This window comes from Electrona antarctica (genome assembly GCF_951216825.1).
Source record: "Electrona antarctica genome assembly, chromosome: 17".
Lineage (NCBI taxonomy): Eukaryota > Metazoa > Chordata > Actinopteri > Myctophiformes > Myctophidae > Electrona > Electrona antarctica.
Genome location: NC_136798.1, coordinates 21010046 through 21121465, shown reverse-complemented (window position 1 = coordinate 21121465; position 111420 = coordinate 21010046). Strand labels below are relative to the sequence as shown.

The 111420-nt window shown below is 43.2% G+C and overlaps 3 protein-coding genes and 2 long non-coding RNA genes across 5 annotated transcripts; 2 read left to right on the top strand and 3 right to left on the bottom strand.

Annotated features, from left to right (window-relative positions):
* Positions 1-20546: 20546 nt before the first annotated feature.
* On the bottom strand, positions 20547-30242 carry LOC306941525 (solute carrier family 22 member 2-like; the record flags this gene model as incomplete). Its single annotated transcript, XM_079527046.1, has 11 exons — positions 20547-20948; positions 21108-21207; positions 22233-22345; positions 22788-22896; positions 25726-25940; positions 26291-26391; positions 26725-26839; positions 27537-27705; positions 27886-28040; positions 28296-28399; positions 29841-30242. 11 exons carry the CDS (start codon positions 30240-30242, stop codon positions 20855-20857), a joined length of 1677 nt encoding a protein of 558 aa, XP_079383172.1. The 3' UTR covers positions 20547-20854.
* A 3826-nt stretch (positions 30243-34068) lies between these two features.
* igf2r (insulin-like growth factor 2 receptor) lies at positions 34069-88070 on the bottom strand. The gene is made up of 51 exons (XM_079527074.1): positions 87785-88070; positions 86442-86581; positions 75414-75535; positions 71626-71724; positions 70679-70811; positions 70467-70578; positions 70098-70206; positions 68942-69101; positions 67676-67871; positions 67225-67328; positions 66712-66876; positions 65333-65479; positions 65008-65160; positions 64687-64824; positions 64299-64455; positions 63512-63686; positions 63234-63349; positions 62324-62480; positions 60755-60934; positions 60241-60336; positions 60044-60145; positions 59469-59631; positions 58400-58573; positions 56764-56913; positions 55946-56124; positions 54888-54975; positions 53519-53728; positions 52578-52708; positions 51597-51700; positions 51319-51452; positions 50750-50946; positions 50316-50442; positions 49707-49838; positions 48349-48508; positions 47867-47975; positions 46702-46783; positions 46119-46252; positions 45857-46006; positions 45567-45725; positions 45186-45399; positions 44817-44969; positions 43232-43466; positions 42721-42857; positions 40922-41039; positions 39915-40061; positions 39493-39677; positions 39161-39347; positions 38634-38780; positions 37559-37628; positions 36852-37181; positions 34069-36338 (listed from the first exon to the last, which is right to left on the bottom strand). Exons 1-51 carry the CDS (start codon positions 87916-87918, stop codon positions 36195-36197), a joined length of 7545 nt encoding a protein of 2514 aa, XP_079383200.1. The 5' UTR covers positions 87919-88070; the 3' UTR covers positions 34069-36194.
* Positions 88071-90702: 2632 nt separating this feature from the next.
* Positions 90703-92022, bottom strand: LOC306940664 (vacuolar protein sorting-associated protein 4A-like; the record flags this gene model as incomplete). Its single annotated transcript, XM_079525771.1, has 1 exon — positions 90703-92022. The coding sequence occupies one exon, from the start codon at positions 92020-92022 to the stop codon at positions 90703-90705; it is 1320 nt and encodes a 439-aa protein (XP_079381897.1).
* Positions 92023-98733: 6711 nt separating this feature from the next.
* On the top strand, positions 98734-102153 carry LOC306940885. Its single transcript, XR_013792066.1, has 8 exons — positions 98734-99280; positions 99489-99625; positions 99744-99802; positions 100064-100197; positions 100404-100540; positions 100659-100717; positions 100979-101112; positions 101350-102153. It is a non-coding gene; the product is annotated as an uncharacterized lncRNA (long non-coding RNA).
* Positions 102154-108179: 6026 nt separating this feature from the next.
* Positions 108180-108719, top strand: LOC306940886. Its single transcript, XR_013792067.1, has 3 exons — positions 108180-108256; positions 108376-108434; positions 108582-108719. It is a non-coding gene; the product is annotated as an uncharacterized lncRNA (long non-coding RNA).
* The last annotated feature ends 2701 nt before the right edge of the window (positions 108720-111420 follow it).

Sequence of the window (111420 nt, the reverse complement as noted above, 5' to 3'; positions counted from 1 at the left end):
TTGGGTTATATATGGGCTAAGTGGGCATGGGTTAGAACTGGTCATGGATGTATGGGTCCCTTGTGGGTTATATATGGGCTAAGTGGGCATGGTTTAGAACTGGTCACGCATGTCTGGGTCCTATATAGGTTATGTATGGGCTAAGTGGGCATGGGTTAGAACTGGGCACGCATGTCTGTGTCCCATATGGGTTACGTATGGGCTAAGTTGGCATGGGTTAGAACTGGTCACCCATCTATGGGTCCCTTGTGGGTTATATATGGGCTAAGTGGGCATGGGTTAGAACTGGGCTCCCATGTCTGGGTCCTATATAGGTTACGTATGGGCTAAGTGGGCATGGGTTAGAACTGGTCACCCATCTATGGGTCCCTTGTGGGTTATATATGGGCTAAGTGGGCGTGGGTTAGAACTGGTCACGCATGTCTGGGTCCTATATAGGTTATGTATGGGCTAAGTGGGCATGGGTTAGAACTGGGCACGCATGTCTGTGTCCCATATGGGTTATATATGGGCTAAGTGGGCATGGGTTAGAACTGGTCACCCATCTATGGGTCCCTTGTGGGTTATATATGGGATAAGTGGGCGTGGGTTGGACTGGTCATGCATGTATGGGTCCCTTTTGGGTTATATATGGGCTAAGTGGGCATGGGTTAGAACTGGTCTCCCATCTATGGGTCCCTTGTGGGTTATATATGGGCTAAGTGGGCGTGGGTTAGAACTGGTCATGCATGTATGGGTCCCTTGTGGGTTATATATGGGCTAAGTGGGCATGGGTTAGAACTGGTCATGCTTGTCTGGGTCCTATATAGGTTATGTATGGGCTAAGTGGGCATGGGTTAGAACTGGGCACGCATGTCTGTGTCCCATATGGGTTACTTATGGGCTAAGTGGGCATGGGTTAGAACTGGTCACGCATGTCTGGGTCCCTTGTGGGTTATATATGGGCCAAGTGGGCATGGGTTAGAACTGGTCACCCATGTCTGGGTCCTATATAGGTTATGTATGGGCTAAGTGGGCATGGGTTAGAACTGGTCATGCATGTATGGGTCCCTTGTGGGTTATATATGGGCTAAGTGGGCATGGTTTAGAACTGGTCACGCATGCCTGGGTCCTATATAGGTTATGTATGGGCTAAGTGGGCATGGGTTAGAACTGGGCACGCATGTCTATGTCCCATATGGGTTACGTATGGGCTAAGTGGGCATGGGTTTGAACTGGTCACCCATCTGTTGGTCCCTTGTGGGTTATATATGGGCTAAGTGAGCGTGGGTTAGAACTGGTCATGCATGTATGGGTCCCTTGTGGGTTATATATGGGCTAAGTGGGCATGGGTTAGAACTGGTCATGCTTGTCTGGGTCCTATATAGGTTATGTATGGGCTAAGTGGGCATGGGTTAGAACTGGGCACGCATGTCTGTGTCCCATATGGGTTACTTATGGGCTAAGTGGGCATGGGTTAGAACTGGTCACGCATGTCTGGGTCCCTTGTGGGTTATATATGGGCCAAGTGGGCATGGGTTAGAACTGGTCACCCATGTCTGGGTCCTATATAGGTTATGTATGGGCTAAGTGGGCATGGGTTAGAACTGGGCACGCATGTCTGTGTCCCATATGGGTTACGTATGGGCTAAGTGGGCATGGGTTAGAACTGGTCACCCATCTATGGGTCCCTTGTGGGTTATATATGGGCTAAGTGGGCGTGGGTTAGAACTGGTCATGCATGTATGGGTCCCTTGTGGGTTATATATGGGCTAAGTGGGCATGGGTTAGAACTGGTCACACATCTATGGGTCCCTTGTGGGTTATATATGGGCTAAGTGGGCGTGGGTTAGAACTGGTCATGCATGTATGGGTCCCTTGTGGGTTATATATGGGCTAAGTGGGCATGGGTTAGAACTGGTCATGCATGTATGGGTCCCTTGTGGGTTATATATGGGCTAAGTGGGCATGGGTTAGAACTGGTCATGCATGTATGGGTCCCTTGTGGGTTATATATGGGCTAAGTGGGCATGGTTTAGAACTGGTCACGCATGTCTGGGTCCTATATAGGTTATGTATGGGCTAAGTGGGCATGGGTTAGAACTGGGCACGCATGTCTGTGTCCCATATGGGTTACGTAAAAGTGTCACAAATGCACCCAGAAACGATATATTTCCAATGTTTTAAAATAATCAATGGGTATGTATCCCCACTTACTTTTTCGACCCGATTTCAACGGTGGTGGTCTCATCTCTCTACGATGTTAGGAAGTGGGTGTAAACGCCTCCTATCGGTCCCTAGCCCTCGAAACATGTCTGGAAAAAAGTGAGACCATTTTCGGACTCAGCACGACGAGCTGAACACGCTGATATGCGTTTCCCAGCACACGGAATTACGGTTCTCTTAATTGGCTAGTTAATTGGTTAGTTTTCGACGCGTGATAGCTCGGTAACGATAGGTCCGCCAGCCAAGTAATTTACATGGGCGCGTACAGCACTCCGAGATCTACGCTCCGATTGGTCCGCCATTCTTGTGCGACACCCGTAGCAAGAGTTCTCCAACTCTGACCTGTCATCCACAAGCGTTATAGACATGATAAACCTTAGAGTGTATTGAATGGTGAAATGCTAACCCTAATTTTGAGAACCACACGTCCGTGAGCGGGGAGACACATATTGGCGCGATTGTCGCATCGATAGCTAAGCGTGGATGTAAGGCACGCCCATTTTCGACCCTTGTGGGCGGAGCTATCGCGCGTCAAAGTCTAACCCTAGTTTTCTGAACCGCATGACCGTGTGCGAGGAAACGCATATATGCGTGTGCGCATCATCGAGCCCTACGTGTGGATGTGAGCCACGCCCCTGTGCGACCTTTGTGGGCGGAGTTAACCACTCTTAATTAGGTGTGCTATGGACTTTATCCCTATTTTTAAAAAAGACCACTTGGCCGGACTTACCTTTCCACGCTGAATCCAACGGTACCATCCCCGTTCCTGTGCGACGTCGGGAAAGTTCCGAAAGGTGGCGCCAAATTTCCCAAAAAACATAATCCTATATAGGACCCATAGGGAAAGTACTGGGTCCTATATAGGACCCAGACATGAGTGACCAGTTCTAACCCATGCCCACTTAGCCCATACATAACCTATATAGGACCCAGACATGAGTGACCAGTTCTAACCCATGCCCACTTAGCCCATACATAACCTATATAGGACCCAGACATGAGTGACCAGTTCTAACCCATGCCCACTTAGCCCATACATAACCTATATAGGACCCAGACATGAGTGACCAGTTCTAACCCATGCCCACTTAGCCCATACATACCCTATATAGGACCCAGACATGAGTGACCAGTTCTAACCCATGCCCACTTAGCCCATACATAACCTATATAGGACCCAGACATGAGTGACCATGTCTGGGTCATGTCTGGATCCTATATAGGTTATGTATGGGCTAAGTGGGCATGGGTTAGTTCTAACCCATGCCCACTTAGCCCATACATAACCTATATAGGACCCAGACATGAGTGACCAGTTCTAACCCATGCCCACTTAGCCCATACATAACCTATATAGGACCCAGACATGAGTGACCAGTTTTAACCCATGCCCACTTAGCCCATACATAACCTATATAGGACCCAGACATGAGTGACCAGTTTTAACCCATGCCCACTTAGCCCATACATAACCCATACAGGACCCATATACAAGGGTGACCAGTTTTGCCTTGCCAAAAATAACTGAACGTATAAAGGTTTAAGCATGGGATAAGTCGGCTACGCGCCCACACACACACACACACACACACACACACACACACACACACACACACACACACACACACACACACACACACACACACACACACACACACACACACACACACACACACACACAGTTAGAGCATATCTGGGTAAAGAACTGCAGAAAGTAAGCAGCTGACAGCAAGTTATCATAAATGAAATCTGTACCAGCTTTTTTCTTGAAAGTAATGATAAGTTACAATAAGTGTAAGTGTTCCTTTGATGATCTTGGAAGTGAACAACAGTGTATAAAGTCTTGATAGATATGGATGGACGAACAGTCGGACGGACGGACAAAGAGAGAGAGTACCGGCCATTGTATAAAATTGTGTTGCAGATGGAAGCTTTTCATTGATTTCATGAGCTTGTAGATCTGCTATTCTGGGCAAAATGGGCGGATATTTCCCTAGGGAGGGAATTATGTATAAAATTATTATCGGAAGTAGGCAGCCCATGCACACACGTCAACTAGTGAATAGCAGTTAGGCGTGCACATCTTGTGTGCGGGACTATAATGCCTATGTCCAGCGATGTGCTGTGGATATTTCAACTAGTGGGGCTATGTCGCGCACACATGCACACTCACGAGCGATCACCGATTGAAATATCCTCTTAAATGTAGACCTAATATACCCACAATATACTGTATATCTACTGTAATGGGCAAACTTTAGTGTTAGTGTTTTAGTGTTTAATTATGCATTTACCTTGCAAACGTCATCTCTGAGATTGAATTAGTTTATCATCATAAATCCATCAGCCACCTACAGTACAGTCGACTCGACACAATGGACCTGGCCATCACCATTGATATGCATCCAAGGTCGGTCATTCCTATTGTTTCAAGCTGTGACACAGGTGCGAAAACTCTGAATGGCTGTGCAGGCTTGCGGGCAACGTGCGTCTTCAAACTACTAGGGCGGCCTCCAGGGCAGCCCTACGTACGTCATTCCATTGAGTGATGTCGCAACAGAGAGAGGAGGGAGGGACGGAGAGAGAGGAGAGAGAGAGAGAGAGAGAGAGAGAGAGAGAGAGAGAGAGGGAGAGAGGGAGAGAGGGAGAGACAGACAGACAGACAGACAGACAGACAGACAGACAGACAGACAGACAGACAGACAGACAGACAGACAGACAGACAGACAGACAGACTGATGGGGGAGGAAGGGAGAGAGAGAGAGAGAGAGAGAGAGAGAGATGGAGAGAGTTCTTTACACTGCATATAGACCAGTACATGACCTCACCTATAAGTTATATGCAAGCAAATTAGAAGGATAAAAACACAAACACAGCGAGGCTCCAAAACCAGATCAGAAAGAGAAGAGCAGTTCGTCATCATTCCCCACTGTACACAATCCTCCCCCCACTTTACACAGAAATCCTCAAGATTGTCCACCATTTTATAGTAGGTATACTTGTCTGGTACAAGTAATACATCTTTCTGGACAAGGTTATTAAAAGTTTACTTGTCCGGGGGAAAAGTTTGTGACAGATACATTTATTGGAACCCCTCACATCTGAGGTATTATTATTAAATAAAATGTTGAGGATGTATAATTTGCTCTGTCTGGTAATTGTATTATTGTCCACTGCTCTGCCAACTGCAGCAGGCAAATGTGTGTGCATGGCATGTTCTAGTGAGGGAGAGAGAGAGAGACTGAGAGGGAGAGAGAGGAGGGGTGGGGGAGGGAGAGAGAGACAGATATGGGTGGAGAGAGAGAAAGTCAGGCAGAGACAGACAGACAGACAGACAGACAGACAGACAGACAGACAGACAGACAGACAGACAGACAGAAATCCCATACTAATTTGAGGAGGGTGGGATTGTGCCTGTATACATGTCTGATAAATCTGTCAACTAATTAGTTGGATAAATGGTAAATGGTGCATTTATATAGCGCTTTCATCCAAAGCACTTTACATAGATTGTCCCAATACCCATTCATACACCAATGGCGGAGGAAACCATGCAAGGCACCAACCTGCACACCGCAAGCATGCAGTTTAACTGCCCTATAGGGTTCAGTGTCTTGTTCAAGGACACCTCAACACTATCTCTGTGGGAGCCTGAGATCGAACTGGGAACCTCACGGTTCCATCCGGCAGGTTCTACCGGTCATTCTACCCTGAACGAGAACCACTGCCACCGGGAGGATGCACAGACAAGGTGTGCCTCCCTATTGGTCCGACTGTGCTTAGACCGACACCCTACCCAAAACCCTAACCTAACCCATAACCGCAAGCACGGCGCATGTCGTACCAACGCATGCCGGGAGCGACGGGTGATTTCAGCATGTCGGACCTTTGTTATGTCTGCATGGAACCCACAAAATTTGCCCAGTTCAAGCTCATGATCACTTAGCCCACATAGAACCCACATGGAACCCGGTATAATTGCCCAGTTCTAGCCCATGCCCACTTCGTACCCAGAAAGCCTGCATGTGCAGGGCCCACATGGACATGTTGGCTGGGTCAGGATACGTCCCAGGTGATGACCTTGGGATACATCACTGAGGATACGTCCCAGGTGCATCCATGCAATGTTTTTTGTTATATTATTATTATTATTATTATTATTATTATTATTATTATTATTATTATTATTATTATTATTATTATTAATCACACACACAGAGAGAGAGCACAGAACTGATATTAACCATTAATGCCTAAATGCTTTACAATACATTCAGAATCAAATTTCAATGTTCCTGTGCTGAATGAGAGACGGTTGCAAGGCCACGTGACCGAAAGGCGAAATGTGATTGGTTGCCCTGCGTCTGGTGATATTCCCCCTGACGTCAATTCTGTAGCTCCTCCTCTCTTGTTTGAATGTACAACGCCGGGGGGTCTCTATGTGACGGTCCGCTCCGCAGATTCTTGGATTAAACTAAACCGACATAAGATCAGTAAAATGTTGTTGGACTAATTATGAAGAAGGGCTAGTACTCGATCTATTCCTCGGATTGAATACACTTTAAGACAGGAGATGAACAGTTGGAGCCAGGAGCAGTGAGTTGCAGTAAGTACATTGCAGTTGTTTTTTTCCCTCCATTTTCCCCAGCCAGTATATGTCTGTGTTGAACAATGTTGTCTGTTCTGTTTGTGTTGATATATTTTTTGGTGCACATGAATGTTATTCAATGAGTAGACCTATGACTGCAGTGTCAATGCTAAGGCTATTGAAATGCTAACCTTTGCTTCAATGAGCCAGTAGTTGGTTAGCTTAGCTTAGCAGGCTTAAGCTACTAGGCTTGTGTGTGTGTGTGTGTGTGTGTGTGTGTGTGGTAGTAGTTGGTTTCTGCGTTTGTGTGCAGCCAATTCCAGTAAACGCATAGCCAGGGGGTCCGCGAAATAATTCAGATTTATTTTTTGGGGGATATTGCATTGGTGTGTGTGTGTGTGTGTGTGTGTGTGGCTAGCATTTGGAGATGGATGAGTTCATAGGGTGACTGAATAACAAGTGAGTTCAAATGTATTTCTCAGTGAAGTTTAAGAGCATTAAAGTTCTGTTTAAGTCAGTGGTTCAAGAAGTGGGGTCCTTGAGGGAGTTCAAGGGGGTCCCTAGCTAAAGGATGGATAGTACAGTAACCAAATGGACCCTTACAGGTCTGTAACTCTGAGAGTGTTCAAATGGAACCAAATGGACCCTTACATGTCTGTAACTCTGAGAGTGTAACAACAAATGGAAACAAACGTACCTTAACATGTCAGTTTGGTTCCATTTGTACCCTCTCAGAGTTAAATTAAAATGGTGGTCCCAGAGAATTGTGGTTCCTTGAAATAAAATATGGTTGAGGAAATTTGAGAAAATCTTCTCTTATGGGGTGTCAATTTTGGGGGTCCTAGAAGTACAGTAGGCCAGGCTGTGTTATGAATTTATACAGGGGGTGTGTTTGTGTGTTTCTTTTGGGTAATTGATTCTTCTCTTTTACTTTTTTTATTTGTCCAAGTAAATTGGAAATGAAGATGTCCAGCCACAAATGACAAGCTGTGGTCTCTGTGTTCATGTCTGGAGTTGTATCCATCATAACAAGAAGTTCTGAAACCTGCGTCTTTTTTATGTTGCATAAGGTGAATTTGAGTTTTTAATTGTTAGTGTAACATTTCTACATGAGACCAGATTCTACAAAATGTCTTCTAAATCCTGACATTGTTTTGAAAAAATAGCAGATCTACAAGCTCGTAGTGTATGAGCTTGCATATATGCTATTTTTCAATAGCTAAAGTATAAAATTATGGTTAATGTGGTTAAATGCTAAAGTCCCAGGTCTTAGTGGGTTAAATGGTGAAGTTTAGCAAAACATTTTATATACACTAGTAAAAGCATGCCACATCATACAGCTGCTATAGAGCGCCCAAGTCCTGACGTCACTCGCTCATCCCCTGGTTCACGGAATTTCATTTCTCTATGGCGAATAACATGGGGTCATCTTAAAATCGTCTCATGTAAGAGTTGTGGTCCAAAAATAAACAAGCTGTCTCGGAGGTGTCAGGGAGGTGTCTCTGTATCGTTTATGACAGTCAGTCACTCGTATATGATAGTCTGTTTCTAGCGAAAATGTAACTAAATTAGCAGCAGTAACAATAGAGTTTTCTCTCAGTCAGTTGATTCTTCATATCTGAGTGTAATGGCCCGGGATGACATATTTATTTTTCAATCACAGTTGTTATATGTGGCGATCAAAATCCCCTTTATGGGGATTACAATGCAAATAAAAAAGTACATGAACCCGTGGATTTGCACCCTCTACCGATATTGACGTCAGACTTCGGTGCTCTATAACTGGAGGAAAGGAAGTGCAAAAATCTGAAAATAGGCCACAGTTATCATTTCACATCGTTTTTTAAATATTGTCTAGGCTCCTGAATTTTGTTATTCCACATTGAAAACAAGTTGCCTTTACAAGGTGTACTACAACATATGTGTAATTAAGTAGGCAATGAGATGATAGGCTTATGCTAGCCTATGCCATTCAAAGGTTTGGCATCATATTGCTTTAACTTCCCTTCCCTGTCCCCTTCCCCTGTTTTTGTGCTCTTTCTTGAAGACACATGCAACGTCAGAAGCTCACAAAGGCAGAGACTTCTGCCAATCTGATGTACAGACTGATGCTGAAACTTCCCAAAAGTGACCGAGGAGGTAATGTTGTGTAACAATGGCTGTAGTTCTAAAACTTTTTCTGATGGCATGCCTTTTCAAGGCATGCCATCAGAAATATAGGGCCCTGGGGGTCCTTGCACCGCACCCCAACCCAACCCCTGCATTAGAATACAGATCACCATAACTAAGAGTGTACAAATAAAACAAAATGGACCGCGAGGGTCCATTTGGCTCTCAGTTGCAGCAACATAAGGGTCCATTTGGTTCTTAACTATCCATCATTTATCTGGAGACCCCTTGGAACCCCCCCAAGGACCCCTGGGGATCCCCAGACTCTGCATGTCATGTGATTCTTTATTTCTCCTGAGCTGTTTGACATGTATTGTGGCCCACACCATGCTATTGCTTAAAGTTATTTTTTTACGTTTGCTAAAAGGTATGTTTTTTTTAATTGAATGTAGGCCACTGCAAAAACATGGGACCTACTCCTTCCTGTGGAATGAACAGCTGTGGACCGACTAAATGACTATGACCTGCAGCTCCAGTGTCTCTCCTGGAGGTTCTCATGCAAGTATGTAAACTATGGAATTCAATGTATTTCATTTCTTTAAACGTATACAGAGATTTAACATCTTGAAATGTAAAAATATGTGTAGGAACTGCGAGTCCCAGTGCGAATAGCTGCCCACCTGAAACCCTGATCAGCTGCTAGAACCCTTAATGTGACCAGCCTCATGCGGGACGCAGACGGAGCCGCCCCACTGGAACCAGTTGTAAGTTGAAGTCTCGTATTCACTTCAAAATGTCTTTCTAACTTGAAATGGTGTTTGGCAACACATTTGATGTTTGATGTACACAAGTAGAAGCATGCCACAGTATTTCAGCTGTCTTAAATGCTGAAAAGGGATCAAAACAATTCTGAACACAGGCCACCGTTTGTATTTCACATAAAAAACAAATTTGCCATATTAGCTCAAGACATTTAAAATTACTGTTTTTTTTCTGTTCAGAAAATAATCCTCAATATGCAGCAATAATATCTTTAAAGACCTTAGCGATTCTTGATGTATAATTAACCCATTTAGACCTGAGGACATTTCTACAAATGCCTTCTAAATCAGTTTTCTAAAATACCTTTTGTTTCTATGTCAGTCATTTTTATGTCAAGGACCCCCAAAAATATATATAATTGGCTGCCGAATCCCATCTAAAACTATGATGTTCCAGGGACCCCTCAGAAGCAAATATTTGCTATCTGTTACAAAATCTGATACACAAAGAATCAAGCTAGCATTACTAAGTCAGCTTCTTGTTATTTTTCTAGGGACACTAAAGAAGAACGCAGTGGCAGTCACAGGACATTCACCAGAAGGAGGGAGAGAAGGCTCTGTCAAAGTGGTTCACAGGAGCTCGTGCTTGAGGTGGGAATATAGTTGAAAGAGCTCAGAGATCACTTGAGAACACACAGGACAATGGGGCACAGCCCCAATAGAAAAAACAGACCACACACACACACACACACACACACACACACACACACACACACACACACACACACACACACACACACACACACACACACACGCAAACAACTACCTCCTGAGAACAACCCTCTTTTAGTTCAAATTGAGAGTGCAAGTTTAATCTGTCAAAGTCAAAAAGGTTCCTCTTACTTTTTGTGTTCAGAATATTTAAATTCCTCATGTAGTCTGCCCATGTATACCCTATTCTAAAATGATTGTTTAAAAGAGTGAAAGTGATATTTCACTTTCAAACATGTTTGGGGTCATTTTAACAGCTACACAGGCTTCTGTGAAGTGTGACCACCCCATACAGTTTAAGTTGCTTGATTCAGTATTTCACTCACTCACTCATCCCATGGCCTAGGGGGGTGTACAGGTGTAATGGTGGATGCTTGGGCACTCGGGTATCTCCAGTGCTTTCGATCTTCTGTTGTGCATATCAGGGTTTGAAAGCTGCAGCCAGTCCACTCCTTGATGTTGTCCACTCAGGACTTAATCTGCCTGTCTACCTCTTCTCCACTTTCCCTCCACTGTCCCCTGTACTTTGGTCTTTGACAGGGAGGTATGTCTTGTGACATGACCATGAGAGTAGAGGCTCCTGTTCTCCAGCATGGGTGGTAGCTAAACTGTCTTAACATAATCATTTGTCCGGTCTTCTTATACGATATATGTAGAATTCTTCTGTCACACTTGCTTTCAAACGACTGTATCCTGTGCTCGGTATCCGCTGTAAGTGTCCAGCTTTCAGAGCCAATGGAATAGGGTGGAGAGTACAAGTGACTTGTAAAGTCTGACCGTCACTGAGAAGCTGATTTATTATTTGTTATGTTTCCAAATACTGTATAGTCTAGTCATGGCTGATGTTGCTATCCCAATTCTTGCTTTTATCTTTTGTGGAGCTGCCATCTTCACTCACAAAGGACCCAAGGTATATAAGTCCTTTACTTCCTACAGGCAAGTGGCCTGTTCCTTGGTGATATATGTATGGCTGTGGCTGGTGACCAGGATATTACTTTTCTCTTCATCTCCATGCCATATGCTCTGCCTTGTGTTTCCTCATAAGTTTGATGTCATTGGAGATGGTAGGGTCTTCCTCTGATGGATATGGAGGTGTGATATTCTATGAGTGCTTCCTCCATGTTGTTTATAAGAACTGCACTGCTTGGGTATAGTGCTTGGATTACAATGTTGTGGTACAGGTCGTGCTGGTGCTAAAGGTGCTTCTCTATCAGTATTCTGACTTTGAATATCTCCTTTTTGGTCTAGATCAAGATGATCTGCAGCATTACTTTGCTAGCCAGACAGAAAAAACTGTTGTTTCTGTAGTTTTGTCACTGCCCTGCATTCCCTTTCTTGGGGTCTTTTATTGGGTACATTGCTTGGTTTCCCATATCTTTTGGTAGATGCATGTCAATGCTATTATCTTGTATTGCCCTCCATGCTTCCAAAGCTCTGCTGGGACATTATCGATAGCAGGCTCTTTACTGCCTCCTCGACTTCAGCTTGAAGTATTGGGGCATCCTACCACATGCACTACTGGACTTCATGGCACTAGTATGTTGAGATTTGGTCTTATTGCACATTTGTATAGTTCCTAACAATACTCTGTCCATCACTTGGATATTGTTGCTTTCTCGGTTAGTAGAGAGTCATGCTTGTCTTCTATTATTGTGGCTGTATGTTGGCTGCTTTATTGTTGCCCTGTCTTCTCCCTGCATCTATGCTTCCACACGTGGATTATGTGATCCACTTTACTGCCTCCCGGTAGATCTAGGACAGCGGTTCCCAAACCTTTTTGGCCATGCACCCCCTGTTACCTTCTGACCTAACTGACGCACCCCCCACACATGGAAATATAAATTGCATAAGATAGAGACATACATTTCCTATTTATCCACATATACATGCACATATATGAACCTGAATATGGCATATATGCAACATAGGATATGTGCTGCATATACTTGCCATATATTGGCACAATATGTTCATATATTTATAATAAAACCATAGCACCACCATTTGCATGTTGCGCACCCCCTAGAAGGCGCTCGCGCACCACAAGGGGTGCACGCACCACAGTTTGGGAACCACTGATCTAGGATGTTATCAGTGGCCCATGGTTTGTTTTTCTTCCTGTCCTGCCCTAATACTTCAGTTGGGGTTTCTATAAGTGCTTCCTCCATATTGTCTGTCAATGTATATGTCTTGCAGTAGGCTAAGTGTTGTTTTCAATTAATCTAACATGATTAAAATTGAGTTCAAAGTTACCATAGGTTTACATAGGAAGGAGGCGTGTCTGATAATATGAATATCAAATATTTAAATACTGAATCAAGCAACATAAAAACTGGGTGCTCACAAGTTAGTGAACCTGCCTGGGGACCCAGAGCCCCTGGTTGTCCCTGGCACGATGCTAGGCCAGCGATGTGTCAAAGTGTGTCCCTGAGCAAAATTCGTAACCCCTAATTGCTGCTTGAGCGCCAGCTCCCAGAGAGAATGGCTGCTCCTTACTCCTAGTTGTTAAAGGATGGGTACAGTGACAAAAAACACCCCAATGTTAGAATGACCCCAAACATGTTTGAAAGTTAAATATCCTTTAAATTAACCCTATCTTCACTTGATGGTTCAAGTTCTTGAAATTGCTCAACATTGCCCAATAAGCTTGCAATAGTGTTTTATTTTTTTATTTTTGAGGGGTGCTAGCCCCTCCTATGCCCAGCTTTGTGTTTGTGTGTTCCCCATTACGATTATTTGATTGGCTTAGCAATGTGTGTACCCCATAACGATTATTTGATTGGCTTAGCAATGTGTGTACCCCATAGCGATGATTTGATTGGCTGAGCACGGAATGTGATGTATGATATGAGCGCCCATTTACACAATTTGTGAATAATTTGTTTTTCCTACGTTTCATTTATGACAGTTATGTTATTGAGGCCAATATAAAACTAACAGAAAATTGGTCTGAAAGAACAAAGCTTGGTTTTATATTGCAACCAATAGATTCCATGTGAACATGTTTTCAATAAACTTTGTCAAAAGATATATTGTCTGATGTAGTTTTTTCACTCTGGTTAAAGTTAAATTGGCTAAACCTTAGGCACTTTTTACATCTCATGTTAATGTGTTTGCAGTTGTTAAACAGGGTTCATGTCAATATACTGCTAAATTCTCCCATTTAAATCCCTTCAGGAACAACTTGAAACCCATTTTGGCAAAGTTCCCGGGTGTTACCCACTTGTGCTGCTAGAAGTGGGATCTACATCGGTCTCAAAGTGCCCAGTTGGACTCCATTTAAGGCCCATTCAGATCCCACTTCAAGCCTATATAGGCAAACACAGGTGAGGCCTACATGTGTTTGACATACAATTGCCAATTTTGACCCCACCTAAAACCCAGTCAGAAACTCAAGTAAGCCCATTTTGGATAACACAGCTGGGCCCTGAGTGGATACTGGGTGAAAACCCGCTTGGAGCCCTTAATGGGCGGACACAAGTGTGGCCTACATGGGTCGCATATACTTTTCCCAGCTGGAACCCACTTAAGGCCCATTCAGATCCCGGTTCAAACCCATATAGGCAAACACAGGTGGCACACACATGGTTCTGACATAAAATGGCCCATTTGGACCCCCCCTAAGACCCAGTCAGAAACACACGTAAGCCCATATGGGCTAACACAGGTGGGGCCTTTGTGAAAACTGTGTGCACGGCCCACTTGGAGCCCTTAATGGGTGGACACAAGTCTGGCCTACATGGGTCGCATATAATTCGCCCAGCTGGAACCCACTTAAGGCCCATTCAGATCCCGGTTCAAAACCATATAGGCAAACACAGGTGGCGCACACATGGTTCCGACATAAAATGGCCCATTTGGATACCACCTAAGACCCAGTTAGAAACACACGTAAGCCCATATGGGCTAACACAGGTGGGCCCTTTTTGAAAAGTGGGTGCACGGCCCACTTGGAGCCCTTAATGGGCGGACACAAGTGTGGCCTACATGGGTCACATATAATTTGCCCAGCTGGTACCCACTTAAGGCCCAATCAGATCCCAGTTAAAACCCATATAGGCAAACACAGGTGGCGCACACATCGTTCTGACATAAAATGGCCCATTTGGATACCACCTAAGACCCAGTTAGAAACACACGTAAGCCCATATGGGCTAACACAGGTGGGCCCTTTTTGAAAAGTGGGTGCACGGCCCACTTGGAGCCCTTAATGGGCGGACACAAGTGTGGCCTACATGGGTCACATATAATTTGCCCAGCTGGTACCCACTTAAGGCCCAATCAGATCCCAGTTAAAACCCATATAGGCAAACACAGGTGGCGCACACATCGTTCTGACATAAAATGGCCCATTTGGATACCACCTAAGACCCAGTTAGAAACACACGTAAGCCCATATGGGCTAACACAGGTGGGCCCTTTTTGAAAAGTGGGTGCACGGCCCACTTGGAGCCCTTAATGGGCGGACACAAGTGTGGCCTACATGGGTCACATATAATTTACCCAGCTGGTACCCACTTAAGGCCCAATCAGATCCCAGTTAAAACCCATATAGGCAAACACAGGTGGCGCACACATGGTTCTGACATAAAATGGCCCATTTGGATACTACCTAAGACCCAGTTAGAAACCCACGTAAGCCCATATGGGCTAACACAGGTGGGCGCTTTTTGAAAAGTGGGTGCACGGCCCACTTGGAGCCCATAGCCCATAGCCCATGTCAATACCCAAGTGGGGCCCATATGGACATGTTAGCTGGGAATGGACTCAACCATAGCCTAATCACTGCTGCTTTGCTGTGCCACTGCCACCCCAGAGGCTACTATATGGTGCACTGCCAGTCTGCCACTGTGGCACCAATATAAGCTTTGTTTATTTCACAAGATTTTTGTCTTTTCAAAATGTCCGAAAAGTCTCGCATTACCTATAGTCTGTGAGTTCAACTTCAACCTCTGAGTCGCTGCCCATGGCAGTGTATTTGAGGTTAGGCTGTGGCAGTAATTTTCTGTTTATAGACTGTTAGCAGTTTGTTGTGGTCAAAGAGCATACAGTAGCGTACTGTGTAACTGTAAACTTTGCACAGCCACCCACAATCTTATTCACACACTCTGATGGAGAACGACAGCTGTGCTCAGCGACATGCAGAGTGTCAGAGAGGCGGGGGCTGAAATGATTACTATATTTACCCAGGGTATCTGGGCTAAGCTCAAGAACTTGTTTCCAGCCAGGCCCTGCTCATAGAACATTTCATCGTAGTGGTTCAATGCCTTGTTCAAGGGCACTTCAGCGGTGGTAATTTTTAACGTGTCGGATCGCTGATTCGAACTGGCGACCTTCCGGTATCAAGACCGCTTCGCAATCCGTTCGGCCACCGCTGCCACCGCTGCCAGCAGATCAGCTATTTTCGGGGTGCAACCTTACCCAGCACTCTTTTGCTAGTGGAGATGTGGTGTACGACATGGATTTCTAAACACATTTGTTCAAAGCAAAATGCTGTGTTCAAGTTCAGGAGACTTCGGGAAAAAAAGCAATTCTCCAGAATGCTGCCTTCCGGCATGGCATGGAAAGGAGTGGCATTTGCATTTCTTTCACCATAGTAAATGCTGCATTCGTGGTCTGGAAAGGGCAGTTGTTTTACAGACGGGTAAAAGGGCAGGGGCTGAAGCCCCCTTTGATGTCTATGTGTGCACGTCCCTGTACAGTAGTGTACTGTGTAAACTTTGCACAGCCACCCACAATCTTATTCACACACTCTGATGGAGAACGACAGCGGTGCTGGCTCTGGAACAAGCACGCCATGCATCAAAGCACATGCCGCCTTGACTGGAAAAACACGATCTGTGTTTTTAAATGCCTTCAGGTTCAGATTTATATGTGAAAAGTCAAACTGAATGCTGAATCAGCAGCCAGGGATTGAGAATCTTTTTTGTGAAATGGTGGAAATACTGTACATTTGGGGCATTTGTACATTAGTACATTGTACAGACTATGGGTAAAGTTATCCAACACTACAATAATTACGGATGTCCGATATTGTATTTTTTGCTGACATCCGATATCCCCATATTGTCCAACTCCTAATTTCTGATATACCAATCAACCCATACTGATATATGCAATTGTGGAATTAACACATTATGCCTAATTTCATTGTGATGCCCCGCTGGATGCATTCATAAAGGTTTTCCAAAGGTTTTATGCAAATATCGGCCGATAATATCGGGAGGCCGATAATATTCCCTAACACATCCCTAACAATAATAATCTCACACCTGGTAAGACATCCCTAACAATAATAATCTCACACCTGGTAACAGTGGTGCCACTCTCATTGTCAAATATGTCATTGACAGTGTGAGTACTGTGAATGTTACATGACACATTTTCAGGAAGGAAAAGAGTGCAAGACGTGTTTAGAGAAAAGTCTTTAATATTTTTTAATCTTCCATCTTACAGGTCCTGCACCCAGCATCGGCTAATGCGTGGGTGAAACAGCTCTCTCTCCAGCTTTCCCTACCTATACCAAGGAAGCTCTGAGAAGGAAGTGAAGTGGTCACGTGACTGGGCTGCGCCATGACACTTTCATGGACACTTTCATGGGAGCCAAACTACCCGGAAGTTTGGCAGAATGCACTGGAGTCAATGAGAGCTCAGTGACCAGCTCATGAACAAACATTATTTATGAACAATTGAGACCTTTTGTAAGTAATTGAATTATTTTATTTGGATCTGCACAAGAGGCGCAATACAATAGACCCAAACACTGATCAGAATTAGGTTACATTATATGGTCCAACCAGATATAACTGCTGCACATGCTTAACACACAGAGGAAAACAAATAGCACATTGATGACATACTATTACTTGACACTACTAGACAGGACTTTCTTTTTCTTTTTTAGAAAAACACACACACACACACACACACACACACACACACACACACACACACACACACACACACACACACACACACACACACACACACACACACACACACACACACAATTAAGTGCTACAGTACATTTACTAGAATAAACTATGTAAAAAAACTGTGTTTTATTTAGTAAAACAGATAGGTCAAAGGATAATGAAAAGTAAACGGTACACACCTTACATGCCATGAGGCCAGATCTGCTCAGGTTCACTTTCTGTGTGTCACAGGTAAGTCCAGTGGCGTTCCAGTCCAGGTCGTACTGCTCACATGTGCTGTGGAGCAACTCTCCAGAGCTGTTGACAAGCGGAACAGTGAGCCTGCGTGTGTCCGCCAGGCTCCAACCACAGGCCTGCCTCATCTCTGTCACGGCCGGGATACGGCACCAGTGCTCCGGAGTGAAGCCCTGGAACACGATGCCAACGTACAAGCCAGTGAACGGCAGTGACACAACGCACAGCAATGCAAAGATGCGTTTCTGGAAGTGTCCGAAGGTGCCCACCTCCTCCAAGATATCATCAAAAGTTGCCATCACGTAGGCTATTATCTCGAGAGATAGCTACTGCTGTCTGAAGATGGAATATACTAACTAAGATATTGCTTGAGAAGAAGAATAAAAGTCCTGCTATCTGTTTCAGTACTGAAGTACTGAAAAGTTTCTTCAAGGATTTTAACACTGCTGAAACGTATTGGACAGCTTCTGAATCTGATATGGCTACTGTAGGCTACTCTGCAACCTCTTAACAGTGGGCCAGAAGTTAAAGTCCAAAAAGTTGAACTAGATTGAATATTCACTCATTCAAGCATAGTAGTACAGATGCCATGTTACTGTTTAATAGGGTTAGATAGAGGGGGCCAAAACAAACATTTCTCCTAGAATGTGTAAATGTGTAAACAAAGAGAATGACTGTTTCACCGTTAAAACTAAAACAAAGCTAGAACTGTCTCTCTGCACTTTACATGTCAATGAAGGCAGAAAAAGCCGTTGGCGTAGCAGTCCGGTCACCTACTAGGCTACAGTGTAGTCTGTAGTCATGTAGTCTGACATGGCAGGTTCAAGTTTGATTGATTGATTTAAATATTTATTAACAGTTTGCAGAATTACAGTACATTTCAAGCACAAACTCAATACAAAGACTGTTAACTGTGAGTGGACGACCCAATTAAGCATTACACTTGTTTACAAGAGGGTCCACCATGTTCAATCATCAAAACATTTAGAGACGTACAAATAGACACTTCTATATAGTCAAAGAACAGAACAGGAATTCATCATAGAGGTAAAAAGGGAAAAGAGACATATACAGTGAGGGGGAAAAAAGGGGGGGGTGGTACGGGATTCAGATTTTTACGGGGGCCAGTTTCGAATTGCAGCCGTCCGTAGGTGCCCTTTGAGAGCGGTTTTGAAGGAGTCAAGGGATTTGCATGTCTTAATGACTGTTGGTAGGGCGTTCCACATTTTGGTGGCATATAGAGCGAAAAGGATTTAGTCCCTTGTTTGTGCCGAATCTGGGTTGTACATGGTTCGTTGCACTCCCTCTGGTGTTGTGGGTGTGGACTTCGTTAACATTAAGGAAGTATCTAGACAGGTACATGGGTATCTTGGTGGAGTATCGAATCTTGTGGACCAGACCAATTGCAAGATGCTGTACTCTGTCGTCGACCCTAAGCCATTCCAGTCTGTCAAAGTGGGCAGGGGTGAGGTGGGTTCGGGGGGTGAGGCCAAGTAGGAGCCTGTCCAGTTTGTTTTGGGAAGTCTGGAGCCTAGTTTTAAGGGCCTTTGAGGTGCTGTGGTACCAGGAGGTGCATGCATAGTCAAAGAAGCCTTGTACGAGGGCTCCTGTTAGGGTCTTTAAGGTGTTTTTGTTGACCAGTGAGGAGATGTCCTGATCCAGACAGCCTTAGTCTAGTTAGGAGGGGGTTATCATGCACTCCCGGAAATATACTTTTAATCAGTGTTTTCTTATTGGAAAAAATGTGCTGAAAATGATGATCAAAATGTCCCACCTACATCAAAACTCCCGTTTTGGTATATGGCTCTGGCAAAATTGTGTAAAGGCAAATATTAATTGACTAAGATTACATAAATCGACATGGTAGTCTGAAATGTGTCATGGAGTATCCCGACACATAGGGGTAAGTAGCAGAATAGGATTTTGTGGCTTGCTACCTTTATATTTTTAAATATGACCTACATCAATCCCCAGAAACACAAAAAAATATACTGTCCGCTTAACAAATAACAACAAAGACGGTTATTTTCCAGCACATTATGGTGAATATCACTGCCTCACTTGTAGAAAACTTCCCATGTCTCTATGCTTTTTTTTTAGCCCAAGGTGGCCTTTCTATCTTGATAATTACTCTTTCTGTATAGCCAAAATTCTGCACTATACAGTTGGGTGCCACCGATATTGTCCCTTATCATTTGACCCATTTAGGCCTGACCTCAACATTTTTAAAAATCCTTCTAAATCCTCCAGTTTTCTGAAATAAATATTTTCACGATTTTTCAAAAATAGCAGACCTACAAGCTCGTAGCGCGCCACTCGGTGGCGCGCTATGAGCTTGTAGATCTGCTATTTTTCAATAGCTAAATTATAACAATGTTTAAAACACAAAAAGGGGTTCCCGCCCAAAATGGGTTAACTGTCCTTTTGCGCAGATCACGCAAAGGACAATATCGATGGCCTCCAACTGTACATCAAATCGGTGACATCTCTATATTCAGTCAGTATCAGCTATACATTTGGAATAAATAAATTAATGAATGACTGAGATTGAAATGACTCCACATTGTGGAATATTTCTTACTTGAATGAGCTATATGTTAAAAAGTTGGCAAAGTGTCCCATCTATCATTTTCATGCAAACTATTCACCATTATAAAAAGATTATATCTCAGCCAATATTGCACTTAAATGAACAATATATGGTGTCTATGTTCTGAGGGTCAAGGATCTCAGTGAAACTATTCTTAAAGTGACCACATGTGGCAGCAAGGGAACATGAGGTCAATGTAAAATTCTAGTCAAGGGTACATTTTTGCATAAGGAAAAGAGTAAAGTCTTAAAAAATGTAATCTTTTATTTATTTATTTTAAACTGCTCATAACACAATATCACTAATTCCTATAACTCTAGTGACAAATAAATACATTTATACAAATGGGTCAGCTGAGTTGTAGCTTTTGTTTCCCCAAACAGTGTTCTCTGACTTCATGGTCATCTGAAAATGCAAAATTACCAGTCCAAATGACCATTGATTTCAAATAGGCCTAATATAGTACATTTTTAGGGGCTGTATGATTCTAAAACCAATAGACCCAATGACAGAACCAACGCTACATTATCAAGAACAAAAATCAAGGCAAGTATCTGTACAATACATTATATTTCAATGCAACAAGTATCATTTTCAGCGTTTTGACACAACAATCATACATAACTCATGAAAAATATAAATAAATAAATAGAGCCAGAAATCAGACAGAGCACTGCTCTTTGTTGCTTGTTCCGTTGCTGTCGGGCAGAAGGACAGTACGCTGCTGACTCTTCAGAGCAGCATTCGCTTTTGCTCTGAAGAGAAATGAGAGAAACACATTATGAGGAGACAATGCAGGGTCTGATATTAAGCATGTCATTAATTAGCATGCATGTTATTCAGCATGTATAGTAGGTGTTGCTAATAACCATTAGTCTTAAGCAAAACCAATAATTATTTTGGGGACTATTTACCTCTCAGGGTACTCAATGTCATCGATTGTTTCAGGCAGTGGGACTCCTTTGGTCTCAGGAAGCAATAGCACCAACCCCCCTGCCAGGAATGCCAGGCACCCTGCACAAACAGCACAGTCTTTTCATTAGCATCTAGTTTGATCTACTGTGTGAAAGAAAATTTAAATTTCTGCACGGCCACAACATGTAAGTCCAGTTAAAGTAAAAATGTGCCTTGTGTTGTAGTGTAAACAAGCACGTAGGGGTGGCACCAGGCAGGGATCCGAGGCTGCCCAACCAAAATGCCACATCAAGGCAGGTGTACATTCCAGTTGCGTAATGATGGCTGGTATTACATCTACAGTAACCCATCAGCTCTGCCAAAGTGCCCCTGAGCAAGGTACCGAAACACATTGCTAGCCTAGATTGCTCGTGGCTGCTGTAAGCCAGTGGGTATGCTTGCCTTCTTTATTAAGTATGTAAATATTACAAGAAAGTGACACTCTGTATTTTGAATGAGAAAATGATGCGATTTCATGTCGGGAATGTATGTTAATGTATAAATGTGTAATTCAGTCTCTGTAAATAGAATATGGTGCAAAGTGCATACAAGACATACTTTGATTCCAGGTAGGGTCAAACCACCTAAACCCTACGGCCTACAGCAGGGGTGGGCAACTTTGACGATGGAGAGGGCCACTATATTTCCACACTCACTCCCTAGGGCCATATATTACTGTCGTTTTTGCTATTTTTGAATTGGAATCCTGAAAATGTACATTTTTATGTCATTTCAAATGCCTTTAATTATACTTGTGTTGAGCATTGAGCTACTAATTTAGACTGAAGTAATTACAGTGAGTCATGTTTTGCATGTCGTAGAGTTGTAAACAGCTGAAACCAATAATATATCAGTATTCTGACATTAACCTGAGGGCCACATTAAGTGAAGGTGGGGGCCGCATGTGGCCCCCGGGCCGCCAGTTGCCCAGCCCTGGCCTACAGTATGTACACTTTGCTGTCTGAGGTCCCACAGGGGTCTATACTTGGCCCGTCCTTTTTTCTCCTACAGCAAATCTCTTTGCAAAATATACTCATTCTCCAAGTTTGTAGATCACGTGGACCACAAGGTCTCATGGAACCCACCAAAGATGATGAGTGGGAGATCCAGCCAAATGACAGCCAGCCTGTAGAGCATGAAGGGAGCTATGATGCCTCCCACATCACACAGAGTAGAGCACACAGACACTCCAAAGTTCCTGGATCAAACAAAAGAGTTGAGATGTTTCATTGGTACATTTTTATTACATGCTACACAATGTCCTGGTTTCAATACCGGTATTCATTACGGTGATATGTTTGATTATTTTGAAACATAGTTAAACCCTACACTACAGCATATTCTTAAAGGGGAGGCGTCCAAAGGCGTCCTGTGGCACTGAGACAGTCCCGTACTCTTTCCCCTCTATACTACATTTCTTCAACACATGGTAAGCTTGTAGATCTGCTATTGTCAGCAAATGTTCGCCTATGACACGTCCATAATGTTAATCAATGAAATCTACTACACTTTTCCCATTGTCGCTGAATGCATCACGCTATCGGTATGTGATCAACCAGATTTATCACCCAGCATTGATTGTTACGCTCATATCCAAACTCGGGCAAGGGCGATGCCCACGTTTGTGAATCGTCTCTTACCTGATAAAGGTGGGGTAGAGTTCAGTGTTGACAAACACCACCATCTCAAATGTCATTGTGATCCCCAACCGGCCAATGCAGGCTACTGCTGTCTTGAACCAGAACATATCTGTTGAGCAAACAAAAAGGGATAGGTGTGTTTGTGAACAATTAGGATGTTGCCACTATAGATGCATTCAATCTGCAATGATTAGGTTCTACTATCCGAAAATTGTTTGATTCTGGACTGAGATCTGTGTTGTATGTCTTTCTCCCTTTCTACTGTTGGGTTCCTGTCTAAAAAATAAATATCCAAAAGAGCCATTGGGCCCTATTAAGCAAGTGGAATCTAATTACATATAATTTTACAGTTTTTAAGACGTGGGGGCGGGTGCAATGTCATACATTACAATTATGGGCCAGGTGAGAAGCGCTTTCGACACCCCGTGGTGTGAGCAAAACGGCCTTGAATTAGTCATGGGAGTGTTTCAGGGAGTTTTGAGGCTTACCCAATGAACATGTCCGTACTATTCTCTTTACGACACCAGCTGATGTCCTCATGGAATGCGCCCTTTTCGGCAAGTGGTATTACATTTCTGCAGACTGGCACCATAGACATGACATGACTTTGTCACATTTGGGTTAATTATTCCTATTGCACTGCATGCTGTCACCTTTATGCCTCTAAAGAACAGATCCACAAGCTGTCACAGCCATGATGTGCATAGCTTGTAGGCCTATGTCTCTATTTTGTTAAGTAACTTGCAGTGTTCATTGGAAAGTCATTACAGCGGCGCAGCCATATGCTAAGGGAGAGAGATATACGCACATCATCACTTCATTTGTTTCTGTTCTAAGCATGAAAAACAGCTGTAAAAATCTTTATTCTAGTTCATTTGATTCATAAATGAATAACTAAGCCTTTGAAATGGCACCTACCTATACCTTTCAGATCGGAATGGAACTGCGAGATACGCAGCATTGGCTGGCAAATTGGCAATCCATGCGTAATGTTCCCAGAATCGTCTAACCCCCGAACATACAAGTTTGTTTGATATTGTTTAATTCGATAAAAATAGAACCATATACCATACAGCGAATGAAAGCAAGATTCCTAAGGAATGTGGGGATTTTTACATTTTAAAAAACGGCTGAGAAATGAGAGAACCATGAGTGTTTATAATATCAAATATTATAAGAATAATATGAAAGACAAACGGGCTGTGAAGAGCTCAGCTCACCATCCCGACAAGGAGGAAATATAGCCTATAGTGCATGCACGTATATGCACTGACTGTTGCACACACGCTCTTTATTTGTTTCTATTGAAAAACACCAGTAAAATAACGTTTATTTTATTTTATTTCATTCGAGTCACGACGAAGGAATGAGTTGAAATGCCATACGTGCGCCATGCGTATTGCTGCGGCCCCAATGTTATGGTCTTCGCTCGTAGCATTTTATTGAAGAAGAATTGAGTCGGGTGTGATACAGCGTATGAAAGCAAACTTCCCAGTGATTATGGAGATGTTTTAATTTTTAAAAAAGGTTTAGAAATGAGCGATATATGACCCTTTATAATCTCAACGAGAAAGCCAGAAAGCTCGCTGTTGCCATGTCTCATAGAAACAAGTAAATAGGTCTATAAACATACTCCCAAAAGAATCGCATATAACAGGGGTCTACAACCTATTTTAAATGAAGTGCCATGTTTTTATTTTCTAGATAGTGAGTCTGCCATATCAAGATTCCTTTTAATGACACCACATTAAAATTTCCAGCATATTTTGATTGTCCACAAATATAAAGTTCTTCCTTCTTTTTACATATTTTCTTGCACATTGTTATAATGATCATTATAAATATATATCCCCCTGCAGTCAGAGTTCATTGTTTTAATGAATGAATGTGATGCATTGTGAGCTGGTAGATCTGCTATTTTCAAAAGTAATCTTTGAAAAAAGTGACAATAAGAATATTTTTGAAAAATGTTATTGAAACATTTAAAAACACAAATCTGTCATGGGGGTCACTGGCTTAGTTGGGCAAATGCATTCATCTGGGGGTCCTTGACATGGGAATGTCGCTGTGTGAGGATCACTGGTTTAAACAACATTAGGAGAAAAGCCCAAATAAGCACTTTAGAAACAAGAAAAGCAACCACAACTACCAATATTTACAAGCAACTTTGCAGAAAAAGAAGCCGCTTATAATAAACAGACATGGCAACACTCCAGCAGCACTCCAGAGCCGCTCAAGTGTAAAATCAAACAGTGCTTTTTGCTTTTAAGACGTGGTCAGACCCAGGCGGAATCGGTATGCGCTGAGTGTTTTTAGGTCAAGGGGCTTAATAGCAACTAGCGCAAAGCGAAAATAATTAACATATGGACACTCCCCCAATGCTAAATTATGCAGGAACGTGGTATTCCATATGAGTGAGCGCTCACCACGGCTTCCATAATACGAAAAGGCGCAGAGCGAGGGCGAAATCTGTATTACCGCATGGGTTTTTCGTCTTGCTTAATAGGGCCCAAAGGCTTTTGGCATGTCACAGGTTTGTGAGATGAGCGGAAAGCGTTGATCATGATCCATCTTATTACTTGCGCAAGCAGAGCGTGCAACTAATAGTTTTCGTCTGTCGCCGTTTGATGCGTATGCATTTTGAGAAACTAAAAAGGGATCCAGGACACTTCTAAATAGATAGAACTGTATTTCTTTTATAGATAGAAACTTTTACCATACTTCACAATACTACTTTTTTACCTCCAAAAACTAGGTAGCAAATAGCTAAACCTAATAATTCAATATTTCAAATGTTCTTTCACAGAGAAGCTGAGATTTGACAGTTTGTAGCGGTCGACAGTACTTGCGCGCTCTGCTTGCGCACTAGTAGGCCATTGTGTGCAACAAGCAAGTAGGCACTCGACAGAGTGCAGTTCTAGTTTTATCTTAGACTCACTTTCGGGAATTAATATGATGATAAAGCAGGCGGCTCCAGCTACGAAGTTGGCGGTGGCAAAGGGAAGACGGCGTCCGATGCGCTCGATGGTGACAAGGATGAGGAAAGCCGCTGGGAACTCCACCAGGCCTGCGATCAGGAAGTCTACATAGACGTTACCTCCCAGGATGCCTAGTCTCATGATCAAGCCCTGGTACACCACAGCACTGGTGAACCTGGAGGAGATACGGAGAGTAGGTGCAGTTAGCCATGGAACAAAAATAGTGGATGAAAAAAAAAGATCTACAAGCTCACAAAATAGTGGGGGGGGGAATAGATCTACAAGCTCAACGTGTCGCGATGGAATGCGCCTTGAGCTTGTAGATATGCTTTTTTCTACAAATTATAAGATAAATTAAATCCAATAATGGGGGCACCAAATGCTTGACCAAAAAGAAAAACAGACCAGACTATTGCTGAAATAGTTGTCCGGGGGCAGTCGAAATAGCGGTAACGCTCACCTCACTGATGAAAGGAAAGTTTTAAGCACTCCTCCCAGTGGGGGACTTCAGACAGAAGGACTCACCAGTTGAAACTGAGAATGAAGGTGTGTTTTCTCATTTTGGGAGTTCTGATCAGGTCCATGAAGGAGACTGTGAAGGACTCTGCGTTATCATCTGTCAGAGTCTGGAAGAACAAAAGCAAAGGTTGTATGTCTTTTTTTGTCTATTTTGCTGTATATTCTGTAATTGATAGCTGGCTGCTCTTTCCTCTTGAAAATCCTTAGCCTATTTAATAGCTAATAGGTGTGAAGGTGTTTAAGTAAAATGGCTGTAGTGAAGTTGTATATAATTAAATATGGCAATTTTTGGCCTTTTCATTCACCAGTGACTTCAGTTGCTTTTGAGAGAGATGCCACAATATTAAGCAAACTCCTTGTGTGGTGTGGACATTACAACTGGCATGAAGTTTAATAACAGGATGATTAATGTTTAAGTGTGTTCCTGTAATGTACTCAACCTGAATGTTCTTGGAGAGGGTCTTCTTGTTCTCCTTAGCCATGGCCTCAGTGATCTCCACAGCTTCAGCAGACCTGTTCTGAGAGAGAAGCCACCTGGGGGATTCTGGAATGAACCTGTGGGACAACATTTAGCCGTGCTAAAATATTGCATGAACCTCGCATACTGAAGATTAGAGATATAAGGAACACACACACTAGGGCTTTAAGCAACTAGTCGACTATTCAACTAGTAAATCCACTAGTTGACTATAGTTGATAAGAAAAAAATAACAAAAACGAAAATTGATAGGGATATATACTGCAACCAGAAATGTGTCCCTCACAGCACTCTATGATTTTAACAAAGACAATGTAGTATTAGTTCTGTGACTGTTTTCACTCTTTGAGACCTAATACCAATAATGAATTATCAATCCACTAGGAGGTGTCTAGGAGGTAATTTCCTACGAGGAAACTGGAAACAAGGTTTATAAATGCACATAATCTCTGGTCACTATCAGTTTACAGTAGGTCACTATTGTCTTTCAAAATGCCTCACCCTGTGGCAACCTGACAGCCGAGTGGTTAGGGTGCATACAACATGGGTGCAATGCTCTGATCAGCGATTTTCCGTTTGATTCCCAACTGGCCGGACCTTTTGTTGAATGTCATCCCCTTACTCTCTCTCTCTCTCTCTCTCTCTCTCTCCGCATTTCCTGTCTGTTTCTACTGCCGGAAATGTCCAAAAATCATCTTAATTTAAAAATGTTTCTCAAGTCCAATTTGTTGCATCACACACAAACTATTACATTTCATACTGGTGTTTTCTCACCAGTAGTAGGACAGGAAGACAAAGTAGGGTGCAGTGATGGCCACATTCAGCCAACGCCAGTCAGTGATGAAGTAGGCCAGTAGAGGGAGGAGGAGAATGCCAACGCTGAAGAACATCTGGTACAGGACCCCCACCGTCCGCCTGTACTCCACCCCAACTAACTCTGTGACTAGACACACACAGAGAAATCACACCCGTGTGAACTGATTGTAATGTCCATTCGTATTCTGTTTGTGTACAGTATTATGTATGTTACTCTGTCTACCCTCTGTGGGTGCAAATGCCAACTACTCGGCTGAACTATGCACAGCTCTAGGTTGCCTCATTTTCAATGAAATACGGCCCTTACTCAGCACATATCCGGCCACCCAGCCTCCTTTGACACCAAAGCCGTAGAGAGTTCTGAACACCAGGAGGGTCACATAGTTAGGAGCCAAAGCCACCATGATCCCTGTTATGGCGTTCAACAGGTTGGACATCAGGAAACTCAACTTTCTGCCGAACCTTGAGACATAAATGCAAAAGTCATATTTTTGGCATTTTTTCAGACAGACATCGTTTGACAAATTTCATGTCCGGGTGATCAATAATAGGGATATGAAATAAGGATACCAATTCAGCAACAGTTTGGGATGCTCATAGGTCTGACTCATCTGGTCTGTCCCATTGACTATCTCATTATGTGCCTATAGTTGTATTATGTAAGACATGATACGTGGAGGAACAGACAAATAAGATAGAAAACAATCCTGGTCCTACCTGTCAGCCAGGTAACCAATAGCGATGCTGCCAATTAGGAAGCCAACATTGAGTGTGGCCTGGAACATATCCACCCACCAGCCATCTGCACACACCAGGTTAAACTAGGAACAGCACACAAGCACATTTTAAGTAAGCCCTGTCAGACCCTTTTCTTTAACTTCAAATTGTATCCATTATGCTAAATTAAAAATGCTATCACATACTGTGACATGTGCCAGGAACAAAAAAATCACACCTGTGTGAACTGAGTGGTGCAACTAGTATATGTGATGTCAGTGACGTCACATACTAACCATAGCAACCATGCTCGTTTTTTTGGTTGCTAACCATAGCAACCATGCTCGTTTTTTTGGTGCGAACACGTGTACACGGGTACAAAGCCAGTTGTTGGAGTGGTTTGTACCACTCAAAAACATGTAGGGGATATTCTGTATATTTATGTAAAACATCTTAACCAAGGAGAATGTAGAGACAGGAAACCAAGGGCAGAGAGAAGCGAGACATGCAGCATACGTTATTGTCTGCACTGACGTCATTGTCTGCACTGACTGGCTGAACCACTAGGCACCACCCAGAGTATTCATCTTAAAATTATGTATTCCTGCCAAGGTAGAGTTGTGTTTTTTGTCAAAAGGAAACATAAATACAAATTAAATTGACCCAAATGAAATTGATTTGTTGATTGTTATGAATTTCATAACCATGCATAGATGTACAGCCAAATTACAGATGAATCCATGCATAAGAGGTCAAAGTTTTCTTTCAGCTCATGGTTACATATACAACATTGTATCTACTGTACGTACCGTAAATGTACCAACTCTTAAGTAACCTTAAGATACCCTGAGATATGCTGATGATGACCCTAAGGGCTTGTTTACGCAAAAGGCAGTATCCTGTGTCTTACACCTCTATATCTTAACAAAGATCAATTAGTATCAGGTCTATAGGTGTTATGTATGAGAGGGTAGGCAACTGACCAGATCGTGATTGACAGAAATCAAAGTACTATACTGATTTAGCAAAAAGTGTGTTTTGAAGAAAACACTAAATCTAGCAAGGCACAAATTGTATGACCTTATATAGGCCAAAGCACAAAGCGATCTGTCATAGCGCCAACTTGAGGCAGATTTGAAAACATGGAGGGGGGGGGGGGGGGGGGGGGGGGTTCATCCTTGGCCTACTGGGAGAGTGTGTCCAAAGTTTCATTCTGATCACCGATCGGTCTAGTGGTGCTCACAGATACACATGGGGACAGCCTAGGGGAAAAAACATAATCCCTGCCCTTGGCTGTTCTGGCCTGGCGGAGATAATAATCTACAGTATAGCTTGGGCAAGTAAAAGGGAAGAAATCAGACAGCCCTGTCTTGTCCCACATTGTGATGGAAGTATCCTGAGATATACGGAGATGCTCCAGGGCATTGAAAGAAGTAACACCACTCCACCTAGTCATGCACTCATTTGTGGTCAGGATTTAAAACTTCTAGCAAAAAAAGTCCACCAGATTTTAATGAAGAATAATTAAACCTCATATGTCCTCACCTCAGTGACAAATGACTCCCTTCCTGCATAGTCATACTCCCAGCCATTTTTGCACGAAGCCATGGGGGCTTTGCTCAGGTCCATCTTCTCCGTGTCGCAGGTGAGTCCAGTGGCGTTCCAGTCCAGGTCGTACTGCTCACAGGTGCTGTGCAGCGGCTCTCCAGTGTCGTTGACCAGGGGAACAGTGAGCCTGCGTGTGTCCGCCAGGCTCCAACCACAGCTCTGCCTCATCTCTGTCACGGCCGGGTCACGGCACCAGTGCTCTGGAGTGAAGCCCTGGAACACGATGCCAACGTACACGCCTGCCCAGGGCATGGAGACCATGCACAGCAGCAGAAAGATGCGCTTCTGGCAGCGGCCAAACTTTCCAGCTTCCTCCAAGATGTCATCGAACGTGGTCATGGTTGTGCTGTGGAGTTCTTGAATTTGGGTGTATGTGAATTGATTCTTCTATTCCTTCATTAAGTGAAGCTACGGTGTGTTGCAAAGTCTTCGTAATGTGTGTGCAGAGGCAACGGACTCCAGGGCAGATGCTGTGCTGGTCTGTGTTGTTCACAGGGTTTATAACAGGCCAGCATGGAGCAAAGGTCCACCGTCACAGCTGACCTTGGCTCAAGATCTGGCCAGTGATGCGTTAAAATGTTGCGATCACTAATTCAGACGTCAGACACAAACGCACACACAGACACAGGCGCAGAAAAGTGTGGGGACACCTCACGCCCTCATTCAATTATTGACATCCCCGAGAAAAGATCCAACGGAGGTCAAGTTTTAATTGTTTCTGTCTGATTCACGTTTTAGCATTTCAAACGCACCCTGTGAGACCAGTGGTCATTTTAACTCTAGTGCTACTTCAGTTCCTGCATTTTTTCCAGAATAATTATGAAGTCATGGGATAAAGCAAAATAAAATCTCAAGACAATTGTTACAAGAAAATGTAATGATGTTTAGACAACTGCTGATCTATTATTTATTCAAATAATGCAATATTATTTTGTACATCAACATTTTCTTTAAATAGGAAAACAGGCAAAAAAGCAGTAAAACAGAGAACATAATTTACACCAAATAAAATAAGTATGAAACGACAACAAGTAAAACATGATCGCTTCCCAAGAGTACCCAATTCACAGAGAAGCTCTGATGCCCTTATTTTCACACTGCTTTACAACAACGGGCCAGGCCTAATCTCTCCTGACCATTTCTGAAGTCCGTTAACCTCACCATAGATCAGTGGTTCTCAAATGTTTTTAATTTCAAGGACCCCCTTAACTCTGAGAGTGTACAAATGGAGCATTTGTACAAGGGTCCATTTGGAACCCCCTTCAAGGAGCCCTGAGGGTCCCCTGAACCCCACTTTAGGAACCACTGCCATAGATGTTCAGTGAGGAAGTAAAGCCTGATTTATACTTAGTCGAGCATGTCTTGCATGGGAACTAGCAGATCTACTAGTCTAGCAGATCTACTAGTCTCATGTAGAGCATGTCTTGCATGGGAACTAGCAGACCTACTAGTCTCATGTAGAGCATGTCTTGCATGGAACTAGCAGATCTACTAGTCTCATGTAGAGCATGTCTTGCATGGGAACTAGCAGACCTACTAGTCTCATGTAGAGCATGTCTTGCATGGAACTAGCAGATCTACTAGTCTCATGTAGAGCATGTCTTGCATGGGAACTAGCAGACCTACTAGTCTCATGTAGAGCATGTCTTGCATGGGAACTAGCAGACCTACTAGTCTCATGTAGAGCATGTCTTGCATGGGAACTAGCAGACCTACTAGTCTCATGTAGAGCATGTATTGCATGGGAACTAGCAGATCTAGTCTCATGTAGAGCATGTCTTGCATGGGAACTAGCAAATCTAGTCTCATGTAGAGCATGTCTTGCATGGGAACTAGCACATCTACTAGTCTAGCAGATCTACTAGTCTCATGTAGAGCATGTCTTGCATGGAACTAGCAGATCTACTAGTCTCATGTAGAGCATGTCTTGCATGGAACTAGCAGATCTACTAGTCTCATGTAGAGCATGTCTTGCATGGAACTAGCAGATCTACTAGTCTCATGTAGAGCATGTCTTGCATGGAACTAGCAGATCTACTAGTCTCATGTAGAGCATGTCTTGCATGGGAACTAGCAGACCTACTAGTCTCATGTAGAGCATGTCTTGCATGGGAACTAGCAGACCTACTAGTCTCATGTAGAGCATGTCTTGCATGGGAACTAGCAGACCTACTAGTCTCATGTAGAGCATGTCTTGCATGGGAACTAGCACATCTACTAGTCTAGCAGATCTACTAGTCTCATGTAGAGCATGTCTTGCATGGGAACTAGCAGATCTACTAGTCTCATGTAGAGCATGTCTTGCATGGGAACTAGCAGATCTACTAGTCTCATGTAGAGCATGTCTTGCATGGGAACTAGCAGATCTACTAGTCTCATGTAGAGCATGTCTTGCATGGGAACTAGCAGATCTACTAGTCTCATGTAGAGCATGTCTTGCATGGAACTAGCAGATCTACTAGTCTCATGTAGAGCATGTCTTGCATGGAACTAGCATATCTACTAGTCTCATGTAGAGCATGTCTTGCATGGGAACTAGCAGATCTACTAGTCTCATGTAGAGCATGTCTTGCATGGGAACTAGCAGATCTACTAGTCTCATGTAGAGCATGTCTTGCATGGGAACTAGCAGACCTACTAGTCTCATGTAGAGCATGTCTTGCATGGAACTAGCAGATCTACTAGTCTCATGTAGAGCATGTCTTGCATGGGAACTAGCAGACCTACTAGTCTCATGTAGCCAGATGATCAAAGCTGTCCATCTACAGATACGTCTTCAGACAGTGAAAACCAGTGGATTGTTATGCACTTCCATGTATATCACTGGTGCAGGACAAACAAATCAACATATATAAGAATAAATTAAGTCTGCACAGGCAGCTGCTGCTCCGATTAATATAATATGTAAACTACTATCCCCTGGATTCTAGGGGATACTAGTTTGCACAATACAGATTATTCGGAGTAGCAACCGATTATTATTTAACAGTATATCATTGAATTTAGATGTCACCAGACCTATCAGTAGGCTTACTAGGCTCTCTCTCTGATCATCTGGCTTTATGTAAGACTAAAGAACTACAAGCTTGTAGATCATCTGGCTATGTAAGACTAAAGAACTACACGCTTGTAGAACGACTATGTTCAGACGAGACACCCGCGCAACGGCGCAAGCAAGTATAAAGCAGGCTTTATAAGGAAGAGGTCATTCTAGATCAAAGGCAACATAGCCTCTGATGCATGAACAAGAAAGAGCAGTGGAAAACCTTGGCATGAATGGTAATGTACATACAGTACCAGGTGCTTTGCTTTGGTACTTGATACAGCAGAGATAGACATTACACAATAACAAGCAAAGGAGCGCTCATTCACACACCAAGCATGGTGTCTGCTCTCCGTTATCCACTCATCTGAGAGGCAGCAGCGCTCGCTCCCACACACAGAAGCACAGAAGTGCCTCATATACATACAGTAGATGGTGGCTCTATGTCTTCATTCTCAAAATGTAAGATCATTCAATTGTTGTGCCAGTAAAGCGCCTTACTTATTACGTTTACATGGCCTGGGACATCTTTCTTTGGACTGACATTTGCTTCCATCATGACAATGTACCAATTGAAGATCTCACCTTTACAATTCCATTGGAAAGTTCTCTTGCTTTCTCAACAACTGAATTCTTAAGAGAAGATTCTGTCCGTTTTGCTTGGAAGGATGCATTATGGAGTGAACAAAGAGGTATTAGAATCAGATGTCTTGCTCAAGAGATACAAACAACTGACATTCACATTCAAAATCAGTATGTCATCCGATCCGAGATTCATTATAGAACAATATATGAACAAGGCTTCAATCCATTATTAACACATGATACTGCAGCCTCATTCTTTCATCTCACACCAGAAATAAGTCTGAAATATACCTCATTATGATCATGGCGGATCCCACTTCATTTTGTGATCTCAAGCACATGGAAATTCAGGATTTGAATTCATGAGGTTATATTTATAGTAAATGGATGGCAAGTGATTTTAGTTATTAATTATGGCACAACTCAAAACCTTTTCAACCTGACCAGTCAGTTCCTAATCGTAAAATAAATGCAATTTTTTTGTGAGTCGTGAGGAGGATCTCCATGTTACAAAAGCTCTCATCTTGGTTTAACAAATCTTGTGTACAAAGCTTTATTTAGAAATACCCTGAATGGAGAAAACCTGTCTTTCGTTTTTTTCATTTCCTTTTTATATTGTATACCTATGGCTGTGCCCGATTTAAATCAATAATTCATTTTCAATGACATCGCATTTGATTCAAGATTTCTTCAGCACAGGCTGCTATAAGCGGTATGAGTTCAACTCAGAGAGCAGTGATATTGCACAAAAGGGGTTAAAGATGCTAATATCCATCAAGTGCCTGCAGGGTTATGGTTCTATAAATCTGTCTCACAGCAACTGTTTACTCCAAGCTGCTGAGGATTATCCCTGAATTCTGTGAAATCACATCACAGAATCTGCCTTCTTTACCTCCTCATTTTGTACCCTAGACATTCACTAAACCATTACGCTCAATGGAATAAATACGAAGCCAGCATGTGTGTGCTATTTCTGTGCAAAATGTCAAAAGAACATAATACAGTACAGTACACAGTTGGGTGCCACCGATATTGTCCCTTATCATTTGACCCATTTAGGCCTGACCTCAACATTTTAACAAATCCTTCTAAATCCTCCAGTTTTCTGAAATAAATATTTTCACGATTTTTCAAAAATAGCAGACCTACAAGCTCGTAGCGCGCCACTCGGTGGCGCGCTATGAGCTTGTAGATCTGCTATTTTTCAATAGCTAAATTATAACCAAAAAGGGTTAACTGTCCTTTTGCGCAGATCACGCAAAACTCAGCAAAAAGAAAAGGACAATATCGATGGCCTCCAACTGTATATAAAGATGAATCTATTCATTTCACTGGATAGCCAACTAATACTCATATAGGGATGATTTATACTGTGTAGGCTTAATTACACTGCAAATACACAACTAAATTATTGGAAGATTGGAGTCGGTTTCACTTCAGTTCAGAAGCAGTAATGTAAAGAATCAAATGACATGTCATACAGAACATACCTCTGCTGAGATGTAAAACCGATCAACATTTTACCTGTTTGCCAAAACTGATTGAATGTACGTGTGAAAGTGACTTGGATACATTCCAAATGCATGGCACAACAGCTGTTCAACTACGACATGCATTTGGCAAAATAAATTAAAAAAGAACAGTACAAAAAATACCTTGGATTGCCTGACATGGCCTACAGTCAGAACACCGAAGCATAAAGCTATGTTTGCAGATGGAACATGGGGGGTGAGTGCGAATGGAAAATCAACATGACGACTTCATACATCTGTTGTGGTTCTGTTGTATAAATATGCCGTTGCTGGGATTGGGTAGGGGTACTCAAACGATTCAAATGATATGAATAATAACAACTTAGAAGCTCTGTTCTGATTGACTTGACTTGACTTGACTTGACTACCCATTCATACTTAAGGCCATCTTGAGTCCACTCATTGCACTATTACCAGAACAGAGATGCACATGGCCAGGTCAGCTCAAACAATGAAATAAGAATAACATATAAAAAATAAACAAGTACGTGAGCAATTTATCAGCGAGGACAAACCAACATAAAAAAGTCCATTGAATAGAACATCATCATCAACGCTCAAAGCGAGCCAAAAGAAATAATCAATCCTTCTGTTAAAGTGATTTGTTGAAAACAAAACAAAACAAAAAACTATGTTTGTAATCGGGAAGGCAACGCACTTTCTTTTCGGGGGTGGAGTGGTCGGTGGGAGAGAAAGATCTGCTATCGTAGCAACTGTAAACAGCACTAAAGACCAACTGTGTCCTCGTTCCTTTTAGAAGCCAACACCTCGGGCTGCCGGCGTCCGCGGGATAAGCTTTCTAAACGTTCACCTATCCATAAGTAGATCGACAAACCATGCACTACCGTCAACTGTTGTGCATTTTGCAGAGTTTTGGTGAGTCCGTTTTGGTGGACCTTTGGAGGTATCCGCGGCGGCAACCTGGTGAAGGTGTAGTCCAACGAAATAAAGTCCAGAAAAAAGGGGAGCTAGGGAGGGGAGTTTCCACATTCGTCAAGCAGTCGCGATCGCTGCGGATGTTTTGTTTTTTTCTTTTTCTCACCTTTGCCGTTGCTGCCGTGGAGACATTCACCAGAGATAGCAGGGAATAAGTTCTGATTGGACGGTGGAGGATAGAAGGAGGAAGTGGTGTCACACCCTGAGGAGGTCCTCATCACTGTCGTCCTCGTCTGGTTTCTGGTTGGCTGCCCTGTCGCTGGCCGTTGGCCATAATTGGCTTTTCCTCTTCCTGTCGGAGTCGTCGAGGAGCCCGACGAGGTCTTCATCACTCTCCTCCTACAACAGAGCACAGCGACAAACACAAGTGGTACCTCAAATCCAATAATTTCTTCAAACGCATGCAAAATACACCAGCAGTTTGTTTTCTCCCCACCACTGTAGGAACCAAACAATCAACCTTACAATACTCTAACGTCACAACCTTCTCCAAATTGGAGTTACTAGTTGGGCACTGGCCTACTTGGAACGATGCAAGTTGGAAATGAATGGAATCTGTGTCCCTTTTATGCCCATATATGGAGTTCTTTGTCAGGCATGCCCAAATATGGAGTATATGCAGATCTCATTGTGATGTCAGAACAGGCCAGCTCCATATATGGAAATGTCCAGAGCCGTGTGCTGGTTCTGGACAACTGGCTATCCGACTCGACACCGGGCACTGCACTCCCTGTGGGGGTGTGGAACGTGCGTGCTGAACTCGAGTTACGTGTATTACAGACGTATGTACGTACACACACACACACACAGAGACTTGGTGCATTTATAGATAGATGTCCGATTCAGACCCACCTGCAGGAATGCGCTACGGAGCGCTGAAGAGCGGGCGAAGGAGGACGCAGGGCCCCCTCCGGTGGAGCTTTTGGGAGGTGCGGAAGAGGACTTGACCACACGCACCCCGGGCACACTCAGCACCTCGTCTTCACTGTCATCGTCCTCCTGGTCGGCCAGAGAGGAGGAGCGCAGGCCATCCGCGTTCACCGACTTGGTAGTGATGTGGCCGTTGCCATGGTGACTCTTGCCTCGGCGGGAAGAGCTGGAGCCGGAGGAGGTGGGAGGAGCCTCTAGCTCCTCCATCAGCCACTCCATCTCCTCCTCACCACCCTCCTCATCAATGTTGACCTGGGGAGTAAAACAATAAGTCTCTGGTTGTTGATGGGTAGCATTCCTTAGCTGAAGCCACACAGTTGCAACTCAAGAGTCAAAGCCCTTCAAAACGACACATTGAATCAAATCTGACCTAGAGTGCACGCGCACACACACACACACACACACACACACACACACACACACACACACACACACACACACACACACACACACACACACACACACACACACACACACACACACACACACACACACACACACACACACACACACACACACACACACACACACACACACACACACCTTAATCAACTGCCACTGTTTTTACATGAGGTCAAAGTGTTTTTATTTTTAATTCAGTTGTTCATACTTCATACACCAACACATACCTTGGAGTATTTATAGGAAACCTGGCTGCCTCGCCTGCAGCAGCCAGCCACTTTCTGAATCACCAATTCCCTGCAAAATGAAAAGATAGACATAACTCAATGAAGTTGAGTACCAAACAGAGAAGCATTATCCATTTGACTGTATATTGCTGCATTCACACAAGGAGCGACAAAGCAACAGGCTACATGTAATCAAGCTACTTAATGTAAGTAAAGTAGTGGGTCGGTATCAGCCAGAGCGCGGGAGTCTATCGCTGTTATACGTGTTTCGCGTGATGGTCGTGAGGAGCTACAAAACGTTGAGTTGGCTTCCAACTTTTTTTTGGCACTCCAATGACGCAGTGAAGTGTCAATCAATCATATGTTTCACCATTTCCACTCCCCTTCTCTCTCCAATACCTGCTCGGTTCTGTATAAGGAAGTATTACTCTTTTTTGCTGTTAACACTCTGGCCGGCCAAAAAGGAGGTCTCCGTCCTATTAAATAATTACGCCCCACGGAGATGAATCAAAAGACGGAACATTAATCGTTTCATAACAGAGCGCACCAGTCTACAGCCTGGGAGCATCTATTGAGCAACATTCAATGTAATTTCTGGTCAGGACGTCATCCAAAGTGTTCCCACCCCATTTGAATGGATGGGATCAAAAATCTTAAAACGTGAATTACTCTTAATCTCTAAATCAATGATTACAATTCTAACGAAAGATTGTGTTTTTGACGGCCCCGTCGCTAGTCGCGCTAGAAGTAATCATACCTCCGTTGGTTGTCGATCCCCTCGGGGGTCTTTTGGCTACATTCTATGCTATCTACTGTAGCACAAACCAAGATGGCGTCGTGTCACCTTGAAATGGGCTCTGAAGCTGCAATTTGCTGGGCACACTGATTTAATGGTTCTAAATACCCCTGGGCGATAACAGGGTTACCGAGTTCCCTACGATTTTTAACCGCACCCGTTTAATTTACAGTACATATCATAGTGTGACTTGAGCAACACTTGGATAAGCGGCTGCAATGCAAGGCCACGCTTGGTCGTTTTGTAGCTTTTGTCACTCATAAATGATGTGATTCTCACCTCCTCTCTCTCTTATGCAGGAGCAGCACCAGCATACAGAGGGTCAGGACAACCAATAGGAGGACTAGCACCGCCCCCACAGCCTGACTCCGCCCAGACAGACTATCACCCTCTCCTCCATCGTCAAACGTCTGTCTGTCCACAGTGCTGCAGGACAGATTGGAGAGAATATGTTAATTATTGGAGAGAATATGTTAATTATACATACTGTATGTACAGTATGTATGGATGTTTTTCTTACTTGCTCATACACGTATTGCTCAATGCATTCTTCTGATATGTGCGTCACAACAGCAGTCATCCAAAAAACAAAGCATTTGTAAATCTATGTGTACGTCTCCCTCTGTCTGCATTTCTTATGTCAGAGAAGCCATTGAGCCATAAATTTCAATGAATGTTTTCTTTTCCAAAACTGTGGTGTGCGTGTTGTGTGTGTGTGTGTGTGTGTGTGTGTGTGTGTGTGTGTGTGTGTGTGTGTGTGCACACGCGTGTGTGTCTGGCTGTCTGCCACTGCGGCCTGTACTCACGTCAGACCACACACGGCGTTGGTGTGCCAGATGAAAAGGTACTGGCATCCGTCCGTCTCCAACATGAACTCTGGGATGCCCATCCCCACCGTTGGGTTGCAGTGGAACATGATGGTGGACGACACTGTCTTGGTCTTCTCACGGCCGCACACCGACTCGGAGGGCACCGTTACATCCAGGTTGCCTCCTGGAAGACGGGTCAATTTGTATTTTGCTTGAAGTAGCTGGCTCAGTAGTAGGCATTAGGAATGCCCCCAAGATAAATGATCCTGTAGTATGCATGTATATGTTTGTCAGACTTTTCAGGAACACAGAAACGTGTAGTAAATTACCTTTGATGAAGTACTTGGCCTTGCTGGAGGATCCGATCTTGCGGTTGTAGTCAGCATTGAGCTTGACCTGGCAGATATTGGCTCCCAGACAGCGGGACAGAGAGCTGTTGGTGATGCCCGACAACTGGATGTGATAGATGTAGCTGTCCCCGTTTGGACGGATGTCCCCGGATGCCTGGTGGTGGCTGAGGGGGACGGAGGGGAGACAACAGGAAGGAAAATAAGGAGACGGATGGTATGGGCGACGGATTTGAGCCTTTTTCAAATATTTAAGAGCAGCATCATCAGGCGTCATGAGATAGCATAGCTATTTCTGAACTTTTTTGAACATTTGAGAAATGTTCAATTGAGATGCCCAAATAGGGACACCAGTGTGAAAGTGGTTAACTGAGTGCCAAAATGGACACTTATGGGTCCATTACCTGAAGTAAAGTGCACCCAGGCTGATATTGACCCCAGTATCGGGGACCCGGATCGTTCCATTGACCATCTCCACCTCTCGCTGTTTGACTGCGCATGCTGCACGAGTTTCCCAACCAATCACAAACTCACAGGTTGCCTTGTCCACACTGACAGACACACACACACACACACACACACACACACACACACACACACACACACACACACACACACACACACACACACACACACACACACACACACACACACACACACACACACACACACACACACACACACACACACACACACACACACACACACAAAAGATAAGATTAATTGGCACCTTTAACATTATGTGCTCATGCGAGTATATAAATGAAGGTGTGCTTGAGTGAGACTGCAGTCTGTATGTGTACACAGATCACAGCACAGTGTGTGTAATACGTGCTTGTGTGCGTTTGTGTCTATCTCTCAATACATCTTTCAAAGAGAAGCAATCGATGATCTTTCAAGGAACTGCAACTGAGAAAAACTTTAACTTTTTAAAAGGAACACAATGTTCTGCTAGTTAGGCATCCCACTGCACTCCATAAGTGCAGAGTAAATGAATGTGTGTGTTGTTTAGATTATGGAGAGCCTGTTTTACATCAGGGAGAGGGTTTAACTTAACCTTTTCATGATACACAGCTGCATCTTACTCTTACTCTTACTCTACCAATGTGTCATCTATTGAGAGTTTCTGTTGTGCTCTAGTTTATTCAATCACATCGCTGAACTCTCTGAAACCTAGGCCTACTAATACTATAATAAACAAGTACACAAATATTTATCATAGTGATATTTATCACCCTGTGCGTGTGTGTGTATGTTTGCTAGATGGTACTGTACATGTAGATTCTGAAATCCATATGGAGTTGTATGCAATATTTAAGCCTTAGTGCTAAAGCAGGGGTGTCAAACTCAAACAAACAAAAACAAAACAAACAAACCGAGTTCAGTCTACCTTTACTCAGAGGCTGGTTACCTGATTAGCATGGGGTGTCCCACAGTAGACCCACAGGTGAGCTGGATCACAGTCTTAGCCGTCAGGCCGTTGTCACAGACAGCATCTCCCATAGCGTAGCTCACCAGGATCTTACCACCTGAAGACACAATTTATCATATATCAGATTTCTAATCATAGCCACCGATATTAACCACTTTACACATTTGCCGAAAAAAGCATATCTACAGGCTCACAATGCATCGAGATGTGCTTTCGGCAATGCTATTTAGCGTAGGAGGGGGCCTAGCATAGAGCTCTATTTAGCGTAGGAGGGGGCCTAGTATAGACAATTTACAATTTACAATTTAGGCATTTAGCAGACGCTCTTAATCCAGAGCGACTGGATAGTATAGAGCTCTATTTAGCGTAGGAGGGGGCCTAGCATAGAGCTCTATTTAGCGTAGGAGGGGGCAGGAGGGGGCCTAGCATAGAGCTCTATTTAGCATAGGAGGGGGCCTAGTATAGAGCTCTATTTAGCGTAGGAGGGGGCCTAGTATAGAGCTCTATTTAGCGTAGGAGGGGGCCTAGTATAGAGCTCTATTTAGCGTAGGAGGGGGCCTAGTATAGAGCTCTATTTAGCGTAGGAGGGGGCCTAGTATAGAGCTCTATTTAGCGTAGGAGGGGGCCTAGTATAGAGCTCTATTTAGTGTAGGAGGGGGCCTAGTATAGAGCTCTATTTAGCGTAGGAGGGGGCCTATTATAGGGCTCTATTTAGCGTAGAGGGGGCCTAGTATAGAGCTCTATTTAGCGTAGGAGGGGGCCTAGTATAGAGCTCTATTTAGCGTAAGAGGGGGCCTAGTATAGAGCTCTATTTAGCGTAGGAGGGGGCCTAGCATAGAGCTCTATTTAGTGTAGGAGGGGGCCTAGCATAGAGCTCTATTTAGTGTAGGAGGGGGCCTAGCATAGAGCTCTATTTAGCGTAGGAGGGGGCCTAGCATAGAGCTCTATTTAGCGTAGGAGGGGGCCTAGTATAGAGCTCTATTTAGCATAGGCGGGGGCCTATTATAGGGCTCTATTTAGCGTAGGAGGGGGCCTAGTATAGAGCTCTATTTAGTGTAGGAGGGGGCCTAGTATAGAGCTCTATTTAGCGTAGGAGGGGGCCTAGTATAGAGCTCTATTTAGTGTAGGGGGGCCCTAGTATAGAGCTCTATTTAGCGTAGGAGGGGGCCTATTATAGGGCTCTATTTAGCGTAGGAGGGGGCCTAGTATAGAGCTCTATTTAGTGTAGGAGGGGGCCTAGTATAGAGCTCTATTTAGCGTAGGAGGGGGCCTAGCATAGAGCTGTTTAGCGTAGGAGGGGGCCTAGTATAGAGCTCTATTTAGCGTAGGAGGGGGCCTAGCATAGAGCTGTTTAGCGTAGGAGGGGGCCTAGTATAGAGCTCTATTTAGTGTAGGAGGGGGCCTAGTATAGAGCTCTATTTAGCGTAGGAGGGGGCCTAGCATAGAGCTGTTTAGCGTAGGAGGGGGCCTAGTATAGAGCTCTATTTAGCATAGGAGGGGGCCTAGTATAGAGCTCTATTTAGCGTAGGAGGGGGCCTAGTATAGAGCTCTTGGGAATCCTGTCAACTAAGTATAGGTTTTATAGTTTTTAAGTGGTTTAAATTTTGCATGCCACTTGTGATGCCATTTGATTTTGCAGGAGCGTTGGCCAATTCAGTTGGAAATTAACTGTACATTTTAAAGATTATTTTTTTGGTGAATTTCGTTAAGGGATTATGAAGCCATGATTGTACGAGTAGGAGTAAGGTCTTCTTCACCAGTTGAAATCTCTGACCCACCAATGGAGCTCATTTTCTGGGTGTAAACACGGCCCAGGTTCTGGGTCTTGCCCGCTGCTGTGCGACGGCACACGGTGGCGTCCTTTGGACAGTCCATCAGTCCACCGTGGATCCCCTGACATAGGTTGATGTAGTAACTACACACACAGGACACAAGACAAGAGAGACAGGTGACTGAAAGTGTAATGGTCGACCAATGCGATCCCAATTTTGGAGACCTAGACCACTGATTATCGATGTTATATAAACATTATTTGGAAGAATACATAATAATAATAAATATATAAAAACATCCATAATCAGTGGTAAATTAATGTCCTTAATTTATATATTATATATCATTGAAAAAATGTGGAAATCAATAAAAAAAACTTTGATTTGATTGAGGACATTTAACTGACAAGTAACTTTTTGATACATATACATATTACATTTCAGTATAAGAGTGACCCTCACAGGTCCATTTGGTTACAAATGTATACACTCTCAGAGTTATGAGTGTCAAACGTACTTGTCGCCCTGGTAGCTGAACTTCCAGGGATCCGTGAGGGAGGACAGTGTGCGGAGGTCATAGGTCTGGTGCTGGCTGACCAGCTTGCACTCCATCTTCCTGGGGGGACACACGGCGTTGGTGCGCCACTGGAAGCTGGCCGAACAGCCGCCCGTCTCCGACAGCAGGCGGGGGGAGCCGTGCCCCGCCTGCTGGTCGCACTCGAACAAGATGGATGAATGACGCTTGCTGGACACTGGGGGAGAGGACAGGGACAGAGGCATGAGAAGAGCTTGCTGGACACTGGGGGAGAGGACAGGGACAGAGGCATGAGAAGAGCTTGCTGGACACTGGGGGAGAGGACAGGGAGAGAGGCATTAGAAGAGCTTGCTGGACACTGGGGGAGAGGACAGGGAGAGAGGCATTAGAAGAGCTTGCTGGACACTGGGGGAGAGGACAGGGAGAGAGGCATTAGAAGAGCTTGCTGGACACTGGGGGAGAGGACAGGGAGAGAGGCATTAGAAGAGCTTGCTGGACACTGGGGGAGAGGACAGGGAGACAGGCATTAGAACAGCTTGCTGGACACTGGGGGAGAGGACAGGGGGACAGGGAGAGAGGCATTAGAAGAGCTTGCTGGACACTGGGGGAGAGGACAGGGAGACAGGGGAGGGGAGGCATTAGAAGAGAGAAAAGAATATCATAATAAACATGTATGCTTAAAGGAATAGTTTACCCCAAAAAGTACTCAATTACACACACCATGAAGCCTTGAATTATTTTCTATCAATTACACACCCCATGAAGTAAAAACGACAACGTTTCGATATAACTATAAGAGCAGGAGTGGACCTGGTGACACGTAGGAGGGGCCCGGACAGGAGTCAACCCAGAGCCTAGTCCTTCCACGCGCCAGAATCTGGTTCTCCCAGTCCCGGCAGAGTAGTTCCGGAGCAACGGATTGTGTGGCCTTGCTCATTCCCTGATGGACTGATCGAGGGTAGCTACTGTTACGTAAGTCGGGATTTGATCAACCCCGGCTGGGTCGCCTGAGTGAGGGGTATGATGTTGGTAGACCCGAAACCCCGTTGACCTCAGGATACATCCCAGGTGCATCCATGCGATGTATTTTTAGTTAACATCTTCGTCAGATCATTTTGATGACCTGACGAAGATGGAGAGATGTTATAGTTACAGTACATCGAAACGTTGTCGTTTTCACTTGCACCCTGTTGAATAAAGGCTTTAATTGTCAGAGCTTGCTCCAGTGCCTTCCTTCTACCCGTTACAAGTCCTGCTCCTGAGATGCACTGGAGCAGCCTATAACTATAACTATTACTAAGAACCAGCCTAAACAGCTCTCATTCTGACAAGAAAAAGGTGTGTGAAGTAGACTGGCGAAGGGAATAGATAGGCATGCAAGCACGTCTAAAGTAGGCAAATTATGTTAGGCTAATGAACTAATAAAATAATACGTTTTGTCACTACCCCACCAATCTTTGATTTTCTCCAACTGCTATAAAGTGGAAGCTTGAAACGCACACACGGTTTGCGTTTCGCAATCAATATCGTCATTGCAACATTCAGGGACACTCCTTCAATCTGTTACCTATGGCGCAGAATCCTGACTTTTTGTCGGTAGCAAAGTTTGCAGTGGTGGCACACCACTTCCTGCCGTCTGCCTGGCCATCTGCCGTGCACTCTGTGTATGTCCTGTTCATGTGTGTGAAGGGAAACACACACTGCTCCTCCCGCTCGGTCACTAAAACACACACATTGTATTATTTAGTAATTGTTTTTGATACTTCTTCTCAGTTGCTGTGCTGCTATACGCTTGCCAGCGCATGAAATGTACATAATTACTAGGGTCATTTCATGAAAAACATTACTCAGCGAGGGTGTGAATCCATAATACATAATGTAATACAGTACATGTTTACACTGTGTAAAGCTTCACACCGAGTTGCAATGGTCTCACCTGGTGGACAGGGATCTCCGCCGCCATACTGCATCAGCACCGCCTGCTGCTCATGCTTATAATCCATGCTCATCACCTGGCTAATGCCAAACGAAGAGGCGGCCGTGGTGGAACCGGCAGCCGAGCTCGTTAACTGGCATACGGCGGCCTTGCTGCAGGCCGGCTCTGCCACTGAGTCGCACACATTGATCCGGTACTTTGGAGACTCTGGTACCTACAGCATGCGCACATGCACACACACCCACGCACGCACGCACGCACACACACACGCAAACGCACAATAACATATTTTTCCCCACGACATCCCCCGGTAATCGTCTAGTCTGGGGCTCGCATTCAACTGGGGCTAGCAAAGGGTTTAGAGCAGCAAGAGCTGTTTACCTGGATCTCCCCGCTAAGGGAAGAGAGGTCAAAGGTGAACTGGAGCTGAGTGTCTGTGAGCTTGCAACCACTGGTCTGTGTGGCATCGGGACAGACCACGGGCGTGGCCCACTCAAACACGTACACACAGCCCTGCTGCCGCAGCATCTGGGGGGAACCCTGGAGAGAGACGAGAGAGAGAGAGAAAGTGTGAAATAAAGAAGTGATGGTTGTAGAGTAATAATGAGACAGAGCAGAGTGTGTGTGTGTGTGTGTGTGTGTGTGTGTGTGTGTGTGTGTGTGGGACAGACCAGGTCTAGGCCCCTCTGGCACGTGAAGACAATGGTGGAGGTGTAGTTGAGGGTGGGGTCAGACTTGCAAGGGGTGGAGCTATTGTAGGTGATTGACACCTCGTTGGTGGCCACGTTGATCTGAGGCCCTGCCGTTGTTCGCCCAATGTCCTGAGGAACAACGAGAGAGAGACAACAGTGAGAGGAGAAATCTTTGTGAATATTACTACCAACTAAAACAAGACAAAGTAATTTGTGGTGCGTGTGCGACTGTGTGTCTAACCACTGGAGCCCCATCGTCGGGGTCCATGCAGACAGTGACCCCGGGGGGACAGGTGACACCGGGGATGGGGTTGAGAGGCTGACATATGTTGATGTAGAAGTCTGGCGAGCCGCCGTCTGGGTTCACGTCGTCATCTTAGCGAGACAACAGCAACGAGAAAAGAAGGGTTTGCAATTTGCATTCGAAGTTACACGCAGAACACAGGTCACACAATGTACAACTTAAGCTATATGAAACTTTGTCTTGAAAAGGGATAGTTCACCCAAAAAAAATACTTTTTTCTATCAATTGTGCCCCCCCAAAAGTGAACCATCCCTTTAAGACCTTTACACTTTGTCAATGTAGCGAAAATAGCTGATCTGCTCGTGAGCTTGTATGCTATTTCTTTGCTCCTTTTGGACATTTTTGGAAAACTTGGACACCAGAGGTTAATGTACTTAAGAAAGCCCCTTTCACATTTTGTTCAAATACATACTTTACTACTTTCGCATCGCAGTGCAATGCACTGGCAAGGCACAAACAATAGCATGTTTAGTCAGACACCACGAGAACAACATAATCATGTTTCCAGTGCTGTGCTGACCTGTAGCAGTGTAGTAACCACTGACATGAATGAGAGGGGTCAGGTCTATGAGAGAGGAGCCGTTGAGCACAGAACATTTCACCTGAGAGAGAGAGAGAGAGCGAGAGAGCGAGAGAGCGAGAGCGAGAGAGAGAGAGAGAGAGAGAGAGAGAGAGAGAGAGAGAGAGAGAGAGAGAGAGAGAGAGAGAGCGAGAGCGAGAGCGAGAGAGAGAGCGAGAGAGAGAGAAGGAAGGAAGGCAGGGATGATTGATGATAGCAGATGTAACCAGCAATGTATGCATTGTACATTATTGTAATGTTACAACAGTCAGTTTTCTTCACACCAAAAAGATATAATTATGAGGAATATCTAAAACGAACACACTATGACCTCTTGCACAATATCAATATGTACTCCGAAATTGCTATCCAACAAGGGTGAAAATGTGTAAAATCGAACCCAGTTAGATTTCTGTGTTTTATTGGATGTGTTATGAACTCAATGGCTAATAAAAATATGCTTTCTGACAGTTATATTGTTTATATGTAGTAGGGCTGGGCGATGTGCACCACCATTGTACAAGCAGTATAGGCTATAATACAGGGTTATATGGTTAATCAGAATAATCAATTATCTTTTTGTGTCGATTCATTGATATATAAGAAGAAAATGAAAGACAAAACCTTTCTTCGGGAGTATTCGACTAACCTACACATGAGCAAGACACGTCAGCCGTTGATTCTACATGTAAATGTCGGTAATTGGTTCTAAAATGTTTATATATTTTGTTATTTTCGCTTAATTTTCCAGGCCTAGTATGTAGTATTAAAAAAAGAAATTCATGAGTCAAGAGTCGAGCATAAACTTGACCAATAGAAGAGACTTGTGTACATTAACCATGCAGACCATGACCTTAAACCTGCCACATCTCTGCTGTCAGTTTGCTGCGCTACTGTGCGTCATGCATGTATTGGTTAGCTGCACAGTGCTGTTAGCTTGTTAGCTAATTCCTGCAATCAGTAACAAGTCGAGACTGCAAATGATATCACAGCTCGACAACACATGCAAATATACGCACGCACATCACATGCACACATGTGCAAGCGTATACACATGCTAGTTTGACAAATACTCCAGCTACAAGCAAAGAGATATGGGCGCGCACGCATGCACGCACACTCTTACCAGGTGTTCACAGGCCAGGACCGTGTGTAGGGAAAATAAGTGAGTGCAGGTTTCAGAGTCAGAGTCAATCAGGACGGGTTCAGTGGATGCAGACCCAGAACTGGCAGACCTGCAGGGGAAACCAGGAAATATGTTTTACTACTAGGGAGGTCAAGCACCATCACATCTTTGGGAATAATACCAATGCCTCCACAGACCAAATAATTACATTTTAGTAAGAGTTAAAATAAATTAAAACACGCACGCACGCACGCACGCACGCACACACACACACACACACACACACACACACACACACACACACACACACACACACACACACACACACACACACACACACACACACACACACACACACACACACACACACACACACACACACACACACACACACACACACACACACACACACACACACACACACACACACACACACACACACACACACACACACACACACAGAGAGAGAGAGAGAGAGAGACCTGCAGATGAAGCTGATGACACTCTTGTGTTTGAGGGCAGTGTTGGCAGGACATGGATCTCCTCCCGAATAGGTCAACTCCAACACCTGGTCCTGGTATGACAACTTCCTGTTCACCTGTCCCCCGCTTACCCAGTTGCTGCGGCCTTTAATACACACTCCTGAAACACATGCACATGCACACAGTGCATGCCTCTACTATAACTGTAGACACAAGTCAAGTGTGAGTGCGTGCGTGCGTGCGTGCGTGCATGCGTGCGTGTGCATGTCTGTGTTGCACTGTGCCCGGAGTTGCACTGCGTACCATTCCTCCATCGACTGCAAACTTGGCAAGAAAAGCGTTGAGGGGTCATTATGACCAATAGGTATTGGTGTAGTAGCAAAATATGAGCAACCAAAAAGGTACATGGGACTACAGGTCTCACATTAATGCACACACACACACTCACATTAAAATATTCTACAGTATGACTCGTTAACAGAGACAATTTACTGGGTTTATTTTCCCTCTGGTTTTCAACCAAACTTAAAGGTCAAACAGGCAGCGATCTTAGTAATTCCTAGTAATTCATTCTCAATGAGACCTGCGTTTTTTTTCCTGTGCACGCAGAGAAGTCGAGGGGCGACTACACAAGCAGATTTACGCGGGCATGGTCCCGTGAAACTGTCGTGCGCGTGCTCGTTTCGTGCACCGTTACGCTTGCGTTATCACGCCCCTCTTGAGCAGACCTGTCGTTGATCCAGGCGACAACGCCTGCGTCAATCGATGCCCGTCTGAAAGTACCTAGAAGGAATGTTACGGTCTGTGACATCCTGGTAACAATTATTTGATGAGGTGTGCACCTACAGTAAAGGTAGAGTAGTGATCCAATGCTGTGGTGCTATGGAGGAATAAGAGGCCGTGACGCAAGACTTGCGCTATTGCATAAACCATTTGAATATAAACACTGGTTCTGTTTTAGCATGGACTAATGTGTAACCAGGAGCCCACATGGCTCTCTGACAATGTGTCTGGTAAGAAACGGTTTAATTAGCAGCTTTTCTGTTCAAAGGCCTATTCAATGCTCGATCGAAACATAGCTCGATAATGCTGCCGTTCTTTCCTTTGTAATATAGAAAGAGGTTAGCGCCTCAGCCATTTTGATGCGAAAGTGATAGACAGATCTGCTTGTTTCAATAATGACAGAAGAGAGATTTTGTGAGGCTTCAACAATGCTTAGATTTGGGAGGCAGGCCGTTTTACTTATCTGCTTGTGTAGAAACCAAAATGCAATATGACGCAAATATGTTAGATTGATGTCGCGAAAGAAAGTATCACAATAGTTGTCATTATGGCAATCAGCCCCAGCCTTTACACACCGGTTCCAGGGCTGCATCCAGCGTTGGCGACCTGTCCACAGATGTTGAGCCTGAGCATGTTGCTGCGGTCCTTGTGGTCGTAGACGGTGTAGCCTCCGTCCACAGCCAGGGAGTTCAGGTCAAACAGATAACCTACACGCAGGGGTGGAAAGTAACCAGGTACAATTAGTACAATTTTGAGGTACTTTTACTTTACCGGAGTATTTCCAATTTTCAGTACTTCTACTCTATCTCATCTCAGAAGAAAACTACAATTATTTGAAAACCTTAGTTACTTTGTAGATTTGTATTATTACGAAAACATACATGAACCACTTCAGGCCTACATTTCAGCCATTTGAAAATAGACGATCTGCAAACTCAAAATGTGCTTCTATATTTGTCTGCTTGTATTTGTGCGTGTGGTGTGTCGGTGGCGTGTAGTGGTGGAAAAGGTATTCACATTTTGAATGTGAATTACTGCAGTGTTACAAGTAAAAGTCCAGCATTAAAAATGTACAAAAGTATTGGTCTCAAGTCACAGAATGTTCTATTTCACAAGTTTTAAAATGTATACAAATCTTTTTTTAAATAGCAGAGCTACAAGCTCAAAATGTGTGTGTGTCTGACCTGTAGCAGGGTTGATGACTCTACAGTCATCATGCTGGCTGCTGTTCAGAGGGCAGGCAGCAGCAGTGGACCACAGGAAGGTGTACACACACTCCTCAACCTCTGAGATCAGGGTGGGGCGGGAGTCCTGATAACCACACACACACACGCACACGCACACGCACACACACACAGTAAATTAATGTGTGTTATTTGTATCAAGGTTATTATTCAGTAGTTAAATGTTAGATGTAGTGTCGATGAGTACAAAAGGACCACAATGGAAACAAGCCATAGGCACTCTTGTATCGAACTGTACTTTCCTGTGCTTTTTTTTCTTCTCTTTTTTCTTTTTCAAACTGCTAAAGTATTCAATCAATCAATTAGCTGCATAATAATGAAGTGTGCGTGCGTGCGTGCATGCATGCATGTGTGTGTGTGTGGTGGATCCTCACCACTTTATCTTTGTTACACTGGAAGCGGATGACAGTGCTCTTCTTGCGGATCTTGTCTGAACACAGCTCTCCGTTGGTGTATTTGAGCTGCAGCACCCCTCTGTGCCAGAGGGGGGCGCTCTCTGCCTCCCCCAGGCTCATGTAGTCATCATTGTGCTTTAGACAGGACGCTGCGCCTGACGGACACGCCCATGAACCTATCACACACACAGGAATGTGGATTTAGTCAGTTTTCTTAGTATTACTCTCGATAAAATGAAACCATGTGTCCAGCCTGTAACATCATCTTCTTCTATGACGTCAGTCATCTATGACATGTATTCAAAATTTGGGAAAGGTTTCAGCTTGATCAAAGCAGATTTTAGTTAGCTAAATGTAGTCAACTAAAATGTGTTTTGGAGGGCCGTAATGGCTCATTTCTACTTGCATGTCGAAAATAGCCGATTCACAAGCTGTAGATTTGCTATTTTTGGAGCCCCACACAACCAAGCATAAAATGACTTGTCTTAGTTCTACTGGATCTCTTCTTCACTAGTGTGTACAAACTTGATGTTGATTGTCAAACCTACCTCCCAGAGGTACCAGAGACCTGCACACGTTGATGTAGAAGCGTTGCTGTGTGTCACTAGTAGAGGGCTCAACAACCCAGTTCCTGTTGTCTATGGCGAGGGATGACAGATCGTAGGAGTGGCCTTGGCCATCGCTGAGGATGGATGAACACGCAGTCACGCACATGTATACATACGCAGTATTACGCACACACAGTTATAAAAATAAATTCATCTGCAATTGAAAAAAAGAGTTTCAACAATTTCAGATTTAATATACTATAGGTGGAGGTGCTTACTTGAATGAGCAGCTAGTGGTTTTGATGGCAACACAAGCCAGGGCGGTGCGCCAGTTGAACAGATAGGTACAATCTGAAGTCTCCTTGATGAACTCTGGAAACCCCTACAAAATGCAACATACACAGTTCACAACAATTGTCAAGAGAAAAAATGACCCCAAACTATCAAAATATATATACTTAAATGTATTTGTGTTTGAATTTGTATTATTATGCAGCTATCTGAACTATCTGAATTAGCACAGGATATGCATTGGATCACCTGGCTTTTATAATCAGCTGTTGACATACACAGTAGCAGTGGCATTTTGGCAAATGTTCTGAAACTCGTATCGAGCAATTCATTATGGAAAACTAGGGTGAGTCAGGAATGTATGCAAATTTAGCTTATGTTGGAGGAATGTGGGTATACCAAAATATCCAGAAAAATAGTTCAGTGGTAACCACATTGTCAGTTCTTGGACATCAATATCTGACTACTTCTAATAGTGGAACAGCATCTTGTGGTGATATTTTCCTGGGTTGTTTTTTTGTCACTGTATATGTATATACGGTATGCACATAAATATACAGTAGATGAAATGTGTCCTCTGCATTTGCCCATCCTATAACAAGTGAGCAGCAGTGAGGAGCCATTCTATGGCACTCCAGGGAGAAATTAGGGGTCACGAGTCTTGCTCACACATTATTAAAACGTAGGCGCTGCTTTCCGCCCATGTACAGTAGTGCAGTACTACTGTGGCTGCATACAGTCCATACAGTAGGCTGGGAGATGGGCCCCGTTAGTGGTAGAATTCACTGCAGGAAATCAATAGTATTTGTAGTACCACTGTCATATTGTTGATATCAATGTCCACATTATAAACACTGCATGCATGCATGCGCGCGGGTGTGTGTTGTGTGTGTGTGTGTGTGTGTGTGTGTGTGTGTGTGTGTGTGTGTGTGTGTGTGTGTGTGTGTGTGTGTGTGTGTGTCTCTCACTGGGTGCATATCAGGGTGACAGGTGAAGTGTATCTCTGTGGTTCTCTGGTAGATCTTGTGGCAGGACTCTCCGTTGGTGTAGTTCAGTATGAGCTGGTCTCCCACATAGGTCAGAGTCTGAGACGCCATGCCTGTACACCACAAGCGCACAGAATGAACAGCAACACAAAGCTGAGCCTTCAGAGAGTGCACAACAGCTCCAAAACAGCAGACATACATAATAGACTTGAATAGTACAATGCTTCGGCGATCCCACAACAAATCGCTGATATAAGAAACTAATTATCCCCCACATATTACAATATTGAATTTTAGATATTGCCCAAGCCTAGGATACGTTTTAAAAAGGCACACCCTTGGCTCTTGTTAAATAGTCCGAAGTACAATTTTAAACAAACTTTGCCCAGATGGAGCTCCTATGAACTTTGCCCAGATGGAGCTCCTATGAACTTTGCCCAGATGGAGCTCCTAGACGAGGTTGTGATATACCCCGTACCACTGTTGGGGGAGGACGATGTCCCGTCTTTCCTGTTTACGCAGAAAAAGTGCTCGAGGCAACGCTTTTTCAGGTGATGTACTGTATGTTATATATTGTATGTACAGTTGGAGGCCATCGATATTGTCCTTTTCTTTTTGCTGAGGTTTGCGTGATCTGCGCAAAAGGACAGTTAACCCATTTTGGGCGGGAACCCCTTTTGGTGTTTTAAACATTGTTATAATTTAGCTATTGAAAAATAGCAGATCTACAAGCTCATAGCGCGCCACCGAGTGGCGCGCTACGAGCTTGTAGGTCTGCTATTTTTGAAAAATCGTGTAAATATTTATTTCAGAAAACTGGAGGATTTAGAAGGATTTTTAAAAGTTTTGAGGTCAGGCCTAAATGGGTCAAATGATAAGGGACAATATCGGTGGCACCCAACTGTATTCATGAATGTCCATACCTGCTATCCTGTGTGTAGTTCCCTCCACCTGGCAGGAGGAAACCACTTCGCTCCCCGTGTCCTTGTTTGTGCACACCCCTCGCTTGAGCCCGCCGCACACAGACAGGTGGTACTTGTACTTCCCGCTCGGTATCGGGTAATCCTTGTCCTTCAGGGAGCTCAGGTTGAACTCAAAGCCACTGCGGGGGTCCTTAACACGACAGTCATCACCTGGAGGAGGGAAGAAGAACAACTTATACCACATAACAAATTCAACCTGGTCTTCCTATGTTGAGCAAGATATTTATAATAATTATTTATAAAATCATGAAGATAGCAGTTCTACAAGTTTGTGATGTAACATGCTGTGTGCTTGTAGATAAGCATAATTTTCTGTCTGTATTCGTCGAAGGGCTTAAAATCTTGAAATGTGTCATTAGCACAGAACTGGGAAGGGACAGAAAGAATGTGTGGCTTGTGTTGATTGGGTCCAATATGTAGTTCAGTGACCATGGGGCTAAAGCATGGGTCAGAAGCCTTGTTCATGTTCACTCTCCCATTGGAATGAACAGACTCCAACCTACTTCCGGTCTCCTAAAGAGACCCACAGATATGGGAAGTAAACCGGAGATGGCGATGGTGCTTCCCTATCGTCACACCCATTATGAATTGCTTTAGCTGAGTTGCTTGCCATGTTTTTAATATGCTGTAGTTTTTAATCTGAACTGGAAAATAAACTACACAAATCAGCCTAGGCTAGGGTTTCAGGCAACATTTTCTCATGTCACTCATGTCGCCACTAGATGGCAGCTTTTAACTAGTTGCCACTGACTTTGAAGTGGATGTTAAACTTATGCAAAGTAAAACATAATTATATATTTTTTGTTGATGTCTATTAGCTCTATCAAATGTTTAAGAGAGTTACACTTACCATTCTGCTGCATTAATGTGCATTTAGTATAATGTTATGGATCACACTACCAACTGGTGTTGCTAAGAATCTAATCACGGAATTGGATCCTGAAATACTTGCAGCCATATTGCTCAGGTTTACATTGTCACAGAGATACCATCAGCGTGTCTGGGAGTCATGTGGTTGTGGGTTTTTTCTTCTCGACTGTCAATATTTATATCGTCCAACAAATAGCTCTAAAAGTGATCCAAAGGATCGTAACTCTATGGGGAAGAGCATTTTCATTACCCCAGGCTAAAACCGGATGTGACGTTTATGGGCGTTACTGTTATCTCTGTGTGAATGTATGCTCTACTTTCCCAATTACCATGGCAGTCAGTGGAAAGCATTTTCCAACGAATTCCAGGTCTGTAGTCGCTACACTATCACTGACTTCTCTGTAATCTTAAGTATCCTCCAGTTTTCCAACACACACACCTTGGGTTTTCCTAATAGGGCAGGCCACAGATGTCCTCCAGATGAAGACATATTCACAGCCAATCTGACGGTCAAACATCGGCGAGCCCTAAACACAGAGAGAGAGAGACACACACACACACACACACACACACACACAGACAGACAGACAGACAGACAGACAGACAGACAGACAGACAGACAGACAGACAGACAGACAGACAGACAGACAGACACACACAAATTAGATCAGACCCGATTGATCGGCACATCCCTGGGGAAAAAAAACACCTACTCAGCCATGCTGTGCTCAAGGGTATTTCCCTCGACGCCAATACAATTGCTCATGGTGGATTTGTTGGGTCTCTGTAGAACAAAGTATGGTGTACTGCATGCTCTATTGTCTAACATGTTTGGCATTATAATTTAAATAAAATGTATTTATTGAGTGATAGAAAGTTAAATGACTGAATTAGACATTCCATAAAGACTGATTTATATTAAAAAAGAGTCCTATGGCTCTAAGTAAAATGTATAATTTTTTTATTTTTCAGCAATAAGCATGTTTGAGAGCAAGGATTCACAATCAGCTAAATCTGCTCTTTAAAGTGAAGTTACCCACGTCTCCACCAGGGTGGTGCTTATACGTGAACTTTGACTAGTTTTTGACTAGTTAAGCCTAAGGGGACAACAAGACAATGCAAGGGACAATAAAGACAGCAAAACAACAGAGTGTAAAGAGACTTAATCCATTGAGACCTGGAACGCATCCATGTCACGTTAGCGTTTAACCACATTAACCATTAACCCATTTTGGGGCGGGAACCCCTTTTGGTGTTTTAAACATTGTTATAATTTAGCTATTGAAAAATAGCAGATCTACAAGCTCATAGCGCGCCACCGAGTGGCGCGCTATGAACTTGTAGGTCTGCTATTTTTGAAAAATCGTTAAAATGTGCCTCAAATATTTCCGAAAATTGTCATGATTTAGAAAACTTTTTTTTTTAAATTTCGACGTCAGGCCTGAATGGGTTAAATAATAAGTGTAATGTGAGGTGTTGAGTAGCTCTCATACTCACAGGGTTGTCATCACACTGGAAGATGATGCGTGTGGAGTAGTGGGAAGCAGGGCCGCAGCGGTCTCCATTCTGATAGACGATGCTAATGGAGCCGTCCTCAGCCATCTGTGGACTGGACTGGACGTAGCCCAGGTTCACACTGCTACTGCCAACCCTAGAACATGCTCCCAGAGGACCAACTAGAGAGAGAGAGAGAGAGAGAGAGAGAGAGAGAGAGAGAGAGAGAGAGAGAGAGAGAGAGAGAGAGAGAGAGAGAGAGAGAGAAATTATGTTATGATTATCCATGGATAGAATTAAAATTACAATGTAGGCATTTAGCAAATGCTCTTGTCCAGAATGATTTATCAACTGCAAGATCTTAGTAAAGACCTCTAGTCAACAAACAGGGAGAATCATGTTAAGCATGCAGTGGTAAGAAGAAGTCATGGGAGAGAACATGAACTGAATATAATGGTCCTTTAATTCATTAAAAGGACCATAATGGTGCTCTAGCTTGTTCTGGCACATGCAATACGACTCACAGTATTGTTGACATTATTGCCAACTTTCTTCCAAAGCATACCATGTTGGTTTGGTTGATTTTGGTGGAAGCCATCGCCTTCCATTCATTCCAGAACTTTCAGAAAGATTAATCTGGGAACTATTCCATAAAAATAAAAAACGTGTATGCTTTGCAAAATCATAATGTTAACTAGAATGCCGTAATTCAAGACTCGAGTGGTACTGATGTCAATGATACGTACAGTAAATGTTCCTCAGAAGTGTGTGTGTGTGTGTGTGTGTGTGTGTGTGTGTGTGTGTGTGTGTGTTATTTTTACCAGGACAGCCTTCGACACTGGGCAGGGGTTTACAGACGTTGATGTAGAAACTGCGCGTCTTGGCCTGAGGTGAGGTATCTATGGCAATCCAGGGACTGTCCTCCGCATCCCGAGTAAGGTGGCTCAAGTCATACTCGTTACCATGGGAATCTATACACAAAGGAACCCAATTATATATAGACTCACTTATATCCCACGATTTTGCAACCCATTTTCTCACCCAATGTCAATTATCTAATGTAATCATGGGCGCTGCACTTCTACTTCCATCCTATATAGACGCACTCTACCAACATATGACATCAGTATGCAATATATTATAATATTTTATTTCAGTAAAAACGAGAAACCAGTAAAAGTGAGAAAAACGGAACTGGTGCCCGTTTTTCCGGTGCGGGAGGCCGTGGCCGGGGAATGGCAGTCTACTGGGGCAGGGATACAGTATTGTTGTATTTACCGGTAGCCTGGCAGTCTACTGGGGCAGGGATACAGTATTGTTGTATTTACCAGTAGCCTGGCAGTCTACTGGGGCAGGGATACAGTATTGTTGTATTTACCGGTAGCCTGGCAGTCTACTGGGGCAGGGATACATTATTGTTGTTGTATTTACCAGTAACCTGGCAGTCTACTGGGGCAGGGATACAGTACTGTTGTATTTACCAGTAACCTGGCAGTCTACTGGGGCAGGGATACAGTATTGTTGTATTTACCAGTAGCCTGGCAGTCTACTGGGGCAGGGATACAGTATTGTTGTATTTACCAGTAACCTGGCAGTCTACTGGGGCAGGGATACAGTATTGTTGTTGTATTTACCAGTAACCTGGCAGTCTACTGGGGCAGGGATACAGTATTGTTGTATTTACCAGTAACCTGGCAGTCTACTGGGGCAGGGATACAGTATTGTTGTATTTACCAGTAACCTGGCAGTCTACTGGGGCAGGGATACAGTATTGTTGTATTTACCAGTAACCTGGCAGTCTACTGGGCAGGGATACAGTATTGTTGTATTTACCAGTAACCTGGCAGTCTACTGGGGCAGGGATACAGTATTGTTGTATTTACCAGTAACCTGGCAGTCTACTGGGGCAGGGATACAGTATTGTTGTTGTATTTACCAGTAACCTGGCAGTCTACTGGGGCAGGGATACAGTATTGGTGTTGTATTTACCAGTAACCTGGCAGTCTACTGGGGCAGGGATACAGTACTGTTGTATTTACCAGTAGCCTGGCAGTCTACTGGGGCAGGGATACAGTATTGTTGTTGTATTTACCAGTAACCTGGCAGTCTACTGGGGCAGGGATACAGTATTGTTGTATTTACCAGTAACCTGGCAGTCTACTGGGGCAGGGATACAGTATTGTTGTTGTATTTACCAGTAACCTGGCAGTCTACTGGGGCAGGGATACAGTATTGTTGTTGTATTTACCAGTAACCTGGCAGTCTACTGGGGCAGGGATACAGTATTGTTGTATTTACCAGTAACCTGGCAGTCTACTGGGGCAGGGATACAGTATTGTTGTTGTATTTACCAGTAACCTGGCAGTCTACTGGGGCAGGGATACAGTATTGTTGTTGTATTTACCAGTAACCTGGCAGTCTACTGGGGCAGGGATACAGTATTGTTGTTGTATTTACCAGTAACCTGGCAGTCTACTGGGGCAGGGATACAGGCCAGCGCCGTGGCGAACTCCAGGAAGACGTCGTGGGTGGTGTGAGTGGAGGAGCTGAGCTCCTCTCGCAGCAGCTTCAGAGAGCCAAGGTGGGAGTCAGCGTCACACACAAAGGTAATGGTGAAGGTCATCCGAGTGCCTGAGGGACGACAGGGGATATAAGACAGTGTTTTTTCTCACCTTTCAAGTTTCAATAACAGTTTCGTGTTCTCATTCTACTACTCTGCCACTAATATGGAATGCCCTGACACCATTCCTTAAAAAATGTGGATCACTGACTTCTTTCAAAACAGGCCTGAAAAACCATCTACCAGGAGACCACAAGGGGAAGTAATCGTAATTATTCCCATAGAACATTTTTTATTTTTTCTCCTTTGTACATAGTGTTTTGTATTTGTTGATGATTATGTATGAGGACTTTTGTGTGTGTTATCCTTTTAAAATGTCTGACTGTACCTCATGCCGTTTACAAATCAAAACATTTTGAATCACAGAGTCCCTACTCTGGGAGGCGAACATTCTGCGAAAATAGCAGATCTACAAGGCTCACAATGTGTATGTCTTGTAGATCCGCTGTTTTTCTGCAAAGAACCAGTGGTCCGGGGACCACCAGTGGTCCTTGAGGGGGTTCCAGGTGGTCTCCAGGTGGACTTATAGATCTTTAACTAAAATGAAACCAAATGGATTTGGTTTTATCTTACGCGTCGCTCTCAAGTTACATTACTGTTAAATATCTGCATTACAAGTTAATTTACAAGAAGTCTATGATATTACAGAAGGTAGAAGAATTGTTATTTTTTTATCAACATTTGCAGTTAACTCTTCTATAGTACCAACATCAATACAGCATTGAATTGTGGACAAAATCTTATCGAAGGATAACAACATATTCTTACGTTCTGGGTCCGAGGCTAAATCTCATCAAATGGTGGTCCGCGGCTCAAATGCCGAATAAATAATGGACCTTGATATGAAAAAGGTTGAAAACCATTGGTGTAGAGGGAAAACAGAGCAGATGTGCAGTCTACTGTTACCTGTGGGTACATCCAGGTCTCCTTTGTATGTGAGGGTGAGCAGTCCGTCAGTGGAGTACTGCAGGGTCTTCTCCACTCCCACAGGGGTTATGGCCTTGCCATCTTCCAGCTCACAGCCCGCTGCCCCCAGCCCGCACGCCGCCGCCTCCCCACAGATATTCACCTGGAAGAGAGGAAAGAGGACATGCTTGCACTGCTTCTCAAAGTGACCAGGGTTCTTGAAGGGGTTCTTGGGCCAAATGAGGAACAGTTTAAAACGGCTTTAACAATATTTTATACTTTGGCTAATCTAAAAATAGTTGATCTTCAAGCTCACAGTGTGAGCGGCTATTTTAATTTTCCAAAAATCTTTAAAAAGTGTGTCATTTTGACAACCAAAAAGTGAATCATCCGAGTCTCTATAGGTCAGTGCAAGCCTACTGATTATTTCCACCAAAGTCCATCTGTTGAAGTTATTTTGCTAATAAAAGGGCGAAAAAGATTACACCCCTTTGAATTCATGCTCGGGTACATTTTACAATATTTGTGTGTGTGTGTGTGTGTGCGTGTGCATGTGCATCTGTGTGTCAGCATACCAAGAACGTCTTGCCATTTCCTGTGGTTGTGTAGCCCTTCTCAGAGGCCAAGGGCTGCAGGTTGAACTCAAATCCAGTGTTGGGGTCCACCACAGAACAGCTCTAGAACACGAACGCACACACACATTAAATCATCAAACCTCAACTTTCTTGTTTCACTGAGGACATCAACAGCCCATCATAAATTTGACACTCACACTGTTCTGGGTAGTTCTGATGGCACACGCAGCGGAGGTCTCCCATATGAAGTTTGCAGTGCAGTTCTGTTCAATCAAGAAACGCGGAGGCGACGACTGTAAAATTGCACCACAGACAGATAAATTAGGCACATGCCAAAGATTCATGTTTATATGCACAAATGAGGGAGACAGTTATTCAAATGAGGAAGGCACTCCGATTGTCGTGAAACCTTATTCACACTACAAGGAAGAAATGCCATCCTAAACTTTCAAATCAGCCTCTATACTGTATAACAGGCCCATTCATGTCTACCTTTTCTACCTATAACTGGACTGATCGGCTGAATCACATTTTTGGTACTTATACATGACATACTCTTGTAGGACAAAGTGGGTAATTTATTTACATTTATTAGTAACAGAACAGGTAGTACAGTCAAAGGTTACACTTAAAGGACAACACAGCACATAGTGGTCCCCATTGTGCTCAATTCATCAGTGTGGCATTGATAATGTGCTGCAGTGCACTCACCCCAGCTCCCTTGGAGCAGACCAGGTGGATGCGTGTGGTGTAGGTAAGCTGCAGGCCGTCTGATTGGCAGGCCGCGCCGTCTGTATACTCCAGCAGCAGCTTGTCCCGCCCCTCGATGATGGGCCCACGCTTGGCCACGCCCATGTTGGCGACTGACACAGTTTCTAAAACACCGCCCCCCTGAGAGACAGAGAGAGTGAGTCACCACTTTGTCAACTCCATGTGCATTTCAGCATCCACAAGGGAACAGTGTGGCTCGAATTTGGATCTGGACTTCTTGTGGCCAGCGTGTGATATCAGTCGTCTATGACACTGATCCCAAACAGTGGGTCTGGACCCATTTGTGTGTCACGGACAGATTTTTGTGCGTTGCGTGCAAATACCCCCCCTTTTTTGTTAGTAATTTAACTAATTTTATTTCAAAAGATTTTCATACATTAAAAGGAAATTCAAACCATTTTTCAAAAAAAAATTATGAGTTAAACTAAAACAATAAAGAAAATGTCCATAAATTCCACAAATGTAACTTTTTCGCAGAAGTGAAAATAGCCGATCTACAAGCTCTGCAACGCGTTGTGAGCTTGTAGATCTGCTATTTTCACTAGTTTGTGTCCCAGGGACGGGAGACATAAAATACAAATATGTCTTTTGGTTCACGGCTAAAAAGTTTGGATCAGAGCCCCTTTGACTCCCATTATAAATTAAAAAGTAAAAAGAAACATCAGCACTGTATGTGTCCCGTAGTGGAGGTACTTCTGTGGCCTACTGCCAGTGTGCACAACAAATTTGATGCTTATCGGTCCAGCGGTTTGCAGACACTCTTCTAGTTGGCAACAAGACACGTGAAGAGCCACAACATAAAGTAGCTATACTTAACTCTAACGTTATCCAACTAGTCAAATTAAAAGAATAAACATGCAGCTTACAGTGGCCATGTAGGCCACTGTAACAATGTGCTGAACATTGGCCCAACTTTCAGAGCACTCAGCCACATGGCACATTGAAACCTCAGGTCACAGCAGTCTCAGCAAGCTGAGGAAATTTTTATGTGACATGACATTTGGCACCAAAACAAAAGTGCTACACCATGGCAGCACTTTGGCTTTGGGCCTCAACGATGATGGAGAGTCCAAGAAATGTGGATTATCAGTCAGTCAACAATTGGAGCAAAATGGAAGACCAATAAGATCCACTAAAAACAAGAACTGTCTGGATCAGAATTAATACTATTATGGGAGGGAGAAAATAGCATTACCACGATATCTGTAAAAATCACACTCGTGTGAAGTGAGCGGTGCCTTTTATCATGATGATGATGTATGATGTTGAGAACGTCATCATACATCAGCCAATCAAAGCATCACATTCCTTGCTACAAACACACGTTCCGTGCTTAAACGGACATACACACAAAGCTGTGCATAGGAGCGGATGCACCGCTCAACAAGAAACACAATCACCGAAACTGCAGTACACAACAATGTGCAGGATTGTTGTTGATTGGAGGACAGTATAGGACAATGCAAGGCAGGTATGCCATTTTAACACTTCACGTGTTACACCACACACCTGCTGCGTCTCGTACTTCATCTGACACACGGACGCCTGGCGGTCACAGCCCGTGATGGCCACCAGTGGCCGACACACGTTGATGTAGTACTTTTTCTTTGGTTGATCCGAGAGGTCCATGGTCTGCCAGTTCCTACTGGAGCCAGGACGAGACAAACTGGAGACAGATGGATAGAGGGGACAGAGGGGTGGGGTTGGGGGAGAAATAGAGAGAAAGAACAAAAGAACAGTGCAGAGAAGGAGTTAAAAGAAGGAGCAAGATGATCGTACGTAGTAGTGGTAATGACACGAAGACAGTGAGAGAGACATCATGATGCAGATGACCAATAAGGAGATAGAGCGGAAGTAGGGAGAAATACGCAGAGGTGGGGAAAAGAGGTGAACAGAAAGAGGGAGAGTTGATGAAATTATATAAGACACAATGTTCAGTCTAACACAGTGAAATCCTGAGTGCTGATTTAGCTCCAAAAGTGTAATTGATCCGGAAGGATCCAACAAACATGATGGATGGCAACTAATGGCAAGTTTCTACACAAGCAAGCACAATATCAGGAATACACAATAAATAATAAACGTTTGTATTAAATCCAATACCAGTATCGAAGGGAACCTTCGGTACAAACTAAAATGTTTTATAATAGTTTATTTAACAGAAGGTGTCCCATCCATAATGGAATGTTCAATAACGCTGTCCTGCTGCAGTTTCCATTTAAATGTAATATTGTGATATTGATATATCAATATCAAATATCATGATAGTTGGCAAATGTCAGAAAGTAACAGCCCACCCAGCAGTAACCGCACATTAAAAATCAGCAGGATTTTGGATATTGCCCATTGACCACATTCACATCATGGTATCAGATCAATCAGATTCCGGATCACAGTGTCTAGATCAATGTTGCTGTACCTGGACAGGTCGTATTGTTCCAGAGTGTTGGGGTCGGTCACCACACACTCATGGGGTCTCTCAGGACAGGCGTAGGATGTGTACCAGCGGAAGATATATGTGTAATTGTCCTCCACCTGAAATACATGTATACACACAGTTTATAATTAAGAGAAGAGAAGAGAAGAGAAGAGAAGAGAAGAGAAGAGAAGAGAAGAGAAGAGAAGAGAAGAGAAGAGAAGAGAAGAGAAGAGAAGAGAAGAGAAGAGAAGAGAAGAGAAGAGAAGAGAAGAGATTACCTGGTACTGAGGCTGGCCGACCCCAGCATCTCTGTCACAGAGGAAGGTGATGAGTGTAGACCGCAGGGTGTGTCCCTCGTTGTTGTACTGGGAACCATTAGAGTAGGTCAACTGGATTACCTCGTCATAATAGGACAGATGGGAGCTAAACTCCCCCAAGCTCCACGACTTCAAGCTAAATGAGAGAAAAAGGCATGTCAATGACACATGAGTATTTCATTTAACCACTTACAATAAAAAGGAGGAGGACGCAGAGCTCGTAGCCATGCTGCAAATGAATATATTTAAAGGGTAAACCAACGTTTCAACAAGAATCGTTTTACTCAACCATTACTTAACCATATGGACGTCAGTGTCCCTATTCTGGGTCAAAAGAGTTGAAAACATTGGACGAAAATAGCCGCTATAAGCTCTAACACATTATTGCGAGCTTGTACTGTAGATTGACTATTTTAGCACTTAACCCCTAATTTTGGACATTTATTTGGAGGAAAAGCCCCTTGAGATGCATCATGTCGTTTTCGAGGGGGTCCTCTAACTGTTCCCAGAGCGCTGTGCTAATAGAGCTCACTGATCCGAATAGATGCGGAGGACGAATTTCACACATGTGTGACAAAAATACCTCAAAGAGACCAAAGTATTATTATTTGTTATTATATTGCGTTGTAAAGTGCTGCATTACGAATATAACCAAATGGATTTGTTATCCCAGAGTATGTTAATGTGTGGCTAGTAGCGGATTACGAGGTACATGACACATGGGTGCCGTGTCTTGGCTGCACCTCACCTCTTGTCCACCTGACAGGCGCCAGTCTTCTCGGGACAGGAGGCAGCGGGGGCGGTGACGGAGCCACACACATTGATGTAATAGTCATACACGTCACTAGACAGGTTGTAGTAGCCACCATTGGGCTTGGACAGAGGGGACAGGTCAAAGGTGAAGTCTGGAGTGGGGGAGAAACGCATTAAGACGAAATGAGACAGAGAGGAAGGCGAGAGAGTCAGTGGCAGCCTGTGTGTCCAATAATGTCAAGCACACAACTTAGAACCATGACAGCCTTGCATACAGCACATTCATGTACCTTAAGCGCTAAGACCAATCGACAAACTGGTGCTGTATTACTGTTGCTATGAGACATATACATTGATTTGGTGTGTGTGTGCGTGCGTCATACCGGACTGTGGGTCGTCCACCTTGCAGTCATCTCCCTCTGCTTTGGACAGCAGGCAGGCCACAGCGGTGTGCCACTCAAACTCGTACATGCAGCCGTCAGACGACATGCTGCGCATGATAGGAGCGCTTTCCAGGTCACCTGAGAGGACAGCAAGAATGGCCCAAAGACAGAGAACGCGAATACAATCACTGTGTGACGTCCAGCAGCAACACACAAACAGTCCCAGACATTATATAAATTCTATTTTCACAGATGCACATGGCATGGACTTTCTCATGGGATTTAGTGCAACACAAATTCCGTTTGATTTGAGACACTCACCTGGTTTGCACTTGAGCGTGATGATGGTTCTGATATTGGTGTTGCTCGTGCACTTGTCCCCGTCAGTGTAAACCAGCCTGATGTCACCTCCTGGCTCGCTTGTCGGCGCAGAGGACAGGAACAGTCCCAGACTTCTGGAAGTATTGTGCTCATCTGGAGTAACACAGGCACACAAGCAGCAGGAATACACACAAGACATCAGCAGGACACTAGGGATGTGCATGGCTAGTCGACTATGTATTTTAAATCCCACTGTTTCTTTTGTCCTTATATTGAAATCCCCCTGCATTTCCGTCCCTCTGTCTGTCTGTGCGTCTGTCCTCACCTACGACGCAAATGGCAGAGTCCTCTGGGCAGTGGGTGGCCGGTCCTCTCTGAATGACTCTGCGACACATGTTGAGGTAGAAGCGTCCCGTGTCTCTCTCCGGCGCACTGGCGTACACCGCCTCCCAGTTCTGGGCTGTTTCAGACTCTGAATGAGGAGGAGATATGGGTCAGTGGTTCCCAAACCTTTTAGCTCGAGACCCAAAAGAGAAACTTCTCCCCCGGCATTTTTAAGCCCACACCTCCAAATCTTTGACATCTATTTTGTCTTTTTACTTTTTACACTAGATAGCGCTCTTCGCTAACCTATGATTCACCATTCGAGTCCCATTGAAACCGTGCGTGTGTGTGGGGGGAGACGGGGGGAGACGGGGGGGGGGGGGGGGGGGGGAGTCAGGAGAGGAGCAGGAATAAAACAAGTTGATATTTACGGTTAACAGACAGAGACATAGATCAGTTGTTTTCAACCTTTTCTGGATCAGGACCCACTTGAAAATCTCTAAAGCGTTTGCAGTCCACCCACATCCACCCACAACAGCTATCTATCTACCAAAAGCGCTAGAAGATGCTGACGAGGTCGCGTTAGGATTTTTAACTGCCGGACAGAATGTCTGGTATGATTACAGTTTACATTTGTAATTCAAAACGGTCATATCATGCAGCCATGGATGACAGTAGTGAAACTTAATATGGTGCTGAATATTATGCATGCCCACATGCTTAACTGTGGGGCTCACAAGCATTGATGCTTTAAAAGTTTACATTCATATTACCGGTAAATTCAAATAATTGGAGAAATACATTTTCAGCAATATCTGCAGCAAATTCAGATCCTCGCTAATACTCACTATTATATGACTAGCATTTCTGTTTACCTAGTCTCAGTGTCTCAGTTGCAGTCTGTGGGTAGCTTGAAACTTTTTATTTTATTTTATTTATGCAACAACCATGGTTGATAGTTTAGCATGCCAATGTTTCAACAGAAAGGCTGTATTGTTGTTTTCATTAACTAGCTAGAAACAGGTTTTGAGGTTGTAGATCTGCTATTTACACCAACGGTTCACCTAAGGTTTGTCTATTATGACCAGTGTTGGGGTAATGGTGTTACAAGTAACGGTGTTACTTTTACTGTAACGGAATACTTTTGTTTTTTGCAATTTGACTACTCGGTTACTTAGTTACCTTTTCCAAAATAATGGCGTTACTTCATTACATTCAAGACCAATATTTCCCTGTTCTTTATGTTGCCACAAAGGAAAAGAAAAATCCATCCGACGCCATTTCCTGATAAATGATGGACCCTGCCATCTGCTTCTATTTTTGAATAGCCAATGCTAAAATGACACTGTTTTAAAGGGTTCAAGATCCATTGTGTCTCACCAGGGTATCGCGTGAGGGGCAGGAGGTCATAGTGCTTGGTGTTGTTGGAGACCCTACACAGCGGGTCCTCCGTCGCCTTCACACACGCATAGGCCGTCGGCCAGTTGAAATAGTACGTGCAGTCAGTTTCACCCACAAATGCAGGAGTGCCACGGCCACCGTTGGCTGAGGATGACACACACACACACACACACACACACACACACACACACACACACACACACACACACACACACACACACACACACACACACACACACACACACACACACACACACACACACACACACACACACACACACACACACACACACACACACACACACACAATTTATGCAACATGCACAACATTTTTAACCAGGGCGATGAGCTGATCTTGTACGTTTTGATTCCTTATGTGATTTAAGATTGATGAAACTGTTGAATTCCGGCTTGAAGATATTGCAGTCTTTATTTATGTCAGGCCTACAGTAGGTTCTGTACTCTTCCATAGGTTTTAAACTGGGGTCTCACCTGCGTTCTTGTCGCATTCAAAGTTAATGATGGTCATCCTCTGGAAGCCTGTGGAACACGTGCTGCCGTCTGGGTAGATGAGAGTCAGGTCTCCATCAGAATAGCTAGAGAGACAGACAGAGACATACTGTAGATCAGTCGTTTTCAACCTTTTATGGATCAGGACCCACTTGAAAATCTCGAAAGCGTTTGCATTCCACCCACATTCATTTTCAGAGCATGATTATTCCATTGATCAATCAATCGATTAAGTTCCAGTTGTTCAAGTTCCAGTTGGAACTAACGTAGTATACATTAAGTTAAGTAATGTATTGGTGTTACTTTTATTTGATATCATCATGAAAAAATGTTGTGTTTTGTCAATTATTTGGCAATACCCTCGCCCACAGGTTGAGATATAGATAGATAGATAAAGTAACGGCAGATAATTGGCTCGTTTCGCTCTCCTTACCGGAGTGTCTGGTTCTTATATCTGCCAGCGACCTTCTTGACATCTCCAGGGGGTTTCACCTGGCAGGCTGATACATAGTTATCATCTCCACAGATGGTTGAGCCAATTCCCCCACACACGTTCAGATAGAAGACGTAGTTGTTCTTCGGATCGCTGGACTTTGTCTCGGCATAGTAGGAAGGTTCAGACTCAGTGTCTGTGGCACACGCGCGCACACGCACACGCACACGCACACACACACACACACACACACACACACACACACACACACACACACACACACACACACACACACACACACACACACACACACAAAAGATTAGTCTAATAGTTCTACACTGGTCTGCTTCACTAATTGCAAAGAATTTAAAGCAAAAAGAATACATACATTGTTATTGAAAATATTTGAATTATTTTTTGATTTCATGTTTTTACCTCAATTAGGGATACCAGGGTTAATTGTGGTTAAGCATGATCAAACAATCGTATCGCTATAATTTGCTAATTCAGTTCGGTATTACCGTTACTATTATTTAATTATACTTTGTGATGATTAATAGTTGATTTTTTAATTATAATGTTCAAATTAATTGCAAAAAAGGACATGAATATGAATATTTGAGGCGTACGATGGCGCTAGCTTTACATGGCTTTGTTTGATGTGCTGAATCTGATACATGGAATGATTCATGTGTTGAGTCACAATGTGCACAGAGGGTGTCGGAGCACGTGATCTGACTGGAAAGAACAATGAGCTAGGGCAAGCCAGGAAGGTTACGGTCACTTAAGATTATTTATAAACTTACTTCCCTTTTATGGAGGCTAAAAATACGTCCTCATAACTTACACTCACATTAAGCTCCATATGACCAATATTTCTCTCTTTATTTTTTTACACACACTTTGCTACGTGGCAAGTCTTGCTAACATTCTTTGAGTCTTTGATAAAACATTGTTTTAGGCATAGCCAGAGTAGAGTAAGACAGAATTACGACAACTCCGTTCAATTCATGGGGCCAGGCTCTTCTACATAGACTTCTATTGAAAAGGGACAAACTGGAAGTTTACGGAATTTATTGGAGTCTATGGGCTCGCGCGAGTACATGAACCACGTGACCAGGCCGATTTCTGCCCCCTCAATGTCGTAACTCTGTCTTACTCTATGGCTCTGGGCATAGCAAATGTCTGACTGGACGCGTGCGTGCGTGCGTGCGTGCGTGCGTGCGTGCGTGCGTGCGTGCGTGCGTGCGTGCCATCATCACTCACATTTGAGTGTGAGTGGAGTGAGGTCTATGGAGACGTCATGCTGATCGCTGGTCAGTTTGCAGGTGTGACTCTCCAGGTAGTCTCTGTGACAGGCATACTCCGTCCCCCACGTCACCTCATAGCGACAGTTGGTGCTGGCTGTGACCTTAGGATCGGTCCCCTGGAGAGGAGAGGGGTATAAAATAATGAGTCTGTAGTGTGTTGTAAAAGGTTGGGGACCCAGACCTCAACCTTTGGGAAATTAGGTTATGGAAAATGATGACTGAACATTATGAACAAAATCACAGCATCAGGTACATACTGTACTGTACTGTACAGTAGTAGTATGGTTTGAAAGTGGTTAGTGGGATATGATGTGAATAGGCATAATGGTGAAATATGAACTCGTTCATGCTACATTGGCACTGAACCACTGAATGAAGTTTTAAATCAGAAGATTCAATTCAGACCCCAAATGGAGGTGGTAGAGCGGAGACAAACTATTCTATTTATAGCAACAATCCTTAACCTTTGACCGTGGGCGCAGAATGCTGAGATGTGAACTCTGGTCTCTTAACTGTGAATCAATTCACCCGAAGCCTCTCCTCTCCCCTAATCTCTCTTACTTCCTCTTTAACCTGCGTTATTTAGACGCCTGACTTCTATAACTAACATCAATTAATACAGAGACACAGTATTACCGCTTGTTGTTGAATTTTAAATGTAGGCATTTAGCAGACACTCTTAATCCAGAGCGATTTACAGTAAGCAAGGAAAACACAGGTAATACATCAACTGCATAGGAATAGTGTAAACAAAGAACCTATCCTCAGTCTAAATGGTATATTATCAAGAAAAAGATCTATAATCTGTGCATTGAGACTAAACAATCGTTTCATTAAGGCAGTTTAGAGAAAATGTGACATTTTGACTTAACATTTTTAGTCACATCGGACCCACTTCCATTTGGGAGAAAACAAAACCTTATTCTGAAGACAATCAAATTCGGGACCAATTCAATTCATTAACTTGTACTGTACGTGGACAAGGGCAGTGCTCCGAATGATGCATTATGATGGCCAATTAATATATGGAATATGTATTCATGTTCATGTTTTTTTTGTGCTGCTTGTTCTGTGTGTATGTGCGTGTGTGAGTGCATGCATGCATGTCTCACCTCCTGCCTACCCGAAGGGCAGATGAAGGTAACGGTGACACCAGGAGTGTGTCCATTACAGAAGTCTGGAACAGAAGATTCAGTACTGACCTCATACCTCAGCTGCAATCTGAGGAGAGGAGAGGAGAGGAGAGGAGAGGAGAGGAGAGGAGAGGAGAGGAGAGGAGAGAACTTTGATGAACTAGTGAGCAGTGCAATCCAGACTCCTACCCTTCCTCTACTTTCAGGCACATTTACGGACTGTTAAGCATCAGCCTTGATGGAGCACACTGCTACTATATGGACAGTATGTGTGTAGTACAAGGTTTAGCAGAGTACCTGTCATACTATATGGACAGTATGTGTGTAGTACAAGGTTTAGCAGAGTACCTGTCATTAGAAACCAGCTCTAGCTGGTGGGTGGGGGAGCCCATGCTGTAGGTACCCTGCTTGTTTTTGAGACATGCCGCCGATCCCTCGGGGCAGGAGGTGCCTGGTCGGTCTAGGAGGAGAGAGGAGGTGAGAGGGTGAACAACATTAAAGAATGAAGACTCTGGATCAATAAGATTTTGATGTCAATCCATCCATCCATATGTCCATACTGAGGCTGCGGCAGATGTTGATGTAAAAGTCCACTGAGTCATCAGAGTCGTCCACCAGGTATCCATCAGTCAGTTTGATCAGTGGGTTCAAGTCGTGTTTCTTTCCATCTGTGTCAAACACATAGCAGGGCACCTGGACACAGACAGAGGATACCAATGAAGAACCACTTGATTACATTTTTGACCAATTCCAAATCCTCTAAACTTACAATAGAGAAACTGTGATGTGACAATAAAGATGATTCAGATTATATACTGGACTGGAGTTGGCTCTGTACTTGGACTACTCTACACGACTAAACCAAAACTCTGTCTACACCAAATCTCTACAACCTTATGTGTCGCAACGCAATGCATATAGATCTGCTATTGTAGGGTAATGTTCCACCCAGAATATGGACACTGAGGTTCAAGTGGTTAACTTAAGCAGTACAGTGCATATACAGTGCGTATACCCTGTTGTACAACAAATAGCAAAAACAGCCAATCTGCAAGATCAAGCTTGTAGATCTGCTATTTTCGTTATGTGGCTTTGAAAATGATTTAAAATGTTAAAAGATCTTTACAAATGAGGGCCCATAGCTAAATCCAGTATACAATGTGTGGGTCAAACACATGAAAATGTTTGAGAACCAGTGCTGTATTGGACTGTACTGTGCACTGTCTCTCTGGATGGACTCATGTGACAGTCTAACGTCTAACGTGGAACACACACACACACACACACACACACACACACACACACACACACACACACACACACACACACACACACACACACACACACACACACACACACACACACACACACACACACACACACACACACACACACACACACACACACACACACACACACACACACACACACACACACACACACACACACACACACACACACACACACACACACACACACACACACTAAAAAAAAACACCTACAGTACCTCTTTGTGTGGTTTGAATTTGCCACTCCTGCAGGCCAAGTAGGTCCTCCACTCAAAGTAATGCACACACTGAGACACGGTGACAAACTCTGGGCTCCCCTGGGGAACAAAAACATTTTTACGTTTGCATCTCTGGATTCTTAGATACATAGATTAGTTAAATAGACTAGATACTGTATACTGTAGATACAGTAGAGTAGACAGACAGACAGACAGACACAGTATACTATAAATCATAATTGATCCAGAGGAGCATTCAGTTCAGCAGTAAAGATCAAACAAAGATACAGGTCGAGAACAGAATAAAGTAACACTGGTAAAAATACGATAACAAAATAATACAAAAGACAGTAAAAAGATGACTTAACATCTGATCTAGCCCTCATGCGCATGAGCTGATCAGGTATTCTATACCAGTAGGTAGAAATGTGGTATCGTGTGCAATGCATTATATCACTCTTAATCATCACAATCATGTTATTACTATTTTTGACAGAGAGAATAGTGCAGTTTAGGCAGTCTGTCTCACTTTCATTTCATCAACTGTCTGTTGTAGACTTCTATTTAGTGTGAAATGAAACCCCTTTTGAATGGCAGTTGACAGGAAACATACTGCAAGACTGTCGGACCAAAACACACAGAGCAACCCACTGGCAGGAAATAAATATCGTATCAGTGTCATGTCAAGATCTTGTTTCCAATGAGACATAATTTCAAAGCGTAGGCGTCAGGCCTACTTCATCATTTCAAACCCAGATATGAGGCATACCTCTCATGCACCACTGAATCATTGGGAGTTCATTACCGTGACTACCGTCACAACTTGTTGTTTCAGTTCTTCATTGCTCATACTTGCCTCACAATATGCAAACACTTATTTGAATTGTATATAGGGCATAAGCAAAAAGAATTGCATGGCTACAACCTTGTAGATCTGCTATTTTCCGTATTTTCAAATTATTCCAACAAATGCAGTGTTTGAGCTGTGCAGACCAGACAGACTCATTGGGCAGTATTATGTGTGTCTTAAGTACCAGGTCTTAACTTGGTAGACCTGGAGGCGTGATCAATGCCATTTGGCTATTCTGAGTGGCCAAACAGCATTGACCACACCTCCAGGTCTTAAGTTAAGTAATAAGACCTGGTACTTAAGACACGCATAATACTGCCCATTATCTCCATCAGGCAGAGATATTGCATTACGTGTTGTCTGTCTACAGCTAATCTCACACAAAGCGGTGTCATATTTGTTGTGCAGGGCACTAGCAGGCCAGTTTTTAATGGGTCAACAACAACTATATCATTTGTTAAATAAGCACAGGTCCCTCTAGGTAACAGAATACTCCTAGAATAATCCTGTGAGCAAAACTATCAAGTCCTGCCTTGATAGTTTTGCTATCTGTCCGGCCGGCTTATGGGACCTACACAAGGGGGCAGGCAGACTTTCCAACGTTGAAGCTCTGGGTCCTAGTGGTAGGAGGAGGGACTACAGGCGGACCCGTGGATTCATGACCGGGAAACCCCGTGCAGCTGGGCTTTAACGTTGAGCGCTCGGTTGCCCTACGTCACTCAGGACCTCAAAGTTGAGGTCCTGGGAGGGACTTCCGGCAGTCTTCCGGGTGCTTCAAAACGCCACTGAGCAACTTCCACTGACATGAATAGCTGGGGGGCGGAGCTTCGCGCCAGTTCAGTCTCTATTATATATATACTCTATGGACCTACACTACTGAAAAGCCATTGCAATGCTCCCAACATCCCATGAGCTTCTGGCTCATTGGATGTACCACTACTAGTCATTCGCAGGCAATATATAGTATAGTATGTATAGTTTACATAGATACTCCACTGTTACGTTCTTAGTCTACGCATGATTCATGATAACTACTTTTTATATATGTGATGTATGCCATGCTTTTGTTATTGCTTAATGTAAGTCGCTCTGGATTAAGAGCGTCTGCTAAATGCCTAAATTGTAAATTGTAAATTGTAAATTTGCCAGCACAAACCAAGGCTGCGGACTGAAATGTCAACTCGTCAATGTTACATTGTAGTTGATAATCCATAATAAATGCAAGACAATGGCATTAATCATCATACTTAGTACAAAGAACATTGAATGACAGAAATGACGTGCTGACATTGGACGTGGGAGTTTCACGCTCACGTTGCAGTCCATACAGTGTGGACAGTCTGCAGCCGGTTGCCTTGTCATCGTCCACTCCAGTCATGATATGGCTTTAATACCAGTTTCAACATGGTCTCGATCAATTTCCTACATTGGCGATTTGTGAAAGCAAAGTTTGTTGACAAATGCCATGGATTCCTTTTCAGGACACTAACCGGGATCTCAGATTACATATCAATGATTTTACCGTCCTATTTGCGAGAAATTGCCAGATACAATAATGCAAAGCTCTTTACATTTGTCAAGTCTGAAGATGCAGCAGCAGAAATAGCTTTTGACTACAATAGTGCATATCGATTTGAAACAGTTTCATGCTGCGCATGCTGTGAATGCTAGGTACACTACACACGCTGAGCTTGGCATGCCCAGACTGACATAAATGCTACATTGTACATCATGTTTGTCCTAGTGATGACAACATACCGTACTATTTTTAGCTGTCAAAATATTTGTATCTATACATACAATACAGCCTGCTAGTACCCGCTAGTACCATAATGATGCAATCAGTCCTTAATATAAACCTTCCCTGAACAGGCCCATGCATACTCATACGTGCACAGAACCCCAAGAATTGTAATCATCACAATCATCACATGCCACAGACAGACAGAAAGAGGGAGAGAGGAGGGGCAAGCCTCCTGACAGAGATTTGCGCTCTATAGAGAGCACTGAATTACAGTACATGTAGAGTGCACACTATGCACTATGGAGCAACTAACAATTTCAATACACATTTCCAAGTGCCCCATGCTTAGATAATCATGTCAGGGATCGATAGCCTATGAATCTATAGAGAAAGTATTACTGGATAAAGATTAATTAAGATGTAACCTCCCCTCATTGGAGACTGACGTAAAAATGATAGGCTTTTTCGTTACATCAACCAATTAACATTGCAGGTGAACAGTGTTAAATTCAACAGTCATCTGTCCTTCTGGTAATGTTTTCCACTGCCTTGTGGTTTCCTAGTTCTTTGAAGCTCTACTACAGAATCAGTATTTTCAAAGTCAAGCCATTCAAAACGGAAATGAACTTTAACTGAAGTTCATGTAAATTGAAAAGCATTGCTTAACGTGACGCTTGTTTTGAAGTTATTATTCTAGTTTTCATGACCACCAGCAACATTGGATATTAGATACATACATTAGATAAAGTTAACGTTAGTATCACACTGCGGCTTTGGACAGCTTAAGTGCTCAAGACGTCTCCACACGTCTTTATAATTACACCCGTAGAGGGCCCAGGACGTGTAGGGCCGTTGCTAGGCAGCACCTTGTGCAGCGCTCAGCGTCATGTTTCGCGCAGCCGTTCACTTCCTTGTTTACGGCCCGACAAAACTGTCTAGTGTCTATTCTCTCTATAATCTACGTCGGTGTCCATGGTTTTGATCAGAACAGCAATGTTCTGTCCTCATTTCTGACTTAACCAAGCATCTCGTTTGGAAATGGAATATTAACGCTTCTAAAGAGAGATCAGATGTGACAGCGTGAGGTAGTAATGGAAAATTATACCTCCCGGGGGGAAATGGAAGCTGGGGCTTTTCAGAGTAAAATTTACATGATGAGCAACTTCAACTTGTGCGCGTGGACCATTTTCTCACCAAGGTTTTTCCACACAGGAAGCTGACGCTGGTCTGTATGTTGTTGTTGCTGGTGGGACATTTGCTGGTGGTGTTGTAGTCCAACACGGAGCCAGTAGTAGGATTCCTCAGTGACAGGTCACCTGGACAGGTAAAGGACAGAACAGTAGTGGGTTTACGTTATGGACCAGTACGATTCCTCAGTGACAGGTCACCTGGACAGGTAAAGGACAGAACAGTAGTGGGTTTACGTTATGGACCAGTACGATTCCTCAGTGACAGGTCACCTGGACAGGTAAAGGACAGAACAGTAGTGGGTTTACGTTATGGACCAGTACGATTCCTCAGTGACAGGTCACCTGGACAGGTAAAGGACAGAACAGTAGTGGGTTTACGTTATGGACCAGTACGATTCCTCAGTGACAGGTCACCTGGACAGGTAAAGGACAGAACAGTAGTGGGTTTACGTTACGGACCAGTACGATTCCTCAGTGACAGGTCACCTGGACAGGTAAAGGACAGAACAGTAGTGGGTTTACGTTATGGACCAGTACGATTCCTCAGTGACAGGTCACCTGGACAGGTAAAGGACAGAACAGTAGTGGGTTTACGTTATGGACCAGTACGATTCCTCAGTGACAGGTCACCTGGACAGGTAAAGGACAGAACAGTAGTGGGTTTACGTTACGGACCAGTACGATTCCTCAGTGACAGGTCACCTGGACAGGTAAAGGACAGAACAGTAGTGGGTTTACGTTATGGACCAGTACGATTCCTCAGTGACAGGTCACCTGGACAGGTAAAGGACCGTCACAGAACAGTAGTGTTTACAACAGGCCAGTAGCATTGCTCAGTGACAGGTCACTGGTCATTTAAAGGGTCAAGGACAGCGTGTTTACAACAGGCCAGTAGCATTGCTCAGTGACAGGTCACTGGTCATTTAAAGGGTCAAGGACAGCGTGTTTACAACAGGCCAGTAGCATTGCTCAGTGACAGGTCACTGGTCATTTAAAGGGTCAAGGACAGCGTGTTTACAACAGGCCAGTAGCATTGCTCAGTGACAGGTCACTGGTCATTTAAAGGGTCAAGGACAGCGTGTTTACAACAGGCCAGTAGCATTGCTCAGTGACAGGTCACCTGGACAGGTAAAGGACCGTCACAGAACAGTAGTGTTTACAACAGGTCACTGGTCATTTAAAAGATCAAGGACAGCGTGTTTACAGTGGGCCAGGTAGACAGACCGTTTAACTCAGTGGTTCCCAAACACTTGTGGGTCAAAGACACATTTTTATGGGTTCCTTTATAAAATAAGCAAAAAAACGTTCCAAAAAAAGCGAAATATTTCTTGAATTAAAAAGAAATTCAACGCGCTGTGAGCTTATATATCTGCTATTTTTGAATAGCCAATACAAAAATCTAAAATGACACCGATGCTTTCCCGGTTTTAATGGGTTAAGCTCCATTTAGAAAAACAATCCAACATTTTCCTAAATGTTTTGAATTGTACAAGCTCACAGTGCATGACGCGTTGTGAGCTTGTAGAGAGGCTATTTCTGAAACATTTTGATGCCAGGGTTAAAGTGGTTAACAGTGTAGGTGGTTATCGTTCACTGGAAAGCACAGGTCAAACTCCAGCAGAGAACTGTACTGTACAGTATATACTGTATATGGCAGACCTGTGATAAAGAGTGAAACCACGGCAGCCATTCCAAGCGGATTTAACCCATTCAGGCCTGACGTCGAAATTTAAAAAAAAAAAGTTTTCTAAATCATGAAAATTTTCGGAAAGATTTGAGGCACATTTTAACGATTTTTCAAAAATAGCAGACCTACAAGTTCATAGCGCGCCACTCGGTGGCGCGCTATGAGCTTGTAGATCTGCTATTTTTCAATAGCTAAATTATAACAATGTTTAAAACACCAAAAGGGGTTCCCGCCCCAAAATGGGTTAATGGTTAATGTGGTTAAACGCTAACGTGACATGGATGCGTTCCAGGTCTAAATGGGTTAAAGACAAATGGGTGTCTCACAAACATACTGGTAGAAGACAGCTTGGTTTGGCCGCCTTTACACCTAGCATCAACATGCGTCCAGGGTGACTCAATCAGATTTCAGCACAACTCATGAATTCAGGTGTAAATGCAACCAGGACGCATTGAAAATCCAAAACGTTGAAACCTAAAAGGTGGTCAGAGTCACATTTGGTCTTATTATTAATAAAGTAAGTAAATGCAATCAATGTGTCTCCAATCTACATACAACTACATTTTGGAGACAGAAGTTCACCTCTAATAAAACTGTGACAGGGAGACTGGAACGTAATCGAAACCATCAGCGAATGCTTCTAATTATAATTTATTTTCAAATGACTCCGATGATATGTAAATTATGGAGAAGTGATTATAGCAAGCATTTTACCTGGGAGAGAGAGAACAGAGTTCTCAAGCTCACAGGCTGTGAGCTTGTAGATTGGCTGTTTCCTGTGAGCGACACCATCGTACAGAAAAGTATAACTCAGGTTTAAAGGTTGATGAGAGAAGACAATGATCGGCGCATCATGTAAGTCTGTTCTCAGCCATTTAGAAGCAAACGAAACAGGAAGATCAGTCACACGCAGCCCTTTCCCATTGCCTTCCCCTCTGACCTTACCATGTAGTCAAATGATGACAGCATATGTTTTGACTGGATGGGTCGCAGCCTGTCTACAGTAAGGTCAGGCTGTTACAGACTAGAGTTGAGGTCCCTTCGTTTGTGCGTGCGTGTGTGACTGGCAACATGGGGTCGGGAGAGGTCGGCCAGGTCAAAACATTATTCTGCCCGGCTGTCTACTGGCGTCCTATGTAGAGATAAACTTGGCCTGAGAATGATAGACCCTGCTGTGTGTGTGTGTGTGTGTGTGTGTGTGTGTGTGTTTTTTACAGCAATAGTGGCCATTAGTAATGAGACATAATGACACTGGGGAAATGGAGAGATTAGTAGAGGCTCAAATATGTCAGAGAGAGAGAGACAGACAGACGTAGTTGGAGACTGTCTCTCTGTAGTCCATAGCGCACACAGATAAATACAGTAAGCTTAGCTAGCTAGCTAAGACAGGTCCTGACTCCTGAACATGACTCATATTATACGTCATATACAGTACATACACACCATTTATTTATATATATATATATATATATATATATATATATATATACACACAGTTTGTGTTATATATCTGTATATACCTTAATTGTTAATTTTGTGTATGTGATCTCAGCAGCATCTCATTTTGTCTGCTAATTAGACTGTGTGTGGCCTTTGAATTGCAGCATGTCATGTTTACCCAAATGTTGAAGGTTTTTAAACTAACTTGATTGTTCAGTAGGAAGATTCCGAGGGAGACAGTGTAGGAGAGACAGACAGTAGGAAAGCTGAGATGGAGACAGTGTAGGAGAGACAGACAGTAGGAAAGCTGTGGGGGTGTAGAAGAGACACACAGTAAGAAAGGCTGAGATGGAGACAGTGTAGGAGAGACAGACAGTAGGAAAGCTGTGGGGGTGTAGAAGAGACACACAGTAAGAAAGGCTGAGATGGAGACAGTGTAGGAGAGACAGACAGTAGGAAAGCTGTGGGGGTGTAGAAGAGACACACAGTAAGAAAGGCTGAGATGGAGACAGTGTAGGAGAGACAGACAGTAGGAAAGCTGTGGGGGTGTAGAAGAGACACACAGTAAGAAAGGCTGAGATGGAGACAGTGCAGGAGGGACAGACTGCTGATCTGTTTTGTTTGTTTGTTTGTCCGTTCGTTCAGCCAGCATTGATGCATAAATGAAAAGTCTTTGAGGATAACACAATGCATTTATTGTGGTCCTCATTAATTGCATATGGTTCTGGAGAATGTCATTGTCCCCCAAGAGTGACAGTCAATCAAACCTCTCCCAACAGCAAAATGTCCCACTGAAATCAAACTGCCAAATGGAGTGTCTGGTGTAATGGTGATTAGGACCTGTCTCGCAAACGCACACGCACAGTCGCACACGCACACACACTAGGGCTGCAACTAACAATTATTTTCATAATCGATTCATCGCCCGATTATTTAAACGATTAATCGGATTATGGCACTTATTTAGCTATCACCTTAAAAATATATTTTAGGTTATTTTAGACATGTTATAACTAACAAAAAATATAATTAATTCAAATTTTCATTTGATTAGCAGCTGATTAGGCTGCTATTCAAATAAAAGACAAACTACATTTTAATTAATTAAAGCAACTCATGGTGTCTTTAGGCTTATTCTGACTGCATACATTCGATTAAAGAATAGCTACACATGTGTCAGTCTAAAAGGAACAGTAATCTTCTGAACTCAAATATGTCATTTAAAAATAAATATTCAAGCCATATGTTGTTCTTGATACTATAGTCATTATGTGTTGTTTTGCTTTGCAGTCGCTACTGTGCAACTATCATCAGATTGTAAGGGAAGAGAGGCTCACTCCTCTTTAGTTTAGTTACACTTAACACTGGAAAAACTGGTTAAGTGGGAAATAACCTATGATAAATTGCAAACAACGATTAGTTGCCGATTCGATTAATCGATTACTAAATTAGTTTACTACTAATTGAATAATCGATTCGATTAATCGTTGCCACACACACACACACACACACACACACACACACACACACACACACACACACACACACACACACACACACACACACACACACACACACACACACACACACACACACACACACACACACACACACACACACACACACACACACACACACACACACACACACACACACAGTGAAATGTTCCCCTGGCCGAGTACTGATAAGCAACAACACACTCACTAAACTAATAGGTCTACTGCGAGAGTGTGCGTGCGTGCGTGCGTGCGTGCGTGCGTGCGTGCGTCAACACTGCAGGTTCTCCTATCTCTAGTGGGCCATAAAGGAATGTTTTTCAGCAGTACTCTGTGACCTACTAACCAACACCAATTATGCAACAGTATGAAGCTTAGCCCCAGACAGACCCTGATACACGGCCTACAGTACCATCCACATGATGTACAGATCAGATCAGGGACACAAGTGGCTCGCCTCAATCAACTGCAAAGTAGGCTGAAAAATGCATTGTGAATGTTTATGAAAGAGGAAGAGAAGAGAGTGGGAAGGGTGTGTGTGTGTGTGTGTGTGTGTGTGTGTGTGTGTGTGTGTGTGTGTGTGTGTGTGTGTACTGTGTATGCATGCTTTTGGTAGGGAAACTGGAGCATTTTCAATTTCTCCATTTATCAGTTTCTTGGTGTGCTCCTCGTCATGGCGGTGTCATGTGATAGGTCGGCTGCTCTACCATACCTCTGACCCCATCCACCCTCTTTCATCACACTGAACTATTTGTTTGTTCTCTGGTTTGCATCCTTCTTGGCTGCATTCCCTTCTTCCTCCAACCAACATTCTCTGGGCAAGCTTGTATTTTAAAAAACCCTTCCTTGTTTCTTCTTTTGATATACAGTGTTATTAACAGTATGTAGCCCAGGCCTAACTGTCTGACTGCTACCCAGATTTGGTGTTGATTATCATGCCCTGCCTGTATCCCAGAAGCCTAATATCTCCCTTGGCCAGAGGGATTCTTCCCTTAGCATAAGTGGTACCGTTATGTTTAGTTTCCCATGCAGGAGAGCAGGGGTTGATGGTGGTCACCGTCACCGGGACCAAATACAACATCTAACTAGAAAAAGTGCCCTTCTGGGCACAGGTCTCCACCAGGAGGATAGGAGTGTGTGTGATGTTTGGCTAAATGTTTAGGAGTAATATAAATGTGTTTTTTGTTTGTTTTTCTTGTAACAATTTTCTTCATTTTGTTGAGGAAATGCAGAGCCAGATCACTCATAGCATCTCTGAGGATAGAATTCTGGATGAGCAGGACATGTGCAGCATTTTGTACAAAACGGGCTACTCCTGAAAACTTTGGAAGGCAATCTTAGCTAATCAGTGTAGAATCTGAGAAATCCAACAGGCTTTGCAGAAATCGGCCTCATGGTGGCGCTATAACCGGCAGATGTGGAGGGATGCAGGGAAAATGTTTTTCCATGGCCTCTAGGGAGTGCACATACATAAGTTGTCGATGCAGTTATAGGTAAAAACAGGATTTGGCCTGTTATAGCGCCACCGTGAGGCTGATTTGGGGAAAAAATTGTGGCATGTCGTCCTCGGCCTAGTGGAAATGTGCGTGTATAATTTCATGGAAATTGGACACTGTGTTTGTGATTTGTGGCATTTTGTTCGAAACGGACCAATCATGTGAGCTTTGGAAGCCAATCTTAGCCAATCAGGATGGAAGATGGGAAATTGTGCAGATCTGTGTTGATCACATGACTATGGAGATAGTGTATACCGAATTGTGTGATGTATGGATAAAATGTGTACGAGTCATCTACAGAAATGTGTTTTGCCTAAATCGGCCTCATGGTGGCGCTATAACCGGCCGTTGAGGAATATTTGGGGCATAGGTTCGTCGTTGGCATCCAGGGAGTGTGTGTGCAAAGTTTGGCATGGATCGGGCCAACGGTGCCGTAGATTAGCTGATAACGGACGGACGGAAGGACACACACACACACGGACGGAGTGCAAAACATACTCTCTCCCCATGCCTTCGGCCTGGTGGAGACAATATATTTTGTCCCATAACCTCATCTATCATTCTAGAGTAGACTCTTTAGAGCACTTTATGGCCCATTTGTGGGGGTCCCAAGTCACTGGATGAGGAACACGTTTTCAAATCGATGAACTGGATTTCCTGAATGACCATTATTAACAGAGAGGTGGAAAGCAAGCGTTGGTTGAATGGCTTTTGCTTAGTGAATACTAATCAAGTCCCTACAATGTTGCACATACGTCCTCTACATTTACACATCCTAACTGTTAAGGAGCAGTGGTGGTGGTGGTGTTGTTAAAATTAATTGTTGTTAATTAGCATAACAATCATTGGGTGTTTACATGCCATTTGTTAATGTGTTGTATGTGGATTTATACAAAGACCATTTAATTGTCATATGTCAATTGTTTATACATGTAAAGAATGCATCTGTAAAAACACAATAAACAAAGTGGTGGAAAAAGCAATCATTGCTATAGTGTTTGTTCACTATCGGCCTCCCCATCTGTCCAGCTCTTTAAAACAAAAAATAAACAAATGTTCAGACAAAGATTTCATCCAATCAGGAGAGAGAACTCATGCAAAATACAGAATAAACAAGTGGAATTTGAAGAGAACCAACACAAAAACGAGTAGACAACTAAATTGTAACTGGAATACTATAAAACTAAAGCTGATAAATGATCTCTCTCTTGGTTGGATGAAACTAGTTATTTTTCTCCTTCCTGCCTCGAGCCCTGTGGCCTGTGATTGCACATGATTGGATCAGTGAGCAGCCTTGTCGCATAATTAGCACCAAGCCAGAGGAATAAAATATGTGTGGGTGGCAGGATAAGGTGGTTGGCTCGGTTTGAGTATAGCAGACTCTCTCTCTCTCACTTCATTCACTTCGTTGTACGTCAAATAGCGGAATGTAAGCCTACAGTATGCCCAGAATAAGGATGCTAGTGTTCTTCATTTTGTACTACATTAATTATTTTACCTGTCTATCTACAGTAAGTAATACAGTATGATGGTTTTGGTGTCTCACTGCTATTCCACAATAGTTACAGTACTTTGTAGCTACTTTTTTAATGATTGACCTTACATTTTCTATGGTAATTGTCTTGAAAGTGCACTTGGATGTCTATCCATCCATGTTGAAAATGTAATCAGAATTCTTGTCTTCTTTGAAAAAGGCACGTTTCATCTCAGAGTACTCAAATTAAATCTGAATAGAAAGGAAACACCTGGCATTCCAACCCCATGGTGTTTCCCAAAAGCTCCAAGCTGAAGTTTGAGCAACAAAGAGTTTTAAGAAAACAGACAAATAAAACCAATGAAGTAAACTTGTGGCGTTCCAGTGTCAGTCTTGTTCCATGCCATTCCCCAGACACCATGGTGTGAGGGAGCTAGCACCAGTAGCCCTGGTCCAGTGCTTACAGCGAGTCTCTCTCTGACACCCTGTGGAAGTCCCTTCCGCAGCCCTCTGGTCACATTCTCACTCCCGTGCGCGGGTTTTCAAATACCAGCGAATAAACAAAACGACGTAACTACTCACCGAAACAAAGCCTGCTAGACCTTGGTAAAAGTCTATTCTCGTAGCTGGGAAGCGTCTCGGGTCCCCAGCTTCTCTAAAATGCACTATTTTAATCATTAAATAAAATAAATCCAACCAGATCGGCGCAGGCAAAACCCGGAAATGCCGTAGTAGAAGAAATGACTCTGCCCGGTAAATTCAGGGTACATTGCGTTATTAAAATGGCACAAAGTGCATTTTAGAGAGAAGCTGGGGACCTGAGACGCTTCCCAGCTACGAGAATAGACTTTTACCAAGGTCTAGCAGGCTTTGTTTCGGTGAGTAGTTACGTCGTTTTGTTTATTTGCTGGTATTTGAAAACCCGCGCACGGGAGTGAGAATGTGACCAGAGGGCTGCGGAAGGGACTTCCACAGGGCGTCAGAGAGAGACTCGCTGTAAGCACTGGACTTAGGGCTATAGCACCAGCAGCTTAGGTTTTAGGTCTCCCAGACCAGATTTCTGACACACTGCTGATATGAGTCGGATGACTCTACATGCTCTCTGGCTGAGTGTGTCCTAACATCGAATGGTCACTGGTGGAAAGACAAGTAGCTGTAGTATTGTTCTGAAATAACTCTGACAGACTGACTGACAGATACCCTCCAGCTTTGAGAGGCCATGGGCAAAGAATTGACACAATGTCCTCAAGTCTGTGCTTCTCAAGTCTCAACTGCTTTTGCGCATGGACATGAAGGTATTTATCACTAAATACGTAAAATAGCATTCAATATTTTAGTTAAATATTTGAACTATTAACCCTAGAACATCTTGCTTGAAATAGCCACTCTAGTATATCCTAAAAAATTTGAATCGCTCAGTGTGGAGTGTTTAAGCACCTTTATACTTCATTAAAAGTGCCCCCCATGTCTGTACTTGATGCCCTCCTTTTTTCCCCTGCTAGTCCTTTACACAAAATCTCTTTGCCGAATATAGCTACAGTACAGTATCTATATAAGCCTGCAACATGACGTGATGCGCTGTGAGCTTGTAGATTATAGTAAATCTGCTATTTTCACCTAATGCTAATTTTACCTGTTTGTCCTGTTGCTCGAAATATTATTATATGATCCTACATGGTCCTATATGGTCCTACTCTACTGTACTGACAGTAAATAACATATTTGATGGTACCACAACTTCTCCGTCAGAAATGCTGATTCTGAGAACAGAGTGTGAAATCCCTGTGTCTAACTCCCCAAGGCTGCCTCAGAGAAGCTTCCGTAAAAACACCAGGAAAGCATTCATTACAACGTTACACAGGCAGGCAGCTGGCCTAATAGGACAGAGCTGATTTCAGTTAGCACTGACCTCATCACAATATATATTTAAAGAATATGGGTGTCTAATTTTCAAGCATTCCTCTGTGTTTTACGGTAGTGGATGCTTGCTTGCTGTTGGCAGCCCCCACAGCAGACCAAGCCATTGCAAACGCTAAGTATCAATTTGTGACAATGTGATTAGCCACAGACCAGAACTTCAGTTTACCCACAGCACTAAAGACTCTCTCTTAACAATACCTCACATTCACTTGGACTAAAAGTAATAGCAGTTATTTATCATTCATTATAGTTATCATTATTTAGAAACACAATGTGAACAATTATAGCTGGCCACATTCTCTCTGAAATGAAAGACACATTTAATCTTAATAGCAAAAGCTAGTGTATGAGTATACTAGCTTTTGCTTTTGCTTTTAATTGTCCTCTTATAATGTGTGTTTCTTTGTTGTTGGTATTTCATTGTTTTGTGTAAAGCGGCATGTTTTGAACTACCTTCTTGTTGAAAGGTGCTATACAACCAAACTTATCTTTCCTTACAAAGACATGGCTGATGGACCCTTCTGGCCTGGCTTCAGCTGCACCATCAGCACAGAGATGAGATCTGCAGATACTAAACCTAATACAGTACTGATAAAGGGCTGACAGCTTCCCTTATGTCTGCGTGAGGCTCCTGTGATGTCAGTAGGTACTAGGGTCGGCTGGGTTTCGCCGCCCTCTGATTGAAGGAAGCTCTTGAAGGAAGGGGAAACGGCAATCTTTTACAGTTTCACTTAATACCTTATAGACACATTTGAAGTCTTTCAGGCTGCTTAAAGTATTGAAATGGAAATTAAACCTACTATGACCACAGACGTTCATACAATGTCAATTCAACTCAGCCGGGATATTAGTCATAACGTCCACAAGATCAAACGCAACATAAGATGAGAGTCATTATGAATGTTGAATAGAGTGGGAGTGGGAGGTGTAGTGTGTGTGTGTGTGTGTGTGTGTGTGTGTGTGTGCGTGCTAGGCAATAAATCAAATTCTCGAATAGATTGATTTTAATTAACAAGATGGAAGTTCAGCTGCTGTCTCTTTGGGGAGACAATGTGAATTTTGTATTGAGAACCTATTATGCTATGCTGTGCTTGTGTATAAAATGTATTGTTTACCCCGGCAATGAGTGACAAAAACAATAAGTTGAAGAAAAGAAATATAAGATCAATATCAAGATCATGCAATATTCTATTTTCCTTGTACTGTAAGTAAAATAATTCACCAAAAGCATTGTCTCTCCATCTCTCTGTTGCCTCTCTTTTAACCTCTGTTATTAACATAAATATGATTTAAATAAAGATGGAGGTGAGTTGTAGGATTACTTAGTTAAGAGAATGTGACACTCACAACACAACATGGAGAGTTGTTGAATATAAACATGTGGTCATTCATTGTTTTGCTAATATTTAAATACTTCCATTGCTAATATTTCCCAGCTCTGTAGGTATGTCAAGTCATTTTGTGTTGTTCCACTCATTTCAGTGGTTCTGTAATTCAAGTCTTGTCCCACTGTACTCACCGACAGACTGCTGCTGCTGTGTGGCGAGGTTGCGGGCACAGACAGCAGTGCCAGGTCCACAGGTTGTGTCTGGCGACGACTCACACAGCTTCAGGGTGTACCTGACCCCGTTGTCCCGGTCTATGGCTTCCCATTTATAACTGCAACATGAGAGCACCACAGTCATCTCCAATTAGAATCAAAGCATGTTTTGTTTCAGTCAGCAAAATGCACAGAGTGAGTCTCGCTGCTTGTTAATTCAAAGCAGTAATAAAATAGTTACTCAATGTTGGAAGCCTTTTTGAGGGGCGCTAGCCCCTTCTATATACATCTTTTCGTCCCCACACGTGTCACATTTGCCATTGACAATGAAAGGAATTTACGTCATGTCTGAACAAATCAGCGTATTTGTGGCAACAAACATTAAATGCCATTGACAATGAAAGGAGAATTTACGTCATATGTGGACGAGCAAATCGGCTATTTTGTCCTAACACAAACATTAAATGCAATTGACAATGAATGGAGAATTTACATCATATGTGTCTGAGCAAATCGGCTTTTCTAAACACAGTGCAACTGTTTTAATTCATCTCGGAGCATATATATATATATATATAAATATCACATAAATTCAGTTGTCATCTTACATGATCATGATGAAAAGATGATTTTTTTAAACATTGTATCATGGTTAAAAGATAATAACATAAGTTGACAAATTAATTCATGAAGAAGTATCATTAACTTTTTATTGGATGATGTACGACATGAGTGCCCCTCACATCACACAGGTGTGATTTTTTAACCTTTACAACCCTTGTGGGAAGTGTTGGGTAATATCTATAATCCAAGAAAAAGGATATGGACAGGTCTGGAAGAAACAAATCATTGCCCATTTATTTTTGAAGAATATGTGTACTGTTAACTTTGCCAACTGTTGCCTGTAAATCACTAGTATTTGCTTCCATATATCTACCTCATATGCTTGCTATCAAAAGCTCTGAGAGGTACACAACACACCAGTCAAGGTTATCTACTTGTCTGCCTTTTGCATAGCTGGTCCTGCCAGTTAACAGTTTACAGTAGCTTACTCTCCTCTGTCTATTCCAACCACTTTACAATTTAAACACAGGGCAAGCAGAGTAGTGCAGGTTCTGTCTCTACGCCAGAGAAAGAGTCAACAACAGGAGCAAGGGAAGGGAGGGGGAGACTGGGAGACTGAATGGAAACAGTACAATGCAGCTATAATATAAACATTAACAGCAATATGGATCATAATGCAGCAGTAATGTTGCCATTTCCGGCCTTCGCTCTTTGTTCGTGTCATAAACGGATCTTTCCTCTCTGTCTGGGTGTATTACCTGCACAGATCATGGTACCACAAGCTGTCATCCGAACCATCTGCACCGGACGGTACCAGCAGCAGCACCACCACCAGTAACCATAGATCCATTTTTAGCGATGCGCAGCGGTTTGACTTCCAAAGAAATCCCATGTTTTTTTTTTAATGTTGTCTTTTTTTAAATCTCAATCTTGTTTACAGCGTTGAGGTGTACGAAGAAGGCGCCGTTTGCGACATGATACAGCAAACTGGTCCCGGGTTGCGAGCTATGCTAGCAGGAACTGACCCAATCACATGACAGACTCGCAGCATGACAACGAGACGTCACGTGTGCTTATTCAGAGCTCTGACTCATCGGTTCATTATGAACAGGTATTACTGTTAGCAGGACCCAGAGTAAGACAGCCAGGCGAGAGCCCTGTTACCCTGTATGCAGATTCAAACTTCTGAAAAAGAACATATTAATATGACATAGACAGGGTAAAAAGGCCTACAGTGAGTTAGCCTATATTTGTCTGCACTGACACACACAATATTAATTACATGATTATGTGCCATTCTACTGCCTACTCATATTTTGGTTGACATCTGATAAACATATTTTTTCGTATGTCCAGCTTTGAGGGTCTGTCTGTGTAAACACAAACCTTCAACAAGTACGTGTAAACACAAACATTGAAGACCCCCTATATCTCCATATATGGAGCTGACCTGTTCAGACTTTATCCGCCAGTGGCCGTGGGTGGTGCTGTTTTACAAGTTATTTTGAAGATTGTACTAGGCTACCTTGTTTTAAGACAGGTGTTTGACATTGTGTAATCAGCTCGCTGCTGAGCCTGCTCAAGGTGTGCTAGATTGTAATTAGCAGGGCAGCACACTAGTTTTCGCAGTTCAGTTGTGTGTGAAGTCAGACAGACAAAGCATCGTCTGTGAGTATCTTTTGCATCTTCATGATTATGTATGTCATAATAATAATTATTTATGTTACATTTGAAATCCAACTGATGTTTTGTTGTATTTGTAGCTACTTGTTACAGTTTTACTCTGGGACTTAAGTAAGAGTTGTTACACCTGATACTTTTGTCCGGAGTTATCTTTCTGCCTAACTGTGCCTCAAAGCAGCGAGGGCAGAACAATCAGTGATGTTCTGACATCTGCATAGACTCTAGAAATGCACTCTGTCGAGGTGCCAACTTGCACGTTGTACATGGCCTACTTGTGCGCATAGCAGAGCGCAAGCACTGCCAACCTCTACGAACTCACAATCAGCCCCTCTATAAAATATTATACATACCTACCTTGAAGCAAGGTACGTCACCGTCAACAGACAAAAAGGGACCTTGTTTCTTACCGACATACATACATACGTTACCTTTTACCCACCCAACATTGAAACATATCTTTATTACATCAACATCAACAGCCAATTATAACCACGCATACCATGCATACCACTTTTGATCCAACCGACCACAGTACGTGCGCGCTCTGCTTGGCAAGTAATAACTGGGTGGGGCATGCATTTCCAACTTGCATCGTTCCAAGTAGGCCAGTCCCAATGGCGCAGGCACGGCTCTAGTAATTATAATGCACTCTTCTGGGTGGACAGGAAGCTCCCGTCTTTCTCCACTATACACATCATTGGTCAGATGATCACACAGTATGACATCACTGGTCAGATGATCACACAGGATGAGTTCCAGATGGGTAATGTGTCCCAGAGTACCTGGAAGTTCGGGTTGCTCAGTTGTTTATTATTGTTATTTATTATTACATCTATTAGTTCTCATGAGGCCAGCTGCGGGTCCTGCAGTGTGTAAAGTATTTCCATTGTGGCCTTGTAGTTCAGACAGAAATGATGATGAGGTATGATACATGATGTGTATGATGTGTTCAGCTCTCAGCTCCTATCTATGGCTGCGATTGTGTTTGAAATAGATAATCTCTCTGAGAGAAAGGAGGTCCCGCACACTGTCTTCACTTATAAAACAGATAGAGATACCTGATGAAGGTCCTCATTATCCACACTGGTTGCCTGCTCCGTCGACACACCTGTCCCTGGTGTGCAAAAGGACTTTTTTTTGTCCTACATAATCTCTCTTATTATCATCCAACTCCTTTTCTGCTCTTCATCCCTCAGAGCAGTGATGCTAGCCTCCTTCCTCCTGTAGAAATTGATGAATTTATTTGTAAAGCTTGCAGGTCTTCCTCTCACGGAAGACTGGAAACAAAACATACATGTAACTTTACACAAAGTGTAAAAGCATTCCCACAAATTGAAATGATAATGAATGAAACATATGAGTGTCGATGCATCAAGTAAACATGAACAAGATGGAGAAAAAAAATCTTCCAGACTAAACTACTTTGTTACTAAAAGAAATAACATTATCCCATAGGGATCTTTCAGCCTCTGGGCGAAACAGCACTCTTGCCACATAATCATTTCAAAGAGCAATGCAGGCCATTTCAGGTTGTTTTCTTGTATGACCACTAGATGGAGGTGTTTCATTCAAGTTGCCCAAGAGTTAATTTGTACCAGCTCAGTGGCCTTGTGCTGAGTGTCCGCCCTGAGACTGGGAGGTCTGGGTTGGATCCCCGGCCGGGTCATACCAAAGACTCCAAATGGGACCCAATACCACCCTGCTTGGCACTCAAGAGTTCATTTGTAGGCATGTTTTGAATTGGAGAAACAGCCTCTAAGAGCTGCACATACATTCACCACATTTAAGTTAAAGGTCAGTACAGCTGACAGCCTTTCTCTCAGACAAAGATGTGTTCAACAACAGCAGTGGCTCTCAAAGTGGGGTCCAGGGACCCTCAGAGTTCCTTGAGGGAGGTCTGTAACTCGGAGTGTTACAAATGGTTCTATTTGTACACTCAAGTTATGTGGACCAGTTGAAATTGCACCGAGCTACAATGTCTCTTCTGTCTCTCTCAACCGTCCATTCCAAAGTCCTCCGTGAACTTCTTGAGCTTCAGCAGGTCTTCGCTGTTGACTGTGGGGCGCGTGGTCGACAGGGAGTGCTCCATGTCGGCCATGCTGACTTTGGGCTCCAGCAACTTGTCGCTCTGCACGTCGTTCCAGGTCATCTCCTGGGCGTCGGGGTCACCGGGCGAGCACGGCGTCCAGAGGTCGTCCACCACAGTGTGGCAGTTCCTCGGCGACGGGCCACGCGACGGGCCACGCACGCTCTTGAAGTGCGTGGCGGACTGTATCTTCCTGACGGGCTGCATGAGGGCGTCACGGACGATGATGCTGATGTCGGCGCCCGAGTAGCCGTCCGTCTTGCGCGCCAGCTGCCGGAAGTTGTCGTCGGTCAGGCAGTGTAGCGTGCTGCCGAGGTGCAGGCGGAACATCTGGGAGCGGGCCGGCTCCTCTGGCAGCGGGATGTGGATGCGCCTCTCGAAGCGCCGGCGGATGGCGGCGTCCAGGACCCAGGGCGTGTTGGTGGCGCCCAGCACCAGGATGCCGTCGGCGTTGTTCCCCACGCCCTGCATCTGCACCAGGAACTCTGTCTTGATGCGGCGGGCGGCATCGCTCTCGTTGTCGTTGCGCGAGCCGCACATGGAGTCCACCTCGTCTATGAAGATGATGGAGGGTTTGTGCTGGCGCGCCAGCTCGAACAAGTTCTTCACCAGCTTCTCGCTCTCGCCCAGCCACTTGGACACGAGGTCCGAGGAGGATATGGAGAAGAAGGTGGAGTTGTTGGCCTCCGTGGCCACGGCCTTAGCCAGGTACGACTTCCCCGTTCCTGGGGGGCCGAACAGCAGGATGCCTCGCCACGGCGTGCGCTTGCCCGTGAAGAGATGGGGGAACTTGATCGGCATGATCACGGCCTCCTTCAGGGCCTCCTTGGCCCCCTCCAGTCCGGCGACGTCGCTCCACTTGACGTTGGGTTTCTCCATCACGATGGCGCCCATGAGCTGTTCCTGCCGTTTCTTCGTCTCCTGGTCCTCACCACCGCTGTCGCTGTCGTCCTTGTCGTTGCCCTGGGCCTCCTTCACACGTTTCCTGCCCCGCTTGTCCTTGCTCTGCAGGTATTCTTTTAGTTTCTCCGCTCGATCCAGGTACTGCGCGCATTTCCCGCGTATGCTGAGCTTCTGTTTGTCACACTTTATGTCATATCTAATGGCATGCAGGAAGTACTCCACGCCGTGCTCGTACAGGCGCTTGGCTTCCTCGTAGTTGTTGGCCTTGTCCTCCTCCGTGGCTCTGGTGATGAGATCGATGGCTTTCTGTAATTTCGACATCATTTCATCCGACCGTTATTGTCGTGGACCAAATGTATCGATGGGCAGACAAACAGCACATCTGTCCAGAAAATAAGCTGGTAAACGGCTAAACGGTTTATAAGGGGACAGACATGACATCAGAGTTACATGAGTGTGACGTTACACAGACGTAGCACAAACCATTTCCCATATTGGATTTGCGGCAGGGACGTCATGTATGGTCCACTGGGGGAATCGATGCCAGTTGCCACCTTAACATTAGCAAATAGCCAGTGTTGTTATGTAACTAAGTAGGCCTACTTAAGTAAAACATTTGGAGGTATTTATTTTGAGCTTTTATTTTTCTTTGAAGCGGTTAGCATCGCTTCAAAGTGTGGCTTTGTTTGTGTCATGTGTGAAATTATTATTATATAATTTCACATACAAGCTCGATCATTTGCAATTTCAAGAAAAATGGGGGTCAAATGTGTCAGTTATTAGAAAAGCATTGTGGGCTCGCCGAAAACCTGCAATATAAAGTAATGTACAGTAGAAAATTCCATGATCCAGTCCAGGTTCAAATGCGTTGTTATAGCAACATTATATGGGTTGTTATAGCAACCAGATAGCAACTCTGTGCAAATCTAGAAAGATCTGACCCTTCCTCATGCAGTAAAAATGCTATTTATTCAAACATTTGCACAAATGTTCATTATTTTTCATTTTGTATATTTGCTATTTTTGAATAGCCAATGTATAAAATATGGTTAAAGTGGTTAATAAGGATTATAATGGAAAATGAGGTAAAATTATGACATGCTTCCCCAGTTTTAATGGGTTAAACTAAAGGCTGTATAGGAAAATAACAGCCCGTTGACTGCCTGCCTGTTACATACACTGTGTCCAAGGTTCAGTAGTAAGTAATAATAATAATAATAACTTTATTTATATAGCACCTTTCTAGGCATGAGCCACAAAGTGCCCAGCATTGGATGTCAGTCTATCAGCGCACTGAGCGCAGCGATGTTGCAACCGCTTCAAACGTTGTTATTATTATTATTATTATATATTATATGTCCATGATCAGAAGCTTGGAATAGAGCCAATATGTGATAATCAGACTTACTAGGAAACACGGAAGTGAAACTACTGACACGTTATAGGCCAGTCAATCTAAGATTTGACCCAAAAGAAATTGCAATAGTAATCGTTAAAGGTTTTTTATGATCATTTGGATCATAGTAAATTCAGGGGATGGGGTACCATTGAAAACCTATATAAGGCAAATATTTCGAATTATATTTGAATTATCCTTTTATGTAGCATGTGACATGTCAAACTATTGGTTATTCATGATTCTGAATCAATTTGCACGAAAAACACCCCTTGGGCTAAAAACGGCCATAACCACTTACAAATGTGATGAGGTCATCACATTTGTACAAGTGGTTATGGCCGTTTTTCAAGTGCTTTACAAAGTTTACATAGATTGTGCATTCCATTCACACACACATTCATACGCGGATGGTGGTGCAAACCGCATGCAAGGCACCAAACCGGGATGATGCATTGTGAGCTTGTAGATGGGGTATTTTTTAAATGTAGTAAATAGGGTTAAAGTGGTTAAACCGATAGACCCCAAAGAACCCCTTTGTGGACCCACGGAGGTCCTCAAACCCCACTGAGATCCACTGCCTGAAGTAATGCATGTTTTCCCCTTGGTTCTGCTGCTTTTTGCAAAATCACCCACAATATAATCAAAGTCCAGTGTCGGTTCTCTCATTTGCCTTCATTTTAAATTCTGAATCTGCAACACTTCATGTGCACAGAAGTTCTGGTTCATGCTCAGATTGACTTCATGTCCTCTGTGACTTAATTGTCTCCCATTCACAAAGATACTCAAAGCGCCATCTATTTTGTTTTTTTTAACAAAATCTGAAATAAATTACAGCGACATAAACAGAGTAACATAAAACAAATCAAGACAACCAAAGAAACAAGGAAAGGAAAGGGGAAAAAAGGCATTAAAAAATCTAAACAAACAAACTCCAATACAATCAGTATACAAATCAACTCAAGTCATGGTCACAAACATCATCCAGGCAAGACAGGCAGGCTAGCCAGGTAAGGGCTAATCAGGTTCAGTCGGGGGCACGAGTGTAAGGCGGTCACCTTGCGACAGAAAAGGCTGCCATACTTTACTGAATTTGGAGATTGAGCCACACAATGTATATTACATTTTTTCCTATTTTAAAAAGTATAGTATATCAGATAATGGCCTCCCAGGTTTCAGAGATTTCTTCCTCCAGGTCCTGGGCCCAATAACTAATTGGTCCAAGTAGATCCAATCCTGTGCAGGGCTGATTAATTGTTATAAAAATAACTGCGATTAACAATTTAATTGTGTTTTTCCATTGAACATAAAAATGAAACTTGTGTGGCTTTTAGGCTTCATCAACAATGATGGAGGGGAGAGGAACTGCGTGGAATAACGTGCTCCTTCCACGCGCTATGTCCGGCCGGGGAAATTCCCCCCTGTCAGGTGAAAAGAAGCAGCTTGGACTTCTCATGCATAGAAGGAAGCATGAGGTCAGTCCGCTGCCCCCCCAGGTTGGCATAGGAAGTGTAGCGCCCAGGATTACATTAGATAATTGACACTGGGTGAAAAAAAAATGGGTTGCAAAATCGTGTAATAAATATATATTACACACATAGGGCCTCATTCACAACGGGGTTTACGCTCATAACGTTACGTAACGTGAGCGGAGCGTGAGCGGACAGGCATTTACGTGGATTCCCACATTACGTGGGAATTCATGAAGTTGAACGTGAACTTGACGGTGACGTTGTTTGGTCGGAAACTCCGCTATAAGCTGCGCCACCTCAGAGGGTCGTGTACTGCTTGCGTAGATTTATTCAGAAGGCTTTAGTCTTCATGCTGACTCAATTAAAAGTCCCCAAACCTCAGATAAAATATGTAGGCATGTGTCAACATTGGTCAGCACATAAAAAAAATGATAGCTTATATAAAAGCCAAGTATCACTTCTAGAGGCAGGTTAGCCTAGAGTCCCATACAGAAACTGCCCCTGCAAGCCCGACACCTTTTTATTTATTTATTAGGATATTTCTAGCATGCGCGATTGCGCTGCTCACTTGACAGCTTTCTACTCGCAGTGCAACGCGTTGTGAGCTTGTAGATCGGCTCTCGCGGACTCGCGCTGCATGTTAAAAAACAAACTCACAATTATTATAAGAACATACACTTATCTGCATTCTGCACTGTACGAATCCAACGTTGTTTAGTGTAGTAATGCCTGCAGTAGGCCTATTGAAATTGTTTTGTTACGGAGCTCCTTTGTGTGTGTGTGTGTGTGTGTGTGTGTGTGTGTGTGTGTGTGTGTGTGTGTGTGTGTGTGTGTGTGTGTGTGTGTGTGTGTGTGTGTGTGTGTGTGTGTGTGTGTGTGTGTGTGTGTGTGTGTGTGTGTGTGTGTGTGTGTGTGTGTGTGTGTGTGTGTGTGTGTGTGTGTGTGTGTGTGTGTGTGTGTGTGTGTGTGTGTGTGTGTGGAGACAGTCCAATCTGGGTGAAATTCACATTGGAAAATGAATAGAACGGCGAGCCTGGCCCGGACAGAACAGATTATTTCTATGGTTCACAGACATGCCGGTCTGACAGACAGACAGCAGTCACGAGGGCTAATTAGCCCTATACAAATATAGAAGTCCACATTATTGCATCAGCGCGTGCAATTCGGCCAGTCATAGTTTTAAGCCAGTGCACCTTAATTAATTATAATATGGGGAATTTATAGCTAGGCTGTAGGCTTCTACATTGATCTCATCATGAGATCAATCAAGTTTGGTGCCAAATGTCCCGTGAATCATTTTAAGATGACGACATCATGAAATGAACCTGCACTTAGATCTGACAAAGAGGAGGCTACCCGCCGTATATGGTTGAAAATGTAAATAGCTATAGGCCTATGCCTACGTGTCCATGATCAGAACAAATCCATTCTCCACATGGCATTCAGACAGATGACAGTGAGATGATATTAATCTATTCCCCGCATGAATCAATGCAGCTCTGATAAAAATATCGGATATATGTTTTACCTCTGCAAAGGTGTGAGTGAGCAATTGTTCAATAGAAAAGAAAAGGCTTTATAATATAATTGCCAAGTATAGGCTAGCTTGCTGCCTTGGTCCCGAACTTAAATAAATAAATGGCCAAGCTGCATTTTATACGGTAAGTCAGCTTGCCATTGCTGTAGCGGTGCAGAGCAGCGTTCACCGTTTTGTAAGCTTGGGAAAATGATTTATATAGTTTAATGGTAGGCTATAGACAATATAAAGAATCACGCACAAATGTAATGGTATATGGATGTAAAAAAAGAGACTGCAGGTGGTGGTCGTCGCTCCGGCGCTTGACATGGTCAGATCATTTTCTTTTAATTTCCTGTCCTTTGATGGATTGAGTGTCAGTTTGTACAGTTTGTATGGTAGGCCTATAGTGGTATACTTTATACAATGGTGCAAAAACTTGTTTGTGGTCCTGTGGAATTATGAAATTAATAGAGGGCTATATTCATGATATATCTGCACAGCACTGACTGACCGCGGCATGCAGTATAGCCTAATTTCTTTCCAGCAATCATTTTTATTTTAATTTGTGAAGCCACTATACTGGAAAATATCATTATTTTGTTGCATTCCGTCAGGAGGACCTCTATTTCGTTTGAGCTGTAAGGCCTATAGTTTTTTTTTTTTTTTTTTTACTGCTGTCTGCTGAGTCATGCTTGACGCCTTTTATGGTGTGAAATGGGGCGTGGATCAATGCAAATGAAGTTATCCGCTGATTTTCCGATCATTTGGCACCCGCTCGCATTCACCTGCGTACCTCACAACATACACCTGCGTACCTGTGGTACACACCGCTCTTTGAATTGCACGGCAAAACAACGTTGCGTGATCGGACGGAATTTCCCGCATCTGTTTACGCTTCCGTTACGCTTCCGTTACACTCTGGTGTATTTCTCCTTTGTGAATGAGGACCATAGGCTACATACAAAATGACGACATATTTAAATATAGTGGAAATAGAAGATCTACATTACAGGGGTGCCCAAAAGGTAGATTGTGATCTACCAGTAGATCACACAGACTGTGCAGGTAGACCACATGCCCCTAAAAATATATAATTCAAATAAATAAACCATTTTTGGCATCGGCCACTTGAATTAAGGTGACTTCACTTGATTGACATCAAAAAGTGCAGCTCAAACCCACAATGCAAGTCACCAATACTGACTGACTAACCCGCAGGCTCTCTTTGCCTTGTTCCGCCCTGGTTCCACCTTGTTTATGTTGAATTTGCTAAAACATCATTTTGGGAAAAAACTAAAGACAAACATGATATGCCCAGTCACCATGCTGCACCTGTGATATGGTCCTTTTTACTGACACCAAGTTTAAAATAAGAATTGAATGCACAGAATATCAATACGAAGCAAATGAAAAACACATTATTTCAATAGTAGTGGATGGGGAGAAAGGATTTTTGTCCAACCACGAAACGGCAACCAATGGGTGCGAAGAAAGGCACAACCATGGGCGGGACTTGACAAAGGGTGTATTACTTTGTGTTTAGCGCAAATGTCAGTATTACAAAAACAAATGTTGTACAGAGTGGTGTATGTGTTTTGACCTATGTAATGACTGAGTGATGTATGTTTTTTTTATGTGCACCATTATGTCAGTGTTTTAACTATGCAACTGTATGTGTGACCCCTTTGCTCTTGTTCCAACAGCAAGATCGTGTTGAAGGACTTTGAATATTCAAACCGTAACAAGCTTGACCAACTTTTCCAGGCTGAGATGAGTACCGGCTTCAAGGACAACATTTATAAGATGGCAGCTAATCTTACCCGGTCGATGCCAAATGATGGCCTGGATGCCAATGATGAACCTCTGCCCCAAATCTTCCAGAATGGCCTCTTATAGCACCACCAGGAGGCCGACTTTTGTAAAACACATTTTTTGAGTGGTGTAAACCACTCCTACAACTGGCTTTTGTGTGCATAAAAAAATGAGCATGGTTGCTATGTTCAAAATAATTTCTGACGTAATTAAATCACACCCGGGTGAACTGGATGACCGTAGCAACCGTGCTCATTTTTTCTGCACAAAAAAAGCCAGTTGTGAAATCACATCCGGGTGTGATTTCATTACGTCAGATCAGAGCTGATCAGGCTATATAATACCTTACCTTATATAATACCTCACATCGGACAAAAACTCCAGCTGAATCAACCTTACACCACTCAGTTCACACGGGTGTGATTTTTTTATATTACTCCTCCAGATTCTGTCCCAAAATCCCGCAAATTGTTACACAGTATCTCTATAGTCATGTGTTAAAGACGGATCTGTCCGATATTTCATATTCCAACACTGGCTTTCAAAGTTTACAGGATTGGCCCGTTTTGAACAAAATGTACGTGAAATCTTTCACAGACTTTCCTACTAGGCTGAGGAATATATCCCACCCTTTTCACATTGGCCTGTTATAGCGCCACCAACAGGTGGATTTTTGCAAAACTCATTTTTGGAACAAAATGCCTCAACTCATCCAATTGCCATCCAAGGCGTAAGAAGAAATGGCACCCTTTTCACATTGGCCTATTATAGCGCCATCAGGAGGCCACAACCTGACCTGGCCTGGTGGAGACCTGTGCCCCGAGGGGCACTTTATCTTTTGTTATCAAAATAACTGCGATTAACAATTTAATTGTGTTTTTCCATTTAACATTGGAACATAAAAATTACATTTCTGCAGGGCTTCATCAACAAATAAATCAACAGGGCAGATATAACAAACAATCTACAAAGAAATGACTAACATTTAAATATAGTGGAGAAGCTGCTCAATAGCGAGCTTGCTATTGCTATTGAACATTTTTCAACATGCAAAAATCTTACAAAAATCATGTCATCCTCAAATTACTTGAAACTACCTTATGTCAAATGTGTTTACATGTGACTGCATCATTCTGTTGTGTATTTGTGATGTACAGAGTGGTGTATGTGTTTTGACCTATGTAATGAGTGATATATTCATGTTTTGATGTCAGTGTTTTAACTGTTGTCAGTATGTGTGACCACTTTGCTCTTGTTCCAACAGCAAGATCGTGTTGAAGGACGTTGCATATTCCGACCGGTACATGCTTAACCAATTCTTCCAGGAGGAGATGGGGACCATATATCGGAAGGCAGCAAATGTCAGGGGGCTGTCCAAGCTTGGTGAGAGACGACTCACCGGATTCAGATCACTACACAGATATATTTGTAACATTGTTTTTTCTACACATACCTAGCAAGATTTTACACCCCCATTTAAGTAGCTATTAGTAATTATATATTTCATATATACAAAGAAGTTATGGTTTGCCTACTTATTGATGATAGCCTACTTAGCTAATCTTCACCTTCTACCTTGTTTGTACTTTAGTCTACAGGTAAGAGAACGATGAAGATGAAGAGGAGTTGATTGGAGGGGTCTGCTGCTGGCCTGCTGCGTGGTGAAAAAGCACAGCATTTATGTGTTGGCAATTGCCCGCAAGTAGAAATACCATAAAGAAGGCATCGGTATGGTGTTCAGTACCACTACCTATACAGTTTATCAGTACTTCACAGTGGAGTTCACTTGAAATTAATCATGAGTTTTATTTGAAAAACTGTCTCTACTCTCATTCTGGGTCGAAAGATGATGGGCCACATCTTCGACTGTGTCGAACGCAAAACATCCTACAAGTACAATAGGCTGTGAGTAATAGTACTTTCAACAAATGTGATGATTGTGTTTGGTTTCACATGAACAGAAACAGAAATCACCCCTCAAAACTAAATTAACTAATGAGCTAGTTCGGCTCCTTTCATTTTTGCTGTAACTGTGATGTACTGTATTTGTGATGTACAGAGTGGTGTATGTGTTTTGACCTATGTAATGAGTGATATATTCATGTTTTGATGTCAGTGTTTTAACTGTTGTCAGTATGTGTGACCACTTTGCTCTTGTTCCAACAGCAAGATCGTGTTGAAGGACGTTGCATATTCCGACCGGTACATGCTTAACCAATTCTTCCAGGAGGAGATGGGGACCACCTTCGAGGACAACGTATATCGGAAGGCAGCAAATGTCAGGGGGCTGTCCAAGCTTGGTGAGAGATGACTCACCGGATTCAGATCACTACACAGATATATTTGTAACATTGTTTTTTCTACACATACCTAGCAAGATTTTACACCCCCATTTAAGTAGCTATTAGTAATTATATATTTCATATACAAAGAAGTTATGGTTTGCCTGCTTATTGATGATAGCCTACTTAGCTAATCTTCACCTTCTACCTTGTTTGTACTTTAGTCTACAGGTAAGAGAACGATGAAGATGAAGAGGAGTTGATTGGAGGGGTCTGCTGCTGGCCTGCTGCGTGGTGAAAAAGCACAGCATTTATGTGTTGGCAATTGCCCGCAAGGAGAAATACCATAAAGAAGGCATCGGTATGGTGTTCAGTACCACTACCTATACAGTTTATCAGTACTTCACAGTGGAGTTCACTTGAAATTAATCATGAGTTTTATTTGAAAAACTGTCTCTACTCTCATTCTGGTTCGAAAGATGATGGGCCACATCTTCGACTGTGTCGAACACAAAAAATCCTACAAGTACAATAGGCTGTGAGTAATAGTACTTTCAACAAATGTGATGATTGTGTTTGGTTTCACATGAACAGAAACAGAAATCACCCCTCAAAAATAAATTAACTAATGAGCTAGTTCGGCACCTTTCATTTTTGCTGTAACTGTGATGTACTGTATTTGTGATGTACAGAGTGGTGTATGTGTTTTGACCTATGTAATGAGTGATATATTCATGTTTTGATGTCAGTGTTTTAACTGTTGTCAGTATGTGTGACCACTTTGCTCTTGTTCCAACAGCAAGATCGTGTTGAAGGACGTTGCATATTCCGACCGGTACATGCTTAACCAATTCTTCCAGGAGGAGATTGGGACCAGCTTCGAGGACAACGTATATCGGAAGGCAGCAAATGTCAGGGGGCTGTCCAAGCTTGGTGAGAGACGACTCGCCTGATTCAGATCACTACACATATTATATTTGTAACATCGATTTTTCTACAGATACAGTGTCGGTGACCATGCGTCCTTGCCTGGTAGGGCCTAGGCAAGGTTTTACACCCCCATTTAAGTAGCTATTAGTAATTATATATATTTCCACAAAATGTATGATTTTTGCCTGCTTATTGATGATACTTAGCTAATCGTCACCTACCTTGTTTGTACTACTTCAGTCTACAGGAAAGATGGGGATGAAGATGAAAAAATGATTGGGGTGTGCTGCTGCGTCGTGAAGAAGCACAGCTAGCTGGGGTCGCACTTGTAAAGATTTGGCTTTTGGTGACTCGTTTTTGAATTTTGCTGTGGTGTTAGGTATGGGTATAATGATTTCAAAAAGCTGTGCAAACACGCTGGGAGCGCCCCCTAGTGGTCTGTTTGCACAGACTCAAATATTGGATACATATAGGTATCCATATATAGGTACCCTGTACAACAGGTCATAAGGACAATAAATCACTATCAATTACTCAACTCAAATGGTTCAGGTACTGTGGGTCAATTAGCAGTGGCACTAGCTGCAGTGTGCACTGCACAACTAGACCCAAATTGGAACTGTAACTGGATAAGTCGCCAGGTTAACAACTGCTGCGGACATCTTGCCGGACACGTCGCTCCGAGGCGAGAGAGCTCGCCCAAAGACAGACCAACGGCGAGCGAGCGTCGCTCCTCTTCTGTCTAACCAACAGGCTCTTTCTGCCTTGTTCCACCCTGGTTCCGCCTTGTTTATGTTGAATTTGCTAAAACATAATTTTTTGATAAAACTACAAACATGATATGCCCAGTCACCATGCTGCACCTGTGATGTTCCTTTTTACTGACACCAAGTTTAAAATAATTTAATTCACAGAATATCAATACGAAACAACTGAAAAACATGTTTTTTCAATGGTAGTGGATGGAGAGAAAGGATTTTTGTTTCAAATGTCTGAGATGATAGACTGGTGATGGATGATGATGGTCATGGAAGGGGAACCTTCTGAAAGCTTCATGGGCAAAGATAATAAACTTCAAAATCTAAAAAAGAACGGTCAAAATGACCTAAATGGATGTTGGTTATTGTACGTGTACACTTTTACTGTTGACTAAACATTATGAAACCATTTCCATTTGAACCCTTATTTATCAATTTCGCTGTTATGAATTACGTGTGGGTTACATTGTACAATAGCAAAAGAGAGAATGTGGTGTCCACATTAAAATAAAAATTAAAAAATGAATGAAATGTGTGTTTTGTTCTACGTCATATTTGGCGGACATTTGACCTGATTTCTCCTTTCATTGTCAATGGCAAATATTGAGACGTGTGGGGACAAAAGCTGTATATAGGAGGTGCCCCTCAAAAATAGGTTGTTGATTGAAGATATTGACATGGAGAGAGAAGAAAGTTCTTCATCTAGAAGACACATGGTCAAAATATTACGCTCAGGGGGGCACACCCGGCCATCTGTAAATATATATATAATCCAGCACTGTTTCAAGGTTTGGCCCTTCCCACTCGTCCAGTTTTCCAGGTGTCCAGTTTTCCAGGTGCCCAGTTGTCCACTCGTCCAGGTGGCCCCTCATCCAGGTGCCCACTCGTCCAGGTGCCCACTTGTCCAGGTGATGACCAGTGAGAAAGCTTGCTCGATCTTCCCTATTCTTGGACCTAATAAAAAGATGCAAGGTCCCCCTGGCGTGTGGTTCGGAGTTCGGACTCTAGCTTCCTAGGCTTCAAGAGGAAACCAAGTGGAAAGCTATAAGGGCTGTACTCGGCGTGGTCTCACTCTCACCCCCAATAATTCACATTTCATTGCTGCTGACTTGTAAAGCTTTAGTTTCATATTATGGAAAGAAGTGGCAGAAGTTTCTTTTCTAGCCTCAAATGTGTATACACGATTGACACAAACACGATGGTGACTGCACAGTGCACACGCACACACACACCACCAACAACAACACCACACCTATAGACGCTCCTTTTAAATCATACAGTCTGGCCTACCTATATGCTCTAATATAAAATAGCCTGTGTGTGTGTGTGTTTACTTCCATAAATGTAGGAGGCAGCCTGTATATGTTATTTTTTGGGACCGGAAAAGAGGGCGCTGTTGCCCCATTATCTGCCGATGTGTTCTCAGATTGACTTGATTGACAATCAGTGACATCAGAAAACCGGTAGCAGTTATTCTGTACTTTTTAGACTGCAACTAGTAAACACTACACAGTAAATCGTAAGGATGTCAAAGAAGGCAAAGAAACAACACAGGAATGTCAACAATGATATTCTGATTCCGAAATTTCCGTGAGTACAAAGATGTGTTGAATGAATCAAATGACGTACCTTTGGTGGTAAATTTGAACCCAAAGACTTGTAATTTGTAAACAATATAATAGCAGTTTGAAATTAGCCTACTACAAACGCTACTATAGTCATCTTCTAGCTCCAAACTCGATCTTAGTAATACTTTATTACACAGCTATTTCAAATTATATTAGTGATGAGCTGCTTTATTGTTACTGTATTGTTAGGCAGCTAGGGTTAATATTTATTGTATATGAGATCAATCCACCCATTAGGAACCCACCCTCTTAAGAGATATGTTAAATAGCAGTAGACCTACCCAAATCATTGCTATAGTAGCCTATAGTGTTTGTGTTCAGTAACAGGTGTTTTCATGTCACTCATTCTTTAGTAAACAGAAAATACCAAAATATTGTCATAGAACTCACACAGGATGCAGGTTTAATAAACAAGTGAAACTGAAGTGATAAAACAATATAGGCTACAATTAGCAGAGAATTGAACATATAGGCCTATTTGTAAAAACTAATAATATTGGGTTGGGTCGTGCAGGTGAGATTTAGAAAACCCTGTGGGGTTTATAAATGGATTCTCACCTCACCTAACAACAAAAATGGTTTGGTAACATAAATAATACAACAATATAATACAATAATAGTAGAAAAGGGTGTAAGTGTGGGTGTAAGAGTGGAAGTTTATATGTGAATTGTTACATTTTACTGATTTGGGTTCTTCTAAGCTAATTTAAAATGATTTAGTGAAGCAGACTTTGATGAGATCTCAATATACTGTAGCTGCATAGCTGAGACCCCCGCCCCTATTTGCGTGATGAAAAATGTACACAGACCAGACCATTACAGAACTTTGAGAAATGTCAATTACTTCCTTATCTTGTATGTAATGTAATTTATGTAATGGTGCACAATATCACTGTTGAACTGGAAGAAGGGTTTAGGGCAAATCACATGAAACTGGCAGAAGTGGCACATTTCAAATAAAGTTGCAAGTTTGGTACTTTGGTACTTTGGTACTCTAAACTGCCTCCCCCTTGCCAGCCAGGGCGCCCGATGGAGGGGAAAGGAACTGGTTGGAATAACGTGTTCCTTCCACGTGCTACGTCCAACCAGGGAAACTCCCCCTGTCAGGTGCAAAGGAGCGACTTGGACACTCATGCATGAAGGAAGCATGAGTTCATGTCCGTGCAGTGTTGTCAGCCAAGCTGTTGCGCCGCAGCCCGTCTACATAGGTGGTACGCTTCTTTCCCCTTTGCCCTGGGTTGGCTCCCATAGGGTCAATTTACTTGCCTCAAGTTCTGGGTGCCTGACGCAGTGCCCTGCCAGCCTCATCCTTCTCTCTTTGACTTTGTCCGTGACCCGTGGTAGGTCCCCATAGAGGTCCACATTTCTGATGCGGTCCGTCCATGTGACACCTAGTGCCATTCGTAGCATTCTTGTGTAGACTCCATCCAGGGCTTTTTCCTGTTGTACTGTGATGGTCCATGTCTGATTTCCACACTCTCCTCATCCCGTGCAAGGCTTTCCAGGCAAGTGCTCTCCGAACCTTCAGATCCTGTTCAGTTGAGGTAGTCCAGGCTCCGAGGTACTCCGAAGTCCTCGACTCCGAGGTACTCCGAAGTCCTCGACTCCCTCGAGCACCGCCCTGTCTGCAGTGGCAATGGTTTTGTCCTCGGTGTTGACTGTCATTAAATTTGTTTTCTTGGCATTGAGCTTGAGGCCGAACTTCCTGCACTCCTATTCTACTGCCAGTAGTAGCTCCCTTCCTTTCTCGACTGTATCCGAGATTAGGGCGATGTCATCTGCATAGTCAAGGTCAGTGACCATGATGGGGTGTACTCGCCTTGACTTTCTCTGGACCAGAGTGAACCCTGGTTCAGTGTTTCTGGTAGGTAATGTCCACTAATTTTATGTCCGTGGCAAATATAGATTTTTAACAAAAAGGTCCACCAAGCCAACATGAGCTGGAGAGACAGAGAGACCCCTGTTACTGATCAAACACTCAAGTGATGTAAATACAGATCTTCGAACAGCACATACAAAGCCAACACAGTAACAAATTGACCTGGATATGTCACAGTATGATGGGAAAACCAGTTCGATTGAAAACCGATGGAGCGTTGTCTGTAAGGTGCCTTGAGCCACGAGAAGCACGGCCTAGTCGCTGTGCCCGAGCGTTGCGAATTCACATTCAGCCGACTCAGCCCCGTCCGAGTTATGTACCGGGACAGAATCATCGCCCCCCTTAGTCTTGGTAAACATGAGGATCAAAGATCAAGCAGAAAATGCAGACTCAATCAAACATGATGTGTGTTGGGTTATTGGGTTATTATAGTCGAATGGTCATTACAGTGTCCTATGTGAAAGAAAATGTTAGGAAAAATGGCTGCTATGTATATGGACAATCAAAATCTGTTGAAATTTTAATGTTGTGTCGTGATTAAACTTAATGTTGATATGGCACTCTGACTATCAAGAAAATATAAAGGGGTCGCAGCCTGGTTTAAGCATCTCTGCCATAAAGAAAACCAAAGTCTGAAAAACAATTGACTGCAAGTCACACAGGAAGACTTTGCCTAAATCAATAATACAATTAATCATAAAATTGGCTTAAGCCAGTGGTTCTCAAACTTTTTGGACCCCCATAGCCATGGAGAGAGAGAGAGAGAGAGAGAGAGAGAGAAAATATATAAATTATATTTTTTGAAAGAGCTGATCTACAAGCTCACAATGTGTCACATCATGATAAATGGTAAATGGTGCATTCAATCAATTAATATGTATTTAGGAACGGACCCCCATATGCCAGCGACATACTAGATTTGTGTTGTGTTGTTGTTTGATAATGGTAAATGGTGCATTTATATAGATTGTGCATTACATTCACCCATTCACAGTTCACACACACATTCATACACCGATGGCGGAGCAAACCATGCAATGCCTTGCAATGCCTTGCTCGAACCTGCACATCGGGGTGATGTATTGTGAGCTTGTAGATGGGCTATTTTTGAATAGCCAATGTAGTAAATAGGGTTAAAGTGGTTAAACCGATGCTATATTAGACCCCAAGGAACCCCTTCATGGACCCATGGAGGTCCTCAAACCCCACTCTGAGATCCACTGGCTGCTGAAGCAATGCATTTTTCCCCTTTGGTTCTGCTGCTTTTTTGCAAAATCATCCACAATATAATCAAAGTCCAGTGTCGGTTCTCTCATTTGCCTTCATTTTAAATTCTGAATTTGCAACACTTTTCATGTGCACAGAAGTTCATGCTCAGATTGACTTAATTGTCTCCCATTCACAAAGATCATACTCAATAGCGCCCTCTATTGACCAGTTGCTGTACTGCACATCTGTAGCCCACACAATCGTCTCTTTCTTGGAAAAACAAAATCATGACATGATTTTCTTGACAATTGTCTCCACCAGGCCGAAGGCATGGGAAGAGAGTATGTTTTGCACTCTGTCCGTGTGTGTGTGCGTGTGATATTACTCCTCCAGATTCTGTCCCAAAATCCCGCAAATTGTTACACAGTATCTCTATAGTCATGTGTTCAAGACGGATCTGTCCGATATTTCATATTCCAACATTGGCTTTCAAAGTTTACAGGATTGGCCCGTTTTGAACAAAATGTACGTGAAATCTTTCACAGACTTTCCTACTAGGCTGAGAAATATATCCCACCCTTTTCACATTGGCCTGTTATAGCGCCACCAACAGGTGGAGTTTTGCAAAACCTTTTGGAACAAAATGCCTCAAATCATCCAATTGCCATCCAAGGCTTAAGAAGAAATGGCACCCTTTTCACATTGGCCTATTATAGCGCCACCAGGAGGCCACAACCTGACCTGGCCTGGTGGAGACCTGTGCCCCGAGGGGCACTTTATCTTTTGTTATCAAAATAACTGCGATTAACAATTTAATTGTGTTTTTTTTCTTTTTGGAACATAAAAATTACATTTCTGCAGGGCTTTTTTTAGGCTTCATCAACAAATAAATCAACAGGGCAGATATAACAAACAATCTACAAAGAAATGACTAACATTTAAATATAGTGGAGAAGCTGCTCAATAGCGAGCTTGCTATTGCTATTGAACATTTTTCAACATGCAAAAATCTTACAAAAATCATGTGTCATCCTCAAATTACTTGAAACTACCTTATGTCAAATGTGTTTACATGTGACTGCATCATTCTGTTGTGTATTTGTGATGTACAGAGTGGTGTATGTGTTTTGACCTATGTAACGAGTCATGTTTTGATGTCAGTGTTTTAACTGTCAGTATGTGTGACCACTTTGCTCTTGTTCCAACAGCAAGATCATGTTGAAGGACGTTGCATATTCCGACCGGTACATTCTAAACCAATTATTCCAGGAGGAGATGGGGATCAGCTTCGAGGACAACATATATAAGAAGGCAGCAAATGTCAGGGGGCTGTCCAAGCTTGGTGAGAGACTCACTGGATTCAGATCACTACACAGATATATTTGTAACATTGGTTTTTCTACACATACCTAGCAAGATTTTACACCCCCATTTAAGTAGCTATTAGTAAATATATATTTCATACTTCCACAAAGAAGTTATGGTTTGCCTGCTTATTGATGATACTTAGCTAATCTTCACCTTCTACCTTGTTTGTACTTTAGTCTACAGGAAAGAGAGCGATGAAGCTGAAGAGGAGTTGATTGGAGGGGTGTGCTGCTGCGTGGTTAAAAAGCACACCATTTATGTGTTGGCAATGGCCCGCAAGGAGAAGTACCATAAAGAAGGCATCGGTATGGTGTTCAGTACTACTACCTATACAGTAATATCAGTACTTCACAGTGGAGTTCACTTGAAATTAATCATGAGTTTTATTTGAAAAACTGTCTCTACTCTCATTCTAGGTCGAAAGATGATGGGCCACATCTTCGACTATGTCGAAGGCAAAACATCCTACAAGGACATTAGGCTGTGAGTAATAGTACTTTCAACAAATGTGATGATTGTGTTTGGTTTCACATAAATGGAAATCACCCCTCAAAAATAAATTAACTAACTAACTAATGCACCTTTCATTTGTGCTGTAAGTAATCCTCAATCCATTTCCCTCCCCTGCAGTCATGTGGCGACCGTGAACACAAACGCAATCGGCTTCTATCTGCATTATAATTTTAAGATGATCAAGAAAGAAAAAGACTACTACAATTATAAGGAAAAACCTGCATGGAAAGATGCAGAGGAGTATGAAATCCTAAGAGGAGCTGTGGTGTCCAGTACTGTCCACATTCAGAAAAATAAAATGATGAAATGTTTTTTTTATTATTTCTTTCCTTTAAAAAAATCAAGAACAGGAAACTTGTAGATTGTCTACCATTGACCAACAGCTAAGTATACGGTGTAAGGGTTTTTAGAATAATATATATATTATATATATATATATATAATATATATTATATATAGAAGCTGTTATATGACTTTACTGACTGGCAGCGTATGGATTAACTTCTCAGCAATGAATAAATGCATCCAGAATACCAAAAGCAAAATGGCCCTCTTAAAAATAGGTTGTTGATTGAATATATTGACATGGAGAGAGAACACACATGGTGAAAATATATGGTCAGGGGGGCAGACCCGGCCATCTGTAAAAATATGTATAATCCAGCACTGTGTTTCAAGGTTTGGCCCTTCACTCACTTTATCGGTGTCAGTATGGCCTTCTGAAAAAATGATGCCTACCCCTGAAGGTTTTTATACAGTAGAGAAGGAAGGTTCAAGGTTGTGCTTTATTGTTACATCTTGTGTACAGGTACAAGAGTAAAACTTATTTTTGTTTGGCTTCCTTCCTTCAGACAATGCAGCAGCAAATATCAAACAGCAAACACAGTAAAAACACAGCAAAAAAGAGCAAACAAAGAAAAAGAGTATTATGTACATGTGCATGTTTTCCTTGTAGTAGCAAAGTTATTATTATTATTATTATTATTTATTTATTATTATAACATCCTCACAGTAGGCTATGTTCCGTAAATATACAACAAAAATACTTTAGAGAGGTGCAATTCGAGCTTAATAGTGCGGGAAGAGGGCAAAGGTGCGGGGGGGCCTTATGGCAGTCTATTTCCAGTGGCTTTGAGACTGCGAAACCGCTTCCCATGCGGCAGCATCTCAAACAGACTGCGGTTGGGATGGCCGCAGTCTCATTCAGGAGTTTTTATACACCATGTAACACATCTACCATTATTGACCCATTTTATGAGTGTCTGTTCAAAGAGACCCTATGGAGCCAGAGTCCATTAAACACACTGTTAAACTATACTGATCAGTATCAACAACTCTGATATAACAATTATTGGCCAAAAAAAGGTGCCCACTCATCCAGGTGCCCACTCATCCATATGTCCAGTTGTCCAAGTGCCCAGTCATCCAGGTGCCCACTCATCCAGGTGCCCAGTCATCCAGATGTCCAGGTGCCCACTCATCCAGGTGCCCACTCATCCTGGTGCCCACTCATCCAGGTGCCCACTCATCCAGATGCCCACTCATCCATATGCCCACTCATCCAGATACCCAGTAATCCAGGTGACCAGTCAGCCAGGTGCCCAGTTGTCCAGGTTCCCAGGTGTCCAGGTGCCCACTAATCCAGGTGTCCAGTCATCCAGATGCCCAGTTGTCCAGGTGCCCACTCATCCAGGTGCCCAGTCATCCAGGTGACCAGTCATCCAGGTGCCCAGTCATCCAGATGCCCAGTTGTCCAGGTTCCCAGTCATCCAGGTGCCCACTAATCCAGGTGTCCAGTCATCCAGGTGTCCAGTCATCCAGATGCCCAGTTGTCCAGGTTCCCAGTCATCCAGGTGCCCACTAATCCAGGTGTCCAGTCATCCAGGTGTCCAGTCATCCAGATGCCCAGTCATCCAGGTTCCCAGGTGTCCAGATGCCCAGTCATCCAGGTTCCCAGGTGCCCAGTCATCCAGGTGCCCAGTCATCCAGGTTCCCAGGTGTCCAGGTGCCCAGTCATCCAGGTGCCCAGTCATCCAGTTGGCCAGTCGTCCAGTTGGCCAGTCGTCCAGGTGCCAACTCGTCCAGTTGGCCAGTCGTCCAGGTGCCCACATGTCCCTAGTGCCCAGTTGGTTTTGGTGCACAGCTGTCCAAGTGACCAGGTGGCCAGTTGTCCAGGTGCAGTGTGTGTGGGCATTTTACAATAGTTCAACTAGCCCATCTACATTGATACGTTGTGAGCTTGTAGATCAGCTATTTGAACTACCAATAATGTTTTTCTATTAAAAACAGGAAATCATATAAAGAAAGTAAAAAAATATATATTTTTAATTTTTACGGGGGCCAATTTTGAATAGCCGTTCCTTGAGAGCGGTTTTGAAGGAGTCAAGGGATCCACATTAGTCAGGGATCCCTGACTACTAAGACAAATGTGCTTTAAAACATTATACTTGTCCTCTATAACTAAAATTTTAAAATAAAAACACCTTAAATATTTTTTTTCTTTCATAAAGAATCTTTCACTAAATAGGAATTGTTCCCGGTGCAAGTTGATGATGTCATATGTCCATGTGGTCCAGCCCTATATGGAATATATGGAATGCACGTGCTAATATAAAGTATTTAAAATATTGCTTTGATGCTCATATTATGCTTAGGAAGTATTAAGTTGTTTTGTATTAGCAATGCATATGCATTCCATACATTCCATAAGGCTAGACTATTTGCGCATATGACATCATAAACTTGACGGGAGCAGTTCCTATTGAGGGAAAGATTCTCTATTTATGAAAGAAATAAAATACTTAAGGTGATTGTTTTTTGTTTGTTTTTTGTTATAGAGGGCAAGTATAACATTTTAAGGCATATTTGTCTTATTAGCCAGGGTTCCTTTTAATGGCTGGTAGGGCTTTCCACATTTTAGTGACATAGGGAGCAACATTAATTTAATTCCTTGTTT

Bases quoted from the DNA above. Each gene is read 5' to 3' on its own strand.
- igf2r (XM_079527074.1), bottom strand. From the start codon at position 87,918: ATGGGATTTCTTTGGAAGTCAAACCGCTGCGCATCGCTAAAAATGGAT. The intron at 46,253-46,701 runs GTCAGCACAGCA...TGTCTCGCTAAG, and splicing joins TGGTTACTACACTGCTACAG to ATGACGACGTGAACCCAGAC. The intron at 43,467-44,816 runs GTAACAGATTGA...CCTCTCCCCCAG, and splicing joins GTCAGGATTCTGCGCCATAG to TGTCCAGCAAGCGTCATTCA.